Consider the following 120,295-nt stretch of genomic DNA (forward strand, 5'->3'; position numbering starts at 1 on the left):
TGCTGAAGGCTCTGCTTCCTTAGTGACATCCAAAATTCTATGAAGACAACAGTGACAATGGAATTCCCATAGAGAAGTGGGTAATGAAACTCAACTGTGAGAGGGCCACCCTAAATGGGTAAGCCTTCTCCATTTACAAGGTTGCAAAGTGTCCTTTACTCACAATTGTCACCCTCCTCTCTCCATAAATCGAATCGATCAGAACTTGATGCTTACAAAAGAGTTAACAACTAGCATAGATGTACCTCCTTTTTTGATATGATCTTGAATGAAGTACAAATAAATAATGCAATCGTTGAAGTCTCTCAACTGCAAAGATCAGAACAGAAAGGGCTGGCTGAACCTCATGCATTGCTGGCGCCTGCTCTAACGCACTGTACGACTTTCTGGCTCTCACTTGCAGGACTGAACTATCACAGCTCAGAATTAGTGACCCCATAATCTGGCACCTCTTATGTCTTACTACTCCCCAGTACTCACAACCCTCCCCCCAAACAAGGTTCACTTCCATACTTCTAAGAAACAGAATTGTGGCATATTAAGCCTAGAAAGAATCTCAAAGATTATCTAGTTCAAGTCCTCTCACTTTACAGATGAGAAAACTAAGGCTCAGAGAGGAACAGGACTTCATCAGATTCCCAGAGTTAGGAGACTCTCTTTCCCTTCCTTCTCTTCCTTTGACCTCTAACGCTAAAGATACTCTGCCCATAGTTGAATGTGAAAGAACTAAACAACCAGTTCAGTTGTAAGAACTAAAAGAGGAAAAGAGTTAGTAGCCTGGGTCAAAGTCCGTCTGTTTCCTCTGGGCATGCAAAGAGGAAGTACACTGAGCTCTGACAGTCTCAATCCCTCCCTGGGAAACCCTTAGCCATTTCTCTCCAATCTTCCAGGGAAATGGTTTCTGACCAGCCAGGCTTTTTCTGATCTCCTTTTCCCTTTCTTTCAAGGCACAGAGGGAGTTGCTGAACAGGAGCAGATGCAGTTTAGGTTATATATACCCCTAAGAGGTCACCCAGTTACCTCTACACCTAGGACCAAGTCTGGGATTAAGGTGAAATGAATGAGGCACTCCAGATACAAAATTTAACGGGGTACCATAAAGCCCAGTAATCAAGAGAAATAATATTTTAATGCAACATTTAAAAATAAACTTAATTCAAAACAATCCCAGATGAACAAATATCAAAAATTTGAATAACAGGATCTGACCCTGCACTGGCACAACTCATGTACCTCACCTCACCCTAATATCAACCCTTGATTTAAAATTTAGATATTTTTTTCATCAGGGATTTTTTGCATTAATTTTGATTAAAAAAAAAGTTATTTATTTAGATTACTGAACGGGGGGGTTGTGCCCCTTACATTTTGCATGTGAAGTGAATGCCTCACTCACCTTATCTTGTGTAGAGTCCACTCTTGGCTCTTATCCAATGACCCAAAGAAAAGAGGCAATTGAAACACATACATAGTTTATAGTTTAATCCAGTAGACATTTATTTCTTTTTTTATTGAAGCAGACTAAAAGGATTCCAGCTCAGAAATACTGGAAAGGTAAATGAATTAGCAGTGGCTACCCATTTCACTAAAGGCATTACCCATGTCCACAGCTCAGGTGTGCATCAGGGAAAACCAGCACCAGTGCCCCGAGAGAGAAGAGAAGATTCCAGATCCAGGCACTGGTCTCAAGTTATAAAATATAGCTCTGGAAATTAACTGGCCTCATGTCATCACAACTGACAAGAATAAACCCCTCTCTGGGGGAAATGTGGTACCTGCAGGCAGGATATCTGGTACCTTCAATGAGCTTACAGATTGTCATTTTAAACCTTGTCTCACTCTGGAAGCATAAAATGGTGGAATGGTTTGGGCAAGCCATTTTCTTGGGAGAAGTGCAAACATTATTGATTTTTCGAGGCCTCTCATGGATGAAGACATGCTCCTTTTTGCAGATGTTGTCGGGTTCCTTGATGATTCTTTGGAAGATCATGTGGTTGCAGTACCTTACAGGAATGTCACTCTGAGGGTAGTCCACGTGCAAGTGCTCCATGGTTGATGACACTTCTTCCTCATACATCTCGTTTTCCCAGAACAGAAGCAGCAGGAAAATTATTACCATTAGTATCATCAGGGGTAAGAGTCCCTTCACATCTTTTGCTTTAACTCCTATAGAGTAAAGGAGACAGAAAGTAGCAGAGTAATCAGATTCCTCCAGCGCCATCCCCTGACTTTGCTTGCCCATCCTTAGGATATTTTATTTCCTTTACTCTGTTAATTAAAATCATGCTGACCCTACAAGATCCAGTGGAGGTACAGCTCTCCAAGAAAGTCCTCTCTGACCATTTCAGCTCTCAGAGTTTTGTATTGAACTGTTCTCTAGTTATTCCCTTTCATTTTGCTTCCACAAGCTCCTTGATAGCAGGTATCTAATCTCCTAGTTCTCCTGAATCCATCAGAGTGCTTAACACACAGCTGAACACAGAGAGGTGCTCAAAAGTACCCATGGCTGATTGTTTCTTTCCTATTGCTGAATGACTTCCTTCCCATAATTGTCTCAACTGTAATTCCACCCAATTCCACATGCTTTTAGCACTGTCTTCTAATCTGTTCTTCCCAATTCCTTCCCAATCTCTCCTCCTGTCGATCCTATTTGGCCCTGTGCTAGTTCCTCGTACCTTTTCTTTTTGCTGTAGCTCTGACAAGTAACATATCCTTGTGATCATGGGTCTGAGAAAGTCCTTTGTGTCTCTCTGTTCCCTGACAATAACTGTTAGGGAGCCAGTGGAGTGTGGGGAGGGCCAGAGTAAAAAGAGCGGAAAGGGAGGGGCCTGCAAAGGAGTGTGCTTGGGTGCCACTGGGAAAGAAGAGACGTTACCTTCTGAGGGAGAGTTGGGTCAGACAGCTCCTGAATGTGTCCTTCTCAAAACATTTATTAAAGTCCTGATATGCCAGACACAGTACTGTCTGTTTTCCAAATTTTCAGTAAGTCCTTACTTCAAACCTGTGAAGGAGCTATTATCTTCATTTCATTAATGAAGAAATTAATTGCAGAACAGTTCAGGTGGAGATGGGAGATGACAAGAATGACACCAGTCTCACCTTCTCAATATTTGACACTTGAACTCCAGTTTCAGCAAGTTTAATTCCCACGTGGTGTCTAGGACAGGGCAGAAACAGTTCCCTGATGTTAACATTAGTCTTGATAAAGCCCCGGAGAATATGGCAATGGTTCCCAAACTCTGATGAACGTTGGACCCACCTGGGCATTTTTAAATGCCACCTTGAGACATTCTGCTTTAATTGGTATCGGGTATGACCTGGGTTTGGGGATTAATAAAAGCTCTTCCAGTGATTCTAATATGTAGCAAAATCTGGGAACTATTGAACTATGGTGTACTATGGAAACCTACATGAAAAATTAATGGATGAGGACTTGGTAAAAGATCAAGGTATGGAGGCAATAGAATTATTTTTTGTTGCTTTCATCTCCTGGTCATTTGATATAGGAATGGGGAAAACAGACTTAATTTTCTCACTTCCTCTAAAATGATTTCTCTTTTGGAGAGACAGCTCCATAGTCTCCTCTGTACATATCTGTGTCTTTGTAATTGGTAAGAAGAAATACATTGTAGGGTGAAAAATGGTCTAGGAAGGATAGAGAATCCTGAAAAGGGGTTCAAAGAATGTGTCTCTTTCTATACAACAAAAGTACAATTCCAGGCCATGATAATGAACAACCAAGAGGTTATTACTTACTTTCCAAAAACTTTCATTCTGGGTGTCCATTCAGAATTCAAACTGTCCTGTTTTGGATATGTGTTGCACAATGCCACAAAGATACAAGTACATAATTAATTGATGAATTTTCCAATTAACAAATTTTGATTTGCACATCATCTTGCAGAAACATTTCATTGTATGAAGAGAAATCTATCTAAAGAAGTGATCGTTACATATTTCCCAAATGGCTGCTAATGACAGCAAACCCAGAGGAACAGTAGTCTAAAGAAGATGGAAGTTTATTTCTCATGTAAAAGAAAGCCTGGGATCGTTAGTCCAGGATTGGTGAGGTGCTTCAAGGTCAAAATGGGCATGGCACTGCCTTCTAAGGACACATTCCAAAGTTTCACACACTATTTCCATTTACATCTCACTGGAAATAATTTAGTTACATAGTCACATCCAACTGCAAGGAACACTGGGAAATGTAAGGCTTATTCTGGGTGTGCATGTACTCAGCTAAAATTCTGGTTTCCAATTACAAAGGAAGAAGGGGAGAATAAACACTGGAGGACAACTGCATAGCAGCATTTTTTCTACTTGCCTTCAGACAAACATTGTTCTGGAAAATGTTAATGAGTGTGCTTCAAGAAAAAAGTTTCATGATGAAAAGTTTGAGAAATATTGTTAATTATATTTCTGCCCTTGGAGAGTCAAAAGATCCACAAAGCACAAGATTCTGAGAAACCCAGCAATACAGAAGCTTAACTAATTTCATTTGATTCAGAATTTTACAAATTGATTTGAGTATGGAACTTCATTTGAGGGACACCAGTATGTACATCCTAAGGAGCAGGGTTCTATGGAACACCAGTTTGGGAAACGCTGCAGGTGACTAGGAGCCATAAATGGTAACCTCGGACCCAGGCACCTGCGTGGGAACAAAGGCCACAACAAGCAAAAGGGAATGGAGTCTAAATAGGCCCAGATTTTTAGACAATGGTGACTGCCCTCCCTTTAAAATCCGCATGCTAACAATTCAAGCCTATCCTTCACTATTAGTAGGATTCTAGTTCTTTTCCTGAAATGTTTCAGGTGCTCTCTGGGAAGTGCTTTTCTGTCTTGTCCACAGCCAGTCCTCCAGACTTCCTCTCTGTTCATCCTGGTTTCTAATCAGTGCTTCTCCACGATGCAGCGGTTGCCTGTGGTTTGCTTCAAGCTCCTCCCAAAGCCTGGATACGCTAATGCACACTTAACACAGGATATGAGGTTTAACAGACTTTCTGAAAAATATTAATTACAGGAGAGAAAAAAAATCCTAACACCAATTCACACATTTACTACTCGTAACAGCCACTGCAGGCCCCTCACAAGGACTCCCTTTCAAATTGTCCCTTTCCTTGGCCATTTGGATGTGGGGTGTGCTTGTGCTTCTTCTCCCTATCACCCTCTGCTTTATATCCCCTTTTCCTTAAGTCTTGGGCCCCAGGAAACGATGACCATTCTCAAGAGGGGGTTGGGGTTCTCTTCTGGAAGATGCATTTTCTGAGTCCTTTACACACAACAGAGGAAATGTGAACTGCCCGTATCAAAGACTGGGAGTGGAAGCAGAGTGCAGAGCATATTGGGGAGGACAAAAGACCTCACCACCAGCCCTCAACCACTCCTTAGTCTGCCGCTGCCTGGCTCCTACAGATTTTTTTTTTTTTTAAGGTAGTGGGAGGTGGTTTCTAAGTGAAATTCATCAGAGTCTCTTGGCTACTAATTAAAAATACAGAAACCTGGGCCTTACCCCAGACCTATTGAATGAAAGTCTCTGGGATGAGGCCCTGGAACCTGCATTTGTAACCAGTAGCACAACTATGGTGATTATAATGCACACTGATGTTTAGGGATCACCACAATAGATGAGCCCTGAATTGGTAAACAGCATAATACTTTCTTTTTCTTTTTCTTTTTTCTTTTTTACTTGCATTCTTTTTTTTTCCTCTCTCTTTTTTTTTAATTCATTTCAGGTGTAAAAAACAACATAGCATTAGACATTTATATACCACACAAAGTATAATAATTTCTAAAGAATTGCACCCACCCCACAACAAAACCAACTTTTACATTATTATGTGGAATACTCAATACCCCATGTGAAACCCTGCGTCTGATGACTGCCGTGGCTCTCAGCTTCCACAAGGTGAAGGTGTGTTTGCCTCACATCACGTAACTAAAACAGAGCGCTTCCTCCCTGGACACTGGGAGGGCCGGCCTCCCAAACACACCACTGGAGGAGGAAGGATTGGTCTATATTTCTTAGTTATAGTCCTTAATTACCTGTGTTCTTTCAGCAGTTCTGGAAAACAGTTCATAGGGGATGCTAAAGAAGAGCAGAGTGAACTGGGTTCCACCAGGAGGAGAGGTCGCAGGGCCAGGCAGGGGCGAAGGAGAAGTGAGAATATGTCTGTGGTTTGGAAGTAGCCAAGACAGGATGACTGGCAGTGAAAACGCTGGGCACACCTTAGATTCAGGAAGGTCATTGAAAGCAGAAGGTATTCTTCTCCCCGCACCATTCTCTAACCTTTGCTTCCTACTTCCCTATCACTCTGATGCCATCTCTTAGCACCTGTCTTAGTCTTTTACTTTTGAGTTGGGGTCCATTTCTTTCCTCCTGTTCATTTTCACTAAGGAACCCTCCCAAACCATTTTCACCTACTACCCTGGAATGGAGAACAATCAGATGATATCTCGAGTTTCTTTCTAACCTTGAAAGTGGGCCTTGCCCATGAGGAAATCTATGCTGGTTCTCACAAACTCTCAGGCATCCAATGTAAGCCCACATGTCAAGAAATATCTCTAAGTGCAGGGCAAAGGGCATGAGACTTTATCAACTCCTCCAGGAATCCTTCTTTACATGAACCACCTCCATCTCTTTTTTTGAGATTCCGTAAAAAGCCCTCCTCCAAGCTTCCTGTACATGATGTAGTCTTCACAGTTACCATGAGGTGCAGCAAAGGGTGTATTTGGCCTTCACACTCGCATGCTGTGTGCTTCTGGGGAGCCAGAACAATGTACTCGTTTGCTTTAGCACACTGCCTGGTACTTCACAGGAGAACAAAAAGTGTTTGTGGTGAACAAAAGGATGAAACACTTTGGATCTCATTCTTCTGCTGCTAACTAGCTGTGTGATCTTAGAAAGCCATGGCATTTCTCAGAGTCTCAGTTTCTTCATCTCTAAGATGGAGGTGGTAGGAAAGAATAAGGGAAGAATTGGACTTCCTCTAAGGTTCCTTTCTGCTGTCACAAACTAAGGTTCTGAGCTAAATTAAAGTGATTCCAATGGCTAGTCCCTTAAGATGACAATTCTCTAGTTACTACTTCTATTTCCCCTGACACTGTGGGAGTGGGGGTGGGGGGCGAAGTAGGACTGTTGCATCTGCCTCCCAGCCTGGAGTCAGGGTGAACAATGGGGAAATGGGAGCTGGAGCCTGGGCACCAGACTCAGAAGTGGGTGGAGGAGCCCTGTGAAATGGCCTAGGGAATTGGCATTCTGGTCAAAGGGACACCTCCCTAAATCAAGAACACTTACTACTGGAAAAACAAAAAAGGGCACAAAGGACCCCTCCTCTGGAGGGGTTTGTTGGCTATCTTTGGCAACTGGAGAGCTAGACAAGCTATTAACTGCAGGATTTATACAACACCTTCAAGTCTCCAGTCACTTTGCCAACTGCCATCCCATGACCTCACTTGTCCCTTTGTTCGGTGAAGTGGACAGATTGGAGCTTGCAAATATCCAAGAACAAGCTGCTCCTGATTTGGGCACAACATGTTTAGAATCAGACTGGAGCCTGTCAGTCTCAGCCTTGCAGTTACAACCCCAGGCTATGAACACGGAGGAAGGTCCAATTCTCCCCTGGGGGCAAACCAAGCCATTTCTTGTTTTGTAATTTTACTTGTATCCCAGAAATGACTGCCACCAGGTGATAACCCACGGGAGGCAAGGTTGAGGGGAGGTTGCCCTAAGCAAGTCTTTCTAATAGCTATTTTAGTAGGCCCTGTCCCTTCAGTTTTCTACTTCTGAGAATGCTTTGATCATAGCATATCTGGCTTCTCAAGTGTGTCCCCAGGCTGAGCCTTCAATGGTTTCCTTTGAATCCTCATTGAGGCAGGACCACTAATCCAGCCTTCTCCTGAAGCCCCTCCAAGGACACTCGGATCTGTCATACCACTCACAGGCTCTGCTCTCCTCTCTGGGTTCCAGCTTCCCTGAAAGTCAGATAAGATTCCTTAAAAAAAGATAAATGACTGTCCCCTGACCTCAAATAATCACACAGGCCCTAAAGATTCCAGATGCATTAAAAACAAAACAAACCCTTCCTTTTCTTGGAATCACCCAGCTAGAGCAGAATGAGCAGTGGCCCAGTAGTCGTGAAAGCTAGGTTCCTGTCTTGACACTGGTTCTGCCACTAACTAGCTCTGTGACCCTGAGCTTAATTCAAGGGGCCTCATTGATCTCCTTTTCAAGTGTCTGGGAGCTGGCAGAGTAGTGGAAGGCAGGAGGTGAAAACAAGTAACAACTGAGAATTGATAAAACACTCCCTGATGCCGGGTTAGGCTTGCTTATTAGGAAGTTGAAACAGGGCTCCCCGGGGCTTTTTGTCAACTATACTGGACCACAGTAATCTTTCTAAAACACAAATCTAGTTCTGTGCCTGTGCTGTCCATCACATCCCCACCTAAAATGTGTCAATGGCTTTTCATAAGTCTTAAAGTAATGACCACAGTCCTTACCTCTGCCTACCAAGCCTTGCATAGAGAGCCTCACCTCAAACCACTCTCCTCTCTCTGTATCCCTCCATACACTCCTCCTTTCAGTTCCAACTGATCAGGCTTCCTAACATCTGATTTTCTCATTATGGAAAGTTCCTTACTCCACTCACCCCTCCCCATTCTGTCTGGTTAAATCCTGTTTCTCATTTTCTTAGACAAGCCTTCCCAGAACCTCCAGGGGGAGTGAATAGCCTCTGTTTTGCTTGTGTAACACTCTGTACTTTTCCTTTGAGGCCCTTTTCGCTAGCATAATAACCATTGTATTTCTTGGTTTTAAAAAGTTATCTGATTGTTTCATGAGGGAGAAACCTCCTCTGTCTGGTTCCCCGCAGTAATCTCTGTTTAAGCGCAATGCCTGGAATACAATAGATGTTCAACACGTTTGCACAATTGATATTCAGTAAACATTAATTGAATGGAAGAATGTATAACTGAATGATATAAAAGAATTATATTTTGCTTTTTAACCGTAGTATAAGGGCTATTTTTTGTAAAACTCAAGAATCCTTTTTAAGGGTTTCTTTGGTGGGACCCTGCAGCATCACATGGGCATAAGGTCAGAAAGACAATGAAAGAAAATGTTGATTCATCTCTAATTACTACTCAAGGCCTTAATCTGTGATTGTCCCTCTGAACCCCTCACTTCAGCTGTTAAAGACCAACTCAAGAGGTTTGCTAGTGGGTGCTACCTCTGTTTTCTGCTTTCTCTCCATATCCACGGGAGGCCATCTACCTTAATAAGTAGTTTAACTTAATCCCATGAACACCATCTCCCTGGATAATAACACAGCTCTCTCCCCTATTAGTTCCACCTCCATATCATGCACGCAGAAGATCAGCAAAAAGTAGTGGGGTCCCTAGAAATTAATTTTTAATCTACATTCTCTCAGTAAGACCGTTAAGGTAAAATCCATGACAGTACTCGATTTGTCCACAAGGGGGCAGTTTACCCTCCTAGCTTCTGGGAGCAGAGACACTGCCTATTTATAAATATTTTGTGACTAGCAGAGGTTCTCACCCCCTGCTCCATATCGTCCTCCAGGCATCCTCCCCACATGCCAGCAATGCTTCCTTAGGGCTCGTATTCACAGTGATCCCTCGTTACAAAACCTGGTCAACTTAGGTTGATGAAGTCCTGTTGGTTATACAGGTCCTTTCCTAACCTGTTTTCCTTTTCCTCTCTTGTCTCCCTATTGGGGACTTTTGTTCCTCAGCTTATGGAATCAGTTATTTTACAGACTCTTACAGGATGGATAGCTCTGCTATGTGCAATCCTACAATGTGACCCCCAAACATCATGTGGTTCTGAATTTCCTCAAAGCCATAAAAGCCTGAAGCAGCCCTGCACTTAAGCAGCTGTGCCTGAAGCAAGTTTGCAAAGGAGCCAGTGGCACACTGATGCTCCTTATAGCTCCTGAGAGTTTAGTTCGTACCTTGCTTTATGTCCAGTCGGAAGCACCTTTCAATGCTTCTTTAAAGCATTTCTAGAACCATACTGTGGCCCAAAGGGAGAGCTGCCACAGAATATTTTTCAGTCATGGCCCCCCCTCAGCCTCTCCTAGAGGATTACACATTCCCCACACTACAAGAGCCCTCTAGTCAAGCCTCCAATACCTCCATGCTCCTTATCTCTGCCAGTGTCACAGGATCGGGTATTCCTAAAAAGCCTGTATAACTTTTTGATTTAAAACAACAATTCACACAATTCATTAACCAAATATTTATTATCTATTAGATGCTAAACACAGTTCCAGGCTCTGAGACTTCAGCAGTAAAAAACACCCTATTCTCACAGTGCTTCCAACTTAGTGGTGGGGGAGGAAGAATGAATAAAAATAGCAGCAGCAGCAAAAGTGAGGTTGTGGTATGTGCAAAGAAGGAAATTAGAGAAGAGGAATAAAAAGCAAAGGGAGTGGGTGCCGTTTCATACAGAGTGGTCAGAGAAGTCATCTCTGTAGGCAACATCTGAGCAGAAATCTTAACAGCAGTGAGGGATTGAGCCATGCAGGTGTGAGGGAGATAAGACTCAAAGCAGAGAGAAGAACACATCCAAAGGCACGGAGGTGGGAATTTCTGAGGAGCACTAGAGGCTGATGCAGCCAGCAAACGGAGAGGGTGGTAAGGAGATGAGGTGGGAGAAGTGAGGGGAACCCAAGAAGTGGCAGAATCACGTAGGGATTTTTATAGCCATGGCAAGGAATTTTGATTTTATGCTGAATGAAATGGAAATGCACAGAGGGTTTTAAGCAGAACAACTCCGACTGAGGTTTTAACAGGATCATTCTGTCTTCCCTGTTGAGGATAGACTAAAGGGGCACAAGGGCCAAGCAGGGAGACCTGCTAAGGGGCTACTGCAATGGTGCAGGTGAGAAATGGTGGTGCCTCAGTGCACCACCTACAGGGGTGGTGGTGGAGATGGTGAGAAGTGTTTGGATTTCGGAAATAGTCTAAAGGTGCAGTCAACATCATTTGTTAAAGGATTGAATGTGGGTTGTAAGAAAGGACTACAGGATGAATCTAAGGTTATTCGTTTCACGGTTCTTCCAAATATCTGAAGAGATTCTGGAAGTTAAATAGCGTAGCTAAGAGTGAGGTCAAAAATTCCTCAGTGTGGTTTCTGGCTCTTCATCTGGTGAGTCAGGGCACATCTGACTGAAAGAGGAGACCGTGAGCACTGAATACCCAGCAAGGAGGAAGGGAGGGAATGGGGGTGAAGAGTGTGATCTGTGTAGGGAATGAAAGCCACCCTCTCCATGCCCATATCCACACACACACCCTCAAAGCAGGCTGAAACACTAGGCTGTCTTTATTCCCTTGGAGTTTCCTTCTCTTAGCACAGTCTGTTTCTGTGGCTTGGGGAAGTAAGGAGGATCACAGGGAGAACCTAAGTTTAGCTCATGGTTGTACCCAGAACTAAACCTAACTGGGTAAGATGAAGTAGCTGCTGGAAAAGGGTGATTCTGAGGAGGGTGGAGTGGGACACAGAATGCCTAGTTACTGGGAGACTAGCATGGTCTCCAGCTGTGGCCTGTAAAGCAACTGGGTAGCAGCTGTAGCTCCCAGGCCAAACCTAATCACACCTGGGGATCCATCCTAGAATAATCCAATTTAATTGGCCTAGGGCTGGACCCCACAGTGAATGATTTAAAAGCTTCAACGTGAGTCTAATATTCAGGCAGGCTTGAGTGTCCCTGTTGAGAAGTTCATTCCCAAGGTGCTACACCACCTGAGACCCCCACCCCCACACCAACACACACACACACACACACACACACACACACACACTGGCCTTGGAATGTTCGGCTTGAATGACGGAGGGAGTCCAGACTGGCTTTGTGTGACAAGACACCTGCCACATTTACCGACTAGTGGAGGTCCCTCATGCCTACAAGTGGTGGAAAACTGAGGGTATGTGAAACTATTGATATAAAATATGCCTCCCTAAGTCCTAAATGAACAATTTCTGGATAATTGAAAAATACGAAAGATGTACAAAAAAGCACAAAAGATGGTTGATTTTAGAAATAATGATTTTGTAAAAGAAATAAAAGTCACGGGTAATAATAATGTCTATTTATCCTGGTGATTTACCAACACAATTCCATTTGTCTAAGGATTAAGTGTACAAATCTGAAATGGTGGAGAATAAAATGGTGTTCATACAGTAATAATACCTCCAAAAGGTGTTTGCTTTGTGATGGTGCTTAACATCAACACATGTGCAAATTTAAGGGCACTGGGAAGACAACTGATTTTGAATGAAAAGTAGGGCTCGTCCGGGATTTGAACCCGGGACCTCTCGCACCCTAAGCGAGAATCATACCCCTAGACCAACGAGCCAGTGTTGCTTATGTTTTAGTTTTCAAACTTTACTAAAGAAACTTTTAGCCATGTCCATAGTTGGCTATAAAATCTTTTTTTAATAATTATGGGTGTGGAGTACCGCCTAGTGGACGAACAAATCACTACAGTCTCCTTTACTCAAATTTCAAAAGGCGATTCCCTTAGACTACAGATATCTTTTAGGAAAAAAATGTCAGGATGAAAGAGAATAATTTCGCTGCACGTTTTCGCTTCCGAGTGGGCCAAAGATGCTGCGGGCGTGGTGGAAGGCAATCGCATCATGGACAGTCACAGGTTGAGGGGTGATTCCGGGGAGGGGAGAGGACGCACCTTCCTTCCCAGAGGGCGTCTCCAGGACCGGTACCGACCGCTTTGCCTGTGGCTGGCGGGAGAGCAGGGGCGGTGTAGAGAGGTTTCCTCTAGCCTGGGCACAAGACTGACCGACCCGTTCCTGGGCTCGGCTTGGCCCTGCCGTAGATTCTTACCTCCCGGAAACTTTCCGCGTCTCCTCCGGGACGACCCCAGACTCAGCATCCTACGCGTAGCGAAAGCTCTCACTGCGTGGCTGCCTCCGAGGGGAGCCGTCCGAGGCAAGAGAGGGCCGGGATCTCCGGGGTGACAAGCCTGGGCAGGCGCTCTGTACACGTTTGACCTAACAAAAGTCGTCCTGTCTCTCGGGACGCCACGCAAGATGTGTATCAGCGCTTTCCACCAAGCTCAAGCATTGTGGCTCAAAAGAAGAAAGGAAGCAAAACAAACCAGGAAGAAATGGGGGGAGGAAGAGATATAATGAACCCCATCAAATTACAAATATGTAAACCATAGGATGGGTGAAAGTGCAAGAAGGAGAGTAAAGGATACACAATATGTTCCCGTGCTTTGCCACAAGCGGTAGCGTGGCCGAGCGGTCTAAGGCGCTGGATTAAGGCTCCAGTCTCTTCGGGGGCGTGGGTTCGAATCCCACCGCTGCCACATGTTTTTGATCAGACCGCGATGAATGTACTGATTGCATTAGTCATGCCAAGCGGAGACGTCAAATCCCCACTAAAATCCCCACCTATCCTTACGCGCCCAACCGTTCGTCTCTAGTTAGAATCTGCGTACGCACCGGACTGTTTAGCGGCTCCTCGTATTTTTCAGCATTTCATAATTCAAAGTTCTTAATGAAAGACACCATAGCAAGATCGTCATGATGCCTTATGAACCCATAGTTTCCCAAAGGTAAAGTGCTAGGACTTTAATACCATAAGCCTATAAGCTTTGCTTGCCTTCTTTCACTCAGCCGAAGAGCATATTTTGAGCACTTGTTATTGGCACTATTCTACTGTTGAGGAACACAGAAAAGACGAACAAAACGTAATGCTTGCCCACGAGGCAAGCTCACAGACCAAACTGGAAAAGCAAGCCGTACAAAACGGTCTTGAAATGCTGTAAGACATCAAGTAGGTGAATAACACATCACACACTTATAAAATGGCGATCATGTTAGTATGCGTCAGCTCCCAGAAAAGAAAACAGCTCCTTATATTTAGCACTATTTAGTTTCCAAGCAATTTCCCATATGCTCTTTTATTTGGCTGAACAGGATTCCTAGAAGTAGGGAAGGGAAGGGAACATATGCACTGAGAGGCCAAGAGAATTATCTGCTCTCGGACCTGCCCTGCCCGCCTGCCCGGGGGAGTGGGAAAACACTGTCATGCAGAATTCAAAGGACTGTCTCTACGTTACTATTTCACGTCTCTGGCGGTATTTGGTTGCAAGTTTTCAAAGCAGAGTAGAGAACAAAATGTAGTAACAGAAACATTTAAACCACTTATTGGAGGCGAAAATAAAGGCTTGCCGCGGGTTTGAACCCAGAACTCCTCGCATCTTAAGCAAGAGCCATATTCCTAGGCCAACACATAACACGTTTCCAACTTGTCTCAACGTTTATTCATGTCACTAGTCGTTTCCTAAATAATTGTTTATCTGAGCGCTTTCTATGGACAGGAATTTGTTTATCCATGAAGCAAAGCCTCAAAGTGGCAAGTCATTTCTCAGCTGATCGTGTGAATTCAGACCCAAGGTGCAGTACACATCCACTTTGCCTGAACGTTTTTTCAGGCGGTGCCAAGGATAAGGGAGATCTGCCCAGCACCGCTGCGTGATTCCCGAGTCCGGAGAAAAGGAAACCACAGGCCCCAGCGAGATTTGAACTCGCGACCCCTGGTTTACAAGACCAGTGCTCTAACCCCTGAGCTATGGAGCCCTTACTTGAGAAATTGTGCTGCATGTCTTACCTTACAGATATATACAGTAAGTCTACTATCTAGCGGTATCAGAATTTTAACGTGAGCAAAAATTAGAACATTCTCCTATAAAATCGGAATCTTTCCATGTCCCCTCAACCCTTCAAAAAGACTGCTTTGAGCAGAGCCATTACCAAGCTGTCTTCTCATCCCGCATCTGGATGCTTTCCTGAAACAATGCCTCCTGTGCCTCTAGTGCCCAGAAAGAATACAGATATAAGATTCATTGTGTCCTTTAATTTTCACTGTGTAAATGTAATGCATGGTGCCACTGACCTTACACAATTTTAAGGAAGAGAAATTCTCTATTTAGATAGGCAAAGTAAGGCATTCATGGCAGGTATCTTTAGTTCAGGGATGAGTCATGGAGAAGCCTCCCAATGTTGTCCTAAGGTGTGACGAACATGTATAAGGGTGAAGAAGATAATAGCATCTTCTGTGGCTTGACAAGAGCTGCCTCTCCTATACTCCCTTGGTGTTCAACCTTTAGTCTTTCTACACGGGGCAATATCTTTCATACCCCCAAGAGAACTACAAGACTTTGTTTTAACTGACTTCCCTGACTGCCAGAATCAAGAATCAGGTCTCTGTACCCCATTTGCCTCTGTGAGGCATTTCACTAAAGGAAACCTCCCAGGAATCAGTGGGGTAATCTTTTTGGACCTACGAATAGGCATCATAATTCTTAAGGAAGGGTCAGGGTGCCCGACTTTTTTTCTGGGACAGGAAAATCAAATCAAAACAAACTTTGAATCATAAGTTATGTGTCATGTTGGTGTGTGTAGACACTAAGTATGCAGTATAGTGGTCAAACTTGGAGAATCCCAGTGTCCTAGTTTAGGAAATTTGTGAGGATTCATTATTATCATCATTGTTGTTATCATCTTTATTATTGTTATTACTTTCAGGGAGACAGCCCTCAGGCAAAATTACTAAACAGTGGAAACTGTCTCTCCAATAGCTATTCTTTGGTTGTATTCTTGGCTCCTCTTACCTTTTCTTAGAATCTGTTCCCTTATCTGGACCCTGTCACAATCAGCAAGCTCACTTTTATTCCCTACATGGACTGATTTCTTCTCTTTTAACCATAGACAGCTTGTTACCCATCTAAAAGGAATTTAAAATGCTCAAAGGAGTGTGCCAAGAAGAGAAGGCAGGGCAACAACCAAGGGTGTGATGTTTTTTTATCTCTTGGAGACAGAGGTTTGCTTCCAAGGCAGGGTTCTCACTCCTCTACCAAGACAAATAAATGTTTAACCAATAGACCTTATCTACATTCCACCTACCTCCTACCCCCGAAGGTTATCCCAAGACCTTATGTCAATCTCTTTCATTCTTCCAGCCACAAACTGCCCACAGGACACTTTGTTTGGTCTTCCAACTCCAGGAAGTTCCAAGTGCCCTTTCCACTACACTTGGCCCTTGAATAGTGCAGAAGTTAAGGGTGTGGACCCACATGCAGTCAAAAATACGCATTATAACTTTGACTCCTCCAAAACTTAACTGCTAACAGCCTACTGTTGACAGGAAGCCTTACCAATAGCATAAACAGTTGATTAATACATATTTTGTATATTACGTGTATTGTACCCTGTATTCTTTAGAAAAGGAAATGTTATTAAGAAAATCATAAGGGAGTGAAAATACATTTATAGTATTTATTGAAAAAAATCAGCATATAAGTGGACCAATGCAGTTCAAACCCATGTTGTTCAAGGGTCAACTGTAGTTTATCATACCCAGTGAGAAATATCAAAAATGAGTATGTTCCAGTGTGCTGTGGCCCACCTGAAGCTCTTCTTTCAAATAACTTGGCCCCTATTAGGAATCTTAGGAATATTTTTAATTACTTTTTTGTTTGTCTGTGTTTCTATCATTTTTTCTTCAACTTTTTATTTTGCAAAATTTTAATCCTAATGTGAAAATAAATTAAGACCAACTAAAGAAGAACAAGCAAAATCTATATATTCAGAGCTTGCTGTAGCAAGGGAGTCAGCAATGATTGAGTTTTGGCAGTGATTCAAAGGCAGACAGAGGAGTGGGAAAGCTTTAGAGTGGGAAAAAGGGAAGCCTTCAACTGATAGGATGCTGTTGGCCTGGGAAAGCTGTAAGTGAGCTAATTAGAAGTCAGGCATCCTATGTCATTGCTGAGGGATGCATATTTAACTTTCTTTGGTTGGTCCTAAGTAGTAAGTATTAGGAAAGCCAGTTACTAATCAAGTCCTGGCTATTTGGGGCTGATTGTTACAGGGTTTATTGTTTGGCTTCTGAGTTCCTGTAAGTCTGAATTAAAGATAGTAGCCTGGCATCCTGGGCTGTTTACTGTAGATAATGGGTTGGTTTCCTGAGCTGGTTGCTGTATGTTTTAGGTCAGAGTCCTATTGTTATATATGGTCTGATCACTGCCCATTTGTATATCCAGTTTCCCACTAGAGAAAAGTTGAAAAAAATAGTACAATCATACCTGTATACCTCTTACCTAGGATCAATAATTATTAACATTTGCCACATTTTCTACTTGTGTTGCCACCTAACCATAGAGTGTGTGTGTGTGTGTGTGTGTGTGTGTGTGTGTGCATATTCCTTCTTCTAGGTTTATATTGTATGTATGACAAAAGGAGAAGATATTTTCTTTTATTCAAATGCAACCTTCCAACAAACAAGAATAATAATCTCATATGTATAGCTCATATCCATGACCTTTCACACATAAATACCTCAACATGCATCTCCTAAAATAAGAACTAAGAATAAAAGTATAACTTCAGTACTATATCACACCTAAGAATATTTACAATAATTTTATGTAACCTAATAGATACATAGTCCATATTTTCAAATTTCCCCAATTAGCTTCCTCCAAATAAAAAAAAAAAATCTAGATTCACACAGTGTTTCTTCAAGAGAGTCTCTTTACTCTCTTTTAATCTAGAAAACTTCCCTCCTCTCAGCCTTTCCTCTTCCACAGCAGTTGTCTTATAAGAAGTCTCACATTCTGGATTTGTCTGAATATTTCCTCATATTAGATTCAGTTTAACATGGTTATTTTCTCTTGATTAGATTCAGGTTAAATATTTTTTGTCAAGAACACTACTACACAGGTTTTAGACTACATAGTCTGAAGAACCCAATAATTTTCCAGGATAAATTGTCTAAACTTTAGGAAGATTTTACTTTCTAGTAACCAAGCAGAAGAAGAATGAAGTCTAATGAGATTCTTTTATCTATTTGCATGAAAATGCGTTACTTACCATTCAAGAAGCTTTTGTTCACAAAAGAGACTTCTTAATCTACTTGGGTGGAGACCATGTATTTTTCAGCTTTGCTGACTATAAAGTACCTTAAAAGGCCAGGCATTTATATCTCAGAAAATTAGGCACAGTTACCAGAGTCCAATCAATTATTTACCTTAGCAACATCCAAGGACACCTATGGATAAGCAGACTGGTTTTTAAGGTACATGGACTATTTATCTAGAATATCAAGGCACATGTCTTTGCAAAACTTTAACCAAAAAGAAAAAAAATGTGCTGGCCTCAATTTGTGCTTTCTCAAATTTATTTTCTTTAGTTTCTACAGACTTCTCACCTTTGGGAAACTGAGGCTATACTCACTCTGGTGATTATCTGTTACTACTTCTGTTGTCACCTAACTGTACTGTGTGTGTGTGTTCACTCTTTGGTTTATATTGTATGTATTACAAAAGGAGAAGATATTTTCTTTTATTCAACTACAAGCTCCCAACAAGCAGAGATAATAACCTTGTTTGTTTTCTCCCAAAACAGACCAAATGGTCAGCACAGATTTATTTGGTGGATGTGAAATGGGTTGTGTGCTACCTTGAAGTGCCAAAGGAAGATCCTATTTCCAAGTCCTCAAAGGCCTCCTGGCAGATGCTCCCCACAGCCTAACCCTAAATGCCTAAATCCATTGTAAACACTTGTGTGTTCATTGAGAAGCTGACCAACATTCGAATCAAGAAATGTTCTTTGAATATTTACTTCAGAAAATTTGTAAATATCACTACATCACAGTACTTTGAATTACTGTGATGGTCAATGTGATAAACATATGAGACCATATAGGAGCTAAATATTTAAGTAGGAGCTTAATAAATGCTGAAAGGACTATCTGATACATCCATCAAAAGGAACATATTACTTACTAGTATTTAATTTTCAGCAAAAATTTTATAGCACATGTAGAAGGAGGCCACAGGCCAATCAATATCTGGATGGCTCTCTACTGGAGCTTGGGACAGCACTTTTCATTGCAATGTAGTGCAAGTCTTCTGTTGATTCAGAAAGATTCAGGTGAGAACTTTCAAATGCCCTAAATTGAGCATAGAGCATTTGGGGAGCTTGTTAAGATTCTGATTCAATAGGCCCAAGATTCTGCATTTCTAATAAGTTACCAGATTTTGATGTTGCTGGTCCCTGGATCACACTGTGAGTATCAAGGCCTTCAAGTAAATTTCCTGCTTGTATATACATTTTCATCACCTGGACTATTAGAAAGGCATAGATAGCAGAAAAGCCAAGATTAATTTCTCCAGCAACACTGCAGAATGCTAGAGCCTATGATACTGGCATTTCTCACTGAAGACTGAAGGGGTAGGCATGTGCCAAACAAACATATTGCATTTAACTATTAGGTATCTTTCCAAAGGGATGGTTTTCTATTTGCTTAGGTTACTGGACAATTAAGTATTTGGCAAAGTTGGCGCTCCACTAGTAGAGCTGAGACACTTGGCTTGCTGGTTCAGGGCACTTCTTGTATGAACTGCAATCCAATAAGTGATCTACTTCTTGAGAATAAACCAAGGGTCCTTCCTCCATTGAAGGAGTCAATGAGTTCAAGACAGGCAATGAGTGCTCAAGCAACACCCTGTGATTGAATAGGGGAACCCAGGCCCACTGGTTAGTAAAGGAACTTCAGCCAGTGAGTGTGGTACTTTCTCTCCTGATAAGAAAGTGGTTTGAAGTCTGTCAGTTTGGGGAAGGGGAACATGAAGCACCCCAGGCTCAAAGGGAGCACTGCTATAATGATCGGGTTCTCTCCTGTTGACTGGTTCCTTTTGTTGCCTGATCTAGCACTAGAAAAGATCAAGAAGGGCTCAGGTCTCTTCCATCTTATAAGAATCTCTGGATTTTTAAAACAGAAGTTAAAACATAGTTACAGAAACTGTGGTTTATTTAAATGGGTATGTTTACTAAATTAGCACAAACACACAGAAACATAAAGACTATATAATCTCACTTGGTGATCTCATCAAAACCCTCAACATGAGGTTTCCCAAGACCTAGCCATGGACTATGAGACTCTTGTTTGGCATAATAGTTCAATACCAGGCATATACTAGGCATACTATACTGTATTATACTATACCATACTATACTATACTATCTGTACATATACTAGACATAATAACTCAATAGATACTTTAAATATTTGTTCTCTCCCCTTCCGTCTAATAGCCCCTTTTCCCGTCCTATCAAGTAATAGTCTCCTAGGCTCTTTTCTCCCTCTCACACTGTTGTTTCCTCATCTGACACACTACGGTGGTTGTACGTGAGTTCTAGGTTGTCTCCAACTTGATATTAACATCAGTCTTTCCAGTGCTGTGGCATGTGGCAAAGACTTGTGTACTGCAAAGGCAATAAGCTCAGGATCGATTTTTTCTGAGGATTCTCAAAAAGCGCAAAAACGCCAAGTGAAGTTTCTTAGAAGTCATACCCTTCAGCCCAAGGGGCTAGCGCCAAGTTTTTGAATCCCTCCGCCTCCAGTGGCGTGGAAGCCACACACACCTTTGACCTTTCCTCTAGACTCAATGGTGCACGCTGGCCTTTCCTGGCTCCGCTAGCTCCTGGAGAGAAAGAGAACTTGGTTGGAGCCTACGGGTGGACACCCTGCTCCTCACGGGGAGATCCACCCGTGAACTGGGACAAGAGTGAGGAAACAAGAGGGCGAACAGGAGCGACTAGGGGGCCCATAACGCGGTGTCCGCGGGGTGTTGGGGCCGGGGTGAGATGAGGTGGGGGTGGAGGGTGGGTGTGGGGTGCTGATGGGGCTTCTGAGGAGAACCCGCCTCGGGCCTGGGACTGTTGGATCCCCTTCCCACGCCGGCCCCAGCCTTCTCCGCCCCAGCTTCCCTGCCTTGGTCTACATTCACCCCTGGTTCCCTGAACTCTATTTCACAGCAGCTTTTCTAGAACTTGTGTTCATCGTCCCCCACCCCTGGCAGCGATGACAGGGAACTAGCAGGACCTTCCTTCGCCCAGTGAAGAGCCAGTGAAAGACAATTTTGTCTCTGTCTGCGCACTTCCCGACCCCGATTACTCAGGACTTGGGGAAGACCTCGGAGAGCCCTTGGACAAGGCCGGCAAGAGTGGGGTGCTGTGGTTTTTGGAGTGATCGAGGAGGGAAGCGGAGGGGGCACCGTAAGTTAGTAAACTTTAATTCGACTGCTAGGAGAATTTCTGGCGGCAGAGACCCAGAAATGGCCAATCAGGAGCAGTAAAAAAGACTATAGATATAACATCACCCAGGGTTTTGCACCGAGTAGCGTTCGTGGACAGGTACGAGATACTACTTTGGGTGCTGGAAACCCCGGGTATCTCTTCTGAAACTTTTCCCTAGCTTTCCCTCTACTCCCTTCGAAAGAAACGGAATGGAGCTAGTGGCGCTGGGACACAAGGGAAGCGGGGGACCCACGGTTTTGTGGGCTGAGGACGCTCTTGGAATTCAACACCCCAGAGAATCACTTTGGTTCCTATGTAAGGGAAATGGCTCAGGTGTGCGTCCGTCTACCCTACAGGACTTCTTTCTCAGTTACTCACCAAGAAGGCTAGCAATTAAATCCAACCTCCCGGTTCTGACTGAACCTGCTGGAGGGGGAGACCCGGTAGAGTTCTTCAACACGATGACAGGTTTGCCAGATCTGTCACATCTGGGAACGAAAGGGTGCCGCATACTGAATCTGAATTCCGCCCCATTCGCACTCTGAGTGAGATTCACAGCCACAAATCAACGACCCAACAGCAAGGAACGCCTTATTCAGTCTTCTGTAAGCCTTTGCAATAAATCGCTAGTGGGATTATTTATTTTTCTTTCTGACTCTAATTGCCTGGGTTAAAAAACAGGTAGAAGTCTTTCAAAGCTGTTGACTGCCTTCTAGCTCACTTAGGCGTGTGAGAATGCGATGATTCCTCCTCTCCCCGGATTTGCTCAGATTCCTAGGAATGAATGGAAACGCTACTGGGGACCGCTGAGGAAAATAGCTCAAATATAAAATGCGTCTGCATTTTGTGTAATGTGGCCAAGCGATCTAAGGCGCTGGATTTAGGCGCTCTCTCTGGATCCCACCACCGCCAGCAATGTGTTTTACTCTAGGTACAAGTCCGAAGCATTACATTTCTGATTAAGCCAAGAGTTTTAGGGTGTGCATGTACCCTAGAAATCCTCTTTCCTGGTCACTGGGCTTCTCAGTTCTTCTTGGAATTCCCTACTTGTAAATCAAGTCACATTGGTTTTCTGGTTAAAATCCTCCTGCTCCTCTCCTGATAGCCCCCTCCTTGCCATTTACTATTTGCACCCGACTTTACTTATGTCGAGCTTTTGCCTGGCTTCTGTGTTGGCGCAATGGAGAATACTCCTCGTTCTCCCCTTCTAAAAATCCATGCTCACGTTGAATCGTTCCCTTGACCTGGTTTAGGCATCATCCGGTCCAGAAGACTTCCCAGAAAGTACCCGCTGCCCCTATTAGCCTACCGTCAGCACTGGAACTAGCGAAATAACTGCGCAGACCCGATTTGGGTTTCAATTACCTTACTTTTGTAGTTGAATAGAATGAATGAATGAATGAATGAATGAATGAATGAATGAATGAAGCCAGTACTTACCAGGCATCAAGCTCTCACAGGCAGTATTGCCTCAGGTGGAAAGGGGGCAGAGGAGGTTGGTAGACAGTTATTTTAAATTTGACTTTGCAGGTGGGTGTGTGATTCCAAACACTTCCAAGTTCATTCTTGGCTGACTCCGTTCGTTAGGCCCAGAAAAGTGTGCTGTGGATTTTGTTGGTTTAGCCACTCTCCTGTTCCTTCCAATTGAATCTACTTGTCTTGGAGACTGTCCAGTTCTCTGAACCACCCAATTGCAATGCCTGTGCATATCTAACTCAGTGCAGGAAAGAGGAGGGGATACACTCCAGGTCTGTTTAGTGGTGTACTCTGTGCTCTCCAAAGGCTTGTCCCATTGCACTTTTCAGTCTACTGTTACCTACAGTAGTGTTAATGGATTTGGCTGGGCAGCTCCCTCAAGAAGACAGAGAATTTACCTGCAGTGCCATGAGGAATGAATGAAAGAAAAAGAGCAGAGAACTAAGACTGTGCAGGAACCAAGGTCTTGGGTTTTTTCATGTCATTTTTTTATTCCACTTTCCTTTTAATGTCTTTACCCCTCATTCAAAATTCTCTTCCATGTTCTCCCAGGCCGCCTCCCATTTCACTTTGATGACTCCTCCAGACTAGTTCCCTTCCTTTTCACTCACTTCTCACCAAGAAATATTTTGGGCCCTGGAGGTCTTCACAAAAGAGGTCATATTTTTCTCAGAAATTGAGAAATCAGGCTTGCTTTGCTACCAGTGCTTTGTAGGGGGGAAAAGCCTCTATACCTGTGGATAAATTGGACTTGCTGACATTTCTATAAATTCCCATTTTGTATTACCATACACTGTCTTTTTCTTTACAGGGCAATTGTTCTGTCTCCTTCAATGTTTGTTTTTCCTTGTTCCTGAAATTTAATTCCGTGCATTATCCCAAGATTCATTTAATTTTTATACTTCTGTTCATCTCCCTCTAATGACTCCCAGAAACCTGATCTCTCTAGTTGTATATTTTCAGCTACCTAGAGAATGTCTCCAGCTGGGTCATGGTGCCCAACCAAAAGAGAGTTAGCCTGAAATCCCCTCCCACTCATCTCCTACTTAGCTCCGCCCCAATCAGACCATTTCCCAGCATTCTCTACATTCACCAATGACACTAGCATTTCCCAGGTTTGCTAGAGCTCCACCTTGGAGGGTTTTCATTTGCATTGTTTTACTCCTTTGCCTCTTTCACCTGTAGCACCTTCATAGGCCCTTAGTTCCAGTCAATTCCATCTCCTTGTTGATGGAAAGAGGCTTGCTTCTATCACCATTCACTCACACCAGCCCCTATCCCTTTTCTGCTCCCATCACCTCTGCTGCCACCAAACTGAACCCCATCCTTCCTTCTATCCACTTGCCACTCCTCTAATTTCTCTGGACATCCTCTGCCACTCCTTCAGCCACAAGCTGCCACACCTGCCATACCTCCTCCCCCCCTCTTTTCTAGCACTCATCCTGCCGCCCCTCCTGATACACCTGTCACTTTTGTTAGCTTTTTTTTGTCATTTCACCATACATACATACCTAAAAGCACCCTCACTCAATCAATATTTCTGTCAAATTCTAGCTTAAAAGTCAACTTAAGAAAGCTCTCTTTGGTTAGTCCCTTGCCCTCCATTCTGATCACTCCTTTTCATTGTCCTGAATGTGCTCCCATATTGTTTTGTAAATGTTCACTAATACAATCGATATATCAATACAGCATTATCTATTTTGTTCCTTCAACTAAACTGTGAATTACTAAGTCACTGTTTGTTTGTTTTTTAATTAATAGACCTTGTTTCAGAGCAGGACTGTGGACTCAGTTTTAATGTACCCTCCCCCCCCACCAAAGATTCATATGTTGAAGCCTTAATCCCCAAAGTGATAATGTTTAGAGGTGGGGCCTTTGGGAGGTAATAAGGGTGGAGCCCTCATGAATGGTATTACTGCCCTTATAAAAAGAGAGATGAGAGATTTCTCTCTGTGCCATGTGAGAATACAGAGAGAAGCCACTTCCTGGCTGTCCAGGAAGTGGGCTCTCATCAGACACTGAATATGCTGGCACCTTGATTTTGGACCTTCCAGCTTCCATATCTGTGAGAAATAAATGTTTGGTTTAAGCCACCCAGTCTATGGTATTTTTGTTATAGCAGCCTAAACTAAGACAACTAGTTTTAGGTTTACAGCAAAACTGAGTGGAATGTACAGAGGTCCTACATACCCTCCTTCCCCACCCCACAACCTTTCTACCATTAACATCTGTACTAGGGTCATACATTTATTACAATCAATGAATCAACACTATACTAGGGATAATGATAAATCATTATCAACCAAAGTCCATAGTTTACATTAGGGCTTACTCTTTGTGTTGTACATTCTAAGGATTTTGACAAACATATAAAGACATATATGAAAGTCAGACATTAAGTTCACGAACTCATCCTAGGAAAAGTGCTACATACCTCATTGTTGACTATCACTAAGGTCACCTTCGCAATACTCCCCTTGGGAAGCTATGCACCAATGCCAGAGCCTAGTCCACCCTTCAGAGCAATTTTGAAACTCATTTTCTGGAATGGCCATCAGAGCTGTCATCATATTACCCTTGATGTCCTGAATGTCATCAAAATGTCTTCCTTTCAATATTTCCTTCACCTTTGGGTAAAGAAAGAAGTCATTAGGGGCCAGATCAGGTGAGTAGGGAGGGTGTTCCAATACAGTTTTTTGTTTACTGACTAAAAACTCCCTCACAGACAGTGCTGTGTGAGCAGGTGCATTGTCTGCAAGGGCCATGAACTGTTGACGGAAAGTTCAGGTCGTTTAACTTTTTCAGGCAGCCTTTTCAGCACTTCCAAAGAGTAAACTTGATTAACTGTTTGTCCAGTTGGTACAAATTCATAATGAACAATCCCTCTGATATCAAAAAAGATTAGCAACATCATTGCAACCAGTTCGCGAACTTAATTGTCAGACCTCGCATCCATCATTATAGTATCATACAGAATAGTTTCACTGCCCTAAAATTCCTTTGTGTTTCACCAATGCATCGCCTCCCTCCCCTTTACTCCATACCCACTCCAACCACTGATCTTATTACTGTCTCCATACGTTTGCCTTTTCTAGAATATCATATATTTAGAATCATACAGTATGTAGCTTTTTTCAATTGGCTTCTTTCACTTAGGAATATGCAATGCAAGTTCCTCCATATCATTTCATAACTTGGTATCTCTTCTTAGTGCTGAATAATATTGCACTGTATGGATGCACTACAGTTTTTTTTTCTATTCACCTATTGAAGGGCATCTTTATTGCTTTCAAATTTTGGCAATTATATATAAAGCTGCTATAAACATTAATGGGCAGGTTTTTATGTGGACATACATTTTCAACTTATTTGGGTAAGGACCTAGGAACATGATTCTTGAATTATATGGTAACAGTATGTTTAGTTTTGTAAGAAACTGCCAAAATGTCTTCCATAGTGACACAGGGTTTTTTTAAACTTTATTTTGTAAGGTTAAAACACTGTTATTTCTTTAATGTAAAGCATACACATAGCATATTTTGAAAAAATGCATAAAAGTATGAAGAATACAAATCACCACAGATAAACATTTTTTGCCACATCTTCTTTTTTCATATATGAATAATAAATTTCTAAAAATAGAAATAGACTACTTAATCAAACACAATGTATTTTTAAGTTTCCTGATTTTTAATGCCCAACTGTCCTCCAAAAAGTAGTGACATTCTACAAGAATGTCCTCATTGTATTCTTGCCAGTATTAAATATTAACATTTTTATCATTTATCAATTTCTCCTTGTTTTAATGTGTATTTCTTCTTATTAATGAAGGAACATTTCCATATGTATATTTGGTCTTTTGCATTGTTTACTCCCTGTATTGTTTCCAAAGGCTGGCCTTTCTACAGTGTTTCTCTTTAAACCTTGAATTGCCCAGTATGAATTATTCAAGATAATGAAAAAGTCTATGGAAGGAGGAGGGGTTGAGGGGTGTTACCCAATATTCAGTCAGCGCTAGCTGGTCTTAAAGATTAGGAGTCAACATTCAAATCTAAAATGAAAGCCATCAATTCACATCTGAGTAAACAAAACCACATTTGTATAATCACAAACAGGACACGTAAAATCAAGTTTATGGTCGGCAAAAATCTGTTCTGTCATTGCCTGAGCACAGAATTAAAAGAAATGTTTCACAGTCGTTGGGTTAGTTGGATAAAGCCTTCTGGAAATTGAGTAGGTAGGGGACAATAGCAAAATCCCAAGTACTTCCTTCGAGCCGGAATCGAACCAGCGACCTAAGGATACCAGTAGTCAATTATACTCTACAGTCCTCCGCTCTACCAGCTGAGCTATCGAAGGGTACGACCTGTGAGGCTTAGTAGAGATTTTTGTGTATATAATAACAGCTACTCAGGGCTTGACTTCTTTGTGTTTGAGGCTTGAACTCCGATTGGAACTTAAGAATTGTCGAAATTATAGTAAATCGTCCTGTGCCCCAGGCTCCGGAGAGTCTGAGTCTGAGGAATTGAGGACGAAATCTCAGAGCAGAAAATACCCGGTTTGGGTCGTATCTGCGTAGCTTCTGGACTACGCTCCCCCAGAGGAAGATCATCCAGTTCTCGCTCCAGGAGCGCAGTAGAACCTGAGGCACCAGGCAGGCGGCAAAGCAGGAAAGCGCTCTGGACTCCGAGCTCTGGCGTCTGCCAGGTGTGGGGGTGGGAGGTCATGACTACCAGTGAGCCGCGGCTAATTTGATCTCTTCCGCAGAGGTCCCTGGACTCCCCCAAATCGCGGAGTCCTGTCGCAGAGATCTGAGAAATCTAGTTTCTCCCCTATTTACTGAAAGGCAAAAACACCTACTTTCTTTTCCGGGATTATAGGAGCCCCGATTCTAAGGTCGTTCGTCCCAAAGCTCCAGGACCTGATTTTCCCGGAAAGATCACACAGTGTTTCTTTTCTTCAAGACTGCTTCAACGCATGGACCAAAATATAGCACACTGCTTTCTTTGTAAGCCTAGGGGAAACTGAGGCACTCTCCTCAGGTTACAAGTGAGATTTGAACTCGCGATAGCTGCTTTCTGGGGCCAATGCGGTAACCCCTGAACTACAGGATCAAATAACAGGCTGCTATTTAATTTTGAATCACCTACATTTTTAAAATTTCAGTTAAATAGTATATATGTCCAAACAAAATTTAACAAATAATTAAAAGAAATTTGTTTTGAAAAAAAGTACCTCCTTATATATGAGAAAGAAACGTTCCTGATCAGGACCAAACTGGAATGTAAGTCGCTGAAAGACTAGTGCCCTCAGTACATGCTTGTCAGCCTCAGACCCCAGCTCAGGCAACACCAGGGCCACGAGTGGAGCCCTAGGGTAAGGTGGGGGTAGGGTGTGGGTGTCTTACAGAAGTGAAGGATGCAAGACATGTCATTAGTGTCATTGTCACCAATCTGCTTGGACCCATAAAAGTGCTACAGCTATCTCAGACTAAGACTGGGGTTGTGTTTTGTTATTTTGTTTTGTTTTTAAAGGGAGGCCCCTTTCTCCAAGCACAGGATGTACCCCTGGAACCCTCAGAACTTGGAGGATAAGACAGTGAGGGCGTGAAGGCATCCAGGCTTCCCTCCACCTCCACCCCCTGCCCTTTCAGCACAGTCGGGCTCAGTCACAGCCAATCTGAGCCTGAGATTCCTCCAGATTTCCTGAAGCAGAAGCTGACTTAGAAGGGGACTGACCCTTTTCTCGGTCCTTTAATACACTTTCCTAATAACTGGGAGTCCGAGCAGCAGCTTTCTCTGTCTGGACCCCTGGACTCTTCTATATGTTCAGCCTTAAGTCCAGAACAAATAGAAAGTGGCCACACATAGAAGGGTTGGAAAGGGAGAGCTCCTCTTCCCCTTTTCTCTCCTCGGGTCTCAGTCCGCCCAGGAGTCTGGCGCCTAGTCCATGAAATTCAGCCATACATTCAACAGCCATACATTTAAAAGAGAGGAATTGTGTTGGTGGCTAGCTGGTTGATCTAGTGGTATGGTTTTATTTTGCTTTAGGTGAGAGAGATCCAGGGTTCAAATCCGGGAGAAGCCCCTCTTTCTATAAAAGCCAAACGAAGCCAACGCCACCACCAAGCCTAGGTCCACCCAGGCTGTAAATTGGCTTCTTCTGTCCCACTCAGGGACAACGAAGATGCTACTGTGGGCCAAAGGCTTCGTTGGAGATCGGGGCCCTTAGTGCAGCTCTGACAGGCTTTTATTGTGAATAATAACTTATTCCGGGGACCCCGCGCACCCGCCCTTCTCACCCTCCCGCCACCCTCCGGCCCATGGGGGACTGGGCGCCGCCACCCGGACACAGCTGCAGGCGCCGGCAGTTGAACTCCACCTCCCCGCATGGCCTTACTGGTTGGGACTCTGGGTATGCGGTCCCTCGCCGGCAGCTTCCCGAGGGGACTCGAATTCCAGTCGCCGGTTCCCGAACCGCCTCTTTACCCGACACCGCAGATATTCTGGGTTCCCCTTGAATATGTCTCGCTGGGGCCGCTCCGGGGCTGCAAACGCGATTTCAGGCTCCGCAAACCCAGGGAGGCATCTTGCGGGCTTCAGACGGTAACCCTTCTGCTCTGAATATTTGGCGAAGAAGTTTGAGTTTACAATGAAAACTGAAATTTGACATTTTCTAGGGCGTACAAAGAAAAGCTCATCGCAAAGTGTTTTCCTAACGGTGTACAAGAAAGCCTGTGCCCTTCACCCCTCCCCCTATCTCTGTTGTACAGTTCCTAAGATGTAAAACCTGGATAATTGCATATGCAACATATAAAGCAATGCTGAAACAATGATAAAATGGAAGAAAAGATGTGGCAGAGCGTTGGAGAACACCCTACTGTAACGTCATTTTAATCGAAACTTAGAGGGAAAGTTACACTGTAGAACTATTCTTAATCAAAGTGATGTTATCAGGTCAAATAATCCGGCAGCCTTTGACTGGCACAAGCCCAAATGACTATATCGCAAACAGGAACACGTACTTTAAGGGTGTAGCATGCAAATATATGCTCAAAAAAAAAAAAAAAAAGAAAAGAAAAAAAAGAAAAGCTTGTTCCAGTAGTTCTTACCCTAGCACTTCCCGCAGAAAATACAAGTGCACTTCTCAGTAGGGCATTTCACAGGGAAAACAGTGGTACCTGGAGTGTGTTGGGGTCGCAATGCAGGGACAGAACTCTCTTTATGAGGCCCTGGTCCGTCTACCCCACCGTCGCAAATGCTGTACCAGTCTTTCTAATGTGAAGTTTGGGTTCTGGGAACCCTCGGGCTCAAACGGTGGACATTCATTCCTTCCAAAGAGAGCGCAATTGAATTATTTCCAGGCATTATTTTCCAAAACGCAATATAGCATAGTGACAATCGTCTTGCCATTTCTGGCAAGAATCCACTAGACTCTGAGATTTGGTTCTGAGGTCTTAGGGTAGCTCTAAGAATCCACTTTAGTGCTCTTTCATTATTCACCTGGAAAAAACAGCCAGCTGTAGTATGAAGTGTCTACCTGTAACCATAGAGCGTGGTTGATTCCGGTTTGTATAATAGAGGTTGCCCAAACTTATGAACTGCTGGGATAAGGCCTTGAAACTTGCTTATCTTCCTAAACTACTTGTACACGGGGAGTCTTTGACAGAATTTGTCTGACCCAATCATATTCCTCCTTTTGGAGGTTCCTCTCTTGGAAAAGTTATGTGGCCGGCAAGAAAAGCTTTGTGATTGGTGGTTGGAGGAAGGGAAGAGAGGGTAGAATCTGCCAGGATGACCTGACTTCCAGGCTGGTTGTTCCATCAGAAAGGTGATATACCTAGCCTGGATAGGCCCTGATTTGGTTACTCAGGCATTATTGACAATCATTACCAGCATTTAAAGCAGAAAATTTAGGGAAGACGATCGTGGGTTGGAGAATAAGGGGAAGGTGTGGAACATAGCAAATCATTCTTTTTTAGGAGCTTGCCTGTGAGGGGCAGGATTTGGTCAGTACATATGTTTGGCTCTGAGGTCATTGGGTAGCTCCAGAATTATTTAATGGATCCTTTCTTTCTCTGCCTTGAAACCTGGGCAAGGGTGTGTTGGGTTACCAAGAGTGAGCTCGTTGGCCTACATATGTTCTGACTCTTAAGGTCTTTTATCACCACTGCAGATGAAAGCGGTGCCATTCCTCCTTCTATTACCATGGTAGAAGCAGAAATACTGGCTGGGCTCTACAATCAAGACCGGGACAACTTGGCAGCACTTGAACAAAGGCACAGAGGAGCAAATTAAAGGGGGAATAAATATCTTGTGTTTTGAGAAGGAAGGTGAAAGAAGGAAAACTAGTTCTGAAAAGCAGAAATAAGTTTAGGATGATCTTACGTAGTAGTGGGGTGAGGGTTTCAAAACCCAAAATAAGCTCTTTTGACCTTAAAGAAAATCATGACCATTGGGAACCAAAAAGAGAGCATCTGGCTGAAGATTCAGCAGGCATATTTAGTGGCAGGAATTGGGACTTGATCACGTTGTCGTTGCTTTTCAATCTAGTTGTGGGGGGCACAGTTCACTGGCCCATGTGGGAATCAAACCGGCAACCTTGTTAAGAGCCCCACGCTGTAACCAACTGAGCCATCCCACTGTCTTGCTGCTGACATTTCTAATAAGTAATTTTGTTAATTCTTGGGGCTGAGAACCACCAGTTCATCTTCATCAACCAGGGAATGTTAGGGGGCACAGAACTCCCCTATACTTTTTTTGTATTGTCAGATCTTGAATTATTTCAGACATCTGTAATGCTTAGCTCTTTGATATTACAAGTCTTCATCCCAAGCCCAATTTTATCAAAAACAAAAAAAGATTAACGACAACAGATATATAAGACTGTAAAAATATGGACAAATGAAAGGAAAACAATCCAGTGACAAACGAGTAGAGATGTCTTTAATTCATCTTTGTAATAAAGTGCAAATTAGAAAAACACATTAAATGCTACTATTCATGAAATTTCTCTTTGATCTGCTTTTCCAAAGGCACCTTGGATTTCTGTGGAGAAGTGAATAAGTCACTTATTAATATTTGTTTTACCTTTTTCCCACCTGGCAGTAAATGCATTTTTTTGGAGAAAATATATACAAAAATATCCAGATAATTTCTAGGTTTTGTTTTTATTCATTTTTTATTATAAGGATTTTTTTTAGATATATTTTTTTTTATTGGGGAAAGGGAACAGGACTTTATTGAGGAACAATGTGTACTTCCATCCAGGTCTTCTTCCAAGTCAAGTTGTCTTTTCAATCTTAGTTGTGGAGGGCACAGCTCAGCTCCACGTCCAGCTGACGTTGTTAGTTGCAGGGGGCACATCCCATGCAGGGGGCACATCCCATCATCCCTTGCGGGAGTCGAACAGGCAACCTTGTGGTTGAGAGGTCCCGCTCCAACCAACTGAGCCATCCGGGAGCTCAGCTCAAGGTGCTGTGTTCAATCTTAGTTGCAGGGGGCACAGCCCACCATCCCTTGCGGGAGTCGAGGAGCTAAACCAGCAACCATGTAATTGAGAGCCCACTGGCCCATGTGGGAACCAAACCAGCAGCCTTCAGAGTTAGGAGCACAGAGCTCCAACCACCTGAGCCACCAGGCTGGCCCTATAAGGATTTTTTTTTTTAATTCTTGATTTTCATGAACAATTGGAAGACTCTACTGAGAATTTTAGTCATTTTTAACTTGCGGTGAAGGTCACATATAGATCCCTCTGAGAATTGGATTAGAGCTATAGATTCCCTTCCCAGACAAATACATATAACCTCAAACACATAAATTCACATACCAATGCAGCTTATAAGTTTTCTGAAGTCCATCCTCAGACTCCCCAGTGACCATGGACTTTTAGGTTAAGACCTCACAGGTTGGAGGGTCTTATGATGTAATGATGGCATTGATTATGATATATCAATAATAATATGGATCTATGTATGAGATAAAATAAAGGAATTTTGCCTGAAAGAGAAGGATAGACTTGATGACTCCAGTTCTGTAGTAGTTCCAGAACTCAGTCATTTGGTGATGTCCATGATGACAATAAGAAAGAGAGTGACAATAGAGAAAACTTGGAGTTGAGTAGTTATTACATCCATCCACTTTCACCTCATTGTTTTCTTGTTGAAACTCTTAGCAAGTGAAAAATCCCCCCAAAAGCCTGCTACCACCTTCCTTAGCAGATCCTTCAAAGCTTCCTTGACTTGCTCATTGCGCAAGGCATAGATGAATGGATTCAGCAGTGGTGTCACAAATGTCGTTACCACTGTCACTGCCCAGTTAGTGTCCACAGAGTCACTCTGTGATGGCCGCACATAGAGAAAAATGGCACTTCCATAGAAGAGGGTCACCACCATCAAGTGGGAGGTACAGGTCGAGAAGGCTTTCTGACGGCCTGAAGCAGAGGGGATGCGCAGGACAGCCAGGACGATGTGACCATAGGACACAGCAGTAATCATAAGTGAGGACACAATGACAAGAGAAGCCAGGATAAAGTCAGTTTCCTCCAGTTTCTTGGTGTTGGTGCATGCCAGGCGGAGCAGTGGGCCACTGTCACAGAAGAAGTGCTGCACCACAGCATCCTGTTCACAGAAAGGAAGCAAGGACACAGCCACTGTGGGGCCAAGCACTGAGAGAAGGCCCCCGAGCCAGCAAGCCAAGGCCACTTGAAAGCACACAGTACCATTCATGAGCAAGGGGTAGTGCAGAGGGTGACAGATGGCCAGGTAGCGATCCACAGACATGATGGCCAAAAGCAAGAACTCAGAGGCCCCAAGAAAGAAGTAGAAATAGAATTGGGTAATACATGCAGCAAAGGAAATAGTGTGTTGCCTTGAGAGGAAATTGCTCAGCATCTTGGGAATGATGATGGAAGTGAGTAAGATCTCTAAGCAGGACAGGTTACCCAGAAAGAAGTACATGGGAGTCTGCAGGCGAGTATCAGCTCCTACCACCCCAACAATCAACATGTTGCCTGTTAGAGTCACCAGATAGACAAGAAGGAAGATAGAAAACAGTTCTGCTTTTGTGCTGTTGAGATTCGGGACACCTGCCAGGATGAACTCTGTCACAGCACCGCTCTGGTTCCCAGCAGGAGCCATTACCTTCACTTCCTGTGCAACAAAATGAACATAATTTTGGTGAGGACAGGTCTTCCCCAGAACAATCCTGAAACCTATTTAATCATGATATGGCACACATATCCCCACTTTCTCCAATCACAAATCCTCTTAAGATTTGAAAGATCTGAAGTTCTCATCTAATTGAATTTGGAACTGGTATAGATTTTCCACAAAGGGTAGTTAAAATTTAGGTATGAAAATGCCAAGAGCCTCCATCTTCACATCTCCTATTCTCAGATCTTAAATGGTGATACTTCATTATTATAATAACTGTATCACTGTGCATCCAAGTGGGGCAAAAATATCAGAGAAATGAGTTTATGAAGAATATGATTTCCATTCAATGAGGACCAGGAAAACAGGCAGCAATGGGATAATCTGCTTCTTTTGTGCTTTTCTTCCAGGGATAATTCCTCAGATGCTCCTGTTCTGCCTTGTAAACAAAGGGGCTTTCTGATTCTAAGGAGGCTGTATCATGCTGCCCCTTCCTCAGGTCATGGTCAAGTCAACCATCAGGGTCCATCTTTCTCTTCCCTTAGAAAGAGTGTCTTCAGCAATGTGATCACTGCCTTAGGCTTGAACAGGCACACTTCCAGTGCAGGACAATAATCTCACTATGCTGCAAGCTATGTCACTATAAGAACAACATGAGGCTGAAAGGCAAGGGCTGAATAGGACGGTGTTAAACCATTCATCTATCTATGAAAAGACATAATGCATTTACCTACAGTTCTTTTCATCTCTAAATGGTTAAAAAAATGTTCCATTCAAAGCCAGGTCTTCATTTTTTTTGCTGATGTGTTTTATGTATAAACTCTCAGTTTTCCTGTTTTAGACCCCATCTTCCCTGGTTCCTGGCATTAGCCAGAGTGCAGGGAAGGATATGGTTAAAGAAGTCATTGGCTTCTAACCAATCCCTCTAGTGAAAGGTAGGATCCTTCATGCATAACTTGAGCTTCCAATGGAGATGCTCCAAAACAGAGATTGGTTGATCCAGATATCAGGAGCCCAGCTAGCAGTAGTGCCTGCTAGAAAAAATGGTGAGGATATAAAACCATAAGAGAGTAAGAAAGACAAAGAGAAAATAATTCTTAAAAGAACCAAGGCAGATCTGTGATTCAATGGAAATTGACTGATAAATCTGTAAAGGAGGCTGAACCTTCATTCAACAGTGGATGACTGGGAATGTTTCTGCCTTTATCTGTCAACCACCACAAGCCAGAGCCCTGCAAAAGTACTGGGGCAACAAAGTGGGAATAAGAGAAAGAATCGAGTTTAATCAGCTATGGAAGGCCACAATCATCATCCAATTTTCTCCTACATGGCACTCAGAGGAAATGTCTATTTCCCAAGTAACACAGACATAGTATCTTCTCCCTGAAGACTTAAAATGGTATTGGGAATTCCTTCCCTGGCTTCTAGGTTGGGAAGTGATAGGAGCCCCAAGGGTGTGACAAGATAGGAGAAGATTCCCTGCATTATCTCCAGTTTCTTCTGCTTCTCCCAGCCTTGTGTTTTATCCTCTAGTAATAGCATATACTATACCATACACTCAAAACTTTATTTAGAATTCTGAACCAATGTTAACATTTTTCCATTTGTATTCCATATATGCCCCTGACTAAAAACTTGACTAACTCCTATTCAAACTCTATTTACTCTGGTGCATATGAGTTCTTCTGAGTAACTTCCCCTATCCACCCCTCTCAATCCCACCACTCTTCCCATTCTCCGACCTGAACTGTGGCACATTCTGTTGATCTCAGTCTCAATACTTAATCCATTGTATTGTAACTCTGCATTTTCATCTGTGTTCCCTGCCAGACTCTGCACTCCTAAGGCAGAAATTATATTTTGATCTTTACATATCCAGCACAAAGCAAGTACCTGGCATACATTAGGTGCTTAATAAATTATGTGAGCTAAAATTCTCTGAACCCCAACTTAAGGAGCAGCTGCTCTTGTGAGATGAACACCAGTTAAATCTTGAGCTGAGAGGAACGGTATACAGGTCCCCCTGGAACTCAGTTTGGCTGAATTCCATACTCCTTTTTAGAGAAAAGAAAATACCTAAATGAAGCATGGATGAGGTATGAGAAGTGCCATCACTTTATATTCTGAGGAAGGAGTGGAGCTGGTAGAATTGGATGAGCTCAGCTGAAAAAAATTAAACTAGAAACTGAAGCTCTTGTTTGTTGAGCTGTGGGAAAGAAAGATCTAAGCAAAAAGATAGACCATAAGATCTAAGAGCTAGTAAATCACATTTGAGCCATACATGTTTTTTAAATTTTAAAGCAAAATGCAGCAAAAGCAGCTCAAAGAGGGAAATTCATAGAGGTAAATGCCTATCTCAAAAGACAAGAAAGTTTCAAATAAACAACTTAACTTTACACCTCAAGGAACTAGAAAAATAACAAATGAAGCCCAAAATCAGTAGAAGAAAGGAAATAGCAAAGATTAGAGCAGAAATAAATAAAAACAGAAACCAAAACAACAATTAAAAAGATCAGTAAAACTAAGAGCTAGTTCTTTGAAAAAATGAACAAAATTGACAAATTTTTACCTAGACTCACCCAGAAAGAGGACCCAAATAAATAAAATCAGAACTCAAAGAGATGTTACAACTGATACCATAGTAATACAAAGGATCATATGAGACTACTATGAACATGAGCAATTATATGCCAACAAATTGGACAACATAGAAAGAATGGATAAATTTCTAGAAACATACAACCTACCAAAACTGAATAGTGATAAAATAGAAAATCTGAACAGACCAATTACTAGTAAGAAGATCAAATCAGTAATCAAAAATCTCTGAACAAACAAAAAACCAGGACCAGGTGGCTTCATTGGTGAATTCTACCAAACATTCTAAAAAGAATTAATACTCAAACTCTTCCAAAAGAGTTGAAGAGAAGGGAACTCTTTCAAACTAATTTTACAAGGCCAGCACTACCCTGATACCAAAACCAGACAAGGAGGCCACAAGAAAAAAAAAATTATAGGCCAACAATATCCCTCATGAACGTGGATGCAAAATCCTCAATAAAAGATTAGCCAACAAAATTGGACAACACATTAAAAGGATCAAGCACCATGATTGAGTGGGATTTGTTCTAGGGAATGCAAGGTGGTTCAAAATCTGTAAATAGTCAATGTGATACATCGCATTAACAAAACGAAAGGTAAAAATCATATGATCATCTCAGTAGATGCAAAAAAAAGGCATTTGACAAAAATTCAACACCCATTTTTGACAAAAACTCTCAACAAAGCAGGGATAGAGGGAATGTACTTCAACATAATAAAGGCCATAAATGAAACACCCACAACTAACATCATACTCAGTGGTGAAAAGCTTTTCATCTAATATCAGGAAAAAGACTAGGCTGCTCACTCTCACCACTTTTATTCAGCATAGCATTGGAAGTCCTAGCCAGAGCAATTAAGCAAAAAAATAAATAAAAGTCCTTTTCAAATTGGAAAGAAGTAAAACTGTCATTATTTATGGATGACATGATATTATATATAGAAAACCCTAAAGACTCCATTAAACAACTCTTAGAAGTAATAAATTCAGTAAAGCTGAAGGATAAAAATCAATACACAAAAATCAGATGTGTTTCTATGCAGTAATAATTAACTCTCAGAAAGAGAAATTAAGAAAACAATCCCATTAACAATTACATCAAAAAGAATAAAATACCTAGAAATAAATATAACCAAGAAGGTGAACGGCCTGCACACTGAAAGCTATAAGATATTTAAGAAAGAAATTAAACACACAAATAAATAAAAAGATATTCCATACTTACAGATTGGAAGAACTAATATTGTTAAAATGCCATACTACTCAAAGCAGTATATAGATTCAATGCAATCCTTATCAAAATTCCAATGACATTTTTCACAGAAATAGAACAAACAATGCTAAAATCTGTAAAAGACCCTGAATAGCCAAAGTAATCTTGAGAAAGAAGATTAAAGCCAGAGGCATTACATTCCCTGATTTTAAACTATATTTCAAAATTATAGTAATTAAAACAGTATGATATTGGCATAAAAACAGATACAAAGATCAATGGAACATAATGGAGAGCCCAGAAAAAAAATCCACTCATGTATGGTCAATTAATTTATGACAAAGGAGCCAAGAATATATAATGGGAAAATTGGACAGTCACATGCAAAAGAATAAAACAGGACCACTATCTTATACCATACAAAATTAATTCAAAATTGATTAAAAACTTGAACATAGGACCTGAAACCATAAAACTCCTAGAGAAAACGTAGGTGGTAAGCTCCTCGACATAGGTCTTGGTAGTGATTTTTTGAATCTGACACCAAAAGCAAAAATAACAAAAGCAAAAATCAACAAGTGGGACTACATCAAACTATAAAGCTTCTGTACAGCAAAGGAAACCATCAACAAGATGAAAAAGCAACCTAGTGAATGGGTTTTGCAAATATTTGTAAATCTTATAGCAGATAAGGGGCTAAAATCCAAAATATATAAAGAATTCATACAACTCAATAGCAAAAAGAAAACCATCTGATTAAAAAACGGGCAGAAGAGGGGCGGCCGGATGGCTCAGTTGGTTAGAGCACAAGCTCTGAACAGCAAGGTTGCCAGTTCAGTTCCCACATAGTATGGTGGGCTGTGCCCCCTGCAACTGAAGATTGAAAACGGCAACTGGACTTGGAGCTGGGCTGCGCCCTCCACAGCTGGATTGAGGTACAGCAACTTGGAGAAACACACTGTTCCCCAATATTCCCCCATAAAATTTTTTTTAAAATGGGCAGAAGATCTGAATAAACATTTTTCCAAATGAGACATACAGATGGCCAAGAGGTGCATGAAAATGTTTTGCTTTATATCAATAATCATCTGGGAAATGCAAGTCAAAACCACAATGGGATATCACCTCATGCCTGTTAGAATGACTATTATCAAAAAGACTAGAAATAATAGTGTTGGCAAGGATGTGGAGAAAAGGGAACACTTGTGCACTGTTGGTTGGAGTATAAATTGGTGCAGCCACTATGGAAAACGGTATGGAGATTCCTCAAAAAAACTAAGAATAGAATCACCATATGACACAGAAATTCCACTGCTGGGTATTTACCTGACAAACATGAAAACCTAGCTCAAAAAGATATATGCACCCCCATGTTCATTGCAGCATTATTTATAAGAGCCAAGATATGGAAACAACCTGTGTCCATTGATGGATGAATGGATAAAGAAAATGTGAGATATGTATATATATATATATATATATATATATATATATATATATATATGCACACACACACACACAAATACAATGAAATGTTATTTAGATGTAAAAAAGAATGAAATCCTACCATTTGCAACATGAATGAAACTTGAGGGCATTATGCTAAGTGAAAGAAGTCAGAGAAAGACAAATACCATATGATCTCTCTTATATGTGGAATCTAAATAAATAAATAATGTCGTTCATAGATATAGAGAACAGACAGGTGGTGGGAGAAATGGATGAACTGTTTTTGCTTGCAGTTTAAATAATTTTAAAAAATAAAAAATGTTTTTAAGTTTTTAATTGAACTATAAGGATTAAGGCTACAGCAGAAAGATGAGATCAAAGTCAGGTAGTTTTTTAAAATTACATAGCTTATTATCCAATTGACAATTGTTTTGGTATTCAGCTTATAATACTTTCAAATGGACTTGATCATAGGACTATCCTAGTTTTTGCATTAAATAGAATGTGTTAGAAGAAAATATTGCATTTATATATTGCATTTATTTTAAAAATATAAAACATACTCACATGGCTCAAAAATAAAAACATAACAAGTTATAGATTAAAAAGTCCTAGTCCCCCATCCCCATCCATACCATATTTCCTTCCCTAATTAACCATTTTCATTATTTTATTGTGCATCTTTCCAGTGAGACATATATATATGTCAAAATGCTTATTTATTTACCTGTGACCTTCTTATGCTGTTCTTCACCTTGTTTCTTGCTTACAAGATACCCTGGAAAACTTTGTCTGTACATAGGGAGCAGAAGAAAAATATTTAAACTAAGGTGACTATTAGCTTGACAAATCTGTTGAATGAGTGAATTGTAACATTCTTGAATTATACTTCTGCTTTAATTATTGTTTGATATCTCTTTGACTTCAGTTTTCCTCATCAGTAAAAATCCTATTGTGGTAGAAATCACATCAAAATATTTAAGTATCAATTTGTAAGTAAAACAAGTTACAGCAAAATGGTATGGTATCAGTTTGCTTCAAAATAAAGTGAGTGGGGGTTTAGATAAAATTAGCTTGGCCATGAATTGGTAATTCATGGAACTATGCATTGCTTACACTGTGATTCCTTATACTATTCTATTTTTAGTATGTTTGAAATTTTTCATACTAAAAAAGCCTCAGAAATATGTAGTGACAATCAGGTATCTATTTAAAGACTCTAAGTTTTTAGGAATACACAATTTCTTCAGTAAAATTTAATGAATGTTAGAATACTTCCCTGAAGATGACAACTCTAATTCCACAAAATTAACAAACCAGCCACTGGGGAATGTCAAATACCATGTGGGCTACTTAGAGCCAGGAAGTGTAAATAATGAGCTACCAGTTCCAACAGGAATTCAACCCTCTCAGCAACAACCTGCTTTCTGATCCTAAAGTAGTGGATTCTCTGTGTTTTTACCACCACCACCCCCCAAACAAACACAGAGAATCACAGTTCAAACTAAGGAAATAGGATTCAAAATAATACATTGAATGCAAAAGCCTATCTTTTTCATTATGACAAATTCCTTCAAATGAACAGTTATTCTCTTTCTTCTTTTCTTCCCTTTCCATGTTTTAAAAGGGAAGTACATAACAACATAGGAAAACAAGACAGAATACCATTACCAAATATTTACATAAAGGGAGCTTCCAAGAAAAAACAAATAGCAGATAGAACTGAATTAAAAAGAACAGAGAAATACAATGCAAATCTAAAATACAAACAGGAGATACCTACTCCACAGTCCTTGATTCATACATTTTAACTGACACTCAAATTCATACATTTTAACTGACATGATTTTATATAACACTTTGAAAAAGAAATCTTACTGAATGACATGATCAAGTTTAAATACATCTCTAACAATTATAAAATCACTATACATATGTTAGGTTTTACAACATGTAACTTTTTTAATTAAAAAGAATTTTTAAATGAAATTTACCTTTTAATGTGAAGCCTGTACTTGAGTTTGCTGCATAAATACTCAATTATGAGTCAAACTTGAGATAAGCATACATAAATTTCATTTTCAACTGGGAGGAGATGGTTTTTGTCCTTGATACTTATACTTAAGCAGAATAAGCTTGCTCACACATGTAAGAAATCAAAAAGTGCAACAAAATATTGATGAATTTCCTCTAAATGGGAAAAATCCAAAACTTTTCTAGGGGCAAATCAGTAAATCTCATCTTGTGTGTACGATCTGACATTGGCTCAAAGTCAAATTCATAGACTGAACAGAAGATTCAGAGAAAGGGTCCCTCATTCAATCACTTTTTTAGAAAGGGAAAGAAAATAGTTAAATTTTTTCTACAGTTCATCCAGATGGTTTCAAATAAACGATGATAGTCTTACTCAATCTCAAGCCCAAGTAGCAATGGAAACGTTTCAAGATCCTGTACAACAGAGTTCAACAGACTCATGTGATAAAAAAGATCTGCTAAGTAGGCTTCCTTTTCCCTTCATTTTTGAATCACACGACAAATTCAGACAGTATTTTCTTGAAATTGCTCTGGCAAGTCACCTCTTTTAGTTCAAATACTGTTAGAACTTTACTAAGCTACAAGATTTCATTATGTAACAGGATATTTACATGCTCTTTGTCCAGGTTTTCACATAGTTTAAAAAAATTTTTCAAATGAACCGATCTTTATTTAATAAAGTTAACCATTTTTTAGCATTGTCCAGAACTCTCTACATTTCTTCCTTAGAGCTTTTGACACTAGTACCTCTCTAGAAGAAAACAGTGTGTTATGTCAGATTTTTTTTAATAAGAGGTCAAACCTCACATAGAGACACTGTTGAAGGGACACCATCAGGACAGATACCAAAAAATTCACCCCAGGATAGACCTTTTGATTCCAAATATGAAGACAGAATATAACTTTTTAATATATAAAGCATTCATTTATTTTTAGGGTCTGATTTTGTTGTCCAAAGTAATTTTTTTCTCTAAATATGAGTTTTCTTCCTAACGTTTAAGAGAATATGATGAGAGAAAGCATCTTGAGTGATACAAGCCCTCATGCATGGTAGAATCCTGTTTCTCCACAGTTTCAGGAATTCTCTTCATCTCTCTTATATCAGAGTGTACTATCCCTGTTTTCTGTCTTTCTCTTTGTTTAGATCATCCAATAATTTCATGAGAATGTGTAGGAAGTAAATTTTTGAGACCTTATAAATTTTGTGGTAATCTTTTTGTAATTTTTTACCCCCCCCCAAAAAAAAATGTAATTTTTGAAACCTGAAGCCTTTCAGATCTTTTAGAGTGCCTGAAAATGCATTCTACACTACTGCTTAACTGATAATATGACTGGTTATAGAATTCTGTTAGAAAACATCTTCCTTCACTATTTTGAAGCATTTTCTTCCTTGTCTGCAAGCTTCCAGAGTTGGTATTGAAAAGTCCTAAGCCAATATGGTTCCCAGTACTTTACAACTTGCTATTTTTTTCCTCTTTGGAAAGGGGCAGGTAAAATCACCCATGGTTGAGTACCACTGATGTACAGAAAACCTGAACATCTCCTTCGAGCTGGAATCAAACTGGTGATCTAGAATGTCTTCCGATCTACCAGATATGTCAGAGGGCACATCAGTTGACTAGGATTTGTTTCTTCTTAGTGGAGATGTAAACACCAAACAAGGCATTTTATTTTAGAAGACAAAGTGGAGAAATCGAGTTTTTGGAACCACCTGGGAGGGTAGCTGTTGCACCTGCCCTTATGAAGTTCTGAAAATCTTGAAGTCAATAGAGTCCAAACAGCCTTAGAATCAATCACCTGGGGAATTAAAGATATCTGTATCTGTATATCTCGGTCCACACCATTCAGAGATTTTGATTAAACAGGTCCCACTCAACAGCCATTTCCAGATGATCGAGAAATGCCTTGTGGGTAACAGACCAGGAGTTTTCGGGTACCAGTTTATGACCCTCATCCCTTCCTTCTGCTGTTCCTGCTTCAAGGACCTGCACCTGACCTGGCGAGGATCGAGGATTGGCTGGATAGCTTCAGGCCCAGATGCTGCCCTCTCTGACCCACCCTCTTGGAAACAGGACCACAAACCTCAACTCCTGAATCACAAAGTCACAATCGCTGAATTCTGTGTCACCCTGAGCCTTCGAATCCCCAAGGATGTGCGGGAAGCCCAGTCACTCAGCAGAGGGGCAGGGCCTATGAAATCTGTATCACACACTGGGGCTGCCTGCCTTTTACACGTGTTGATTGTTTTATTCTTGTTGGTTGGCTTCCTTTCAGACTTGCCACAAATTTCTTAGGAAGATAAACAAAGGTTGAAACTAGTTAAGGCCACAAAATCCTAGCTTCAAAGGAGTATGACTCATAACAGAGTTTTAAGGATTTGCAAATGATTGAGCACCTACTTAGTGCTGGAATCTAACCAACAAACTAAAGATGCCAATGGAACTCTACAGCCCTCCCTTTTACCAACTGAGATAGCAAAGGGTGCACACAGGCTCCACCAAATTATTTCTTCAGAGAAGGTGAAAGCCCTCACATGGTTTTACCCTCTGTTCCTAAGACATTTGGAGATGTCTTCTTTCTGTTGAGAGAGAGAGAGAGAGAGAGAGAGACAGAGAGAGCGCAGATGATAACATCATTTGAATTTGATGGGTTAGGGGTCTCCCAGGGCATCTCAACGTTGCAAATTGACCCTCTGAGTCTGTTCTTGTTGCTCTGGAACTTTGCAGGGAAATGTCAAGAACAGAGGACAGTGCTAAAGCTCCCTGCTGACAAACTCAGTGTCTCCCTGAGCAGAACCATCAATACACCCCTGCAAAGTTATGCCCAGGCCCCAGAAGGAACACCATCTCTAGGCCTTCCTCCTAGCCCAGTGACACAATACGAGTATGCTCATTTTTCCAAGAAAAACATTTTGGTGAGAAGTGATAGGAGAAAGTCCTGCAGCTATACAGAGGCCAGACTTGGGCTTCCAATACCTGCAGCTACCCTCTCCCATCAGGCAATTTTTACTATCACAGAAGAGTCTGTCCTCCTTTACACATAACTTTCATTTGATGGCTGACACCATTTTTCAAAAGAGAATTAGGGCTCAGTCAGGTTTTAACTTGGCACATCGCATCTAAAATAAGAATTATATCCCTAGAGCAGTAGTTCTCAACCCTGGCTGTTCTTTAGAATCACGTGTGGAACTTACAAAAATTCTGACGTCGAGGCCGCACCCTAGACCAATGACGTCAGACTCTCTATGGGTTGTATTGGAGCATCAATATTTTGTCACATTTCCCAAGTGCAGCCAACTCCAGTGCCTGAGGATATTCCAATAAGCCATTCTATTTCTTTTAAGGACATCTTACTTGTCCTGCCTGTTAATTCAAAATCTGCTTGGGCCAGCAGCTTGTTCTCCATATGCCTGCTGCATCGCAGCCAATAAAGTTCAGTGTGGAGTTAATGTATTTAAACATTGGGGTAAAGTGTGGGGTACAGTATTTGGCAGTCACCAAATACTACTTGGTTGCCATCGCCAGACCACAAACCACTGCATGTGGAGTGCCAGGCATGGTGTACCAGAATAAAGTGAGGTTGTTCATAGATTAAAATGAGAAACCAAAAATATAGAAAGGGCCCTTTCCTAGTCCCTCTAGGTCTCTCTGTTTGTCACACCGTATACAAAAATTAACTCAAAATGGATCATAAACCAAAACTGTAAAATATTTAGAATTTAATCTTTGTCAAGTTGTGTTGGGGAAAGATTTCTTCGATGCAACAGCAAAAGCATGACCTATAAAAGAAAAACATGATTAATTATATTTCATCAAAATTAAGAATCTCTTCCTTTCAAAAGACACTGTTAAGAGACTGAAAAGACAAGTACACACAGGAGATAATAGTTGCACCTTTAGTCTTTTCTCCTAGGGGGCATTTGACAATGTCTGGAGATGTTTTTGGTTGTCACAGCTGGTATAGTACTACTGGTATCTAGTGGGTAAAGGCCAGGAATGCCGCTAAACACCCTATAAAACACATAACAGATGCTCACAGTAAAGAATTATCCAGTACAAAATGTTACTATCGTCAAGGTTGACTAGAGTAACAAGCCACATAAACAAACTTAACTCTTGCCTCTTTTAGACCACAGGCCAGTCAGGTTCCATTACCACCTACTAAAATTAACCAGTGACTCCTTCTCAAAGACCAGAGGAAAGGACAATGTTTGGATTCAAACCTGGGTACAGTGGAGCCCAAAGTACTCTCTAGGTATCAAAGGCCATGCACACCAGGCCGGAAGGGCACTGCCCTCAAGGGTCAAAAACTGAAAATGTTCCTTTTTAAGATCAAATTCTGACTTTGAACCCATCCTAGGACTCTTTGCCAGCTAGGTGGGGGTCAGAATGGTCTTCCTTGGCTGGCTCAAGTCTGGGAGTTGAATCAGTTCTCTGAGTTGATGAGCAGTTGCCTCCCTTGATGATTCACTTCCTGATTAACCATCTCCTTTGCTGGAGGTGAGCCTGGAGAGAGAGATGAAAAGAGAGGGTAGGTGACAGTGGGGGGTGGGGGGAGTGCCCTTGTGTGGGGAGACCAGCAGCAGGTGGAGAAATAAGAGAAAATCCTGTGGGAAACACAGTAAGCTTCTGAAAGACAGCAACAGGGACACTTCTGGTGCTGTGTGCAACTGACCAAATATTTTCTTCAGCTCTGCTTGGGACTTTTTTTTTCTGAGTGAATACTTACAAAAGTATTCTGAGTGAATACTTGGGAAAGCATTCCAAGTGATTACTTAGGAAGGTATGATGAGTCAAAGGCTCATTCACTCCTTGCTGCCTCTGTGCCTGACTTTATAGGACACACCCTGCACTTTCAAGGTTCCAAGACTCTCTACCTCTCCTCTCTCGACTTGAAAGCCCCAGCTAAATGTCATCCCTTTGGCAAAACCTTATGGGATTCCTTCCAAACAGAACACGTAGATCAGAAGAAGTGGGTCTTTTGGTGGTCCAAGTATCAGACTGACCTGTGAGCTGCCTTGCGGGAAGTTATGTGTGAATCATTCATTCACTGGTCTTATCCCCCCAGTCCAGAGGTCAGTGTTCAAAAAAGTCAGATACTAGGGGACCCCCTGCATGGATTTACAGAACGTATAACCGGAGTGATAACATCAACAGTTATCAACAAGTTAAAAACAAGACACTGGCAGCGGAGGGATTCAAACCCACGCCTACGAAGAGACTGGAACCTAAATCCAGCGCCTTAGACCGCTTGGCCACACCACCAAGACTATAAAGTGCTTTTCTCTATAATTAGCAATTATATCATTTTGCCCGAAATTTTCAGGCTTCTATATTTTCAACTCTAAACCCTGATTCTAAATATCAACGAAGGATGCTAAGTAAATTATTCTCTCTTCCGCTCCACTAGGACTCGAACCTACATGCTCCCACCTTGAACAGCTCTTCTTACTCCAGGAGAGATCTTCAAAACAAACTGGCTGCTCCGGAAGGAAGCAAATCTCTTAGGATCTAGACCGTATTGTCTTCGGAAAGGCAGGGATCGCGTCAGCATCAGCTTGAAGCCCAGTAAACACCCACAGGTTTATTTATTTATGCAACGGACCAGTGAACTCCCTGATTTAGGCTCCAGATTGCTTGGGGGTAGTGCTGAGGATTGTGGTGTGCAATAAAGAACAGCAAAGCTGGCTTTCCCTGGCTCCACCTCTTGCCTGGACTTCAGTTCTTTGCTAATTTTTGAGTTTGATACTTTTCGATTCTGAAACCGGGAGATGAGTCTTCGCATCTCTTGGAGGCGTACGCTGTGCGTTAAACAACCAAGAAAAATTCTTGTCTCCTAGCTGCCTTTTGCTCCCTGCGACCTAACGTGAAGGCAGTCAGCGCTAAAGCATGCCAGCTCCTTCCTTAGGCCTGAGCCGAGGCTGCCGTCTTCCTCCCCCCATTCTGCATGCCTTTCAAGTCGGATCGGTTCCTGCATGCAGCTGGGAAGCCTCCGGTGCTTTTCTTTGGAACGTAAATCTCTGCGTCTCCCAGAGAGGGGTCCCTTTCCCCTGCGCTGTCTTAGGCGCGCGGTCCGCCACGCGACGGCTATTGTTACTGGCTAATGGGGAAGGAGATGACGGGATCCCCGCCCCACCCCACCCCTTCCCTAGGGACTGAGCCCAGATTCTGAGCACAGGCTGGTGTTCTAATGCCTGAGAACTCAGTGTGCTTCTGCTCCTCATCTTCTCCTGCGGCCCAAGCCTTCAGGCCTCGGGACAGGAGCATGGAAGCAGGGCCAGAATGGGCGAGAAAAATAGATTCACACTCCCACTCCTCTTGACACAGGAAAGAATAGCCACACGTCAGTCTGAGCCTCACCTCAAACGTTAGAGCTTCTGTCTTAGGGTCCACCAAACTCGATTTTCCACGGTCCTTATGTGAAAAGGAACTCTTGCTCCTTTTGATTACAACGAGGTGGAAATTACAGAACACCCATAGGCGGAAATGTGTCTCTTTTGCTAGTGTGTGGCAGGAGCAGAGGATTTAATTCACAACTACTGCCTAGACTTGCAGAGAAAAACAGGTGACTGTCTCAGCAAAAAGCTCGGGCATGTTTGGGGCAGTTTTCTGCCTTCCAAGGGCAGAAATTGTGGCTCCCTGGTGACATCCAATTACATCCTTCATTTGATAAAATTAATAATATTTGGGGGCAAATTTCCACAAAGAGGCTTTAAACAGGGATGTTGTATATGTTCATGTTCTATGTTTCACCCTCTCTTGCAAATATACAGTCTCTATTACGGAAGAAGCCCCCAGATCTGGCTTAACTTTTTAAAGTAGACAATAGTCATTGTCTCTTAATCACTTATGCTTCCCAAGAGACGGGAAAATTAATCCCATGATGGTAGTGGCGGCTTTCAGGACACATAAAGGGCATATTCAGAAAAGCCTCCCATAAAATTCTATGGTCTTTGTTATGGATGGAATGTTTTCCCCCCAAAAAAAACATATATAGACGTTCTAATTCCCAGTACCTCAAAATGTGACCTTATTTGGAAATAGGGTCCTTACAGAGGTAATCAAGTTAAAATGAGGTCCTTAGTATAGGCCCTAATCCAATATGACTGGTGTCCTTAAAAAGGGAGGAAATGTGGACTCAGATCTCTTCCTGAAATCCCGTAAGTTTCGACCTAAAAGTGAAGGGAGCAGGCGGGGAAGGAAGATTGCTAACTCTGAGATCTGTGGGATCTCTGAACAAGAATTGAAATGCATTTTCAAAGGTCGCAGTGTAAGCATGTTGGGGCTGGAGCTCCCTTCTGGTATGGAGAGAGATTACGGAGAGAAAGATGCCAAGTTTCAAGCAGCAGTGGTTCTCAACCCAGCACGCGTCACAATCACCTGCAGGCCTTGTTCTAATAAAAAAGACAGATTGCTGGAGTCAACTCCTGGAACTTCTGACTTAGTAAACCTGGTACCTGAGAAGTTTCATTTCTAGTAGGTTGCTGGGTGATGCTGGCACTGCTAATCCAGGGACCATGCTTTGAGAACCACTGCAGTAGAGATCAGTTTTGTATTTTGGAATTCTTATAGAAGTGAGGAAGGAGAATTGGAGGAGTCAAAGACCTACAGACCTCTTGGGAGTAGTATCGGGGAAGAGATTTGTGCTCAGTGTGATAGCACTAGGAATAAACAAGAGGCCTCATTTATAAACGAGAAGGAAAAGCCTGGCAAAATAGTGAAGCCTACTGTTAAGGACAGGGAAATGGGCCTTCCAATACTGGGAAACTGTAGTGGCCACTTTACTACCCATAGGACATGTATAAGACAGTCGTCTCAAGGACGCCAGCTCTATAAACACTAGAGGTCTCAGATGAACTACACAAAAATGGAATCAAATGATGCTATCTTCTGAGGTCTCTGGCCATGTTGGGCATGACACAATGATAAATGAGTATTCCAGAGAAACTAGGAGAAATGCTTTAGCAACCTAACCCTCTCCTGGGCCACATGGAAAGCTCTGCACGTGTCCAAAATAACTACCTGAGCTCACTGGGACCCTCGCTGCCAGGGATCTTTCTCATCTGTGAAAGAACTTGAGATTTGAAGCCTGGGAGTCTGAGGTCCAGGAACAATGCACCTGCAAGATGTCAGTCCAAGAATAGGGAATCTCATCCACTATTTTTTGGCTTCTTTCTTGTTTGACTCTCAAATGTAGAATACTTTGTCTCCCAATTTCAGAGACTTACTATAGACCTCTGCATGACTCTGGCAGCTTTGATCCTGTAACAACTGTGCTCAGTATTCAGAGAAACCAAATAAATTATAAACACAGTTTATATTTACAGTCTATCTCACTTGATCTTCTAAGTCCATGTGTATTTTTTATCATGTCCATTTTATGGACTTAGACAAGGTGAAGTCTGCAACCTTGACAGTACTATGCAAGATACCTGTATTTTCCTTTGAGCCTTAATCAGGACTGAGCATGTCTACCAGGATATACATCTTCCTGTCCTCCACTCTGTCAACTGAGCTATCAAAGGATGGATAGTAAACTTTATGCAAATGTCTTTTTTTAGAAACCCATCCAATTATCACTTAATACCAGATTTGGGTTACTGTGTTGGTCCAATGTTCGATGTCTTTACTGATTTTTTGACTACTTGTTTATCACTTACTAAGAGAGAAGATTGTTCAAATATCCAATAATGATTATATATTTTTCGATTTCTCCTCTTAGTTCTGTCAACTTTTGCTTTTTATATCTTCAAGTTATATTATTAGGTACATATAAATTCAGAAATATTGTGGGGTCTTTAAATAGAATTTATTTTTTAGAGCAGTTTTAGATTCATGGCAAAATTAAGTAAAAAGTACAGAACTCCCATATACTTCCTGACCCCACCCCACCCCCAGCCTCTTTCACCATCAACACTCCACACCAGACTTGTACATTTGCTACAATCGATGAACCAACATTGACACATTATTATCACCCCAAATTTATATTAAAGTTCACTCTTGGTGTTGCACATTCTATGGGTTTTCACCAATATATAATGACATATATCCACTGTATCAAATGGAATAGTTTCACTGCTCTAAAAAAACTTCTGTGCTTTGCGTATCATCCCTGTCTCCCCCTAACCCCTGGCAAACATGGATTTTTTTTTACTTTGACCATAGTTTTTCCTTTGTCCAGAATGTCATATAGTTGGAATCATACAGTATGTAGCCTTTTCAGATTTCACTTAGTAATATGCATTTAAGTTTTTTGTCATAGTCAGTTTGGGCTGCCATACAAAATACCATTGACTGGGTGACTTAAACAACAAAACTTTATTTTCTCACAGTTTTGGGAGCTGGAAGTCCAACAGCAGGGTGCCAACATGGTGGGGTCTGGTGAGAGCTTTCTTCCCAGCTTGCAGATAGACACTTTCTCACTGTGTCCTCACATGGCAGAGACATAGACAGAGAAAGCAAGCTCTCAGGTGTCTCTCCTTATAAGGGCTCCAATCTCATCAGGAGGGCCCCATCCTCAACTGTTATTTGATAAGTGTTAGTTTAAATATTAGAAGACAAAAGCAGTAAGGTAAAGAGGCACATACTGAAAGCATCTTCAATGTTAGTTAAGAGTCTTTAAGTTGAAAATAATTTTTGCTAAAATAAAAAGGGGGGGGTTTCTGTAAGGATTCAGGGAAGTCTCATAGATTCCAAGAGTGGAATACAGTGAGGCCTCCCTCTGGAGTGGGCCATAGCTAGGGACTTGGAAAGTATCTAGGCTCCCTTTCTGGCTATCACCTTTCCTCTTTTATGTGCCTTGGCATTCTCTCACTTACACTCTTTCTGGAGTAATGCTTTCTCTGCTTCTCAGTCCATGTGGTAGAATATGATTGATTAACATACCACACCAGAGTGATACATTTGTTACAATCTATAAACCAACAATTGACATATTATTATCACCCCAAACCATAACAGCTACTACAACTCCAATTTCCTTTCTAGTAATTGTGGGCTAATTATTTGGACCAACCTCCTGGAGGAAAAGTGATAAAAATATTGGATACAATTTTACCATATCTCCTTAAAAGCATCAAGGTACTGATAAACAACTAATAGGCCAGAATCTAAGGAAAATATGGAATCCAAGAGGTAAGGGGAGCATTGACCTTTGTAGACCTGAAGACATTTGCTAATTACTGCAAAACTGGGGTATAGTTTTGGCAGCCTCTTTGGGTGGGAGAAACAAGAGGGACAGATGTCATGACCAGCAACTACCAAAGGTAGAAAGTCTAGTAAGACACTTTCCCAAACATTAAGTTGAAAATCCAAAGAGCTATTCCTATAAAGTACAGATGAACAAGAACTAAACCTACCGCTATCCTCCCATTTCTGGTAATTGTTGTGAAGTGCAGCAGAAATCATCTGAGTGTAGCAAGGGAAAATACAAAGGATAAGCTTTCAACTTTTCCTGAGAAGCTATGACCACAGGTTTACCTTCTTCCTGATTTGCATCTTGGATTTACATCATTTTGGAAGCCCAAGTAATGTCTGGTCATGAATGTCTTTTTTAGGGTCCTTCTGGGTTGATAGTGCTCCAGGTGCCTATGAAAAATAAAAGGAATATATAGATTTCTTTTTTTGGGAAGAGAGCTTCATCCTAGCCTCAAAAATTCTCTGCATCTAATTTTGCAAAGATATTGAGCAGTAGACATTCAAAGATGACCAATTACACAAGGAAACAAAGTGACATGAGTAAGAATCAATTAAAACAACAGATAAAATAACATTGAGATTATCAGTTATAGATGTTAAAATAGCTATAATTGCCATGTTTAAAGAAATAAAAGATAAGCTGGCAAATATTTGCGAGGAATAGAAAATTACAAAATTTGGCCTGTTGGTGGGATTGCAAACTGGTGTAGCCACTATGGAAAACAAGTATGGAGAATCCTCAAAAAATTAAAAATAGAAGTACCATATGATCTAGCAATCCCTCTTCTGGGAATATATCCAAAGGAAATGAAAACATTAACTCAAAAAGATTATCTAGGGGCAGCCCTTGGCATGCAGCCATGGTGGCAGCTCTGGGGCCATAGGAGTGGGGTGGGGGGTGGGAGGTGACAAGGTGCTTGCTGGTGGCTCTGCGGGGCTGGACCCCAGCTCTCCCAGCCATGTCAGCAGATGCCCATTGGTTGACAGCAGAGGAAAGGAAATAAGTTATACTTGACCTTAAAGCAACACCATAGTCGGAATTAAGTGAAAGAGATGCCATCTACAAAAAGTTCTCCTTCAAAAATTTTAATCAGACATTTTGTTTTATGTCATGAGTTGCCCTACAAGCAGAGAAGATGAATCATCACCCAGAATGGTTCAATGTGTACAACAAGGTCCAGATAACACTCACCTCACATAACAGTGGTGGACTGACCAAAAGAGATGTGAAACTGGCCAAGTTTATTGAAAAAGTAGCTGTTTCTGTGTGATTTCTTCCAAAATGCATGTAAAATATATATATATATATATATATATATATATATATATATATATATATATATATATATATCTTAGGTGCAATGTATTTTGAAGGCAATTTACATGAACAAATTAAGTTGTAAATTTAGTTCACCTTTATACCACGTTTTGTAAAATCAGTGCTTAAATACAAAATGATTTAAATTTGAGGGGAAAAAAAAAGATGATCTACAACCTCATGTTCACAAGCAGCATTATTTATTATTTACAGTAGCCAAGACATGAAAACAACCTAAGTGGATAAAGATAAATGGATAAAGAAGTTGTGGTATGTGTATACAATGGAATATTATTCAGCAATAGAAAAGACGAAATCCTGCAATTTGCAACAACATAGATGGACCTTGAGAGCATTATGCTATGTAAAATAAGTCAGAAAGAGAAAGACTAATACTGTAAGATTTCACTTATATGTGAGATCTAAAATAAAACCCAAACTCATAGAAAAATGGGATCGGTTATCAAAGGTGAGGGGTGTTGGGAGGGGGAAATAGGAGAAAGATGGTCAAGAAATACAAGCTTCCAGTTATTAGATAATTAAGTTTTTAAGTACATGTAATGTACAGCATGATTACTATGAAAATTGTTAACAATGCTGCATGATATATTTGAAAATAATTAAGAGAGCAAATCCAAAGTGTTCTTATCATAAGGAAAAACTTTTTCTTTCTCTTTTTATTATATCTATATGAGATGATGGATGCTAACTAAATTTAAAGTGGTAATCATTTCACAATATATGTAAGTCAAACCATTATGCTGTATACCTTAAACTTATACAGTGATGTATGTCAATTATATCTCAATAAAACCAGAAAAAAAATGGCCTAGTAGTTTTAAAAAGGAATTAAATTGAACTTCTAGAATTGAAAATTATAATTTATAATTATAATTGACTCAGTGGGTAGATTTAACAGCTGTAGGGAGAATTGATAGATTATGGGTAAGAACATGTAATCCAGAATGCAACATGGAAAGACAAATAGACAGAAAATGTGGAAGAGAGGTTAAAAGAAATGGAGGACAGGGTGTGAAGGTCTAATATAGGTTTAATTTCAGTTTTATAAATGGAGAAAAAAATAGAGCAACAACGTTTGAAAACATGGCTGGGAATTTTCCAGAACTGAAGAAAGACAACAATCTACAGATTTATGAAATCCCATACCCAAGAATCTGACACCTTAACCATTGGGAAAAACAGTCACCTCAGATTCAGCCTACCTAAATCCTCGTACCCCTCTGCCCTCTCCAGATACCTATGTCTCCTTTAGACTTTTTTTTTCCTTTGCAACTATGTTCTTGTTTCTTCAAGCTTTAATATTTTAGAGTCCTCCCTGGCTCTTTCCTCTTTATTGTCTCTTATTTCTTCTTTATTCATGTCTAACTTCAGCAGAATCTGTCTTCGCTGTGTCTCCTCCATTCATTTTTTTCCTTTCCAGTCCGTAACTGTTGCCCTCTTGCAGCTTTATGTTTGAGCGTTTGCACCATGGCCAATCTCTGGTGTTCCCTTGACTCTAGTTTCTCGTTCCTTCAATTCATTCTGTATATCTATGCTTGGTGAATTTCCATTTTCAGTTTTTAAAAGGACAAAATTTCATTCCAGAAATCTCTCTGTCTCCTACTAACCTGTGTTCTTACCTTCTCTCACTTTCAGGAGGGCAGTTATCTGCCCCAGCCAGTGCTCTCTGCCTTGGCCCCTTAAATGCTTCAGTCTTTTTCTCAAACTTTGCTCATAACTTTTCTCCTACCAGAGATCACACTGCCCTCAAACTTGTGTAAGCCTTAACCTCCCTTCAAAGTGCCGCTCAAGCCCATCCTCTCCTGAAGGCCTGTGTCTATCATAGCTCACGCTGTAAATTTGTAAATCTTGGCACTGTCCACCGTCCCCTCACACCTGGCACAGCTACTTTTGTTCTCTTTCATGAAAGCTAAAGTTCTTTTATTCCACAAAACCATGACAATGACTTCAAGGTAAAGACCCTATCTGGATGCCTTGTTCCTACTTCAGAGCCTTGCACAGAATTAGAATTCAGTGTCTAATGAATAAAGGGATGAATTAAATAGCTAGTTAATGAATGCCTGTTCTGGCGCTGAGACTTGAACTGTGAGAAAGGTCCCTCTGTCTAAGGAATTTAAGGCAGAGAACTGTGGTAGGCAACTTTCTCTGTACCGGGTTTCGCTTAGTTTTCATAAACAGCTGCTGGGAGGGCAAAAAAAAAAAAAAAGGTCTTTCATTTTGTTAGACTGTGTTGGGTTGGGTAGACTTCTCTAATCTTAAAGTAGTGCTGGTCCTGTCACTGACCCCAATATTGCGCGATCCCCAGCAAGAACCTGCAGACTGAATTCCAACAGTAGGGAAACAGACTGAAATGATATTCGGGCTTTGTTGGTTTCCAGCACTCAGATATGTTAACGAAAGCCCAGCATAAAAGTCTTCCTTTTCAGGGAAGAATCGAGCGCGCTACCCGTCAGGCCCTATAGCTCAGGGGTTAGAGCACTGGTCTTGTAAACCAGGGGTCGCGAGTTCAAATCTCGCTGGGGCCTTACAGACGTTCATTATTATTTTAATATTCTTCTCACCCCCAGCCTTCTTCTCTCCGGTAACCTTCACTCCTGTGGAAATTCCGCTCTTTATATCTTCTCTCCGCACTCCAGACCTCCGCAATAACCACCGTTGAGTAGAACGGCTTCCTCTCTTGTTCCTGTGCCAGTGTGCAAGTGGTGCTTTGCTACCTGGGTTGTAACCGAGTACATTACAAGCTCAGGGAATCGCTGCGGGCCTGTGCGGACCCGCGCGCTGCGAGAACCGGGAGCGCGGCCGGAACCGGAGCGGAGAGGAGGACAGTGGGGTAAGAGAATGGGATCGAGCCCTCAACACCCGCTCTGGGCAGGCTTGCAGCCCAGGGCAAGATTCTCCTGCGGGCCTCAGCCGTCCGGCAGAACGTGGGCAATCTGGCAAGGTTTCCTGTTTCTGTGGGTTTTCGAACAACTCAGGATGTCAGCGGGGAGAATTCAGGTTGGGTCACTAAATTTGTTATTGACTCAAAGAAACTGTGGCTTCCTGTTTGGAAAACCTTAAAAATATTTTCACCAAAAGTCAGTTCTCACAGAAACACTGGGCTTACCGGTATATACTCTATTCCACATCCTCTCGGTCCCCGAGTCTGCGATGTGTGAGCGGAAGGGAGCTGCAGCTGGCCTGGGTCCGGAGGCGAGCGCAGGAAGTGAGGAAATGAGGGGAGGCCCGTGCCCTTCTCCCTGGGCTCCGAGTTGCGCGGTCAAAATTGTGCCCCACAGCCCCAGCCCCCGGTTCTCTGATGCCTGGGTGGCCGCTCCCAGTCTAGACACACATCATGCCAGGGAGGCCCCAGGTCTGCGCGCTCGGTGAAGACAATAGCCCGCGGGTCGAACAGACCCCCCCACACCCACTCTCCGCGGGCTGCCTCGGGATCCACCCGCTCTTGCGGCGCCTGTGAAGAGCCCACGTGTTGGCTCTGCTTGGAAGCCCCGCGGTGAAACAAGAGAATCCACCTCTAAAAGGGCTGTCTCCAGCACTGCGAATGAACTGCGAATGCAGGACGTTCTCACGAGATGGTTACTCTGTTCACTCGCCAGTAACCACAGGGCTATCCCATACCCGCCTCTATTTATCGATATCCTGAATAGGAGGTTACACAAGATAAACCTCAGTTCTCCCTTCGATAGCTCAGCTGGTAGAGCGGAGGACTGTAGCACATTCCTGTCTAGTTATCCTTAGGTCGCTGGTTCGATTCCGGCTCGAAGGAGGAGCTAATGTTTTGGAACAACTGTTGCATTCGGTTTCTTTCATTCTCTATCTCCCGGAGTCGCTTTCTCCAGACCCTACATCATCATGAAAAATTGATCCGGTCGGTTATGGTTGTTAAAGCATGCAACAATTCTTCCAACCAAGTGGCAAGGTTTTAATTCCTTCTCTAAGACGTTGTTTGTTCTGGTTTCTGGTTGGCAACCCAGCTGCCTGAGTTTCAAAGGTCGGAGACTCAAGACCATTCCTTGGTATAGACTATTGAATAATGTACGTACTCGTGTGTGTTCTCCGGCCTTCGGGAGTAATTTGCGGAACAAACCCCTTAACTGGGACTTTCAGCCCGAGTGTCTGATCCACACTATACACACATCCATGCAAAAAGAGGTCTAGAAATGTATTTAGCTGTTTATATATTTTTATAGTTGCATGAAAAGATTTCGAGCCGGATCAGGAGGGAGGGACAGGATTTGACGTGAATTGGGATGAGACTTGGGGAGAGAATTCCAGACCCAGCAAACAATTTAAGCAAATTTGGGGAGATGGAAAACCTGACTCTCTTTCAGGAAGACTGCGAGGGGTCTGGAATAGCCCAAAACTCGCCAGACTGGCTCGCCTCCAACTGACTCCAGCTCGCGGTATTTTGTGGCCGACCAGTCCTGCCCTAGGATCTTCTGCTCGCGCGAGGTACTGCAGCATGCGACCGGCACACTTCCTGTGCGTCTGTCCTGGGGCTCAGGGCCCTACAGTGTTGCAACCCAACCGCGCTCCGGCCCTCGGGCTCCAATCCGGTTCCCTCAAGATTCGAGCACGTGGCTACACCGGTTCGGGCGGGGTTTGGTGGAACTCAGAAATGTGGGCTAAAGTCTGAAAAAGCTGCCTCTCCTCACCCCATGTAGCGTCCGGAAGGGTCCAGGACGTAAATCTGGGAGAATAAGCGAGGCCAGAGCTAGAGTTAGACGTGAGACTTCATGAAGATGGAAGGAAAAACTAGGCAAGGCGAAAAGTAATTTCACGACTGAAAACAAAACTCTAGAATAGTGTGGCAGCCAATTGCTGACCGGAAAATGAAATCCAGGGTAAACAGTGATGAAAGCTGATTCTTTGTGGCTCGTTGGTCTAGAGGCATGATTCTCGCTTTGGGGGCGAGAGATCTCGGGTTCAAATCCCGGACAAGCCCTAACTGTCTGAATTTCTTTTGCGCCCCCTTTGGGAACTTTCCCAAAAGTTCCGTGCAAACTTTCACGCGTTCCGAACTGTTCTGCAAAAGAGGTACACTTAACAAACACAGGGCAGATGAGGCTGATGACCTGTGAGGGACGAAATTGCCTGGCTTCCTGAACTTTAGGGGCCTGCCCGCTCCTGGGAGCGGGGGCCCGTGTCGTGCCTTGGCTCCAGGGCGATTGTGGCGCGGTCTGCGGGTCGTCCCGGCAGGCCGCGTCTTCGAGGCCGCTGGGTCTCGTACTCAACTACAGGCTCTCTCCAGTCTGGAATAGCGCGACATGCGCCAGACCACAAGCAGGGACCCGCCCCGCTGTGCCTGGGGCGGGGGCTGCTGTGGAGCCTGCTTGGGAGGCGGGTCCAGGCGCTACGGGTCCCCTCTGAGAAACAGGGTGCGGTCCCAACTACCCAGGACCTAGCCCGCCGACCCCACCCTCCTCGCTGCACCCGCATCTGGTCAGTGTACTCACGCTCACCCGACGCAGATCCAAAGCAGGACTCAAAACATCACTTTTGCGTTTCTACCAGCTCCCCACCATCATACAAAGGAGAAGAAGCGGGTGAGAAAAAAAACTTCTCTTTCCACTGTCCTGCGCGTTTCTGCAGCTTTATTCCTAGGTGGGTTCACATTTCTGCTCCCCCTTCTCCTCGTCTGTAGCTTTACCAGGGGTGTTTTGGCCGAGGGATTCTCTTAGCAGAGGCAGTTGGGGGCTTCTCCGAGAGAAGTTTTTGGAACCAGACTGGAGGAGCTGAGAAATGGGAAGGAAGATAAAAGTGCTGTACTTGTAGAGTTAGCGATTCTACATTCACACCCCATGTTTACTTTCTGCAGCTGGGCAGAGATGGCAGCACAAATGCCTATTGCCTAGAACGTAAGCTTGGAGGGGATCACCCCGTTGGCGAAGCCCAGGGAGACCCCGGGGAGGCCTGCATTAGCTCAAACTAGTAAGGATTCTTTGCTTGGTACCCAGATTGATCGGCAGATTTACGAAGCAGGCCTTGTGCAGTTTTTGCAAGCGGAACTGACATTTGGGGACTGGTGTTTTCATTTTCTGTCTGCTCACCGCTGTCTCCTCACCCTTCACCCACCCTCAGCCAGTGTGTGAAGTTCTTGCAGACACTGCCAACAGCCGATTCTTGAAGCTTTCTTAGTGGAACATCAGGATCCTACTCTGAGACAACACATCAAGTGACAACAGCACATGGGCATAACAAGACATCTTTATTTAGGAAGGACAGTAAAAACAGTTTCAGCATCATTCTAGAGATTAGGGAAATCTAAAATGAGCCAAGACCTTCCCTCTGTGTCATTAAGAACCTTATAATCAAGTCATAAATGTAACCACCAGAAACCCAAGTGATACAATTATCTGAACAGCACGTGGCCAACTTCCTAGAAGCAGCCTCAAGTATTCAAAGAGCTACTTAGCTATACAGCTACTAACTAGTTAGTGCAGAGGATAATTGTGTTACAGACACTTTATTTCAAGCAAAATTTTTTTAACAGATAAAGGGGGAGTAAAAGCATTTTTGGAATTTATGGAAATATTCAAAGTAGTTTTCTCATAAACAGCAATTTTCATGAGCCCTTTTAAAATTAGCTTTGATTTTCTAGAATTACTAGTATAAAATATGAAAGCTATGTGGTGCATTGGAAAGCTTCTAGTCGTAGGAATGCTAGATGTTCCTTGAGCAATACATGTTCTCTTTCTCTATTCTTCAGATTCTACATCTGTAAAATGAGGAGTTAACAGATGGTCTCTGAGGTCCCTTTCTTTCTTATTCTATACTGCATCGAGTGGCCAGGTATTATAACAGGACTCTTATAAAAAAAGAAGATACTCTAGTAATAAGAAGAACTCTCATTTGGCAGAGAGAATGGGGAAAACCATTCCAGGAAAAGAGGAATGGCTCTGGCTATTGTCAAAAGTGCAGATGCCAGGTTATAAGCAGGCAAAGGTAAGAGGCTTGTCCAGTTATTGCTGGAAGCATTTTCCAGTGTGATTCATAAATTAACGTAGATGACTAAGAAAGTGGACCAAAGCAGGCCAGCAAAACCCTTCTTTAGTTGTTTTCATCTGCATTTGAGCAAAGAACACTTTCTGTAAACAGTTATTCTCAGAAGAACATTTTGAAATAGCTGGGAAACAGAGAATGGGCACAAAGCCCAGAGTTTGTTGAAAAGTGAATGATTAATTGTTGTTTGTTTGGAAATAGAGCCATGTCAGCAGGACTTTGTCCTCATTCTCCCTCTTTCAATAGTGTTTCCCCTTCCTGGAGGTGGAGGCATGATCCTTCTTATCATGTGAGCTTCCTCCTCTTTTAACCACTACTTCTGTTACTAAATCAGTTTCATGCTTATAGACCTAAAATATGTAAGAATTATAAAGGAACTTAAAAACTAACCCCTTCCCTCCATTACCTAACTTTACAATTAGTCTTTAGGACAGAAGTAAACACATGTACTTTGTACAAAGGGGGAAGGTACACCGGCACGAGAGTCCTTAGAAGGAGAACCCATGCTTCCTGTATCTGTGTGCAAGAAAACTATTGGCTTGAAGTGGAGACATAGAAAAACATTTCAGAAGAAGGGGAATAACTTTCAAGTTGAAGCTGTCAGAACATGTTAAAAATATATGAGTATGTTTTTCAATTGGCAATTGCTTCACACCTATTTAAAATATTGACAAAGATATAATGTTCATTAATCATAGATTATAATTCTTTGTATTTTGAAATACAAAGGAGTAGGCACTAAGATGCATTTTAATGAAATCACAAAACTTTTTTTCCCAAAAAAACTTTATTTTCTGTTTCATTATAACTTGTAACATTGTGCCAAGCTGAGAATAAAAACAATTAGAATGAAAGCAACCATTCCCCATTCACCCTGACTCTTTGCATTGTCAACTATGTAGACAGGTTGTGAATTCTCCCAAGGTTGTCCAGTGAAATCCTAGAGGCAGAGAAGGGATGTGGCTGTGTTCAGAGGCTGGAAGCTGCTACTCAGCACCACTGCATAACTCTAAAATCAGAGACTGATCTGTTTGTATGAGTTGGTGTTTGAACTAGTGTTTCAGGCCATGGGACTCTGTGTGTGTGTGTGTGTGTGTGTGTGTGTGTGTGTGTGTGTGCGGTGTGTGTGCGGTGTGTGTGCGGTGTATGTGTGGTGTGTGTGTGGTGTGTGGGTGGTGTGTGGATGGTGTGTGTGTGTGTGTAGTGTGTGTGCGGTGTGTGTGTGGTGTATGTGTGGTGTGTGTGTGGGGTGTGTGTGGGGTGTGTGTGGGGTGTGTGTGTGTGCTGTGTGTGTGTGCTGTGTGTGGTGTGTGTGTGTCTTTGGTCTGTGGTGTGTGTGTGTGATGTTGGAGTGGGGTACTTTATCTCTGCTCTTAGGTCATTTATCAGAGAAGGGTGGTGTTGATCAAGTCATCTTGATCCCCACAGGCTGTGGGAGTTGACTGCTTATTCCGTCTTTTGGGACTGCTGAGGCAATCATGGGGTGTTGCAATGGGCCTGGCAGCTGTCTTCCCTAACAAATAACTGGTTGATAGCTTTTTAGAACTCACTTCTTCAGTGTGTCTTTAAAAAGTGATATGTGATTAACTTAAAATAGGCACTGCTCTCAAATAGTTTGTCTGCCCACAAAAGGAAAATGAGCATTTAGGCACTCTGCTAGATGCCAGTAGAGGTGTTGTGGGAAACGGCGGAGACCAAGAGAATCAAGTGGCATGCAGAGATCAGGGAGAACACAGCTTTATTACGCCGGTGGGCTCAATGGGATTGTTCCCAAAGACTGAGCACTTACTGGGGTCGGACGCTTTGTTTTATAGGGTCAGGCCTCCGGGTTTGGGGGGATTCGCACTATTGCTATTGCAGCGCTAGGGATTAGTTAAATCTGGCCGGGGTGCCGTGGAGGTCCGACCCTAACAGCCGTGATCGCTCAATACTGTTTTGACGGGAAAGCCTCTAAATGCTGTGCTCGAAGGAAACTGCTCCGATAAGATATCAGAGGAGGAGGGGGATGGAAAGCTTCTAGCAGCTGTGCTCGCAGGAAAAAACCGTCCCAACAGAGGCCTCACTCTATGGTCCCCATGTCCTGTTATTTCTTTTTGCTCCTAAAAGTCTTTGAACTTGGGTGTTTGGCAGAACAACTGATCAGAGACGGGCCTGTCTCTTCCCTTCCAGAGACTTCAGTAACCCTGGGGCACCAGGTACTGAGGGAAAGGCAATTTGTGGCACTTTGCTTGGTACTCTTCTCACTACCTCCAACTTTTCCCCTTTTAGCTCAGGATTCAGTTGGGGATGCAGGGAAGAAAGGAGAGGACAGGGGTAAAACGTGAAGCTCAGGCAGGACTGTGTCCCAACACAACTGAAAAGCAGGTGAAGTTTGTTCTTTTTCAGGTTCTCCATGCTGCCCACTTTTCTTCCTCAAAGCCTCAGGCCCTTCCCGTTACCAAAAGCTGTTCTTAAGATAGGCTGTAGAGCACATGCCCAGGGGTGTGTGACTCACTGACAGCTGTTTAAAGAGTTAATCTCTCCTAGGGATTTTTGCATTGGGACAGGGACCAATACCTCAAAAACGAAGATAAACAGTGGGCTTTCAGGATTTATCAGTAAGCTAAAAGCAGAGCGTTCCTGGGACCCTTGGAAGTCACCCTGTTCTACCTGGGAATCAGTTCTGCCTTGTTTGGTAACTGCTACCAAACCCAGTTGTGTCGGTGAGCCTTAACATTTTCGCTGCTGATTGCGGTGTTTGACTTTACCCCACAAGCTCAGTGTTCCAGAAAGGAAGTTTAGGAAAGCAGATATACATTTTTCTATATTTTTGTGTTTTTCAAGAATTAATAATAATAGGAAATTTTTATACTTTAAAAATTATTTATTTTAATAAAATGTAGCACCTTAACTGTATCTACTTAAAAATATAAATACTGTAATTATTTTGTGTGGATTTTTGACACATTTTGGAGAACAAACTTGAAATCAATTAACGCAGTGAAAAGGTTAAGAGAAGCCAGGAGAGTTTGCATGGTTGGAGTCTCCACAGTGAGACCAGAGAGAGAGTGTTGCTAAACCATGAGGGATAACAAAAAGACCTTGGGCCCTAGAAGTCAATCACTGTTTTAGAAACTAAGACTGTAGAGATGAATAGACAATGATTCTTCTCTCAAAGGGTTCTATCTAATGGAGAGACAAGAAGATCAATTAGGGGCCGGCCCGGTGGCTCAGGCGATTAGAGCTCCATGCTCCTAACTCCAAAGGCTGCCAGTTCGATTCCCACATGGGCCAGTGGGCTCTCAACCACAAGGTTGCCAGTTTGACTCCTCCACTCCCGCAAGGGATGGTGGGCAGCACCCCCTGCAACTAAAATTGAACACGGCACCTTGAGCTGAGCTGAGCTGCCGCTGAGCTCCCGGATGGCTCAGTTGGTTGGAATGCGTCCTCTCAACCACAAGGTTGCCGGTTCGACTCCTGAAAGGGATGGTGGGCTGTGCCCCCTGAAAACGGCAACTGGACCTGGAGCTGTTGCAATGATGATGGAGATCATCAGTTTTGCAAGCAATAGAAGACTGAGTGCTCATGGTTAGTCTCTAGTGCACAGCTAAGGATGAAAGGAAGGAGAAGTCCAGGAAATATGGCAAGAATATTTCAGAGGGTTGAGGTCAGGGGCAGGGTACTAATAGCTGTCACAGTCTACGGCCATACCACCCTGAATGCACCCGATCTCGTCCGTCTAATAGCTGTCACATAACCTTCTCTAGAAGTGCTTTCCTGGTTCTCTTGAAATCTATGGAATAAACTACTTACTGGCATGGCATCCAATCATTAAATCAAATTATGTGGGTAAATACAAAGTACACTGGAACAGCATCCTGCTAGGAGACCACATTTGCTCTGCGGGTTTCTTTCAAGGCAGTTCTTGGAGTTGGTCCAGAGATCAGGAACATCTTCTGGATCCAGAACATTGTGTGTGAACAACGAAACCTCGGTCTTGTCATGGGTAAGAGTAAGAACCACGCACATCAGAAAAAGAGCAGCTTTGGGAGAAGGGGCCATGTTTATCCACGAATCCATTCCAGTGGGTGAATATTTGACCCAGTCATACCCAGGGAAAAGGTGAATGACTTTCTTTGTTTGTCCAAGAGAAGTGTCCTTGGTTTTCCTATCTCTGCCAGGATTGAGGATCTTTGGAACTAGTCTCCCCACCCAGTTCATCTGATCACTATATAATCAGAACCATAGGGGCCTCTAGGTTCACGCAGCTGGAACCCATCTCCTGGAACAAACAGCTGGAAGCCACCTTCAGGTGGAGGGAAATTTCCAGATTTTCGTAAGATTATTCTCACCCCTGGGTAATCTATTGTTCTATTTGTTTATATATATATATATTATTTCTAGCCATCTATCCATTGCAATGCAGCCATTTCCCTCCTTTTTAAAGCCTCTGGGCCCAAGCTAATGAATTAAGGAAAAAATGAATCAGATTCTAAAGTTTAAAATGAAAACAGATTTCCTTTGGGCTAGCCTATATGTGGATAAAGGGACATTTAGTGAGACCGGGAGTAAGTGGAGGTTTCAGAGGGATTCCTGAACTGTGATAAAATCTTCAAAGACCTGGGGAAGCCATTTGCTGAAGAGCATTGGAGCCCCCCTGAGCACAGGCATTATATTGTGATGGAACAAGGAAAGAAACAGAAAGTATGCTTTTAGCTGTTTTCTTCTAACCTTCCCTACTAATTTTTTTCCTTAAAAAAGTTTTGATTGCTCTGTGAGAGCAAAGTGGTACACATCCCAAGATCAAAAGAAGGTACACTTGCAGGTCAAAGGGAAGAAAGAAGGAAAGGAGATAAAGAGTGTTATGCTTTCGCTTTGGGGGAGAGTGCCCTAGAATATATAAAAAGTGTAAAACTACATTTATAGAAATTATAACCACTGTTACTCGTCATAGACTGTCAAGTTAGCTCCCTGGTGTGTAAAGTTGGATGGATCTCTTGAGTATAAAACATTGTCAGTGGAGAGAGAAAGAGAATATTGATTCTTGTGAAAACTAATGGGCTTCGTTTGAGATAGAGGATAAAGTTCATATAAAGAACAGTTGGGACGAATTGCACTGATAAAAAGCTGACTGACAGTTATGTGCTTGTATATGGGAGGATATGTGTGAATGAGTTTGACCACCAGATGTGAGGCTGTGCACACTTGGCCTAGGCAGATTCACTTCCGCACTACAAATAATCTGTCTCGTACTTGTTTTCTCCCAGTTCCATTGTCCTCTTTATTTTGGAAATTTATAACTGAATACATGGATGAGGATGTGAGTAGGGGAGCAGATGTTAGCTACTGGTGGCCATGCTGTGTACTGGCTGGGATTTGGTTTCTGCATGACTTAGGGAGTCAAGATTATAAAAAGCCTGAGCAAAATTTAGCTAAGTTGTTACGGAAGGAATGTGCAAATTCTACAAATTAAAACCAAAAATTCTCCTTTACCTCTCCAGACTGGGAGGTGAGGGTTCAACCTCCAACCAGCAAGTGGCTGTGTAGGATGTGGAGCCCTTGTGCAGCGTCAGTCCAGTGCCTTAACTAGAGGTGGTCCATGGGCTGGGCTTACGTGCTGAACCTTAAGAAATGAGGCATCTCAGTGAGACTGGGCCACAGGTCATGCTATCATCTTCCACCTGGTGCCCTGTGCCACCAACTAAACTTATACAAACTTGTCTCTGTAATTCTACAGTCACTCTACTTTTGCTAGTGAAACTAGACACAATTCTCTTACGCTTAATGAGAAGTATGGAATTTCAGAATTTAGAGTTAGCAACTTTATCATTTTATAAATGAATAAACTTAGGTCTGGAGAGGAAAATGAAGTCAATTATTTCAAAAAAAAAGTTACTGAGGGTCTACTATGAGGCAGGCAGTGTGATTCAAAGTGAGTAATATGGGCTCTGTTTATACACCAGTGGGAAACACTGACAAGTAAACAGGCAATTGTTTGTCCAAGAGTACATGTATAAAGACTTGGAAATAGTACCCATGAAAACTGACATTAGGTATCGTATTTCCCCCCAAATAAGACTGGGTCTTACATTAATTTTTGCTCCAAAAGATGCATTAGGGCTTATTTTCAGGGGATGTCTTATTTTTTCAGCTCAGGAAATAATGGTTGCCGACCCGATCCATACTTGCGCTTTTTAGCATTTCCCTCGTCCACCTGTTGACTGAGGTTATGGTCTCTGCTCACCATTTTCGGACCCTTTGGAGATCCAACTTCTTCTCTTTGCAGAAAGCCGTAAGATTCTTGCCCTGGGAATCCTCCACGATTCCTTTCTTGTACTCCACAGAATAGCTGTTTCTTTTTGCACTCGTCTTGTCTGGGGGTCAAAATACCATTCCCTTTAAATCTACCATTATTATCAAGTGTTAATTGGAGGCTTACGAGACAAGAGTGGCAACAAAAATGATGACAGTTAAGAATGATGGTCCACACAAAAGCGACGAAAAATTGCAGGCGCCAAAATTCAGAAAACGTTTTTTTATTTCACATGAGTGCATTAAGTACGTCCGTTACAATACACGATGTATTGAATTATGAAGATTCATATTAGACACAACCATGTCCATTACTTATCAAGTGCACACGTTATTCGTGCGTTGTGTCTGTACTCCGATTGGTCATTCGGCAATAAGTCTGGAGTTCATCTGTTTACATAGGCATTTACCTCTCATCCAGAGGCGCCCGCTTGTGTATTTACTTAATTATAATTTATATTATCATTTATTTTAAGTATTAATATCAAAAATATTATTTATTTATATTAATTATGTATTAATATTATTATTTCATAATTCAATACATCCATCGTGTGTTGCAACAGACGTACTAAATGCATCCATCTGGCTGATGATCTTAACTGGGGCTTATTTTGGGGGTAGGGCTTGTACTATTATCAGCATCCTAAAAAATCATGCTAGGGCTTATTTTCTAGTTAGGTCTTATTTTGGGGGGAAATACGGTATCTATTTTGCTCTGTTCCTGTGGGCAGATCCTGAGCTTTGTGACTTTTGCTTTGACACTTGTCTCTAGTGGGATGGCCTTGGTCTTAATATCTAAAGCATAAAGTGTTTGGACAGAGGCTCTAGACAGGCCTGCCACCTCAGACTCCCTTCTATGAACAACAATATCTCCACAACCTGTATGGTGCTGGCACCTTTTACAAAGACCCTGTGTGTCCTCTGCAGTGTGGAAGACATTGGCAACATTTCTATCCATCACTGCCACCTAATGACTCTTTTGAGTACTACCAACTCTTGGTTCTTCATAATTTTGAACTCTGGGATTCTGGTCCCAGGCAGAGAGGTGTTGACTCTGTGACCTCTGAGGTCCTATTCGATCTTGGGAGCCCGTGATTCTACAGTTACCTTTGATGTTAGAAGGCAATATATTTGTCTATTGCAGAGCAAGAGACCTAACTGAATCCAAATCAATAAAACTTTGATGAGATCTTCCAAAAAACTAGAAAGAGAAAACACACTCAAAAGACTAAAAAGCACAATATAAATGTAAAGAGTTTGGTAAATGGGGTGCATGGCAAGCCAGCAGCTGTGTTGAAGCAGTGGCCGTGTATGAATACTCGTTTTTCTTTTAGTGGTGTCTCTCCCCTCTGCAATCATGTACCACTTTCTTGCTAAACTCCCAAGACCACGCTTTTGCTTGATTTTTTTACAAATTATAATCCGTGTGCTAATTGGCAACTTTTTCAGCTGCTATTTATTTCAGTATTGTGGAATGACCCAAAATTTTCTTAGTGTATAATTTGGTATTCTTCAGCAGTGTGCCAATTTTGTCTATAGTTATTATGAAACAGACAGGGTGGATCAATGCCAAATGCTGTTGAGAAAGAGCTCACATTGCTCGTTCTGTTACATGCCTTCTCATGTACCATCAGAACCCTGGATTCCCTTGTCTTTCTAGATTTACAGTCATACTCCCAGGGCTGTTCGGTAACACTACAGGCTTAGTGCTAGGACCTGTGGCATCTTTAAGGGCTATAAAGAATTGGATATGAAAATAATGTTCATTCAGAGGGTAAGAGGGGTTGGGGGTGGGGGGTGGGAGATGAAGGTAAGGGGGATCAAATATATGGTGATGGAAGGAGAACTGACTCTGGGTGATGAACACACAATGGGATTTATAGATGATGTAATATAGAATTGTACACCTGAAATCTATGTAATTTTACTAACAATTGTCACCCCAATAAATTTAATTAAAAAAATAATAATAATGTTTATTGACTTACACACAAGAAAAGCACAAAATAAAAATTCATAATTAATTTAATGTCTATGAAAATATACCATGCGTTTTTAAATTTAGGATTTATATGAATTACATTTAAGAATAATTTGAAGGTCAAATTTTTCTCCAATTGTAAGAATTTCTCAGTATGTGTGATGATTGCCAAGGAATCATAGCCAATTATAAAGTAAATCAGTTACTCATAGACAAACAATTTGAAAAGCAAAATTATAAAAATCAATTTCAAGTTTATAGTGAAGTCATTTTTGTTATTGGATGTGGGGACATTCACATATATTTGATACAATGGGGTAGGACTCTGATGGTTTTTAAAGGCTCTGAATGTGTTTTAAGATTTTCTCCAGCAAATTAAAAGTATAGTCAGAAACTACCCTGTTTCCCCGAAAATAAGACCTAGCTGGACCATCGGCTATAATGTGTCTTTTGGAGCAAAAATTAATATAAGATCCAGTATTATATTATATTATATTATATTATATTATATTATATTATATTATATTATATTGTACCTGGTCTTATAGTAAAACAAGACCGGGTCTTATATTAATTTTTGATCCAAAAGACGCATTCGAGTTGATTGTCCGGCTAGGTCTTATTTTCAGGGAAACATGGTACCTGCTTGTAAACACCAAATATTTTTCAATTCTCAAATCTGCAAATTTCTGAAGAAATAAAATCTTAAAAGTTCATAAGAAATTTGTTTTCTACTTTGTTATTATCTATACTTGTTTGATTTTATTTTTTAATCGTGCTCCAGGAAGAAACATCATATTTACTTTATGGGTGTCTGTGACACACCACCCCTGGGGTGTGTGAGTTTTACAGTTTGAGACTGATAGCACTTGAGAGACGATGACAGCAATCCTCTTCTTTTTTTTCTTCTTCTTTTGAGGAAGCTGTTAAGAAATTAAAACAATTTGTAAGGCCTTTGATTTCATGAAAAGGTCTAAGAAGTTGTTTTGTTTGTTTTTATTTTTTCCACTTGGTAACATTATTTGCCTGTTGTGTAACAGTCTTTGTACATCTGCAGGGGAAACTAGAAAATATTCTCTAAGAATAATCCACATTGTTCCCCATGAAAGAAGCTCTTAAGAATAAGCTTGAATTCCTCTTCCTCCTGTCTTCCATAAAAGTTTACCTCAGACCCACTTCTAAGCATTACATAGATTCTTCCATGCTCTTCTCTGTTTTCTCTCTATATAATAGTACACAATATTCCACCTTTGGCCACGAATCACCTACTTCTTGGGGACTTAGGTCTGTCTCCCTTCACCTCAGGATAAAACTGCTTTCAGCTGCTCTCCTCACAGCCAGCTGACTTACTGATTTCAGTACCTGGAATCCTGTCTTCAACAATCCTCTGATTGACCCTTCCCTGGGCTCGGGGTTCCCTAAAAGTCCCTCTTCTTTATAGCTCTCACCTACTGCCTTACTGTCTCATCTCAGTGAACTCGAGCTCCCCTCCCTTCCCTAAGGATGCCACATTGCCTTTTAGGGAGGCGTTTGGTGTGTCTTAATGGTCTGTGTGTTCCAGGACCTAGCCCAGTGCCTTGTACCCAGTAGGAGCTTATGTAATGTTTGTTAGTAAATTAATTAATAAATGAATTAAAGAGTGTGAATGGATTTTGTAATGCTACAACTGATAGAAAAAAGTAAATCCTCAGTGATCCTTAAGGGACAGGAAAAAATGGTTGGGGATGGAAGTTATGTTCAAGAAACTTAGATCGAATGTCCAAAGGAATGGATTGACAAGAAATGTGAAATTAATAAGGAAGAGAAGAGAAAGATATAATTAGGTGACTGAAGATACCTGACTGCTGATGCCCTGTCAGAGAGAAAAGTCCCTGTCCTTTTAGCCTGATTTGCTCTACCACACCTCCTTTTGCCCTTAGCAGGAGCCTTTGCTGGAAGAGATGCTGATGGGCCTGGGTCCCCTGGTCTTGGCCTTCATGCTGGGTCTGGGTCTGATCCCACCGACCCTGGCTCAGAATAACTACAGGTACAACCACTTCCTGAGCCAGCACTATGATGCCCAACCAAGTGGCCGGAATGGCAGATACTGTGACACCATGATGGCGAGACGACGCCTGACGAAACCCTGCAAAGACATCAACACCTTTATTCATGACACCAAGAACAACATCAAGGCCATCTGTGATAACAATGGAGAGCCTTACAAAGAAACTTTCAGAATAAGCAAATCTCGCTTTCAGGTCACCACTTGCAAGCATGCAGGAGGGTCCCCCAAGCCTCCCTGCCGGTACAGAGCCACGCGAGGGTTCAGAAACATTGTTGTTGGCTGTGAAAATGGCTGGCCTGTCCACCTTGATGAATCCATTTTCCGTCCATAACCAGCAGGCCACTGGCCCAGAGTTAATTCTGCTCTCCTTTCCTTGCATTTCCCCTGTCCACTCTAGAACAGTGGTGGCAACATTCATTGCCAGGGGCCCAGAAAAATGAGCTACCTGGATCTTATGTTTCCTGTTTTATAATATGATTAATAAATAAAAATGTCTCTGAAATCAATAAGATTCAAAGTCTTCTCAGCGATTGTTGGCCTATTTTGGCCATTTTCTCTACTCAGTGGAGCCCTGAGAGGACTGGATGGAATAGAAATATGTTTTACCCTATCGGTTAATTCTTTCTTAATAAACAGGGAGGTGGACTTTACTTTTCTGTGAAAGTAAGGATGTTAAATTCATCTCACAGAGAGAACTGGGAATTCCAGGGCTCATGGCTTTGGGGCAGAATTTTCAGGAGGGCCAAATTATTTTGCTGTCATATAAGCCAATATTTTACGGAGAAGAGTGTAGGACTAAATACCCAACAGATTAATTAAACTTTCTCCTTCCCTCTCTGTCTCTGTCTCTGTCTCTGTCTCTCTTTGTCTCTCTGTCTCTCTGTCTCTCTGTCTCTCTCTCTCTCTCTCTCACACACACACACACACACACACACACACACACACACACACACAAATACTGTGTGTAATCCTGCATGAATACCCAAATTCATTCCTGGTAGCCACCTCTTGTCTTAGGCAGGAGGTAACTTTGATGTTGTTTTGAATGGAATTCTCCCAGGATATTCTCATGGTTATTTTATATAAAGATCAAAAATTGATTACATTATTTTCTCTTTAATCTTTTACTTTATCAACTGATGTCTGGCAACTGTGAAGTCTTAGAGAATTCATAGCAAGATTCCAAGCTTATTCCTTACCCTTTGACTACATTTGTTTTCAAGTAAACACAAATTTAGGTAAACAGACACTCTTTTTGTAAAATACACTAATCAATTCACAGGTTTCGTTGTTAATTTTGTTACCTAATTTCTATCAATGGGTGCCTGGATATTTTATTTACAAAGTAGTTGTTAATAAATTACAGTTATAAATCATTAGTTTTGCTGTCTTATGAATATATGACTATATATTCCCGATGGTGGCCTCTCCTGCTGCCTACATTGCCCTGAAATGGGTCAAAAGTCCTGATTCCTCAATACCCAGGTTATAGATCAGTGTCCAGGTGCCACTTGGGAGAGCCCCGCGTCACTAAAAGTGTTTAAATTTATGGAGGAAGGGGTGGAGAAGTAGGTTACTGGTGCACACGCAGCACATGAATCTCCTCACTTTGAGTTAATTTATTTCAAAATTGAAATCACTGTCATTTCCTAAGAAAGTAGGGAGAAGAGTTTCCCAAACCTCTCTTACTAGAAAATTTGCCTCATTCTAAAATCTCAAAAACCCTTTAGGAAGTGAGAAATGTCCAGTTTTGGGTAGGATATTTGGACCCAGGTTCTCCAGCCAGTACCATCTCCTTGTTATTAGACAAGGTGACTTCCATACAGAGCATCGCCCCACTCAAGATTTTGATGGGGAAGGTCAAAGGCATGGACCATTATTATATTAAGCATGCCATAACTGTGAAAACTCACGTCTTCTCCAAACATCTGCTTAGAGTACTACCATTGCATGCCCTGCTCTGGTGTTAGGGCAAATGCCTTTCCTAGGAAATGACATGGCAATCTGACGGGGGTGTTTCCTGACCTGCTGATAGAGTCAGCAGCTGGGTGGCCGAAAGTAGTACCTTTTGCTGTGGGTCTCTTGTTCTCTCACAAACAAAAGCTGTTTAGAATGAAATATCAAGTGGCAGGCATGTCAGTCTTTATCTCAAGAAAATCATTTGAGGAATGCAAGTCCTAGTCATCTGTGTTTTGTTAACTTTGCAAAGAAAAAGAGAAGAAAAACCTCAAAATATCAAGTCCTTTGAAGAACAATGACATGCGCAGAAGAAAATTCCAAGCAACGTGGAGAGGAAAATTTTCTCTAGGGACACAGCATAAATTCTAGTAGCAGAGGTAGTTCAGCTTAAAAACAGCCTTCTAATGGGGGTGGGGGGTGGGAATATGGGTACTCTACAAAATAAAGGGGAAGGGATCAATAATATATGCAACTAGGTGTAGTCATTCATTATTTTATCCAGATTGAAGGAAGCAAAGGAAACCAAGAAAAACGGAAATTGTAAAAATGGTAATTGCCAACATTTACTGAGCACTTACCATGTGCTAGACATTGTGATAAGCACGAACATTGATTTTATCATTATTCTTCATAACATCCCTAATAGGTAGGTATTATTATTATTATACTCATTTACTTATGAGGAAATATGCTGAGAGAGGTTAAGTAATTTCCCCAAGGTCAAATACCATGTTTCCCCCAAAATAAGACCTAGCCGGACCATCAGCTCTAATGCGTCTTTTGGAGCAAAAATTAATATAAGACCTGGTCTCATTTTACTATAATATAATATATTAATATAATATTATATATATATATATATATATATATATATATATATATATATATATATATATATATAAAATATATAATATAATACTGGGTCTTACATTAAGTTTTGCTCCAAAAGATGCATTAGAGCTGATTGTCCGACTAGGTCTTATTTTTGGGGAAACAGGGTAGTTAGTGTGGCAGAGCTCTGGGATCACAGTATCAAAAGAAGGTCTTGTTGAGAATCAATGTGGTGCAGTGGAAAAGCCTTTGGGGCAAGCTCTGACCAAAGAGTATGTGTTGGGATGATTTGGGGATCATTTCATTTTGTAGCCAGAACCTTGAGATACACCCATTTGATGTCTACTTTGGACTTCTGTTTGCAAATATTTTTCCATGTCTTGTTAAATCAGTTGGTTAGTGTGGCTGAGGCTGTGGGTTTGCTGTTGCATGAATAGTTTAGGTATTCTTTGTAGCTAATTATCTTTCCAAACCATATTCTTGGACACAAAGAAGCACAATGAGAAAAAGTAGGCAGAATGTGCAAAATTAGAGGTGCAAGATTAGATTTGGCAAAAACAATCCAAAGAACATTGTTGTGACGAAGCTATTACCCAAATGCTAAGTGTACTTTCATAAGTTATAGCCACTGGCCCTGGGGTGATGTGAGGACAGAGTCCCAAAGAACAGTTTCCAGGCTCTCAGCCACATGAAAAGGTGCTGGCTTGGGTAGTAGATGGTCATCAGCTGTAACTAGTTGGCCATCACCTGTAACCAGTGAGCCATTGGCCACTGATACAACTGCTGTGGCTACGCTAGCAAGCGTAGATTGCAGTCAGCAAGGGGTTGGTTTGTTGGCAGAGAAGCTGATGGCAGGCTGCAGACAGTGTGGCTCCTGCTTCCTGTGTCTCCAACCCAGCCACTTGTGAGAATATAATGGCATGACTCCCCTATCTATGGCTCGGTGAGTGTTCCTTTTTGGCCTCACCACATCCTGTGCTCTTCTGCGGGGAGCAGGACTAGAGTCCCTGCATGACAGGTGAGAAGTAAATCAAGCCTAATTTCTCCCTGCTAGCCTTCCCACAAGCCGTCCACTTCTGTCTCTTCCTAACTCCATATCTCATATCTACAGTTGCGTGAACTGAAATGTGACATAGAGCTTTCTATTTTTCTGTGAATGAGCAAGAAGTGGCTGTAAATATAGGAGATAGATTTAAAAGAATGAAGTTAGGTTTGATACTGGTATGTAGGTCCTTTATCAGCCATTTCAGTCACTCAGTGTGATCTGCCATCACGAAGCAGCATTTTTTAAAAACAAAGGACAGTAGGACCCCTATACATCAAACCAGGAGATCAGCTGGGGTCAGCCCTTGGATTGCAGATGTAGAAATGGACCTGTCTGACCCTCAAAAAATTGTCCTTTCTATTTTGGTTTGGTCACTTCCTGTTGAAGCAGAGATGATTTTTCTTTGCTCTAGTGAGTCAGCCCTGCCTCAATGCCAGGGTCAAGTAGATTCACAGTTCATGAGTTCATGCCAATCCCAGGAGTGACGGCCAGATGGCAGCATCTAGCTAGTTAGTATTGGTGAGTGATTTCCCACCTCTACTCCCACCCTGTTCCAGCCCTGACTAAACTCTGTTGCTAGGGAGATGCAACTCTGAACATAAATGTCTTTAATATCCCGAATATTTGGGGAGTGAAATGAGACAGGAAGTAGAGGATGTAGAAAGAGCACAAATTTTAGTGTCAGATAGGTCTGGATTCCTTCCCTCATTGCAGTCAACAAAAGCAATGTTCTGAAACTACGAGGCAATGCTTTCTTTATTGTAGCTCTGGAGATTTGTGTTTGTTTATTTTTTAAGTCTGTAAAACACATTTATTTTCCACTGCCAAAAGTGCCAACAAAATGACTCTGCAACTAGAGAAGACCAACAACTACCAACAGCTATTGACAATATAAAGCATCAAGGATAGATGCATGACAATAGATATACCACCAGTGCCTAGTTTTTTGGGTTGTGCATAGAAACAGCAAGGAAACAAGACACCATCCAAGTCCTCTTTTGTGGAGATTGTGCTGTTTAGATTTATATTTTAAGTGTTTCATAGTTTTGTTTTGTTTTTTTGAGGAGGGTGCAGCTCATGGTGGCCCATGTGCAGATCGAACCAGCACCTTGCTGCTACCAGCACCATGCTCTAACCAACTGAGCTAACCGGCCACCCCCATGTCTTTTCTTGTCAGTCAACGTCACAAGCCTGAGAAACACCTTCATTCTCTATACCCATTTCATTTCATTTGTTCATTAGCTCGCTCATTTTGTTTACTTGTTCATTTAACCAATATTTACTATCTTCCCAGCACGGTGGCTGAGTATTCTGTTTTTGACTTTGTTTTTTATAGGATTAACATGATTTCCAAAAGGATCTGATTTTAATACCATTAGAAGGAAGAATAGCCACATGGGTGAAAAAGGTGAAGGAATTAAGAAGTACAAATTGCCAGTTATAAAAATAGTCACAGGGATGTAAAGTTACATCCTGTGTAAAGCATAAGGAATATAGTCAATAGCATTGTAATAACTATGTATGGTGTCAAATAGGTACTAGACTGACTTCATAAGGTATATAAATGTCTAATCACTAAGTTGTACACCTGAAACTAATATTATATGTCAACTGTAATTTTTAAAAAAATTTTAATTTTTTTTAAAGAATAGATACATTGAGAGGAAAGACTAAACCTAAATGTTACTCTACACTTTTTTCTGCACCTTCCCCAATTCCCGCATGTCAGGAATTAAAATCAGTTCATAAACTTTTTTTTTTACATATCCTGAGTCTATCCAAACTTTTGGCAATCAGAGTCTGCAGGGAACCAAGCACTCTCCAAAGATCACATGACTAGAGAATTCCCTCAAGAGACAGACAAGTCCCATTTCACTTAGGTCTGCCTTTTTTCTCTTTTCACACCCTGACCATAAAGGCCATATCTACCTGGACAGCCACCCAATCAGTCTCTACCCTGAGTCATTGTACTGACTACAGCAACTCTCTCCATGAAAGAGAAAGACTCTTGCTTTCAGAGAAGATCATGTTTGCAAACTGTTTACTCTGGGAGAAGCAGTGTTGAGAGAAGTTGTGAGCAGGGAAGAGTGAAGAGATGGTATCTATAACAAGGAGATATGAGGAGACTATAGAGTTGAGGAAATATCAGCTTGCCATTCTCAACACCTCTCTCTGGTGCCAAATTTTTACCTTCCTTTCTCCTGTCGGTTGGTTTCTCTCTAGGCACCTCCAGGGTAGAGATGGCTCTCCAGAGGACCTTTTCGTTGCTTCTGCTCTTACTGCTGACCCTGCTGGTGCTGGTGCAGCCCTCCTATGGCCAGAGTCGCATGTATAAACGATTCCTGCGGCAGCATGTGGACCCTTCAGTGACAGGTGGCAATGATGCCTACTGCAACCTAATGATGCAAAGACGGAAGATGACCATGTATAATTGCAAGCAATTCAACACCTTCATCCATGAAAACATCTGGAACATTCATAGTATCTGCAGCACCACCAGTATCCTGTGCAAGAATGGTAACATGAACTGCCATGAGGGTGTAGTGAATGTCACAGACTGCAAGGATACAGGAAGTTCCAGGGCCCCCAAATGCAGATACCGGGCCGTAGCCAGAACTCGGCGTGTTGTCATTGCCTGTGAGGGTGATCCGGAGGTGCCTGTGCACCTTGACGGATAGATGTCACCCTGCAGGTGTTATGGCTCAGTGGTTGGCCTTTAACTTACTCTTTAAATAGCAGCGAGTAATGCATGTGAGCTGTCCCAGGCTCTGTCTCCTCTGCTTATTTCTTATTTTTTTTCTCTATAAACCCATTTTGTTACATACATTGCATCAAAGAGAAATGGAGACATAAACCTATAATGAGACTGAGCTTTTCTGTAATAAACTTTTCTGTAAACTCTCCTGCTTCCTTTTGTAATACTGGTCAGCTTAGCTCTCTCAGATCCTAGCCTCTGAAATTTAGTCATTATATGTATTTCTATAGCACTTCAAGCATTTCAAAGTTCTTTCATCTCAGTTATCTCATTTTAAAACTACAGCACCCTTGTGATGTTGATGTTGTTATTCATAGGAGTCCAAAGTTAAGGGATTTGCTGAAAACCATGAAGTTAGTGGAAAAGCTGAGGCAAAATTCCACTTCAACTAGTTACTGCTAACCCAGGGCTTTTCCCTCTTCATCACAAGGAGTGTTTCGAAAGTATCTGCTTTTTGTGATCCCCAAAAGTCAGTTGTTGGGGGAAGCATTAAAAATTTGGAAATATATGCTGGTAAAATGGGAACTCTATCTGTATAATTTGGCAACGTTTTTATGTGTGGGTCTAATAAGATCAAGAAACTATACAAGGAATTTTCTTATTTTCTTCCCAGACTTTTGAATCACTGTAGTAAATCACAATATTAAGAATGTACTAGATCATTAAGACTCACTCAGTCTTCCTGACTGCAAGATTTTTCATGTATTTCTTATAATAAAGAACTCAAACTTCAGGTATCTGTGAAGACTGTGCTTTGGTTCTTGCGTGAGGGATTATCTTTTCCTCTATCTTTTTTTAATTCTTCTGTAGTTTATAAACATGCGTATGTTGCCAGAAAATGGGTTTTTGGTGTTAGTTGCAGGAAAGAATTGGAGGACACATCGAGTTAGCCAAGCAAGTAGATTTATGAGGAAAGGATAGTAATCTCTCAAGATGGCGAGAATGGGCAGCCTCGGAGAAGAGCAGCTGCCCCGAAGAGAAGTGGGGTTTGGCAGTTTATTACACTAAAAATGAAAGGCTGAAATATTCAGGATTTAAGGATGTCGTTGTAGGCATTCCTAGACAGGTTCTTGCTGACCACTCCTTCCTGGCAGGATGATACGGGAGTCTCTTGGTTCTTCCTTATGACAAAGTGAAGATTCAAAGGTCAGCAAGCTGATTAATATGCAAGCAGGGTTTGTTAGTGATACCTTCTCAGGGAAGAGAACAGGCATAGCCAAGGTGTGAGAGAGAGGCATAGGCCCCTGGTCCCCTTATCCTGAGGACTTATAGTTTGCTGGGTGGGGTAAGGGAGTTACATATTGATTTGGCGGGAAAACGTGGTACATGCTCTTCCACAGGAGGTTGTGACCTCTTAAGATGAGTAGAGGTCTGTTGATTAAGATCCTTACCTTGCTCCAGACCACCTCTTGTCATCTGTTGTTGTAAAAACAGATAGTGGCTGAGGCAGTTAATCACAACTATCTATGACCTTTTTCTGTAGGTACCATGGACCCCCTTCCACCCTTCCTCCTTCTCCTACATTTTCTAACTTCTACCTAACAAGGAAGGGGACATTTTTGTCCTTATTGGCTCTCTTGGAAGTGTCGTGGTGACACAGGGGGTACAGATATTTTTTGGGTGCCATGCCAATAGCATTATAATCTATTATAATCCACTAAAATGGTAAGATGGAAAGTGGTAAGATGGCGTCCTGGATTCTCTCTCAGCCACTGAAATCCAATTCTGGCCAGATTATAGTAGTACTTTCTCCTTAGCTGCTGACCTTGCCTCCCCCTTCCTTTTCTCCCCTATCCCTCCAGCACTAGTCTTCCTAACTACGGTAACACATACACCTTAATATCCTCATAAACTCTGGTCCAAGACTAAAGCCTATCAGATTGATGACTGCAACAGAAAAGCCTTTGTCTCATTTACTCCTGAGGGAACAATTCCTCTCAAAGACAATTCTCACAGCCCTCCCTTCTCCTTTTGAATATTTAGAAATAAATTGTCAACAGAGATGCTAGCAGCTAAAGAAGGAAAGTATGTTTGTGAGTGTGTGTGTGTGTGTGTGTGTGTGAAAGAACTAAACTGAAAATATTTGAATTACAGCGTATACTGTGTTTCCCTGAAAATAAGACCTAGCCGGACAATCAGCTCCACTGCATCTTTTGGAGCAAAAATTAATATAAGACCCGGTCTTATTTTAGTGTAAGTATAATATAATATATAATATAATAAATACCGGGTCATATGTATATATAGTTTATATTTAAAATGTACAACCTGATTTAGCATAGATATGCATTGTAAAATAATCACTACAATCAAACTAATTATCATATCTATCACCTCACATGGTCACCAAAAGTGACTCCATTTTTGACAGCTGTCTCTTTTTTTAACACTATTGAACATCATAACTTAGCCCCACCAGTTTCTACTGAATGCAGATCGCTTTCGCACCATCATAAAGTCACAAAATCCTAAACACGAAAAATCATAAGTAAAATCTGAGTCACTTTTGCTAAGCCACAGCACGAAAATAAAACTTAATCATTAATGGAACGTCAGTTTCAACCTCTCCTACAAGTGGAACATTCAACCAGTCTGGAATTTCCTGATCGACACTAATGAGGTAATCTACCTGATAAGACCCTTTCCCTTCCCCGAAAAGAAGGTGTCTTGGCTTGAAATTATTCACTCTTTGAACTTAGTCCCACCCTTTTTTTGCCTATAAAAACCTTCCATTTTGTACAACTCATAGGAGCACCCTTCTGGTTGCTAGATGGCATATTGCCTGATTCATGAATTGCTTAATAAAGCCAATTAGATTTTCAAACTTCCTTGGTAGGATTTTATTCTTCAACACCTGTTCCCAGGGCCTTATTTTATGCATTATGACTTCCCCAGAAGTCAGTCTTTGAAATCTGACACCTCTGCTCCAGGCTATTCTCAGAGTGGACCTGAGTATTCTAGATGAAAAGATATAAAAACGGGTTCACACAGTCAGCCTGTCCCCTCTCCCCAACCACCCTGTGGGAGTGCTGTACCTCCCACATCTGTTCCTTTCTTCACTGCTGCAGACTTCTTGGCTCTATGAAAAGGGGAAGAACACAGACTCTGTACTCTTCAGATCCACACACTACCAATCCCCACTACGACCAGTGACGTGAGTACTAGATCTGAATAGGGTCAGTCAGAATTAGAAAGGTTTATGCTGAGGACGCTTGTGGGAAAAGGCCCAGGAACACTGGGAGGGGCATGATTGAACTTCTAGATTACAGAGTTAACTCTTTTTTGCATTAATTGATTTCAAGTTCTTTTTACAAAATGTGTCAGAAATTCACACAAAAAAAACAATAAGTTGATATTTTGACTTATTTTATGCATTAATAATAACAATTTGAGCTGCTTTGTATATAAATGACATTTTTATGTATAAAATGAAAAATGCAAAAATATAGAAAAATATACATCTGCTTTCCTAAATTTACTTTCTGGAAGTTTCCATCTGCAGTCAGTGGATGGAAATATTCATTTGGATATATCCAAACATCACAGCAAAAGGGTTAAGAATGGAAACTGATCCAACTTGTAGGAAACAAAGACCTGAATTCAACTCAGCATTAATCTCACTGATACCACCTCCCCCCACCTCACACCCGTTCTTCCCTAATCTTTCAAAGCATAATACGTTGAAGCAGCTTGAATCCTGGTCTTCTTATCCTGTTTAGGCCGTCTGAGCTAGGGATAAGGTGCCACAAAAGATAAAGTGCCTACCCCTTGTTCTGTGCCTGATAAAGCACTTCATACCCTCAGACATGCTCTCATACGAATCTCATTTGACTCTCACAGGTCTAAGGGAGCTATTGTTAGGCACATTTCAGAGCACCAATGCTGAGAGAGTTGAGAATCAAGTTGTTACCTGTTCAAGGTTCTTGTGGCCGACGCTTCAAAATGCCAATATTCAATAGATCAGTTTGAATAAAGAAAGGTTTGTTACTTGAGAAGGCACTGTCAGAGAACATGGGAGCTCTCAGTGGTTCTTCAAATCCATCTTAATAGCACCTCCAGTTCATCCTCTATGTCCAGGGAAGGGGCAAGAGGCAGATGAGGGCTCTAGACAGCCAGGTGCCAAAGAAGAGCATGAAACCTCCAAATCTCTTTGTTCCCAGTTGGTCTATTGACCCCCACTGATCTGAGTTCAGCCCTGAGGCTCCTGCAAATCTTTAATAAACAGTCATTGTTCTGTACACTCCCCTCCTCTTCAGGAGAGGCCCCTCTGACAAGGGGCTATTCTACAGAATACTCAAGGAAAATACCCAAGCCTCAAGCAGAATTCCTCTAGTTAATTAGCATACCTATAGCAGAAGCTACTTAGCCTAAGTCAGAGGTAGGGAAACAGCATTTCACGCTTACAAGGTTAGAGGTTCTGTAGGGCCAGGTATACTCCTCAAGGTAACAGAAGACAGAGAGCTGGTTTAAAGGGAAGACCTTTTCAAACATCTCTAGGCCTTGATTTTGACAAGTGTAGGTCCTGTGAGGGCAGTTTCGATCTTGGTACCTTGATTGATTAGAAGAATATTTCAAAACGCGTTCCTTTTGATAGGGTAGGTAAATAGAAATGAGCAGGAGGAGAGACTTAGCCCGCTTAGAAAGCCCCTTGCTGCAACTCCTACTGAGTCAAGACCCCTTGCATAATAGGTGCCCAGCAGAATTCCAGGCTTCCACATACTTCTGAATCAACCCAGTGCATTGCTAAATGCCAGAGAAGGGAGGACTAGGCAGCTCAGGGGGCAAAAGATAAGAGAGGGGAGAAGGGGAGGCAATTCTACTCATAGCAGTAACATTTATACCTTGTAAGGTGCGACTGCTTCCCTCTCGTGGTTCTGACCACCCCATGTCTCGGAGTGTGATTTCTTGTACTAATAAACTTCTTGCTATCCTATGCTGCACAAAAAAAATTGTCTCTTGACTGAATTCTTTCCCTTAAGAAGACGAAGAGCTGAACTACAATACAACGTCATTCCCAGTGGCACTTTATAATGGTATTCTTAATGACAAATCAAGATCATTTATCATGATGGTAATTAGGGAAATGATTTCTGAGAAGGAAAGTGGGTGGTCACAAGAGACATATTTCAAACAGGCTTTGGGGAAATGTTTAAGGAAGTCAAGATTAGATAAGTATCATTGGCAGAGTCAGTTTAATTGCAGCCTAGGATTTCAGGGAACCAAAGTCTTTCTGCTTAGGAAATATCTCCCAAGTCTTGACTCATCTTCTACATTCTCTTAAAAGGTGACAACCCTTTCTGCTTCACAGATACCATTAAAATGCCATTCTCTTTCGGACACATGGACACAGGCTTTTCTGAGAACTGACAGGGACTGTAAAACAGAGCTTGCTGGAGGGTGATTGGCTCCTCAGTATGGGTAGAAAAAAGGGCAGCCTGGAGAGGTTGGGAATTCTCATAATAAACTTCATCTATATTTTACAATTTTGCACTTGTCTCACTTGGGCTCTAGCATATTTTCAGTTATTATAAGTTTTATTGTCTAATGAGACTTATCTGCTAGTCTGGGAACCAAATGGTAAAATTAGGTCCAAGTGTCTACATTGGCAGAAAAAGGAATTTTAAGATGGAGCTCAGCATCTAGGACAATGGTGCAATAATGCTTTCCTCTCTCTTCCCTGTGGACCCACAGGTGGCCCTGGTGACTGAGATGTCATCCTCTCTAAAAGTCCTAGGCCCTCTCTTGATCCTGCTGCTCACCCTATGTGGGCTCCTTTTCCAAAGCCAGAACCTTTCCTGGAGGGACTTCATGAAACAGCACCACCTGAGCTCAAGCTTGGAATTCAGTGAGTACAGATGCAATGATCTCATGCGGGAAAGAGAAGCTCCAAAAGACAAGAACTATCACATCTTCATCTATACCTTATGGCACAAAATCGAGCATATATGCCTCAGGAACTGGAGGGATCGCTATAGGAATGTGTATATGTGGGCCCAGTATCCCTTCAAAATACTCAAGTGCTACCTGGGGAATAACAAAAAGAGCTACAAAGAGCACAGGAGCTACAGTTACATTGAATTCCATTGTGGCATGAATGGGTTTGTTGATAGCATAGAGGACATCCGGTTATTAGAGGTTATCAGCAACTAGAAAGTCTACCCACACCACCAGGTTTTAGTAGAGTGTTTAGTGTTTCCCAAGTGATGGCCCCTGCCTACATCAATAACCATTGCTACTCCTCACTTTGCATTTATGTGTCAATGTTTCCCAACTAGAGTTATGTATCACTTTGTTTCTTGTTGGGTCTCTGGCTGGAATACCCTTCTGTCCTTGTTTACCTGATTTATTCCTACTTTTTTTTTTTTTAAAGATTCAGCTCATATGTCATCTCTTTTTGACTAAGTCAGAAATTTTCCTGATATTGACTCCTTATGCCTATCAATGCTGAATGATTTTCCCTTCCCTAAATAAATTATATTATTCCAATGTGTGTGACATTTATCATGTTATACGTGTAGAGTATGTGCTGCGTGATTGGTATAAGTGTTAGAGGTCTGTATGATATAGATTATGCTTAGATGTAATTTGTGCCATGTATAGGTTTAAGGTGTGTGCTATATGTGTGTAATATGCTTATGTATGATGAGAGTGTAAATGTTTATGTGCTAAGCTGGGGAACAGCTGTTACCTAGGCATTGATTGTGTTGACGTGCTGAGTTCCACCCAGATTGGGGGCCATTGGCAGAGCTGATTGGGTATAAAACATGTAGCATGGTCCTGGCTCATAGTAGGTGCTCAGTCAACATTTTTCTTCCTTTCCCGTCATTTGGCTTGGTGCTTTAATTTTGACTTTGATAAAAACCAACATTATGAGTACCCATTAATCATCTCTCCCTGCCTCCAGAAGATAGAGATTTCTAATGTGAAAATACAGTAGGCTGTCATCTGTATGAAAGCTCTGAGTTCCCAGAATTATAAAGGACCTTCTCCACTAGCCACAGAACAACACAGATCCCTCCTGGACTCATTTGTTAAGAATGTTTCTAAGGAGACTAATGCATTTTAGATGGGTTAAGGCATTACGTTTCCTGAGGAATAATATATTACGTAAAAGATATTAGCACAACTGAGTTTATCTGATAATAATCAGTTTCACTTGGGAGAGAAATAGGGTAGGGTTGGAGGACTTTAAAATGTACCTCTTGAAGAATGGGGCTTAAGACTTAAATTCTGTTGGAAAAAAGAGGAAGTAATGGAGGAGGAAATGTTGAGGACACAAGTAGAGTCCATTAGAATTCTGTTTGCTAAATGGGGGAGACAGATACAGAGTAAGAGAAATACTCACTTTATATAATTTTGCCTAGGGCAGGTATGGGGAGGAGAAATACCAAACATTAAGTACAGTACCTGTGTTCAGTCTCCTGCACTGTTGAATGACTCCAGCCTTGAAACAATTAGAGAAAAGGCCATGGTATCAACATGTTCAATTAAGTGACTGCCCACCTTCCTATAACTCAGGCCTCAATGAGTAGCCAATGATTCTAACTTGGTCATCAGGTTCCAAGGGCAGCTCCTCAACTTTGCAATCTTTTAGTGCACCTGGGGATGAGCAGACACCTGAGAGATGATGACGTGTACCAACCAAACTCTTAAGCGATTGGTGTTAAACCAGTAGTTCTTCACCAATGATCAATTTACATATGGAGAATATCGGTTGTTGTTTTTCACTTGATAAATGCTGCTTCAAAATGTAGTGGCATATTTTGGGGTGACATGTTTTGGTCTCCTACAGTCATATTTTAGGGTGGTCTATTTTAGGCTGAGCCCGCCGGCATGATAAAGTTCACCTTCCTAGCTCTCTGAGTGCCGCTTGGGTTCTTTCCGGTCCTGGAATCCGTAACAGTTTGGGTTGCTTGCAACCAAAAACTTCAATGGATAAACTATCTGCAACTTTTGTGATCCTCAAAATCACCAGCATAATTTTGCCATCCAAATTTTGGGATCTGCTATGTAAATTAAGTGCTTATCCTACAAGGTATATCACCTTTCTTTAGCACAGCACATAATCTCCTCCATATTCTGACTTCTTCCCACCTCTCTAGCCTCATCTCCTATCAATCACTTCACTTTTCTCTTAACAGCAGTCATACCTAGCCATTTACAGTGCCAGGTGTTACCAGCGTTTGGGTTCTTGGGTTTTTCAACTTAGAAATTGAGAGGAAACCCCAGAATTTATTAAGCACGTGCTCGAAGACAAGGGAGGCAGCACAGAGGAGGGGACGGTCCTGGGAACTGACCTGGGGGCATGACTCTGCTTGGCTGCTTTTGTAAGCGGGGGACAAAGCAGGGTCCCGCATAAAGGCAGGTTTTCTTTATGGGCTACGTTGCTTGGTAACTATGTTTGTGCCTGTGTTACTGGAGAAGAGACCCTTCTTGATGTGGTGTCCAGGTCTTGGCACCTTGAGCAAAGAATTGAATGAGACACAGAAATACAGTGGTGAAAGAGCAGTTTATTAGGAGTAAAGTACATTCCAAAGAGATAGGAGCGGCCAGCACAAAAGAGTGGCTCCAAAGGTGCTGACTGGTGAGGGCTTGGAATTTTTATTTCCTTCTCTTCTAGAATGGGCTACTCCTCTCTAGGTGTGGGGCAACTTGATTGGTACCTGTGATTGACAATGGCTAATGGTTATGGTAAACAAGGTCAAGTTTTGGTGGAGAGGAGAGGTCTTTTGGGCAGTCATTTCCTGTAGACTATGTTGGACATGTAGGAATGTTACCTGATGTATCCAGGTATCTCAGAGACCCAATTCCTGTCTCTAACTGCCTGCCTTATGTCCCCCTTGAGAAACATGATCCCCATAAGTCTCTATGGGAAGTTGAGGGACAGGAAATCTCTTCTGTATCTGCTTCCTGTCCTACTGAATGTGGCCATTGTTCCTGCCTACTAGGGATTCACGGGACTCTCACCCTATCTGATCTTAGATGAGGGGAAAGGATCTCGAGATCCGCCTGAAGGACCAGGTTGACCTCTGTGGTCAGGATGTACTGGAAGTCTTGGTGGGGCATCACTTGTATCCTAAGGGCCCCTAGATGAAGAGAGATAGATTTTAGTTAATAAAATTAAAAGTGTGGCCCAAGAAGCAGGACTCAAAGCCACTGATGCAGGGTGACTGTGTGATGAAAAATTTATTCAGCTTCATGGAGCTTGGACTTTCTTCTGGTTTAACCGGTTATTCAGTTATTGCTCACCCAGGAGCTAGGCCTGGAAAGAACGCTGTGCTACAATGACTATAGTCAACAAGCGTTAGGGTAATTGTCTAAAGCAGGGGGTAGGAGATTTCTATGCTTCAGGTTAAAAACAATCTATTGTTTATGATTAAGAAACTGATTTGAAAAATGATTATAACCGAGGGCAATGGAGCTAAGACACTTGGGAAAAGGAAATTTAAAGTTTTTACAGTGAGGGGCTCTCCCATATCACCTGTGCTGTGGGGGCAATATGGCAGACTGTTCACTATCGACACCCCAGGAAGGTCATATAACTTGACCTTGATGAACCGCACATGCAGAACTGTGGTTCCAACATCTGCAAGGGAGTAAATGGTTGAAAGTGAGATAATAATCAGCAACTTCTGCTTTTTTGTGTAGAAGTTGACAAGGTAGTGACACTCTTGTGGTCAGCATATTAGGCATTCTTTCTGACCATCCAGCATTCCTTCCACCCTGGGCCCAAGTGCAAAGGAGTATGCTATCTCACAGGAACATACCATAAATATTCCAGCCACTGCCACTGAAACTTCTTTCTTACTTGTTGCTACTTGGTGAAAGTCTGTCCTAGGTTTACATCCCAGTTTAGTTCCATGGCCATCGAGAAACCTGTAGGCTCCAGTTCATAGCGATCCCTCCCATCTGATAAAAAACAAAATTCAACCGAATAAACTTGAAGTTCTAATTGGCTTTATTAAGCAATTCATAAGCAATTCATTAAGCAAATCAAGAAGCATCTTGTATAGCAACTAGAAGGGTGCTCTGAGGAGATTGACAACTTGGAAAGTTTTATAGGAAGCAGGGTGGGGCAAAGGAGCTATGAATGAAAGAAAAGAAAGGATTATTTGGGGGCTGGAACACCTTTTCTTTGGGGGAAAAGAAGGGGAAGGATTTTTATTATGTAGAATGCCTCTTTTTTCTATGGGGATGGAGAGGGCTTACTCAACAGATTGCCTTACAGGTGCTTGATTAGAAAATTCCATACTGGTTGATTAAGATTATGTTTCTCGTAGAGGTTGAAACTGCATTTATTTGTTTGTTTGTTTGTTTGTTTGTTTGTTTTTCTTTCCCCTTTCTTCCGCTTTCTCCCCCCTCCCCCCGAAATTTTCCCTTCTCCTTCATGTGTATGGGTCTGTTCACACACGATTTCCTCCTTGGGATGCCCTTACCATCCTCTTCACCTAACTTCTAATTATCCTCAAAACTCAATTCAGATGTTGTGCCCTCCAAGAATCCCCCCTCTCTACTATCTTCTCACAGTTCCCCCAGTTTTCTTCATCACAGCTGTAAGTTCTATTTATATTTATTAAATATAATGTATTTGTCTATTTACCTGATTATGTCTTTCATTAGATCATGAGCTCCCAAATCTGAGTAGCCCACTATCTTGTCCAATAAATGTACACATTAATGAATAATTCATCCAAGTCCATTGTTAGAACTCACAACATTACCAAGTATGTGGTAGCTGTTACATCAGATTTAGCTGGTATATTTTCTCTTAAGGAACTGAAATCATAGAACTTCAAATAACTGAAACTTCAGCTCAGGAAGGAAGCACTCAAACTGATATGGGCCAACGAGTAGCCTCCCACCACTGAACAACTTTTAAGTTTTCTTTCCTACAGAAATTTTAAGTTTCCTTCCTAAGTTTCCTTTCCCCCAGTTTTTTAGCTCCTACCCCTGCTTTAGATGATTACCCTAAAACTTGTGATTCATGCTTGATTGTAATCATTGAAGCTTAATGTTCTCTCCTATCCGTTCTGGGCCTAACTCCTGGACAACACCTGAATGACTGATTGAATAATGGCCACAGACTCTATAGAGCTAATGGATTTATTAATTAAAATCTATTTTTCCTCATTTGGGGGCCTTGGGGATACAAAGGATACAGCAGCAAGATTGCCAGTCGCAACCAAAGAAGCCAACACGGTCTTCCAGTCGGATCTCGGGATCCCTTCCTCTCATCTAAGATCAGCTAGGGCAAGAATTCTGTGAATCCCCCAATAGGTAGGGACAGTTCTACGCCCCTGTCCAGCAGGAAGCAGATACAGAAGAAAAGACCTTCTGTCCCTCAACTTCCCATAGAGATTTTATGGGGATCATGTCTCTCAAGGGGAAAACAAGGCAGGCAGTTAGAGACAGGCATCGGGTCTCTGCGTTCCTACACAGAATGCAGTCTCCCAACAGACCTCCCCTCTCCAACTGAAACTTCCCCTTTTCATTGTAATTATCTACATTTATGAGAAACAAATGGGTACAAAGGCCACAACAACCTTCATTTCACCTGGGCTTCATTATACCATCATTATAATATCATACATATGCCTGGAAAAACTCATTAATATCACTATAACAGACTGAATTCTGGGAAGGAATATGCGCTGTCTAAAAAGATGAGGTAATAGCCTCTTGTCAATCAATTGGTCCCATGCCTGGAAACGAACAGCCCATTCTAAAGAAAAAAAGGATAAAAACTCCAAGTTCTTGCCAGTCTGGGCCCTTTGAGCCCTGCCTTTGCTCAAGGGACCACTCCAAACTCTTTGGAGTGTACTTTTTCCTCCTTAGCCACTCTGCTGCTCAGGTCCACTCCTATTTCTTTGGAGTGTACTATCTCTTCTAATAAACTATTCTTTCATCACTTTATTTCTGTGTCTCGTTCAATTCTTTGCTCGAGACGCCAAGAACCTGGACACCACACCGAGAACAGACCACTTTCCGGTAACAAACCCAGATCAGGAAGTGTTCAGTTCCTCAAAACTGTGAGTTTTGAGTCTTACTGTTTCTTTAAATAACTCTTCCTGTGTCTTTAGCGATAGCGACACTATTGTAATCAACGAGTTTGAAGGTCTAAGCATCTCATCCACACTGTGCAGAAGAAGTTCGTCTTCCCTCGGTTTCTCTTTCCTAAGGGCTCAGAACTCTTCCCTTTCGCAAGCAGCCTACAGAAGCCTCTGAGCCTGCACCTAACTACTGCTTCTGTTCTCAGTGGGAGCCCCAGTGTGGAGACCTGGTAAGAGGAGAAGCCACAGGGCTGGGGAAACTAGGGCAGTGAAGATGGCTGGGAGGTCCAGGTCAAATAGATGGAGGGTAAATATTTCAGGAGGGAAGAGGGATGGATGAGACAAAGTTTCTGACATGGAGGCCATCAAATGCAGGAGAGAGAAGAATGGGATCTGCCGATCAGAAGAAAGGTCTTCTTACCTCATATTCCTCTTCACTGGGCTTCAGGTTCATCATAAAATTGTGAGACTCAAGTGGGAAAGAAGATGGTTAGGAAAAAAAAAGAGCTATGAAATCTTAAAAGGCACAACAAAAATCTAAGTGCTTATTAATAATAATTTTGTTCTTATTGCTTCTACTACTACCATTATCTTTCTTCTTCCTACACAGAAAAGATGGTGTTAGATCTCCTGAAAGGCTTTCCTCTCCTCCTATTGCTGCTGGGATTGTGGGGGCCAATGTGTCCACTTTGGGCTTTGCCTAAGAATCTTACCAAGGCTCGTTGGTTTGAAATTCAGCATATACAGCCAAACCCTCTCCAATGTAACCAGGCAATGCGTGTTGTTAATAATTATACTCAGCACTGTAAGCCTAAAAACACCTTTCTGCACGACTCCTTCAAGAACGTGGCTGCTACCTGTGCATTGCCCAAGATTCTTTGCAAGAATGGCTGGAACAATTGCCACCAGAGTCGAAAGCCTGTTAACATGACCAACTGCAATCTCACTGCAGGGAAGTATCCCAACTGCCGCTACAACAATGCTGTCCAATACAAGTTCTTCATTATTGCCTGTGACCCCCCTCAAAAGAGCGACCCTCCCTATCAGTTGGTTCCTGTACACTTAGATAAGATTGTTTAAAGTTTCCGTCACTTTTCCTCTCACTTGATACAGGTTCTCTTATGATCTCTTCTGCCTTTTCTTTTGTTGATTTCCCTGGTTCCCATAGAAGTAAAAGGGAAGGTGTTGGGAGGATTAGCGTGCCAAGGATTCAAGACCAGAGTTGGGACAAAAAGAAATAGAATTCTTTTCTGCTTTTGAGCTCTGTGTATTTCAAAGGAAAGCAATAGGGAAGAGGGCAAACAAGGGTCCAGACCTCCATATTTTTAACCTTGGAACTCCTATCAATCTTTGTTGCACTGTATTCATAGCAATAAAATCACTTTCTCCTGCATTCTAATGAGTGTGAGTATGACTGTTTGAGATCTGTTTCACACTATTGCCAGCCTGGAGAGATCTAGACCTGCCTATGCCAGTATTCCAAGGAAAACTATTTTGGCTCTAGGTGTAGGATAGGAAAAATAATTTTTCATCTATTCTTCTAGGTTCTTGGCTGAGAACCCCTATAATAAAAAGACAGATTAATAGGAGAAAACTATTTTAATTACGTATGTATATATGGGAGCCCCATAAAGATATGGGACTCAAAAGGTGGCCAGAGGATTGAGCCTTATATGCCCTCTTGAGCTGAGGAAAAGGATAGGGGTCTAGGGCTTCAAAAGGAAGGAAGGCAATCACAGGAAGGAGAGAAGAATAAATGTATGGTAAACAAAGTTTGTCTTGCCATGGAGATAAGTCTCCCAGAAGAAGAAGTGATCTCTGGTAAAGGCTTTCTTCCTGGTACAGGTCTCCTTTCTAATATAAGCTTCCCTTATAAAAGGGTAACTTCCACTCTGTTTTCAGAGCTTCTCCTGTGTCTGCAGTTCCTGAAAATAATCAGCTCAAAATAATCCTTATGCCAAAGTGGCATATTTTGGGATGACTTACTCTGTTCCCCTTCATAGGTCACTTTCACAGAGGGAGTTTCAGTTTCTTTGTCAACCTCTGGCGTTATTGGCCCATAACCTGTAGAGTTAGAAGGCAAACATAAGTCAAAGTGCTCTGTAGAGTTACAGTCTTTGAGTAGCAGCCAAAGACAATGCCTATTGGAAAGGCCACATATTGAAGTAGTTACAAGTATGTCAATTACCAGTGATACAGAATGATTCTTTCCAAACCAGACTATTCTTTTCATAGATGTGCTATTGGGTTCACATTTGTTTATGCCACACATTTACGTCATGTCTTAGAAACAAAGAATGGCATACAACATTTCAGATTTCAGGAGCCTGGATTCCAAGCGTGATGGATAGTCAAAGGCCATCCAATTTGGAAGAGAAGCAGGCCATAACAACTTGGCACCTGAGAATGTTGGTACCCAGTATGCAGAATGCTATAGTGGGATTTGAGTTCTCCAATTTAGAGCTGCTCTCAAATAGTATTCAACTTTAAGATGTACTGCATTTAAACTTTACAGTTTCAGAGTCTTTAAGTAAAGCCTATGGGGAATGACGGGAAAGATCTGTGTTCATGTTTGGCGTGAACCAGTGTAAAAAAGTAGCAGCATGCACAAGAAAAGGGGTTTTTAGATGGCATGGGTTGACCTGAGTGGTAATCAGAAGGGATCTATGTACCACATAAGCCTTAGCTGGACATGTCCAGAGATTATTTGAGAAAATAACCTAGTAAAAGACTGAATTTTTTTCAATCAAACAGCTCAATTACATTGTTGTTATTTACACATTTAAAGGAACTCGTGGATTGAAGAAATATGTGCTACAGACATTTTGGATAGTTAGAAACATTAGAGAACGTGAAATATAATTTTAAAAAAGCAAAATTAAATATGAGGTATATATTTTATTTCATTTTTTTCTGTGACCTTAAAAACACTGCAAATATTTTGCAACAAAAAGTTAAAAACCAAAATATGAGTGCTATCTTTTAGAGACTTAGAGCAATGTCTAATCCTCGCCTCCCTTCTCCCACTCCTCCCTCCCCCGACAGTTGTAATCACTTTGTCATCACTCAAGGATGGAGTAAGAATGAGGGTAACGTTGGGACAATCTCTCAAGCTCAAACTCTTAGCAGGTGTTAGTTTTAAATAAATGGATTAGACTGAGATGGAGACTCTCCCAGGTTTGCTTTTTTCTACATGCAATTTTGTATTGTGGGAGAGTAAAGATAATTGACGAAGTCAGAAATTCATTTAGCTGTATCCCTAAATCAGCTTAAATAACCTGACAGACTTTATAGAATGGTCCAAAAGTAGGCAGAGCTTAGAAACAAATTCAGCAAATGTCCTAGCAGCTCTCAACTCTGCTTTCATATTAAATTCACCCGGGAGCTTGTAGAAAAATATAGGACTAGATCCCTGTGAGATAAAATAAAATATATATTGGTTTCTGACTCCCATCACCCCCATTCCTGGCACAAAGCTCCTGGAAGCCTTGTAAGTTCCTAAGTGATAAGAGCTCTGGGAACATCTTTTGTTCTGAGGTGACTCTGGGTGGGCACCTGGATGGCTCCTGGATGGGAGATGGTCACCAGAAAGACCAAGCCATGACTAGAAGCTTGGAATTTTCAGCCTCAAACCCCACCCCCTGTTCTCCGAAAAGGGAAGAGGGGCTAGAAATGGAGTTAATAATTGATCATGCCTACATGAGGAAGCCGCCATAAAATCCCAATAGTATGGGGTTCAGAGAGCTTTCAGGTGGTGAACACATCCACATACCAGGAAGGTGGTGGACCCCAGCTCCTCCAGGACAGAAGGTCCTAATGCTCCAGATCCTCCCAGACCTCGCCCTATCTACCTCTTCATCTGTCTGTACATCTGTTGCCTTTGTCACATCTTTTATGGGTATAAAACTGGTAAGCTTAAGTAAATGTTTCCCTGAGTTCTGTGAGCTGCTCTAGCAAATTAATCAAACCCAAGGAGGGGATCATGGATATTTCAGATTTATGAACAATTGTAACCAGTTGGTCAGGCAAAAGTTTAGTGTGTATCCAGTGCTACTTTTACACTTTTACATCATATATATATTTATAAACAAAATAGAGTGTTTCTGTGTGCAATGTTAAAATAAATTTACATAAATACTATCATATGGTATAAATAATTCTGCAACTTGCTATTTTTGTTCACTCAACAGTGTTTTTAAGACTCATCAAAATGTGTATTTCTTGTTCCTTTATTTTTACTGATGTGTTATTTTGTTTCCTTTGTATTAACAAACCACCATTTATTAATCAGTCTTCTGTTGGTGGATATTTGGGATCGTTCCAAATTTTCACTCTAACAAGTAGTGTTACAATATATATCTTTATACATTTCTCTGTGTGCACATGTATAAAATTTTTACCAAGGTATATATAGATGTGGGATTGCCAAGACATATTATGAGACTCTATTAGCAAGGAGTTTGAGTAAATGTGAGAGGTCAGGGATGACTTCCTGAGGAAATGATGCTACTTGATTTGAGTAGTGAAGAATCCATGTTGTTGCAAGACACTTATTATTGTCAGTTTATAGATGAGGAAGCTGAGGTTCAGAGAGAAACTTGCCCAAATTACAAAACTAGTAAGGGGCAGACCTAAGATTTAAAACCAGAATTGGTTGAATTAAAACTCAAATTTTTCCCTCATTTATCACAAAAATACCCAAGGGAGGAAAATTTGTCATACAAATCTAGGAAGGAAACTATTGAGCAATATAACAGTCTATGGCCCCATTTTTTATGACAAATACAGAAATATTCTCTTCTCCCTTCTGTGGTTGTGGTTTATAGCACGCTGTAGAGACAGTTAATGAACAACAGTTGTTAAATTAACATTAGGCACGATCTCAGTGCAGGCTGCTGGTCAGTGTCTGGAATTCCATTAACGCTGTGTGTCAGCTTCTGTTTTAATCAAAGGAGCTCACCATGAGGGAGTCCGGAGTGTTCACTACCAAGGACAGAGTAAGGTAGGGGGGTGTTTTGGTTGTTTTATTTATTTATTATTATTGTTATCAATCACAATCCATACTTTATTTATATTTCCTCAGTTTTTACTAACGTCCTATTTCTGTTCCAGGGTTCCATCCAGGATACCACACATTACATTTGGTTGTCATGTGTCCTTAGGCTCCTCTTGACTATGATAGTTTCTCAAATTTTCCTTGTTTTTGACAGCCATCACAGTTTTGTGAAGAATAGTCATTCATTGTTCAAATAGTCATTAATTGCTAGGCCCAGACATTCAGCATTTCTTTTGTAGGCAAAGGGGAGTGGTTGACCATTGTGCGGAGAAGACATATCTTGTATGTAGGACCTCCATGATGAATCATCGAATCATGCATGTGGAGGGCTGTCCCACATTCATGATCAATTCCCGGAAGCAATATTGAGGTGCTTTCTGCCCTGGGTGAATCGATTCAGAGCTCCTAGTGTGCCCACTTGCTCTGTGAGGTCTGACTCAGTCTACGAAGGCAAGAGTGGGGATTAAGAGCAGGCTTTCATTTCACAGTTAGAAAGCTCATGTCAACCAATGGTCATTATGTCAGTTTAACACCAACAGTAACCCTCAGTCAGTTCACTGGATATGGCCATTTCTGCCTTCAAGAAGATACCCATCTTATCGTGTTATTACCTCCATTTTAAGATTAATCTGCCTGGATTAGTCTCGTGGGAGGGGTTAGTCCTGCTTTATCTGTGGGGTAGCAATAGTCTCCCCACAGAACAGAGACCCCTGATTTTTCTCCAGATGAATGTTTCTCTCCTTGACTGCCCTGCCCCCTCCAAGACAGGACTCCATCTTTCCTCTCCTAGTCTCCTCTTATTCAGAGCACTTTCCCTCCCCACTGTCTCCCTGACTGTGCAAGTTTACCCCTGGACCATCCTTTGTCACCTATCACTGTATTTCCCAGATGGAGTCTCCCAGTGGTCCCGTGGGATGGTGTGAAAGATAACACAAGTGGAGCAATATTAAAATAGATCTGGAATAACCATTTCAGAGGAACTGCCCTGCATGTCTTATTTTTCTTTATTTTCCAAACTGGACCAAACCACAATCACTCCAAGAAGCCAGTAAGAATGAGAATATCCTGTTTGGAAGGACTGATGAAATTGGACTTTGTTGATCATCGAATCACTTACCAATCAATGAAATACAGTTCTAGCCAAATCTCAAACCAATCCATGGAGTACAAATCTAACCCTACCTCATTTAGCACCAGTAAACTCTTCTTTAATACAATTTACCTCATCTTCCTCCCTTTTCCCCATATAAGTGAGACTCATAAACCCTGAGCCCCTCTCCTGTAAAGGGGAAACACTATTTGGGTTTCTGCCTGTATAGAGCATTAATTATGAACACAAAATGGACTCTAATAATTTTGCTAGTTATGTCAGTCACAAAGTGACAGCCATGCCAGAGCATCACATGAAAGTCCTACCCAGTGAATGCCCTAACCACATAACTCCAGATGCAGGTGGAGTGTGACCATCTGGACGGCTTTATAGGACTGCAGATGAGCTTTATCGGACTGCAGCTGGGTGCACCGCATCCAGTCTTGAGCATAAAATCAGAGCTCTCTGACAGCTCATCACTCTGGCTGCAACTGATGAGCTGACAGCTGCACCTGCACTCCTCCCAGATGGAGCACGTGAAGCCCTGCCTCCTGGCCATCTCACCAACCTGGCCTGACGCCCAACACTACAGACCCCAGGACCATAGGGACTCTGACTGAACACCAGATTCTCTCTCTTTCTCATCCTTCTTTCATATGACTCTGCTCGCCTTGCCTAACCCTATTGCTTACAATAAACCTTTGTGACCCTCTTGCGTGAAACAGTTCTACCTTGACTATTGGAGGCTATACTCTGGCCAGAGCCTTGGTTAATACCTGTAGTAAACTGAGTCAGTAGGACTAGATCCAGACTTTATTCTAATAAAGTCTGACATTGTTGAAAGACACAAACGTGTGAGACTGCTACATCCCGTTCATGACACTGCCTGAATTTGTTCTTCCGAATTGCAATTCTTTTGGATCCCAAATAAATGCTTATTGCTTCTCATTTTTGTTTTTTATTTTTCGATTAACACCTGGAAAGGGCAGGGAGCCAAAAGCCAGAACTGGTGAATGTGCAGATATAGATGCAGCAAAACTCCAAGTGAGGATTCTCAAGCGCTCCATTAAAGTGTTCTCTTAGCACTAGCAGGAGGGAAAAGTTGGGCTGAGGAACAAGGGTGAGATGATCTTGAGAAAAATCCTGGCTATAAAGAAGCAGATCTAGAAAGCATATCTAAAAAGTTTCCCTTTTTTCCTCTTCAATCCTCACTGGTGGTAAGGAGTGAGATCCCCATTACCCTAGAAATGCAGGGATATCTGGCCCCTCTCAGCTGTAGGCTTTTGTGGACAAAAGAGGGCACACATAGGAAAGCTCAGGGGAGGCCAGCATGGTGGCCCTACAAACTCAGAGACCAGAAGTAACCACACAGGATGGTCTGACTTGTAGAAATTCCTAACTAAAAGCAGGTCATAGAGGGTAGTCACATGCTTGGCCTCTAGCTTCCTGGACAAAGATCATTTTTTACCTTAAGTGAGCCTGTCTATTTTCTTTTTCCATCAAAGATAACATATCTTTGAAATGTCAGAATAATCTCCTTGTCCAGACCCTTTAGGGCACACCCACATCACCAGAGCAGGAGACCACAGAACCCCTGATTGTTACCTTGTTCTTTGAATACCATCTCTACAGTCCTGTAAATGTTAATTATTAACTATCCTGTACCCAATATAAAAGAAGTACATATCTCTCCATTTTACTTGTATTCAATCCCAGAGATTTCCCTACTTTGCTTTCGCCTGCCCCCTAAATCTACCACCAATTGAGTTCATGTCTCCTCCTTTAATTCTAATGTGTAAAAGAAGCTATAAAACTGCCATTCTCCAGAGCATTTTCTCAATTTGTTGAGATTTTGCTTCCCCGCAACTTTCGTCAGTTTGGTTCAAATAAACTCATAAAATTCTCTACAGGTTTGGATGTTTCTTATATTGACACTTTCCTCCTCATACAGAAGCCCCCAGAACTAAGAATTCACTTTACATAAGAAAAAGTCACTCCCAACCTTTATAAATGTAGTAAAGACAATGACAGAGCTGGTCAAACTGGTTAGAAGTAGGAACTTTCTCTCCTATGACCTTGTCTAGAGCCAGACGCAATGGTAAATAGAGGGTCAAGTGAAATGATTAAGTGATGACAGAAGACGAGTCTAGTCTTTTCTATGGCTGTAAGGACAAGTTGCCAAGAACTGAGCAGACTCACAGGCCAAGTAGTCTGGGAACCTGTGAGAATTGCCAGTGAGCTCAGGGAAAGAGAGACATGACTCTGCAGCATGTATTGAATCAGGGAGATGGGAATTTTCTTCTTGAGGAGACTCTAGTGGCAGAAAGAAGGAAGACTCGGAAGCCAGCAAACCTGGGGTCTGCTCCCAACTGTGCCACTAACTACCGTGTTTCCTGGAAAGTAAGACCTAGCCGGACAATCAGCTCTAATGCATCTTTTGGAGCAAAAATTAATATAAGACCTGGTCTTATTTTACTGTAAGACTGGGTCTATAATATAATATAATAGTAATGTAATGTAATGTAATGTAATGTAATGTAATGTAATGTAATATAGTATAGTATAATATTATATTATATGATATAATACCTAGTCTTATATTAATTTTTGCCCCAAAAGACCCATTAGAGCTGATTGTCTAGCTAGGTCTTATTTTCGGGGAAACACCAGTAGCAGTAGCCATGAGGAAGTCACTTAACCTTTCTGAGATTTTTTTTGTTCCTCTGTAAAGGGTGGGGGTTACATTAGGTCAAGGGTGGCAAATGGGTGGCACATATGCTCTTACCTCTCTCATGCCTGTGGTAGAGGCTACTCTTCAACCACATCACTGTTTACAAGTTTTTCTGCAGCAGTCTAGGCAGGCGTTTCCAATTAGTTGATATACAAGCTGAAGTCTACTTAGTCTCCCTCAAAAGTCCCTTCTAGCTCCTAAATCGAAGATTCCAACTTTCCAAGTAAGAGACGACCATTTTTCTGATTTAATAATAGCTCCCTCAGAAAAAAACAAAAACAAAATAGAAATTTAGAATCACAATTTCATACACTCTTCCTCTCCACGCTGAGGCTGAGCAGGGTCTTCCTGAGGTCACACTGTCCTTCCTCCCATGTCAGCGATTTTAGGATTTGAGCTTCACCTTTTATCAGTTCACCCAGGATGACAAGTTCCCCTGTAGCTCCCTTTTATCCAAAACAGCCCGTACTTGTTAGTACACACAGACCCATGGAAAGGTCCAGGGACTGAAAATGTACCTCCCTAAGGTAAGGGCAGGGAAAGATCAAAGAAAGAGGTTGGGCATTCCAGTTTTTAATTAATAAAGTTCATTAAGGAACACTTACATACAAGTCATGCCTTGGGTGGCTGCAAGACAGAATGGATCACTGCGGCACTTGACAGGTGCCAAAGAATTATGTAGGGTAAAAGCAGGAGGCAGTCACGGGAAATGTCACCTCTACGTGTGGCCTCCCTGCTTTACAATCTCCCTTCAGGTTAGCCAGAAAAATGTCCCTATTCCTGCAAGCTTTTCCAAGTAATGAACACTCACATATACTCTTCTCCAAGAGCATTTGATTCCCACTAGCTGCAGAAAGGAGGTCCTCCCCTCTGGGTGGTGACCTTGGAAGTAACCTAAATTTTGGCAGTCCTGTCTTTGAATACTGGAGGTTTTGGTTTTTTTTAATCTAAAATACATTTAAAAAATAAAATATATTTTCAGTACCCACTACTAGTACGTGAATGCTACCAGTTACAGAAATTATTTTACACGCCTGACCAGGTCAGGACAACAGCCAGCTCCAGGAATTAGCAAGTCACAGGAGGCAGGCGAGGGGGTCCTGATTTATGTCAGAATGAACATTGATTAGGATCAGAATAAATTTCGATTATGGTCAGTTTCTAAGGGGGGCTTGTGGGAAGCAATCTCTGTGCTGGCCTGGGTCCAGCTCATAGGTCCCATCGTGGAACAGTCTCTCCTCCACAACACTTAAAATTCATACTTGGCATCAAAGACTCTACAAGGAAAGGAATGATCTCAGGTCACTAAATCTACAAGGAAAGGAATGATCTCAGGTCAGAATAGGAGGCATTTAATGATTCCATTCGCAGCTCACCAAAGTTAACCAGATTTACAGTTCTCACCCCTGGCAGGAAAGCAATCATAGGAACAGTAACCTGGATAAGGACACCTTCAGGAATTCAGGTGGTTGCAACTGAGTTTTATTGAAAGAAGAGGTGAAGTGGTTTAACATGGGGCCCACCTCACAACTCACTTGTCACCTACCAAACCACACAAGGGCAAGCCTCAGGCCAGGGAAGCAAGCTGTGTTGGATAGGAGCCCTAACTTGAATTATTTCCCTTAGGGCAAGGAAGGAAGAAGGGAGAGGCAGGTAACACAATAATGAGGTGAGGCATCTTGCTGGTCTGGTCTTAGATGGAGACTTCTACTGAAGCATCAAAGTGGACCGGCACATATGGATTCCCCTCGCAGGCCACGATGATGTGCCTCTCTTTCTGGCTGGTCCGGTACACACAGTTGGGATATTTGGAGCCGGAAGTCAGGCGACAATCCGTGATGTTCATGCTGGAGCTGCTCCGGTGGCAGTTGGGCTGGCCATTCTTACAGGTGACATTTCCCTGGAGGCAAACGGCCTGGACGTCTTCGAGGGACTCGTGGATAAAGGTGTTTACAGGCTTGCATGATCCCTTCGTCATTTCCCGGCGCCTCATCATTTGGTTGCAGTAGTTAGGGTCGCTGTTGGAGTAGTTGTCAGGGTCCATGTGCTGTCGTTGGAACTTCTTGGCCCGCGATTCCTTCCCCAGGGAAGGCTGGACCCACCCCAGCACCAGCAGCATGAGGACTAGCAGTGGGAACAGGAAGAGGGGCTTCTCCTGAGCCATGGTGGCCTCACTCCCCCAAGAGGAACCTACCTAGCCAGGAAAGGGAGAAAGGAGGGAAAGCATCACGTTAGAAAGAGAACCCCGGCTCTACGTGTGGCCTCCCTGCTTTACAATCTCCCTTCAGGTTAACCAGAAAAATGTCCCTATTCCCGCAAGCTTTTCCAAGTAATGAACACTCACATATACCCTTCTCCAAGAGCATTTGATTCCCACTAGCTACAGAGAGGAGGTCCTCCCCTCTGGGTGGTGACCTTGGAAGTAACCTAAATTTTGGCAGTCCTGTCTTTGAATACTGGAGGTGTTTTTTTTGTTTTTTTAATCCAAAATACATTTAAAAAATAAAATGTATTTGTACTCAGTGCTCTAGTGGCTCAATAGAAGATCTTTTGAATAAACCATGAGCCAAATTGTGTCCCTGATACCACCATGACATAGAGGATCATGGCCGACAGAGCCCTGTTGTCCGACAACACAAAGGAAACTCAACCCAGTGCCTGACACTGGCGTCACAAAGGGACGCCTTGTGTTCCAAAGAGAGATGTTCGCCTCCCCCCACCTGGGGCTGCCTCCCCCCATCCTTCTCCAGCCCCATGGGTTCTCTGCAGCCCTAGCGCTCCATCCCCAATCCCAGCTCTGCCCGAGCTGATGTTTGCCTAATCCAAGCCTTCTCAGTGCTATCCTCGCCCACCCCAGCTCCCTTCTCTCCAACCCTCAAGCAAAAGCAGCTCCTGAATCCACCTCTTGGACCACTACCTGGGTCTCTAGCTTGGATTCCAGGAGAGAGCAAGTGGAAGGCCAGTTTCTGCAGTCGCTGGATCCCTGGGCTGTGGACCTTATGGAGATTACAAAGGGGCTTGGCTTCCTAGTAGAGAAGGGTGGGAGGAGCATCTTGGTTTCAGTCCAGAGGAAAACAAGGGCATTGTGAGGAAGGAGTGGGGAGTTACCGAGGCCACCCTCTTTTCAGGGTTGCTGGGGAGGGTGGGTCTTTGTCTATAGGGACCTGTCTTACCATGTGAATCACATCTGTCTGCTGGTTCACAAGGAGCAGCAGAGAGAGCCACTACAGCACTGATGCTCAAACCCCAACCAACTCCTTATTATCTCATTTTCACCAAATAGCCCTCGGAAGTTAGCAAAGGGCACATAACATAGATCACAGGAGGTGGAGGGAAAGGGAGGCCCTGTCTCTCCCCAGGAGTCCTGGAGTGGCTTTGACCAGAATTTCACATCTCCCAACAACACCTCTCCTGGGGGGATCAGGGAGAGGTATCCAGCTGTCTCTAGCTGGAAGGCTTCTCAGAGCTGGAGAAGGAAGGGCCAAGGGCTTGAACAGGTCGAGAAGAAGGAAGCCTCTATGTGACCTCACCCTTTTTGGGCCACTTTAATACTCCTGAGATATTGAAGGTGAGTTTGTGATAGTTCTTATCTACAGTGACCACTCATCCCGTAGGTCAGAGTTTAGTAGAGGAACTAAAGATAAACCAAAATCCCAAATCCCTATTGAAGAAAAAATAGAGAGCATCACATTTCTTAGCAGCAGAATTTCCTCCTAGAGCAAGATCTGTTTTTGCTAGGTGACAATTTTGATACCTCTTGAGTGAGAATTATCAAAATTCCCTCCATGCTCTGTATTTAGACTATCTCAGTCCAAATTCTGGTTTAGCATCTTAAGAAATGGGCAAGTTACAGAATTTGATTTATTTCCCTGGTCCTCAGTTTCCAGGTCTCTAAAATGGGGATAATATGTACCTTTTAGATTTATTGTTAGGACGAAATAAGGTAAGATGAGCAGAGTGCTTAAAGTACTGCTTAGAAAGAATCTATAAATGGTAGTAGTTCTGTGATTATTCACTTGGGGTGGTGTTCAGATCCCCCCAAAGGAATCTATTTAAATAACACTGGGTGATCTTTTTTTTTACAGGGGGGTGGAGTCAAATAATTTCCAGGCCTTTGTTTTGATAAAAACCTGAGCTGAAAATAGTGGGCAGTTTTAAAATCCTGGGGAGGGGAGGAAAGGGGAAGAGGAGGGAAGAGAGGGACCTTGGTAGAAAGAACAGAATTCTTTAAAAGGAAATTTTAAAACTGTTTCACCCCATGATATCCAAAAAATCTTTAGTCAGGTCAATGTTGTTTGCTGATGTGTATGAATTTTGAAGTGGAAGTGGGTCTAGGAAGACATAGTATGGCATGAGTTTTTAGTTTAATGTTCCCGTAATTCACCCACCACCCCACCCTTCACCTACCCTGTTTTCCCAAAAAAATAAGACGTAGCCCAACAATCAGCTCTAATGTGTCTTTTGGAGCAAAAATTAATATAAGACCCTATATTATATTATATTATATTATATTATATTATATTATATTATATTATATTATATTATATTATTACTGTGTGTTATGTGAATTTTTGCTCCAAAAGACACATTAGAGCTGATTGTCTGGCTAGGTCTTATTTTTGGGGAAACACAGTATGTTTTGTTTGTCTCTTAGTCCTTGTACTTTTATCATCTTGAGTGGCGCTGGGAGGAAAACTTTTCCTATCCATTTAGGTTCATGTCAGGGAGCCTAAGAATTAACTGACAAAAGACAGATCAGGAGACTAGACAAAGTTTGTTCATGTGCATGTGAGGAAGCACAAGAGGGTGGAGAGAGGACAAACTTGAGTGTTCAAGGCAGGTTCTCAAGATCACATCACATCACATCACAAAGCCATATCAGTGACTGGCCTGATCCCAGGCGTGAAGGAAAGTGAAGGAAAGTGCATTTTTGTTGCCTTCACAGAAGGCCTGGAAATTAATCTCTGAAATCTTCCTAGAGCCAAAGGCAGTCCAGTAAGATGGGAACTACACTGCATCTGTGGGCTCTGAGCCCCAAAGAGTCTCCTTAGAGACAGGCTGTGTGGCAAGGGCCCACTGACGCCTCCCGTTTTCTCTCAAGCAGCTATCTGCTCCTCTCCCAAGTTAAGCACAGTTTCCCTGACTCCTCTTCAGGAGTGAGGCTCTGGACGCTCTGGACCTAATTCCACGGAGACAAAGTTCAATTTGTATTGTAGTGACTTGGGAGACTTTATGATCCTATGAAGCTAAAACATCTCTTAGGGGACAAAGAGCATGGCCCCTCAAGCCTGTCATAAGCTATGCATTTATAGGCCTCAACTGAGAAACCCCTTCCCCAGCGAAACATTGCACAATCTTCTCCCAATTTAAGCCTCCTGCCCACACCCCAACATTTCATCTCACATGACAACTACACAAGGGCAAAAAGCTTTCACGACTGTGCGGTTATCATTCCTGTTGATGATCCCCATTTTGTAGGACTTCCCATTTCTCTTTCCAAGCCCATTTCTCTCCCATACATCTAACTGGGAAAGAAAGGGGTTCCAACATCTGAGCCCTTGTTGGAGGCCAACCAGGAACAGATTGTACTTTCCCAGGGGGCAGCCCTGACGTGTGTGTGAGCTTACCAGGTGTAGTCAATAGCCTGTTCTCCAGAACACACAGAGAATGGCCCTGGTCTCCCACCTCCCCCTCCCAGCCTCCTGACACTAGAACTGTTTTCTTCAGTCCCAAGGACGGAGCACATTCTCCAAGCCCTGGGTCTTCTTAAATGGAGGTCAGATATTGCCCATGGTGTCTGAGGAAAGATAGAGACTTGGGTGTCTACGGTTCCTGACAGGAGAAGACCTAGTTACTTGTCAGCCTGGGTGGTTCAGTGGTCTCTTGGTTTCCTCCATTTTAGGAGATCCTCCCCCACCCTTCCCTTCTAGGACAAGCACCAGTGCCCCCATCCCTTACCTAAGAGTAGTCCATTTGTGCCAGCTCTTCTGATAACATTTATTATTGACCAGGACTCCTGTGTGAAAGAAAACAGCTGGTAAGAGAGGAAGGCAGGGCACCTAAGCGATCTGGGAGCCTGGAATCTGCAGTCTCCATCAGAGCCACAGACCTTGTCCTCTCCTAAGAAGAGCTAAGCAATTAAATCAAGCACTTTATTTTAGATCCAAGTGCTGAGAATTCTCCCCAACAGAAGCAGCCCCTAGAGTTGTAATACAAACCAGACCTTCGTAAGAGCTCCGGTACAAACAAGGACAGGGTTATTAGTATGCAGTGGGAGAAAAGGGGTGGAGTGGGAGGGATCAGGAAGATTTCAGAGCAAAGATTACCTTGGGAAGGACTTTGAAGGACAGTTTTTTTCACTGGGGTAAGGGAAGGGCAATTCAGACAGAAGAAAAAGTCCAGAAAGAGAAGTAAACACTGGTGGCAGAGCACTATGTTTAGAAAATAGCCTGGGCCGGCCCAGTGGCTCAGGTGGTTGGAGCTCTGTGCTGCTAACTCCGAAGCCTGCCAGTTCAATTCCCACATGGGCCAGTGGGCTCTCAACCACAAGGTTGCCAGTTTGACTCCTCGAGTCCCACAAAGGATGGTGGGTTCTGCAACTGTTTCCCTGCAACTAAGATTGAACATGGCACCTTGAGCTGAGCTGCCGCTGAGCTCCCGGATGGCTCAGTTGGTTGGAGCACATCCTCTCAACCACAAGGTTGCCGGTTCGACTCCCTCAAGGGATGGTGGGCTGTGTCCCCTGCAACTAGAAACGGCAACTGGACCTGGAGCTGAGCTGCGCCCTCCACAACTAAGACTGAAAGGACAACAACTTGAAGCTGAATGGCACCCTCCACAACTAAGATTGAAAGGACAACTTGACTTGGAAAAAAGTCCTGGAAGTACACACTGTTCCCCAATAAAAGTCCTGTTCCCCTTCCCCAATAAAATCTTTTAAAAAAAGAAAAGAAAATAGCAAGTTCCTCCATGTGACTAGGAGGAGGTGGGGGATGGAACAGAAGAGAAAAATGTAGGCCTGAGTAAGAAGTATCTTGAATGCCTTGAATGCCTTGCAAAAGATATCATTGTGTAAAAGATAGTCTGTTACCCTGAACTCAAGGAATGGAAGGACAAAAGCAAGGACCATCCTCTAGTCCTCCCACTATAAACACACAAGGAGCCTGAGAGCCACAGCAGGCCCAAGGTCAGACAGCACCTGGGCAGCAGTAACAGAAACCTGCCTCAGGTCCCTGAGTTCCAGGACAGTGTGGTAACTACACTATGCTGCCTGGTGTGCCATAGGTGGGGAAGAGCCCCCGGGATGTGCACCCGAAGATCTGCAATATCTCGTTGTGAAATTGATCTCTTCTAGCTGTGCGTTTCCCCCAGAGTTCTCCCACCGCTCTTCCTGCTGTGAAGTGTGGTGGGAAAAGGCAGGGATGGCTTTGCTGCTTCCCCCACCTGTGGAGTTAGAGGGACTGGGAACTCATACTGAGATACAATCTGGGGCACTTCCGTTGGAGCAGCTTTCAGAGTGAGGGGACAGAAAGCAAGGAAGGATGAGTGGTCCGGGCTCCCAGCTCTCTAGTCCCTGAGACACACTTGTTGATTCCACTGGGGGTCCTAGAAGAAGAGGAACCTGTTTAGGAGGAGGAAGCCCCCAAGAGTTTAGCAGCATCCCTCCCTCTCTTTAAGAGGCCTCACATGACGGTTCCTTACATCAAGGAAGCAAGGTCTTGAGAAAAGTCATTTGCTTTGAAATGTTTTGGATCTTTCATCTTCCATCTCCTGCTTTCCACCTTGTGTTAATCATTAGGACTGTTACAATGAGCACAACAGTTCTTCTTTTCCCAAAGCTGGGAGATATGGTCAAGGGACAAACCACATGGATGGGGAAGTCCATGCAGGCATATCGAGTGAAGAGAGTCCAGCCTTACCCAGATTAGGGGACAAGTCTCACATCTACTTAAGCGGAGCCTTTTATTGAGTCACTAAGTCCAACTTCCTAACCCCACTGGCTGACCTGCTTTGAGTTTTGGATTAAACAGTCCTGATGCTTCACTCACTGCAATCTGATCTGGCAACCCAGCCCCCTCCACAAGCTGGGCCATGAGGCCTCCGTCAGTAGATCATGCAGTGGCTGTGGCCAAATCATGGGACCTCTCTGAGCCTTAGTATTGTTTTCTGAGAAATGAAAGAGTGAAGAAAGATGCTTTGGGAGATCCCGCCCAGTTAAAACATTTTGTTTTTTGCAGTGTTTCTTCTTCTAACGATCTTCCTCTCAATACTCCCCAGGAAGAAAGATTGGATCTTAATATAAGATCTATTTCCTTAAGACTTTTATCCTTTTCACATAGCCAAAATTGCTTTTGTGGCTGTATTTGCCAATTAAGTGCCTTTGGTTTAACTAAAAAACAAACTCATTCACACAGAAACACAGATACACAGAAAGGGAGAGAAAAATTCTCATCTTACCCCCATTCCACCCTCCTGAATTCCTGTTAAAAGACCAGCAAGAAATGGATTTTTATCCCAATATGGACTTTGTATATTTTCATATTAAATAAAATATACAGACTCTCATCTTTCTATGAAAAAAATTAAATATGTTCTGTGTATTCACATTTGAAGAACTTTAAATTTTTAATTGTATCGCTGAGATGGCATAAAGAATAAGCATTGCAATTTAATATACTAATTTATTATATGTTAATTCCTATAGTAAGAAAAAACAATGGTGGCCTTTCTGTGGTTCCATCATCAATTCATCGGGTAAATAGAAAGTTTCAGGAATATAATCTTATCAGAGACCCAGAAATTAGAGATACATCTAGTAATAGCGTTTATAATATAGAATTAGAGGGTACTCTAATGAATTTTAATGAATTTTGGGAACAAGTCAAAGGTCAGTAATTATTCATTAGGAAGTTCTAGCATATATTTCTCCAAGTTACCAAGTAGATGGTAAGTATTTAAAAAGACACAAATTATTAAAATTCCTAATAAACAAATAGAAATGTATTATTTGTATCTTCATCATCTAGAAAAACATTAACATTTTAGTGTGTAATTCTCCACACTTTTTTTAATGCTATGTACATGTTTTTATAAAATTTGGGATACTATATATACTGCTTCAGATTCTGCTTTTCTCTTAAAATGCACAGACAATAGTTTAGTGGTTACCACAGGGTAAAGGGGGAGGGGGATCTTAGATGAGGCTAAACGGATCAAATATATGGTGATGGAAGGAGAGCTGACCCTGGGTGGTGAACACACAATGTGATATATAGATGATGTATTACAGAACTGTACACCTGAAATCTAGTAACTTTGCTAACAATTGTCACGACTATTTAAAAATAAACTTTAATTTTAAATAGTGGTGAACAAAGATGTGTTCACTTTGGATTAATTTATTGAGTTATATACTTATATAATTTGTTCATCTTTCTGCATGTATGTTATATTTCAACCAAAAAGCTTATTTTAAAAAAATGCATCCTAAACATTTATTCCAAGTCAACAAACATCTACATTATTCTGAATGGCTCTATAATATTTCATGTTATTGATGTATCATAATACATTAAACAAATTCTCTATTGTTGGACATTCATAACATTTACAACTTTTTACATGTACACATTCTAAAACAAAAACCAATCCACCTTTGCATTTATACTCTTGTGTCATGAGTCAGGTTCCCCAGCAAATAGACACTGAAAAAGATTTGCACTCAGGAATTTTATTGGAGAGTGGTCTGGGGACCAATACTTAATAAAGGGAGTAAAGGAAGCACGACTGGGCAGTTGAATTCTGATGCAGTCACAATGAAGGTCTCAGTCAATCCCACAGGAAGCTCAGAGTTGTCCCAAATTAAGGTAAAGGGGCCAGACCTTTGTACCCCCTCATTGTCCATTCACGAGATGTGGACTGCCTCTGGGGGAGAAGGCTTTACCTTAGGCCACTGAGCGTGATTCCCTGAGAGGGACTTGGCTGAGAGCTGTCACTACCACTCCAGCAGCTGGGGAGTGAGTGCCTTGGTCCTGAAGTGGGGGGTTGCAACACACACCACAGCATCCACTACACCTTGTCCTATTACTTCCTTGGCATAAATCTCTAGATGTGTTCAGAGGTCATGGGCTTTTGATAAGGCTTTAGATATTATCAATTGTCCTCTATAAAGGTTATGAATATTTCAATTCTAATAGTAGATCAAGAGAACATTTTTTTCTCTGCAAAAAACAGTATGTTACATGTTCTGTAATGTCCTTGCCCGTTCCATTATCTGTGATTCCACAGCATCTCATACATACCTCAATTATATCACTTCTCAAGTTCAACAGGAATTCTTTCTTCTCAGTGTCCTCCATTATACTGTGTGTTTACAAGGGCAAAGACCATGTCTTATTCATATTTATGTCTTCTGACCTTGTGCCAATAATACATCTTAAATGAATTAATTGTAGAGGGCTGGAGGGGTCGCAAGAGACAAGAGATATCTGCCATAAGGGCACTGACTAGAAAGAGAGAGAATACCTTAGAAAAGATATCTGCCATAAGGGCACAATCAAAAGGTGATGTGGAAGGAATAGAATGTCTTTCTCATGGAGGAGGAGGATGTCATGATATTTAATAGTCATAATATCATATGAAAAAAACAAATGAAAAGCTCAGTTCTCTAATAAAGAGGCAACAATGGGTGGTTGCCATGATAGAGGGGTGAATTATCAAAAACAGAGAAATGGTGTAGTAGAAACAGCTCAGGTAACATAGAAGTCAGTGAAAAAGTGTTTTTTCCCAGCTTTGTCACTTATAATTTGAGGGATATTTCAATAAATCCCTTTGGATGCTTGTTAAAAATAGTAATGCCTGGATCCCCCCACCAGAGATTCTGATATAGTTTGCCTTGGGTAGACCTGATAATCATTATTTTTAAATCTCTCCTGATAATCGAAATGTTCAGCCACAATTGGAAAACCTCTTCAACCAACTTAATTTACCTCTAAATTTCCTCATATATAAAATAAGAGAGGGAAAAAAATAATAAAATGAGAATGTTAGCATGGATTATCACTAAATTCTCTTACAACTCATTTGTTCTATAGTTCTCTGAATCTAAATGAGCAAAGATGAGAAAATTCCCCAGATCTAGAGAGCTACCTGGACGCCGCGCTTCAAGGAAAGATCTGACAAAGGTTCTAGTTCCCAGAGTACTTCAGTGAGTGAAACGTGAGCTCCTTTCTTTAGTGTGTCTTACCACAGCAGTCAGGTGTCTGCATTTCCCGTTAGAACCATGCAAGACTCTATGACACTAGCAGTAGAAGCTGTGATGCTTAATGGAAGAAAAGACTGAAAACAGGTTTTCGGTGCATAAAGACCTTTCATAATGAAAACGATTCATGGCCAGTGAGAACAAGACAAAAATAAATGTATTTAAATGTATTTTTCTTACTTCAAAGCTCTTAATGGGTACTATTTCTTTTTTTATTATTATTAAATTCATTGGGGTGACATTGGTTAGTAAAATGATATAGGTTTCAAGTATACATTTCTACAATACATCATCTATATATTGCATTGTGTTCACCATCCAAAGTCAGCTCTCCTTCCATCACCATAAATATGACCCCCTTTTCCCTCTTTTACCTCCCCCTTCTCACCTCTGGTAACCACTAAACTGTTGTCTATGTCTATGAGTTTTTGTTTCTTTGTTTGTTTGCCTTGTTCCTTTGTTGCTTTCAGTTTTATATCCCATATATCAGTGAAGTCATATGGTTCTTGACTTTTTCTGTCTGACTTATTTTGCTTAGCATGATAATCTCAAGATCCATCCATATTGTGGCCAATGGCAGTATTTCATCTTTTCTTATGGCCGAGTAATATTCCATTGTGTATATGTACCACATCGTCTTTCTCCAATCATCTATCGAAGAACACTTTGGTTGTTTCCATGTCTTGGCCACCATGAATAATGCTGCAATTAACATAGGGGTACATGTATCTTTACAAATAAATGTTTTCAGATTTTTGGGGTAGATACCCAGAAAAGAGATTTCTGGGTTGTATGGTAATTCTATTCTTAATTTTTTTGAGGACCCACCATATTGTTTTCCATAGTAGCTATACCAATTTACATTCCCCACCAACAGTGTATGAGGGTTCCTTTTTCTCCACAGCTTCTCCAACACTTGTTATTACTTGTCTTGTTGATGATAGACATTCTAAAAGGTATGAGGTGATATCTCATTGTGGTTTTGATTTGCATTTCCCTAATAGCTAGTGAAGTTGAGCATTTTTTCATATATCTGTTGGTCGTTTGTATGTCTTCTTGGAAGAAGTGTCTGTTCAAGCCCTCTGTCCATTTTATAATTGGATTGTGTTGTATTTTTGTTGTTGAGTTGTATGAGTTCTTTATATATTTTGGATATTAGATCTTATCAGAGGCATTGTTTGCAAATATTTTCTCCCATTCAGTTGGTTGCCTCTTTGTTTTGTTGATGGTTTCTTTTGCTGTGCAGCTTTTTAGTTTGATATAATCCCACTCACTTATTTTTGCTTTATTTCCCTTGTTTTTGAAGTCAAATCCATAAAATACTCTCTGAACCCAAGGTTTATAAGATTAGAATTTATGCTTTCTTCTGATCAATTTATTGTTTCAGGTCTTATGTTTATATCTTTGATACATTTTGAGTTAATTTTGGAATATGGCGACAGATAGCAGTCTAGTTTCATTCTTTTGCACGTGGCTTTACAATTTTCCCAGCTTTCCAATTACCCCAGCACCATTTATTGAAGAGGTTTTCTTTTCTCCATTGTATGTTTTTGGCTCCTTTGTTGAAAATTATCTGCCTTTATATATGTGGGTTTATTTCTGGGTTTTAAATTCTATTCCATTGGTCTCTGTGTCTGTTTTTCTCTCAATACCACACTGTTTTGATTATTGTCACTTTATAGTATAAATTGAAGTCAGGGAGTGTGATACCTCCAGCCTTGTTCTTTTTTCTTAGGATTGCTTTGGCTATTCTGATAAGGGCCAACGAGTAATCCCCGCCCTCACCCCACCGCCACCCCCCCCCAACGGAAAAACTTTTACGTTTTCTTTCCTATAGGAATTTTAAATTTCTTTCTCCTTAAGTTTCCTTTCCTCCAGTTTTTTAGCTCCTACCCCTGCTTTAGATAATTACCCTAAAACTTGTGATTCATATTTGTTGATCGTAATCATTGAAGCCTAATGTTCTCTCCTACCCGTTCTGGGCTGAACTCCTGGACAACTAATGACACCTGAATGGCTAATTGAATGGCCACAGGCTCTACAGAGCTAATGGATTTATTAATTAAAATCTATTTTTCCTCATTTAGGGGTCTTGGGGATACAGAGGATACCCCAGAAAAATTGCCAGTTGCAACCAAAGAAGACAATGCAGTCTTCCAGGTGGATCTTGAGACCCCTCCCTCTCATCTGAGATCAGATATGGTGAGAATTCCATGATCCCCCAATAGGTAGGGACAACTCTACGCCCCTGCCCAGCAGGAAGCAGACATAGAAGAAAAGACCTTCTGTCCCTCAACTTCCCATAGAGATTTTATGGGGATCCTGTCTCTCACGGGGAAAATAAGACAGGCAGTTAGAGATAGACATCAGGTCTCTGCATTCCTGCATAATCCACAGAATGCAACTACCCAAAAGACCTCTCCTCTCGGCCCCAAACTTCCCATTTTCATTGTAATTATCTATCCCTATGAGGAATGAATGGGTACAAAATACCCAAGTAAATTAAACCGGCCACTCACACCTGTGCAATAAAGGTGTGAAATGACCTTCATTTCACCTGGGCCTCATTATGCCATCATTATAATATTATACTTATGCCCGGAAGCTCATTAATATCATTATAACAGACTGAATTCTGGGAAGGAACATGTGCAGTCTAAAAAAATGAGGTAATAGCCTCTTGTCAATCACAGGTGTCAATCAAGTGGTCCCATGCCTTAAAAGGAACAGCCCATTCTAAAGAACAAAAGGATAAAAACTCTAAGTCCTTGCCAGTCCAGGCCCTTTGAGCCTTTTGAGCCTTGCCTTTGCTCAGGGGCCCACTCCAAACCCTTTGGAGTGTACTTTTTCCTCCTTAGCCATTCTCTGCTGCTCAGGTCCGCTAATAAATTGCTCTTTCACCACTTTATTTCTGTGTCTCATTCAATTCTTTGCTTGAGACGCCAAGAACCTGGACACCATGCTGAGAAGAGCCCACTCTCCAGTAACAATTCGAGGTCTTTTTTGATTCCATACAAATCTGATGATTTTTTGCTTTCGGAAAGAAATTTTACCATACGTGCTTGACATATAGCTACTTATGTTGCATTTGAACTCAAGAATCAAGTCTTCTACCAAACTATGTATTTCCCACATGGGTCAAATATGGTTCTAGGAGCAAAGTAGGTGAAAAATTTTGTCAACTTAAACTGAAGTTTGCCTGTAAACTCAATGGTAAAGATAAGAAGTCCAAGGTAACTGATGCATTAGACAATTAAACCTGGCAATAGCCATATTTTAAATCAATCTAGCTGTTCACTGTCCTTCTCCCTCAAAACAATAGCTTGATAATAGTATCTGAAATTGTATTCTGGGTAGGGCTAGGTTGTATTATGACACCCTGTATGACTTAGGTTCTCTGAGATTCCCCCTTTGATAAAAACACTGTAAATAGCACCAGATTAACAGATATTATCTATGAATCCTTTCAAGTGATTAGGAAGTCCCAGGATCACATCACCCTCAGGAAAAAAGCAAACTCATCTTAAAGTAATACAGTTGGTCCTGGTTTGTGTAAATATCCCACTGCTCAAAATACAGCTGGAGGAAGGTTTTTAATGTCTGGATTGGGGGGTCAGCGGGAGGAGAAGAATGGAATTTCTTTTTCTTTTTATCGTTTATTTTATAGCCATTGTTTAAATCATGGCCAGGTGGAATTCCAGATATTTCTGACGTCTTATTTCCCAGAGTTCTGAAATGAACGTGGTATCTCACTTTGAAGAGTTTGGGATACTTGACTCCCATATGCCAGAGATATCTAGATTTCCACTAGAGGACTACACAAAAATGTAAGCAAAAAAGAGGTTGGCGTTAAGCAGGGGAATTCTAAAACGCTTACCTGGAAAAACAAACTGAGTGGGTTGGGGGAGGAAAGTAAAACATGTGGGAAGGAGGCCCTACCAAGAAGGGAGGGTGCACTCCACCTTCCGTGGGCTCAGACCAATTCCCAAGGCTGCCACTGCGCTGGCCTGAAGGGTGCGCTACGCCTCCTGGATCCAGAGGGCCAAGAGGGTATCAGAACCTTTTCACCTGATTCTTCTTAGCAAGCAAGGCTGAACAGGGCTGAATCTTTTAAAAGACTGCTGCGGTTACTGAGAACACAGCATAGAGGGTAATAAACATAGTGGGCATAAAAGTGTCTAGCTTACAAAAGTCACAAAATATATTGATATTTTGCCAAGGAACAGAGAGATATTTCTTTAACACGATAAAAGTATCTAGATCTAGATGACTGGTGGGTGTGCTAAATCTAATCATTTGTGGCGTTATCTTTAGTTCTTTGTAATCAATCACACAAGTTTACTATGAAAAAGTGTGGGAAGGAGCATCAAACTCTCAGGCCTGTCAATGATCTTAAACAGATTGCCGAGTAGGACTAATTTAATGTTTACCATTTCACATCTAGAGTGTTTACCAGGATCACACAGAGTGCCTAAGACATCACTATAAATATGAGGAAAGAAACCTGCAGTTTTGTCCCTGTCTGTCACAAGCTTGCAATTGGAAGTCAGCAAGTCACCTCATTCTTCTGCGTCTCATCTCTGAAATGAAGATCATAGACTAAAGATCTCTTTCAACTCTATCTTTCTCTGTTTTTCACTCCCTAATTACACATTACTGTGTGTATGATTCCTTGCATGACTGTGTGTGTGTGTGTGTGTGTGTGTGTGTGTGTGTGTGTGTGTTCAGGTAAGGAGAAATATTTTGCTTGCAAATTGGGTTTCTATTTGAGAATTGTTAACCCAATGAAATCTAATTTTTCTTAAAAGCAACTGTTAGTGAATTTAGGCAAAAAAATAAAAATCAAAAACTAATCACTTTTATGTAAAGATTGCATTGGTTTTGTTTCCACAATTAAAACTGAGTGTTCTCATTATGGGAGAAGCTGCCTGAGACTTGGATCCCCATTTCAGTAAGGTAAGGGAAGAAATCAGTACATGTGCCTTCCTAGAACTCCAAAATCAACTAGGCTAGGGAACCTGCTAATGAAGGTGGTGGGTAGTGTACATAGTCAATCAACAAGTTGTCAGGTAAGTAGATTTCATATGCTTTGATGGGCCTTCTGTGCAGATAGTCCTCAAAGGCCTTTTGTCTAACTGGGCAACAGCTGACTAATCTCTGGCAAGAAACTGAGTTGAGATCTAATACCTAGATTTCAACATCCTTTAACTTCCATCTGCTTTATAATTGGCCAAGAAAAGAGGTACTACCTCTTTCTGAACTTTACTATACTCAGTTATTTTTGTTTAATTCACACAACAATTCTAACAAGTGCGTGTGAATATTTACAGATTTCACAATTGCATGTGTTCATGGCCCTGCCTAACTGACCATTAGGCTTAAAGTGTCCAATCCTCTGGGATGTTCCATTTGGCTGAGTAGTATGTTTAGGGTCTCATTACTCATAAGCGGCAGAGCTCCGATTCACATCAATGTCCTTTATCAGACCTTAACTTTCTGAAGAGGGTATGTGGCAGGCAGCAGGAAGAGAAAAGATTTAGAAATTTATTCTCCATTAAATCACTCCTCTTTATATGAGGAGAAAGGTACTTTTGTAGTGTGAGACTAACCTATTCCTTGGAAGACAACCAAGAAGAAAAAGCACATTATCTAAAATTAGTAGTTGTGATTAGGTGCCATTACTGGACAATATATAGCTTAGCCACCAAAAATTTATATGAGGAAATTTAGTTTAAGGTACATCTGTTTATCTTAAAATGTATTTTAATAAATTGAATGTGGAAGAGTGTGTTTCCAGAAAGATGGTGACTCACCATGAAGGTAGAAATAGATGTGGTGTTGCTGATTTCCATTTTTCTCAGAGATGAAAGAAGAACACATGCAGTAAAATTAAGACATAAAGTAGAGAGGGAGAGATGTTGCAAAGAGTCTTCAAAAATTAGTTAAGTGAAACCCAGGAACATTTACAAACTCTTATCAGTGACAGACACTGGTCTGCTTGTAAAAAAAAGTTAACCCCAAAACTGGACTGAAAACATTTTATTTTCTCATTGGAAAACAATAACATTAAACATACTACCCTACAATATCATATTTAGAACTATAGCCCAGAGAAGTGGAATGTGGGAATTGGGAATGAGTCTTAGGAAATCTGTGATAATTGGGTTGTGGCAGTTCAAAAGAGATTGAGTACCAGAAGAACATCTGTCATGGAGGACAGTGTAAAAGTACCACAGGAGTACACATTTAAGGAAGCCTGCTCTGTACTTAGTAAAGAGCTGGGAGTTGGGACAAAAAGATAACAAAAATTTAACCCCTTTCTCTCAGGAACTTTCAGTCCGGTGGTCCTGGTACCACACAGGAAAGATAGCAGATGTAAGGTGGGAAAAGGGTGCAGAGAGCTGTGACCAATGGAGAATGGTCCAAGTACAAGCAGCCGGGTGGGGAATATTGATTATTTGGGGACAGGCCCGTCTTCACTTCCTCTTTTGGGAACTATCCTAGTTTTCTTTGGAAAACTAACCTTCCACCCTGCCTTAGTCTGTGGTTTGTGTGGACTGGCTCTACCACAGTTCCCATGATGAGCTAATTAGTGCTTGTATCTCATTTCTCCGGACACAATGGTTGCTTCTGGGATGGGCACTTGGCCCAATTAGAGATGTTTACTGTGAATATTAGGGGATGAAGGCAGGTGCTATTTTCTGCTGGACTTAATCCTGAGAGACTGTGAGGTCTAGAGTTGCTGCAGCCATCTTATACATATATGAGGACGTCTGCCCAATAGTAAACTATGATGGAAGAAAGAAAAACATAAAAAACTGATAAACTGGGCTCTATTTGCACCATCTGAGTTCTGATAAGCTTCTCATTAAGCCATAACTATCTTTATTGCTTAGGACAGTTTAACCATATATTCAGGTTCTTGGGACACCAGAAAGACTAAGTACTTAGAGGGAAAGGGGTTTAAATGGCTTTAAGTGACAGAAAGAAGATTATAGTGAATTTTAGATTAGAAATCCAGGTGATGATATTTATTCATTTCTGCAAGGGTAGCATTTTTAAGTAAAACAGTCAAAGTAGGTGTCCTTGAAAAATGACTTGTAAGCAAAGACTTAGAGGGAATGAGGAAGTTAGCATGCACATAGGGCTGGGGTGGGGGTGGGGTGACTCTCAGATGGGGATTAGCCTGGTGTCTTCAAGAAATGGCAAAGAGGCCAGGAAACTAGAGAAGACTGAATAAGAGGGAGAACAGTAGGGGACTCATTCTGAAAAGCAACAGGAGTGGGAAGCTAAATCATGTAAGAGCACATGAGCTTGGTAAAAATTTTAACTTTTACTTAAAATGAAATGAAGAAACTCTAAAGGATTTTGAGCAGAGTTGCATGATCTGAGTTATGTTTTAAAAGGATCACTCTGGCTACTCTTGAGTAGTAGGGGTCAAGGGTGGAAGCAGGAAGCCCAATAACCCCAGTGAGAAGTGATGGGGGTAGCCGTGAAGTAAGTCAGTGAGAGGTGGTCAGATTCTGCATGTGTTGTGAAGGTAGAATCAACAGACTTTGCTAACAGGTTATAGGCTGTAAAAGAAAGGAAAATTATTCAAGAATTGGAGGGGATGGAGTTACCTCAGCTGAGATGAGGAGTGTTGAGGGAGGAGCAGGTTGGGGGAAGTGTAGGAGACATGATTAGCATTTCCACTGGGAACACGTTAGATATCATAAACTTATTAATAATACGCCCAAGTCAAACAAACATTTGTCATCTGGTTGGTGACTAGCAAAACTGTGAGTCAAACTCTGATCTGTCTTTCTTAAGCCCATGTACTTTAACGGACAACCCAGCTTGTCCCTCTTAAGGAAAGGATGCGAGGCAAGTAGGAGACTGAGATGGAGTAAGGGAGGATACTCCGTGCAGGAAAATATCCTGGCTTTGGAGGAAGAACATACTTGACAATGTAAGAGGCCAAGGATCCCTCCGAAGGAAAGGCACCGTTTACCAAAAATATCAGCAGTGATGACTATTGTTGAGAAATAAGTAGATTTGCACAAACTGAGAAATTCAGGAAAGTAGAGTATAGACTTGGCCAAACCCAACTGTTTATCTCAGGGTTTTCTAGACATCAAGTATCCCTGACCACAGTCACATCTCACCTGTACTATTAATTAATATTATCCATTTCATCAACTCATGCTTTTACCAACTTGATCCTAAGCAATAATATACATGAAATTATGGATCAATGTGTTAATTACTCACACAACACATGGCAATGAACACTTAAATATTTGTCTGCATACTGTCAATCATTTCATTTCCCACCTGCTGTGCAGATTTTTTCATTTGTACGCTGTTATATCTAGAGCTGTAACTTAAAAAATACTACCTGGAAAAAATGTTTTCACAGAAGAATAAAGGACCCAAGGACAATAGAAAAATGAAGTCCAAGGTGAAAGAAATGGCGATAGTCATCAAATTCTACACAAAAGAGAGACTAAATCATGCAGGTACTGTATTTGCATTATGAAAGAGTACTCAGACAGTTCCTCAAATTTACCACTGAACTGATGAAAGGTGTAATTCACCTTTCACCTATTTCTCTTTGTGCTGATTTCATGAGTAAAGCAAGATGTTCAAAGGTGATTTCTTCTCTTTCAGATTGGGGAAGGGTCCATGAAAAATGTGGAGCTGCCAATATGAGTTGTCCACCTAAGTAGGACTTGGTCAAAAAGAGATGAAACTCTGAGTTCTAATCCTAATGCCTTCATCTTTGGGAGTAAGGAAAACAAGCAAGCATGTTCTGTCTCATTGTGAACATTACAGAGGGGTCAGAGCAGAACTAGGTGCCATCTCGACACTTTGATGAGTAGAATCAGTATTTCTTATTAAGATAATTTTTTACCTTGTACAATGTTCTGTGTTGTATGTTTTACATATAAACACATATTCTATATTAAATTTCCCTTACAGAGCTGTTATTTATGTATCACTGTTATCAGTATTTTGCAGATAAGACAGAGTCATAGAGAGGATTAGTGACTGACCAACCCTTATTAGAGTAAGAGTTTCAGATAGAGAGTCGCGACTGGAAACCAGACAAAGTGATTTAGAATCTACACTGTTTATGTTCATCACTGTACCACAAAACTTATATTATCACTTTATTTCCAAAGATGCCAACCTACATATGTAATTAATAAATTTCCTGTGAGCCCTGAGATCTCAGGGTTAATGACTCCATGTGCTAAATATCCAACAGAACACAAGCTTCTCATTTTTTAAGAAAACACTTTTTTAAAAAGATTTTATTGGGGGAAGGGAAACAGGACTTTATTGGTGAACAGTGTGTATTCCGAGGACTTTTTATTGGGGAACTGTGTGTTTTTCCCAGGACCCATCAGCTCCATACAAGTCAAAGTTGTCCTTTCAATCATAGTTGTGGAGGGCGCAGCTCAGCTCCAAGTCCAGTCATTGTTAGTTGCAGGGGGCGCAGCCCGCCATCCATTGGGGGAGTCGAACTGGCAACCTTGTGAAGCTCAGCAGCAGCTCAGCTCAAGGTAAGATGCTGTGTTCAATCTTAGTTGCAGGGGGTGCAGCCTACCATCCCTTGTGGGAGTCGAACCGTCAACCGATTAAGCCATCCGGCTACCCCAGAGCTCAGTGGCAGCTCGTTGTCTTCATTCTAGTTGCGGAGGTTGCAGCTCACTGACCCATGTGGGAATCGAACCAGCAGCCCTATTGCCCAGAGCTCGCACTCTAACCAACTGAGCCACCCGTCCACCTCAGGAAAACACTTTGTATCATCCCTCTTCAGACATACCTGTCCATAATTCTGTCTGATTTCTCTTTCTCCCCTCTCCACAGAGGGAAAGAACTTCTTGTAGTTGAGAAAAAGAAGAAAGGTTCATTCTTTTCCTGTGTCATTCCAGAAACTTGATGACAGAGGACAAGTTGTGCTGTTGTTCAATGGACTTCCGAGGAGATCTATATGAGCTCCCACACAAAAAGAAGACAGGCTTGGGGCCACCTTGCTGACTCCAAAAGACCAGGGAGAGCCCAGCACACCGCATGTCTTTGCAACTGAGGCATAGTTAAATGTCGCTCTGTTCACTGAAGTTCACTTAACCTGTACCATGTTATTATGACGGTCCTTCCAGCAGTACCAGCAAGCAGTGTACATTGTTGTTCCCATACATGGCTCCTGCATTAGGAAAACCATGTGCAAGAAGGTATTGACAGTTAGCATGTCCCTATCAGCAGATTAAGGGTAGACATTGCAAGAATACTCTGGGCTGATGAAATTGCAAGCGTTAAATATCATATCTTTGCACATGGGCCTTTGTTAAAGGAGACATTGACAAACGCTAAGGCCAATGTTCTCAACAGTGGTTTTCACCACAGAAGTCTTTCCCTGGGACAATAGCTTACAATGTTTCTGGATTTCAAAAAGTGACTTAATAATACTAGGGCATAATTTTCGCTATTCCTCTCAGTGGAAATATGGAGGAGGTCCAGAAATATGCACTAAATTGGTCTGCAAGGGAGGTTGTGCTAATAAAAAAAGAGAGAGTCCATGAAAAATTTCTTTTGTCTATGAAAGACAAAATTACACCCAAGTTACAGTGTATTTTAATTAACATGGGTGTACAGTTATTCCTGCTTTACATAAAGAAGTCTTCTCCAAAAATCTTAAATCTTAAATATCAAACTAGATCATTTGCCCTAATCTTAGAGGCAAAGAATGGCAGTTGAAATGCATAGAGGAAATCTATAGAGGAAACAATCAGAAAAATCTTAGAAGGTGCGCTCTCAATGCAATTTTAAAGCAACTGGGCAGAGTTTTTTGAAACTGGGCAGGGTTTATTTGAGATGCTTCTCAGGACATTTGTAACATGCCTGATAGATCATGAACACATCGTCTGCAGGAGCCAGGCAAGTGCCATCACTGAGTGAACAGATAGGACCTGAATCTGTAGAGAGAAGTGGAGTCAGTGGAGCCCCCTGAACTATTGCCTCTTTGACAGAGGCACTAGCTATTCAGTTCTAATTGATCCCTTATGGTAATGGAGATTCAGTGCACCAATCGACATTTCTGGATTTTTAAAAAGAAGATAGGAATGCAATTTTTGTGCGAATGACCCCAATTTGAAAAGTTAACACCAAACCCAATATTAGAAGTAACACTGTATATGCTGATAGAACAGTTTTTTGGCCAGATACACTTCCTGTGGCTGCAGAGTATTTCTTTACCTCATATATTAGACACTTGACTACAGGTCTTACTACCCAGAGTAGCTGTCAGCAGCACAAAGGAGTGACACTACATCTAATTCATTTTTATGTCCTCATCACCTGTAAAAATGATTGCCACAAAGCAGACACTTAAAAAACAACAACTTGTTTCATGATAAAAGATATTGATGAATTTCGGCAAGAACAGGATTTCAAGGCAAAGTGCTAATAACTCTGCACCTGGGTCCTGACCAGGTCACCACTATGACCGTGTTGACATAGGGACATCAACGGTAAAATTATTGCATTTCCAGACAACAGTAATATAGAAAGGTAGTGAAAAATGATGTAAATTATTGTTGTTGGAAACTTAT

At 41.7% G+C, this 120,295-nt stretch overlaps 7 protein-coding genes, 1 long non-coding RNA gene, 6 other non-coding genes and 1 pseudogene across 38 annotated transcripts; 8 read left to right on the forward strand and 7 right to left on the reverse strand.

Annotated features, from left to right (window-relative positions):
- Nucleotides 1–1,484: 1,484 nt before the first annotated feature.
- Nucleotides 1,485–13,401, reverse strand: RNASE12 (ribonuclease A family member 12 (inactive)). Of its 6 annotated transcripts, none has more exons than XM_074327958.1 (4): nt 12,867–13,401; nt 3,757–5,003; nt 2,676–3,157; nt 1,485–2,166 (listed from the first exon to the last, which is right to left on the reverse strand). In XM_074327958.1, exons 3-4 carry the CDS (start codon nt 2,707–2,709, stop codon nt 1,691–1,693), a joined length of 510 nt encoding a protein of 169 aa, XP_074184059.1. In that variant the 5' UTR covers nt 2,710–3,157; nt 3,757–5,003; nt 12,867–13,401; the 3' UTR covers nt 1,485–1,690. The 6 variants fall into 6 exon arrangements, with proteins under 6 accessions (XP_074184059.1, XP_019574014.2, XP_074184062.1 ...); XM_019718455.2 differs by having other exon boundaries at nt 2,876–3,157; nt 12,867–13,400; XM_074327961.1 differs by lacking the exon at nt 3,757–5,003 and having other exon boundaries at nt 3,100–3,157.
- Nucleotides 12,307–12,378, reverse strand: TRNAP-AGG (transfer RNA proline (anticodon AGG)). The gene has a single exon. It is a non-coding gene; the product is annotated as a tRNA-Pro (tRNA).
- TRNAL-AAG (transfer RNA leucine (anticodon AAG)) lies at nt 13,272–13,353 on the forward strand. The gene has a single exon. It is a non-coding gene; the product is annotated as a tRNA-Leu (tRNA).
- A 1,155-nt stretch (nt 13,402–14,556) lies between the features above and the next one.
- Nucleotides 14,557–14,629, reverse strand: TRNAT-UGU (transfer RNA threonine (anticodon UGU)). Its single transcript has one exon. It is a non-coding gene; the product is annotated as a tRNA-Thr (tRNA).
- Nucleotides 14,630–19,997: 5,368 nt separating this feature from the next.
- LOC141570364 (uncharacterized) lies at nt 19,998–22,671 on the reverse strand. Its single transcript, XR_012494372.1, has 3 exons — nt 22,571–22,671; nt 21,509–21,618; nt 19,998–20,535 (listed from the first exon to the last, which is right to left on the reverse strand). It is a non-coding gene; the product is annotated as an uncharacterized LOC141570364 (long non-coding RNA).
- Nucleotides 22,672–26,873: 4,202 nt separating this feature from the next.
- TRNAY-GUA (transfer RNA tyrosine (anticodon GUA)) lies at nt 26,874–26,965 on the reverse strand. Its single transcript is given in 2 exon segments — nt 26,874–26,909; nt 26,929–26,965. It is a non-coding gene; the product is annotated as a tRNA-Tyr (tRNA).
- A 4,569-nt stretch (nt 26,966–31,534) lies between these two features.
- Nucleotides 31,535–56,643, reverse strand: OR6S1 (olfactory receptor family 6 subfamily S member 1). 12 transcript variants are annotated; one of them, XM_074327966.1, is made up of 6 exons: nt 55,701–56,634; nt 51,538–51,645; nt 41,017–45,561; nt 39,750–39,814; nt 34,489–34,789; nt 31,535–33,755 (listed from the first exon to the last, which is right to left on the reverse strand). In XM_074327966.1, exon 6 carries the CDS (start codon nt 33,741–33,743, stop codon nt 32,748–32,750), a length of 996 nt encoding a protein of 331 aa, XP_074184067.1. In that variant the 5' UTR covers nt 33,744–33,755; nt 34,489–34,789; nt 39,750–39,814; nt 41,017–45,561; nt 51,538–51,645; nt 55,701–56,634; the 3' UTR covers nt 31,535–32,747. The 12 variants fall into 12 exon arrangements, 10 of the variants coding, with proteins under 10 accessions (XP_074184067.1, XP_074184066.1, XP_074184071.1 ...); XM_074327965.1 differs by having other exon boundaries at nt 34,489–34,792; XR_012494798.1 differs by having other exon boundaries at nt 33,089–33,224; nt 33,692–33,755; nt 34,489–39,814; nt 55,701–56,643.
- LOC109438547 (pterin-4-alpha-carbinolamine dehydratase 2) lies at nt 52,152–52,543 on the forward strand (annotated as a pseudogene).
- On the forward strand, nt 55,047–55,119 carry TRNAT-UGU (transfer RNA threonine (anticodon UGU)). The gene has a single exon. It is a non-coding gene; the product is annotated as a tRNA-Thr (tRNA).
- On the forward strand, nt 55,400–77,241 carry RNASE4 (ribonuclease A family member 4). Of its 6 annotated transcripts, none has more exons than XM_074327976.1 (2): nt 55,400–55,424; nt 75,977–77,241. In XM_074327976.1, the coding sequence occupies exon 2, from the start codon at nt 75,994–75,996 to the stop codon at nt 76,429–76,431; it is 438 nt and encodes a 145-aa protein (XP_074184077.1). In that variant the 5' UTR covers nt 55,400–55,424; nt 75,977–75,993; the 3' UTR covers nt 76,432–77,241. The 6 variants fall into 6 exon arrangements, with proteins under 6 accessions (XP_074184077.1, XP_074184076.1, XP_019574043.2 ...); XM_074327975.1 differs by lacking the exon at nt 55,400–55,424 and adding an exon at nt 56,926–57,046; XM_019718484.2 differs by lacking the exon at nt 55,400–55,424 and adding an exon at nt 58,009–58,140.
- Nucleotides 56,271–56,360, forward strand: TRNAY-GUA (transfer RNA tyrosine (anticodon GUA)). Its single transcript is given in 2 exon segments — nt 56,271–56,307; nt 56,325–56,360. It is a non-coding gene; the product is annotated as a tRNA-Tyr (tRNA).
- ANG (angiogenin) lies at nt 58,008–70,429 on the forward strand. Of its 3 annotated transcripts, none has more exons than XM_019718492.2 (2): nt 58,008–58,140; nt 69,794–70,429. In XM_019718492.2, the coding sequence occupies exon 2, from the start codon at nt 69,812–69,814 to the stop codon at nt 70,247–70,249; it is 438 nt and encodes a 145-aa protein (XP_019574051.2). In that variant the 5' UTR covers nt 58,008–58,140; nt 69,794–69,811; the 3' UTR covers nt 70,250–70,429. The 3 variants fall into 3 exon arrangements, with proteins under 3 accessions (XP_019574051.2, XP_019574047.2, XP_074184074.1); XM_019718488.2 differs by lacking the exon at nt 58,008–58,140 and adding an exon at nt 63,813–63,911; XM_074327973.1 differs by lacking the exon at nt 58,008–58,140 and adding an exon at nt 65,756–65,867.
- A 1,568-nt stretch (nt 77,242–78,809) lies between the features above and the next one.
- EDDM3B (epididymal protein 3B) lies at nt 78,810–82,994 on the forward strand. Its single transcript, XM_019718480.2, has 2 exons — nt 78,810–79,662; nt 82,200–82,994. The coding sequence occupies exon 2, from the start codon at nt 82,218–82,220 to the stop codon at nt 82,656–82,658; it is 441 nt and encodes a 146-aa protein (XP_019574039.1). The 5' UTR covers nt 78,810–79,662; nt 82,200–82,217; the 3' UTR covers nt 82,659–82,994.
- Nucleotides 82,995–88,551: 5,557 nt separating this feature from the next.
- Nucleotides 88,552–89,951, forward strand: RNASE6 (ribonuclease A family member 6). The gene is made up of 2 exons (XM_019718465.2): nt 88,552–88,788; nt 89,169–89,951. The coding sequence occupies exon 2, from the start codon at nt 89,174–89,176 to the stop codon at nt 89,636–89,638; it is 465 nt and encodes a 154-aa protein (XP_019574024.2). The 5' UTR covers nt 88,552–88,788; nt 89,169–89,173; the 3' UTR covers nt 89,639–89,951.
- Nucleotides 89,952–98,895: 8,944 nt separating this feature from the next.
- Nucleotides 98,896–104,077, reverse strand: RNASE1 (ribonuclease A family member 1, pancreatic). 2 transcript variants are annotated; one of them, XM_074327977.1, is made up of 4 exons: nt 103,762–104,077; nt 103,394–103,451; nt 100,353–100,461; nt 98,896–99,629 (listed from the first exon to the last, which is right to left on the reverse strand). In XM_074327977.1, the coding sequence occupies exons 1-4, from the start codon at nt 104,060–104,062 to the stop codon at nt 99,129–99,131; spliced, it is 969 nt and encodes a 322-aa protein (XP_074184078.1). In that variant the 5' UTR covers nt 104,063–104,077; the 3' UTR covers nt 98,896–99,128. The 2 variants fall into 2 exon arrangements, with proteins under 2 accessions (XP_074184078.1, XP_074184079.1); XM_074327978.1 differs by lacking the exons at nt 103,394–103,451; nt 103,762–104,077 and adding an exon at nt 100,609–100,626 and having other exon boundaries at nt 98,896–99,625.
- Nucleotides 104,078–120,295: the final 16,218 nt, after the last annotated feature.

The sequence above is a fragment of the Rhinolophus sinicus genome, linkage group LG03, assembly GCF_036562045.2.
Source record: "Rhinolophus sinicus isolate RSC01 linkage group LG03, ASM3656204v1, whole genome shotgun sequence".
NCBI lineage: Eukaryota > Metazoa > Chordata > Mammalia > Chiroptera > Rhinolophidae > Rhinolophus > Rhinolophus sinicus.

Bases quoted from the DNA above. Each gene is read 5' to 3' on its own strand.
- ANG (XM_074327973.1), top strand. From the start codon at position 65,805: ATGGTCTCTGCTCACCATTTTCGGACCCTTTGGAGATCCAACTTCTTC. The intron at 65,868-69,793 runs GTAAGATTCTTG...TGCCCTTAGCAG, and splicing joins TCTTCTCTTTGCAGAAAGCC to GAGCCTTTGCTGGAAGAGAT.
- EDDM3B (XM_019718480.2), top strand. From the start codon at position 82,218: ATGTCATCCTCTCTAAAAGTCCTAGGCCCTCTCTTGATCCTGCTGCTC.
- RNASE1 (XM_074327977.1), bottom strand. From the start codon at position 104,062: ATGTTCAATCTTAGTTGCAGGGAAACAGTTGCAGAACCCACCATCCTT. The intron at 100,462-103,393 runs GTAAGGGATGGG...CTTCTCTACTAG, and splicing joins CACAAATGGACTACTCTTAG to GAAGCCAAGCCCCTTTGTAA. The intron at 99,630-100,352 runs GTAGTGGTCCAA...TTTCCTGGCTAG, and splicing joins AATCCAAGCTAGAGACCCAG to GTAGGTTCCTCTTGGGGGAG.
- RNASE12 (XM_019718452.2), bottom strand. From the start codon at position 12,915: ATGCTGAGTCTGGGGTCGTCCCGGAGGAGACGCGGAAAGTTTCCGGGA. The intron at 2,167-12,866 runs GTAAGAATCTAC...TTTACTCTATAG, and splicing joins ACGCGGAAAGTTTCCGGGAG to GAGTTAAAGCAAAAGATGTG.
- RNASE6 (XM_019718465.2), top strand. From the start codon at position 89,174: ATGGTGTTAGATCTCCTGAAAGGCTTTCCTCTCCTCCTATTGCTGCTG.
- RNASE4 (XM_074327976.1), top strand. From the start codon at position 75,994: ATGGCTCTCCAGAGGACCTTTTCGTTGCTTCTGCTCTTACTGCTGACC.